This window comes from Equus asinus, chromosome 5 (assembly GCF_041296235.1).
Source record: "Equus asinus isolate D_3611 breed Donkey chromosome 5, EquAss-T2T_v2, whole genome shotgun sequence".
Taxonomy (NCBI): Eukaryota; Metazoa; Chordata; class Mammalia; order Perissodactyla; family Equidae; genus Equus; species Equus asinus.
The window spans coordinates 37,566,608-37,676,506 of NC_091794.1; the positions used below are offsets into that span (position 1 = coordinate 37,566,608).

General features: G+C 51.9%; 7 protein-coding genes and 1 long non-coding RNA gene across 38 annotated transcripts; 2 read left to right on the plus strand and 6 right to left on the minus strand.

Moving 5' to 3' along the window:
- Nucleotides 1–1,465: 1,465 nt before the first annotated feature.
- Nucleotides 1,466–31,510, minus strand: LOC106834519 (endothelin-converting enzyme 2). 13 transcript variants are annotated; one of them, XM_044771197.2, is made up of 20 exons: nucleotides 31,265–31,510; nucleotides 26,251–26,534; nucleotides 14,431–14,517; nucleotides 13,947–14,082; nucleotides 13,523–13,738; nucleotides 12,940–13,064; nucleotides 12,695–12,841; nucleotides 12,475–12,540; nucleotides 9,113–9,301; nucleotides 8,025–8,167; nucleotides 7,527–7,641; nucleotides 6,069–6,179; nucleotides 5,065–5,163; nucleotides 4,886–4,963; nucleotides 4,272–4,375; nucleotides 3,971–4,081; nucleotides 3,778–3,845; nucleotides 3,406–3,596; nucleotides 3,193–3,288; nucleotides 1,466–2,465 (listed from the first exon to the last, which is right to left on the minus strand). In XM_044771197.2, the coding sequence occupies exons 1-20, from the start codon at nucleotides 31,458–31,460 to the stop codon at nucleotides 2,289–2,291; spliced, it is 2,739 nt and encodes a 912-aa protein (XP_044627132.2). In that variant the 5' UTR covers nucleotides 31,461–31,510; the 3' UTR covers nucleotides 1,466–2,288. The 13 variants fall into 13 exon arrangements, with proteins under 13 accessions (XP_044627132.2, XP_070365420.1, XP_070365417.1 ...); XM_070509319.1 differs by lacking the exons at nucleotides 26,251–26,534; nucleotides 31,265–31,510 and adding an exon at nucleotides 15,318–15,374; XM_070509316.1 differs by lacking the exons at nucleotides 26,251–26,534; nucleotides 31,265–31,510 and adding an exon at nucleotides 15,318–15,374 and having other exon boundaries at nucleotides 14,293–14,517.
- Nucleotides 22,580–23,953, plus strand: CAMK2N2 (calcium/calmodulin dependent protein kinase II inhibitor 2). The gene is made up of 2 exons (XM_014846190.3): nucleotides 22,580–22,899; nucleotides 23,740–23,953. Exons 1-2 carry the CDS (start codon nucleotides 22,731–22,733, stop codon nucleotides 23,808–23,810), a joined length of 240 nt encoding a protein of 79 aa, XP_014701676.1. The 5' UTR covers nucleotides 22,580–22,730; the 3' UTR covers nucleotides 23,811–23,953.
- Nucleotides 31,511–32,165: 655 nt separating the features above from the next.
- On the plus strand, nucleotides 32,166–39,788 carry ALG3 (ALG3 alpha-1,3- mannosyltransferase). Of its 2 annotated transcripts, none has more exons than XM_070509322.1 (9): nucleotides 32,166–32,401; nucleotides 34,079–34,178; nucleotides 34,276–34,423; nucleotides 34,533–34,693; nucleotides 35,182–35,302; nucleotides 35,731–35,936; nucleotides 36,092–36,167; nucleotides 36,812–36,957; nucleotides 39,652–39,788. In XM_070509322.1, the coding sequence occupies exons 1-9, from the start codon at nucleotides 32,206–32,208 to the stop codon at nucleotides 39,665–39,667; spliced, it is 1,170 nt and encodes a 389-aa protein (XP_070365423.1). In that variant the 5' UTR covers nucleotides 32,166–32,205; the 3' UTR covers nucleotides 39,668–39,788. The 2 variants fall into 2 exon arrangements, with proteins under 2 accessions (XP_070365423.1, XP_070365422.1); XM_070509321.1 differs by lacking the exon at nucleotides 39,652–39,788 and adding an exon at nucleotides 37,094–37,342 and having other exon boundaries at nucleotides 32,167–32,401.
- On the minus strand, nucleotides 37,410–49,408 carry VWA5B2 (von Willebrand factor A domain containing 5B2). 14 transcript variants are annotated; one of them, XM_044771189.2, is made up of 21 exons: nucleotides 49,229–49,408; nucleotides 48,539–48,654; nucleotides 48,174–48,319; nucleotides 47,919–48,089; nucleotides 45,831–46,050; nucleotides 45,493–45,650; nucleotides 44,835–44,966; nucleotides 44,463–44,587; nucleotides 43,907–44,062; nucleotides 43,417–43,527; nucleotides 43,128–43,336; nucleotides 42,931–43,042; nucleotides 42,269–42,454; nucleotides 41,251–41,422; nucleotides 40,845–41,158; nucleotides 40,148–40,337; nucleotides 39,689–40,045; nucleotides 38,836–38,973; nucleotides 38,660–38,743; nucleotides 38,332–38,576; nucleotides 37,410–38,245 (listed from the first exon to the last, which is right to left on the minus strand). In XM_044771189.2, exons 3-21 carry the CDS (start codon nucleotides 48,310–48,312, stop codon nucleotides 37,697–37,699), a joined length of 3,768 nt encoding a protein of 1,255 aa, XP_044627124.2. In that variant the 5' UTR covers nucleotides 48,313–48,319; nucleotides 48,539–48,654; nucleotides 49,229–49,408; the 3' UTR covers nucleotides 37,410–37,696. The 14 variants fall into 14 exon arrangements, with proteins under 14 accessions (XP_044627124.2, XP_044627123.2, XP_044627122.2 ...); XM_044771188.2 differs by having other exon boundaries at nucleotides 40,845–41,161; nucleotides 49,229–49,367; XM_044771187.2 differs by having other exon boundaries at nucleotides 45,819–46,050; nucleotides 49,229–49,367.
- Nucleotides 49,409–51,395: 1,987 nt separating this feature from the next.
- LOC139045250 (uncharacterized) lies at nucleotides 51,396–65,767 on the minus strand. The gene is made up of 3 exons (XR_011503260.1): nucleotides 65,645–65,767; nucleotides 53,320–53,518; nucleotides 51,396–52,534 (listed from the first exon to the last, which is right to left on the minus strand). It is a non-coding gene; the product is annotated as an uncharacterized lncRNA (long non-coding RNA).
- Nucleotides 65,768–69,584: 3,817 nt separating this feature from the next.
- Nucleotides 69,585–77,382, minus strand: ABCF3 (ATP binding cassette subfamily F member 3). 3 transcript variants are annotated; one of them, XM_044771181.2, is made up of 21 exons: nucleotides 77,208–77,382; nucleotides 76,831–76,978; nucleotides 76,619–76,698; nucleotides 76,089–76,135; nucleotides 75,777–75,874; nucleotides 75,553–75,675; nucleotides 75,125–75,391; nucleotides 74,702–74,782; nucleotides 74,553–74,612; nucleotides 74,398–74,454; nucleotides 74,266–74,288; nucleotides 74,101–74,156; nucleotides 73,779–73,979; nucleotides 73,614–73,690; nucleotides 72,499–72,543; nucleotides 72,288–72,420; nucleotides 71,588–71,676; nucleotides 71,405–71,496; nucleotides 71,079–71,211; nucleotides 70,851–70,938; nucleotides 69,585–70,761 (listed from the first exon to the last, which is right to left on the minus strand). In XM_044771181.2, the coding sequence occupies exons 1-21, from the start codon at nucleotides 77,344–77,346 to the stop codon at nucleotides 70,603–70,605; spliced, it is 2,196 nt and encodes a 731-aa protein (XP_044627116.2). In that variant the 5' UTR covers nucleotides 77,347–77,382; the 3' UTR covers nucleotides 69,585–70,602. The 3 variants fall into 3 exon arrangements, with proteins under 3 accessions (XP_044627116.2, XP_070365424.1, XP_044627117.2); XM_070509323.1 differs by lacking the exon at nucleotides 76,619–76,698 and having other exon boundaries at nucleotides 77,208–77,345; XM_044771182.2 differs by lacking the exons at nucleotides 75,553–75,675; nucleotides 75,777–75,874; nucleotides 76,089–76,135; ... (1 more) ...; nucleotides 76,831–76,978; nucleotides 77,208–77,382 and adding an exon at nucleotides 74,923–74,929 and having other exon boundaries at nucleotides 75,125–75,367.
- A 2,129-nt stretch (nucleotides 77,383–79,511) lies between these two features.
- AP2M1 (adaptor related protein complex 2 subunit mu 1) lies at nucleotides 79,512–88,742 on the minus strand. Of its 2 annotated transcripts, XM_014846197.3 has the most exons (11): nucleotides 88,478–88,742; nucleotides 86,357–86,473; nucleotides 84,233–84,498; nucleotides 83,407–83,489; nucleotides 82,658–82,793; nucleotides 82,430–82,571; nucleotides 81,820–81,939; nucleotides 81,580–81,715; nucleotides 81,379–81,476; nucleotides 80,762–80,873; nucleotides 79,512–80,120 (listed from the first exon to the last, which is right to left on the minus strand). In XM_014846197.3, exons 2-11 carry the CDS (start codon nucleotides 86,428–86,430, stop codon nucleotides 79,986–79,988), a joined length of 1,302 nt encoding a protein of 433 aa, XP_014701683.1. In that variant the 5' UTR covers nucleotides 86,431–86,473; nucleotides 88,478–88,742; the 3' UTR covers nucleotides 79,512–79,985. The 2 variants fall into 2 exon arrangements, with proteins under 2 accessions (XP_014701683.1, XP_070365427.1); XM_070509326.1 differs by lacking the exon at nucleotides 86,357–86,473 and having other exon boundaries at nucleotides 88,478–88,633.
- Nucleotides 88,743–89,779: 1,037 nt separating this feature from the next.
- On the minus strand, nucleotides 89,780–106,517 carry DVL3 (dishevelled segment polarity protein 3). 2 transcript variants are annotated; one of them, XM_014846201.3, is made up of 16 exons: nucleotides 106,113–106,517; nucleotides 100,421–100,490; nucleotides 99,784–99,905; nucleotides 99,554–99,663; nucleotides 99,225–99,360; nucleotides 98,954–99,047; nucleotides 98,670–98,739; nucleotides 97,898–98,037; nucleotides 97,638–97,714; nucleotides 97,456–97,523; nucleotides 97,151–97,300; nucleotides 96,423–96,554; nucleotides 96,072–96,239; nucleotides 92,796–93,011; nucleotides 92,287–92,697; nucleotides 89,780–91,461 (listed from the first exon to the last, which is right to left on the minus strand). In XM_014846201.3, the coding sequence occupies exons 1-16, from the start codon at nucleotides 106,271–106,273 to the stop codon at nucleotides 91,430–91,432; spliced, it is 2,157 nt and encodes a 718-aa protein (XP_014701687.1). In that variant the 5' UTR covers nucleotides 106,274–106,517; the 3' UTR covers nucleotides 89,780–91,429. The 2 variants fall into 2 exon arrangements, with proteins under 2 accessions (XP_014701687.1, XP_070365425.1); XM_070509324.1 differs by lacking the exon at nucleotides 89,780–91,461 and having other exon boundaries at nucleotides 92,127–92,697; nucleotides 106,113–106,411.
- Nucleotides 106,518–109,899: the final 3,382 nt, after the last annotated feature.

A 109,899-nucleotide genomic window follows, 5' to 3' on the forward strand; every position in this document is an offset into this window, starting at 1 on the left:
CTTATTTTACGGACTGCTAAGGATACTGAAACCTACAGAGGGGCTGAGCCAGGCCTAGTATCACACAGCTAGTGGGTGGCAGAGTGGAGCCAGAGCCAGGTTTCCAGATGTGATGGCCCTCCTCTTTCCAATACGCCTTGCCATCCCTCCTGGAGTTGTGCTCTCAGAAGCTCAAGCCATGCTTTCCCTTGGTCACAGAGTTTCCGAGGCCACTTTGTTCCTTTCTGAGTAGCCAGCTGTTTCCTTCCCTTGGTGAGCAGCCAGCACCTCCAAGTAACTTGAAAGGGGCCCACATATAGCTCTTTATAGGAAGAGTCTGGTGCTGGGATAGGATACAGACTGTGGGACACATGCTGATGCCATGGCCCATGGACCAGGGACCCCAGCAGCAATCACTGCCAAAGCTTCACTCTTACCCTCCAAACTTAACAAACCCTCCCTACTTACACCTTGGGGAACACTGAGTTTTCAAGAGAATTGAGACTGGACTCTTTCCACTGTTTTGCTCTGGTTCTCATTTTACAATAAAGAAACTGAGGCTCATGGAGGTTAGGGGGTAGGCTCAAGCTCATACAGCTATCAGAGCTTCCATTTCAATCCAGGTCTCCTTGGCTGCAAGTGGTTAGAGTTAGATCTGTAAAATGGAAACTGGAGCACTTATGAAGTATGTTGCTCTGAGGATTGGATGAGCTCATGAAAGTGAAAGTGCCAACAGGAAAGGGGTCACCTGAGGGAAGGAATCATCTTATTCATCTTTGCATCACCCGTGCCTGGCACATTGTTAGGAATCAATACACTTTAAAAAAAAATCTATGAATGTATACATTAATAAATGAATGAATAAAGAAATGAGGCACCTAGCAGAGGCGCCTGGAACACAAGAGGTATTCAGAAAATGCCCCTTTTCCCTCCCTCGCTCTGGAGGGTGGCAGCCATATCTACAGTCTCTGCGCCTGGCACATTGGAGGCCTTGATGAGCGTGAGGAGGGATGAGTGACTCTCAGGAGCACTGAGCCTTTGAGGCCATGTGGAAATGCATGTCTTTCCAGCCACAAGCAGAGGCCGGTGCTCTGAGCTCCAGGGAGTGGCGTGCTACCTTGGCCAGGGCTTCCCTCCAGTGCAGGGTAAGGGCCACCCATCTTCCAAGCCGACCCTGGCCCGGTAGTTACCCAAACTCAGTGTCAGGCCTGGCTGCATGCACCTGACTGCATGTGGAGGGCAGTAGCAAATCTTTCCAGCTGTGGAACAGCTGGCTATGGGAATACAGCCACCACAGAGAAGAGGATAGACTGTCCAGCCTGACTCAACCCCGTTCCATTCCTCCATCTTGTCCTCTTAGGGCTTCAAATTTCAGTCCCCTGTGTCTAGTGAGTGGGTAAATGAGTGTCTAGAAGAGGGCTTGGCATTCAGTAGGTGCTGAATAAATACTGGTGGAATGAGTAAATGAATAAATGAAAACAGGACTGAAGGAAGAGACAGGCTGACTGATGCGTGTCTATTTATTGGCACAGGGTCCTACAGGGCCAAGACCACTCCCTCCCCACCCTCTTCCCTGTAAAAATAAACTCTGTCCTTCCCTCTCCCTGCTGTACTTTCCTGTTTGGTCCAGGGAGGATCAGTCACCCCCTAAGACTTGCACCCCAGGACACAGGAACTAGCATCCCCTACACGTACACACTTCCCCTCTGAGCCCAGGGAAACTGGGAGGCAGCAGGAAGGCTTGGGAAGGCCCTCAGACTTCCACTAAGAGCTGAGCACAGGTGGTCTGTCATGAGGGTTGGCAGCAGTGTTGGAAGCAGCAGCATGAGGAACATGGGGTGGGGGCAGCCCCTGAGGGTGGGGCTGAAAGGAGCTGAGTCCACTCCTAAGTGAGCACTGAGTGAGCCTCAGGGAGAAGTGTGGGAGGCACACCACCCAGGCCCTGCCTGATCAGAGTATGGCAGGCACAGCAGGCCCTATGGCCACCAAGCTGAGGGAGCTTGGAACCAGAGGAGGCGGACTCATTCCTGTGGGAGCTGGGGCCCCCTACCCAGGCCTCCTCCAGGCAGGGTGACATGCAAAGATGTCACAGTGAATGGTGGGGGCTCTGCTGGAGGCAGGGGTACCTCCAAAGCAGAGGCACGATGTGGTGGTTGAGGAGGGACTGGGACTCATGTCACCTGTGGTGTGGAGGGGCTGGACCCAGCCCGGCTGGCATTTGCCTTCTCCAAACCCTGGAGCAAACAGCCTTGCTGGGCGAGCTGCCCCAGGCCCTGGCAACAGCCAGCCATTTCTCCCTGGACCCAGGTCTACCACACCTCACACAGCTGCCCTGGGTTCATGGGGGAGCCGACAGGGCAGCCGAAGTGCCGCAGGAAGTCACGGGAGTTGGAGAGAGTGCCCAGCACACGGAAGCGGGCAGGGCTGTGGGGATCGGTCACCAGCCCCTCGTGAGAGCTCTCGGGTGTGCGGACCGAGCACCACACCTGCAGGCCAGGACAGACACGGGGACATACGGTGTCTAATGCAGGCAGGGCCACAGTCTTGGCTGCAGTAGAGCCATCCCAGGGACACAAACCACTACTGCCCCAGCCCCTCAGCTCAGGAAGCCTCAGGGACACAGGAGGGGGATCAGCCAGCATCTCAGCCCCATCCCCTTGCTATCAGCACCAAGGAAGGGGAATGCACCCTCCCTCCCAAATTCCTTGAAGGCCTTTCAAAGCTGCTCTGGAAATTGAGTTGCCCAGGATGGACATGTCTGAGGGGAGGAAGCCCAGCCTCCAGAGGTGGCCTGCTGTAGGGCAAAGGACCTAGAGGAGACCCTGCCTGAGTCACACTCTGCCACTTACTTTATTCCTGGGTAGCCCTGGACGAGCCACTTTGTCCCCAAGCTTTAGTTTCCTCCTCCACAGCCACCTCACAGGAACAGCATGAGGATCAATCCTGTCCCCCACCCCCTGCCCCCTCAAGCAGGGCAGCCCTGCCCTCTGAGATCTGCAAAAGCCTCCTGAAGAGTTCTCCCTCAGGCCTCCTCACACGCTTCCATGGCCCCAGCCGAGAGGCTCCGGGCATGAGGCCTTCCCAGACCACAATCCAAATCCCATCTTTGGCCCCATGGCCCAGTCCCTTTCCTGCATGCCCCAAGACTTCTAATGACACGCCCAGGAGGGACTGGGAGAGTGGCAGACGCTGGGCCTCCCAGGAGGGCAATACCTGGGCAAATCCCACAAAGAAGAGCTGGTGGTTGGTGAGCCCCACAGCTGGCAGCTGCTGCTCCTCCCCGTGCTTTCTCAGCCACGCTTTGTAAGCCTGGGGTTGGACACGGGGCGGCAAGTCCATCAGGGCCTGCCCACCATCTCCACCCAGCACCCTTCTCCCCCAGGGTAGGTGGGCCTCAGCCACTGGAGGGCTGGCTGGGCCACTCACATTGTAGGCAGCCTTAAGCCCCCCGTTGTCAGCGATGTTTTCCCCCAGTGTCTGGCGGCCATTGAGCTTCTCCCCGTTGACCTGGTACTGGCTGTACTGCTCCTCCATGCAGGCTGTGTGATTCCGGAAGGCTGCCAGAGACTCATTCTGCCACCATGGCCGCAGGTTCCCTTCCTTGTCATACTCACGCCCTGAGGAAAACTAAACTTTGCACCCCATGGAGACCAGAGCTCAACCCTTGGAGGCAGGAGCACCCCTCCCAGCCCTAGTTCACAGACTCCAGGGTCCCTGGGGCCTGCTCCCAACATCTCAAGGCCCTGCAGGAACCACTGGGAATTCTAAGCTAGGGGGGACAACTCCATGAGCCTCTACCTTGGTCATCAAAGGCATGTGTCAACTCGTGGCCCATCACCACACCGATGCCACCAAAGTTCAGAGCCCTGGTAAGTGAGGAATGCTGAGTGAGGACATGGAGAGGGGGCTTGCAGATCCTACTTCCAGCCCTGCCCCCAGCTCACCCGCAGGCCCAGGCCCCAGCACCCAGCCCCTCCTGCCTCAGACACACTTGGGGTGGTTACGGGCGTAGAAGGGGGCCTGCAGGATGCCGGCAGGGAAGACAATTTCATTCTTGGTTGGAAGGTAGTAGGCATTCACTGTCTGGGGGGTCATGCTCCACCTGGGGGAAGAGGGAGAGGCTGAGCCTCCTGACCCCCCGATGCCCCTCGCAGCCCAGCAGTCCTGACCTACCTCCTGCAAGGACATTGTGCCTCTGGTTTGGGATGAGTCTTGCGATTCCCTTCCCCCAGCCCTGGAAACCTCCCCCACCTCTCCTGCTGCCCCCATGTGTCTGCGGCCCCCATGCTCACTGGTCCCGGCTGGGAGGCTTGCGGAGCTGGTCAGCCATCACTTTAGCAGAGAAGTTGTACAGATTCAACATGTTCTGGAAGAAGGAATCTTCAGAGACTTCATACTATGAGAATGGCAGGAAGTAGGAAGCAAGTGAGAAAACACATTGGAGAAGATAATAGTCCCAGTTTGGCTACCAATTAGCACCTCTCTGAGCCTCAGTTTCCTCAAGTGTAAAATGGGAGTAAAATATCTAGTGAATAATAATTGCCAACATTTAAAGAGCACCTGTGGACCTATGTAAAATAGCACCCCCATTTTACAGATGAAGAAACTGAGCCCCAGCGAGGGTATATAACTTGTCCAAGGTTACACTGTTAGGTAAGGGTAGGAACAGGATCTGACTCAGGTTTGACTACAAATCCCTGCCTGTTAACACTGCATTCTACTGCTGTCTGGTCTGCAGCCTGGCACAGAGCCAGCACTTGAGCAACGTTGGTTGCCTGCACTTGCCCCTGAAAGGATCCAATGAGCACCTCCTTCTCTTCCAGGGCTCGAGCCCTGATTACTGAGCCCAGAGAATAGTGTCCCCACCCGGGGCTGAAGCTCAGGCCTGGTGAGCAGAGGTACTCACCCCATCATAAACATCATCCAGCTCTTTGGGTTCCAGGATGAAGTCTGGGAAACCAATCATGTCATAGATGGCTTCTGCCTGAAAAGACCAGGTTAAGGGTTTCCCTCCCCAGGCTCCCAAAAAACCTGTATCCTCCATCCCCACCTCCAGATGGCGCCCCAACCCTGGCCACGGCTTACTTTCTCCTTGGCCGCCTGGCGGGTCTTCTCATCCATCCAAACCAGCTGTCCCAGGGCATCCTCAAAGGCCGTCCGGATCTCGCTGATCATCCCCTCTGCCTGGGAGGGACCGGGGCACAAGTCGTCCTCCTACTCCCATTAACGCATCCTTTCTCCCCGTCTACCCTAGTGCCCCATCCCTCTCCTTCCAGGGGAACATGTGGGAGTGCCCAGACTCCTGAACTAGCCTGAGCATCTGAGGAGGATGAGAAGGAAACACGATTTGTGAAGGTACTGCGATTGTGGTTGGCTTTTCTTCTAATTAACCAAAATTTTAATTGGCAATAAGTTAACTGAACTTACTAAATTATAATTTAATATACATGTTGATTTTTATATGTTTGTGAAAGGAAGGCATCAATAGCAGAAAATTTGGAAAATTGAGAAGAGTTGAAGTAAATAGACCACTTATAATCCTATCACTCAGAGATAACTCCTTTTAACATTTTGATTTTCTGCTTCTAGTGTCTTTTCTTGCCCAGATAGACATATATAATACGGAATTATGTTGTACAACATAAATTTATTTTACAACCTACTTTTTGAATTTAATGATCATCAGTTTTAAGGCTGCCTCATAATCCATCCTAACCACAATTTATTTTTCCAGTCCTCTATGATTGGACACTTAAAGTGTTTTCATTTTCCCCTATTATAAACAACACTGCCATAAACATCCTTGTAAGTAGTACTTTAAGTACATTCATTATCATCTCCTAATAAACAAATAAATATTATTTTTCTAATCATATAGGTAACACAAACTCATTGTAGAAAATTTGGAAAATACAGAAAACTTTAAAGGACCAAAAGAATCCCTCTTAATCACACCACCCAAAGTAATCACTGTTAATTTGTTGATGAATTTCTTTCCAGTTTTTTTTTTCCTATATATATGCACCCAATATGAACAGTGAATTTTAACTAAAACAAGAGGTGGTGTCGGAAGAACCTCGTGGACTCACAATTTCCTTGCTTTGCCGGTCAAACGTGGCCTTCACAAAGAGGGAGCCCAAAGCGAAGCCAAGGGCGTCATCCGTGTTGGAGACGCAGGTCTGCCACCTTGGCATGCAGGACTGTAAGGGACAAAGAGTCAGGCCTCACAGAGATAGCTTTGTCCTCCAGTCTGAGGGCCTTTCTCTGTCTCTGGGACCAGCCCCTCTCAGCTCTGGACATAGCAGGCCTGGGTTTTGGGTGCCATCTCTCCCTCAGACTCCAGGGAAAACAAAAGCAAATATCACAAAGTTTGCCAACTCCAGCAGTGAAACCTCAGGAGGAACACGTGTGCTGTCCACTCTGTTCTCAGCACTCTCCTCCTCTTAAGTTTCTAAGAGGCCCATTGGGGGCCAGACATTTCTTTGCTCAGCTCCATTTCTTGGTCTTACATCCAGTCAGTCTCCTGTGCCAGAAACCTGGGAATCACCAGGTTCCTCCACCTCCTACTTTTCTTAACCATCTCGCCTGTCCACCCCATTGCCACTTGTCTGCCCTACAACCCTCTCATCTTGCCTGAAGATTGCAGTGGCCTCCTAACTAGACACTCTGACTCCACATTCTCATCCCCTCCTCTGACATTCCCCACCATCTTCCATTTAGCTCCCAGAAAGATGATCTAATACATAAATCTAACAAGGTTACTCCTCTGCTTAAAACCATCCCATGGTTCCCCATTCCTGAAAGAATCAAGGCCAGACTTCTCAGCATTCAGGTCCCTTCATGGACTGCCCCAGGCCCACCTCACCACCCCCAGCCTCTCGGTGTCCTGTTCTCAAGCTCATACCAGACCACATGCAAACCCACCATGCTCCTTCTGGCCTCTGGGAATTTGCACATCCTATTCCTTCTGCCTGGAATGCCCTTCTCCCTTGCTTTCTTGGTGAACTCAATCTTCAAATGTCACCTCTTCAGAGAAGCCTTTCCTAAAGCCCCCCATCCCTCCAGGTAGAATGTGCTGTTCCCACCTCTGTCCTATAGCACAAAGAAGGTCTTTCACTCAATATGAGCACTTATCACCCCAAAATATAATGTTTGTTTACATGTCCACTTCCCTACTTAACGGGGCATCTTGAAACTAAGAACTGCATTTATTCATCTTCTTCTTCACCATTACCACCAAAGCTGAGTACCTATACACAGCATGCACTGGATAGATGCTTTCTTACATTAACTCAGTTAGTCCTCATGACAACTCTGAAAGATATTCCTGTTTTACAGACCAGGAAAGGAGAGTCAGAGAGGCTGGCAGACATGCCCAAGGTCCCATAAACTAAAAAAATGGAGGTGTTGGGATTGGAACCCAAGTCAGCTTGACTCCTAATCCTGGGCTCTATACTAAACTCAGAGGCAAATGGTCCTGACACACAGTAGGTATGAAGCATTAGCTAGACTGGATCGGAAGATGGGGGCGGAATCAGAAAGCCTACCTTCTTGGTGCCATAGAGGGTCTCCAGCAGCTTCTCTTGCGCAGACTCAAAGCGGCGGTCCAGGCTTGAGGTTGTCTTCTGCACCAGGTTCCAGATCAGGTAGTTATTCAGGACGCTGGCATCCAGACCAGAATGTAAGGCAACAGCAGGTGGGGTACCACTTCCACGCCAAACCAGCTCTACCAATGTGCAGGCAGCAGGAGTCCCGAGAGGCATATGTGAGAGCTATCCCAGAACCCCTCTCTCTCCCCCTGGGACCACACACCTGCCTGTGGAAGTCAGGTTGGGGCAAAGTGTGGGACTAGAGATCACAAGTGGGCCCCTTAAGCCCCAGCCTAGGGGAATAGGCCACAGACATTCGGTTTGGTATTTGGAAGGTCCAGGGTCTTGTCAAATGCTGCTCTGTGTCTGGCTGTGCCAGTGCCCCATGCCTGGTCCCTACTTGGGACCCACACAGAGCCCTGAGCCCCACCATCCACATCTTGGGCTCCCCCTGACCTTGGCTCCGTGCGGTTGATGAGCTCTGACACCTGCTGCAAATAATCCATCCCATACACCACCACGGGCTCAGAATCACTCAGCTCCAGCGGTGACAGTAAGAAAGACAGGAACTCCAGCCAGTCCATCGAGGGAGCCAGGGCCTGCAAGCAGAAAAATCTCAAATCTCCCTGCATGCCTGCCTGCCTGCCTTCCAGCAAACTCCTTCCCCAATGATGTGCTGGAGCCTAGGAGCCCTTCCCATTGTCATGGCAACAGCTACCTGCTGCTTGGTAGCCCCTTCCTGCAATAAACCCTTTTCCAGGCCTGACTACTCCACAATCTGGGAGCCCAATCACTTCTTCTTTTTTTTTTTTAAAAGATTTTATTTTTTTTCCTTTTTCTCCCCAAAGTCCCCAGTACATAGTTGTATATTCTTCGTTGTGGGTCCTTCTAGTTGTGGCATGTGTGATGCTGCCTCAGCATGGTTTGATGAGCAGTGCCATGTCCACGCCCAGGATTCGAACCAACGAAACCCTGGGCCACCTGCAGCGGAGCGTGTGAACTTAACCACTCGGCCACCGGGCCAGCCCCCCAATCACTTCTTATACAAGGAAAACCATCATGTGTAATATTCAGCTGGGGCACAGATATTCAAATATTTTCAAAACAGTAGTTAAGATACCACTCCCCTGATACCACCCAGGGCCCCTACATACCTGACATCTCCCCTAGAACTCCCCTTACCCAACTTCTCCATAATCCAACAACTAAAGGGTCAATGCCTGGCACAGTAAGGGCCCTCCAGGAGATGCTTCCATATCTCTTCTGATTGTTTTGTGGACATCTTGTACAAGTTGTTATAGATTTTTAACATAATCCCTCTATGTATCCTCATGCAACATGAAAGGAACCAGGGATTGCCCAGTGAGAGGTGGCCTAAAATGGACACTTTCTTTCCAGGATAGCAATAGCGCAGCTGAAAAGCTCAGAAAAGCATGGAAATGAGGAGAGGATTGGCTGCCTCAGGAAGATAGCATGAAGGGAAGCCAGGCGGTCTGTGCCAGGGCTGGCCCCTCCCAGCTGTCTCTATTCCCCGCCTGCCCCACCTGCAGCTCTGCAATGCTCATCTTGTGATAGATCTTCTCCTCATCCCGCCGCTGGTCCTGGGGCACTGTGATGTTGGCCAGTTGTATCTCCAGCTCCAGCACCTGCTGCATCTGCTCCCGTGTGGAGGCTGGCCTTCCACCCAGCAGCATGCCCAGCTCCTCCATGTAGTCCAGGTAGGCGGTAAGCACCTGTCAAGGCCCCAAATCATTCTCAGAGCACAGCAACAAGTCCTGTCCAAGGCTGAGGGGCTGTTCTGGACACCAACTCTGGTCACCATCTCGTCTGCAGACCTTCCTCATAGAAGCTTTCCTGGATGGCCCTGCTTCATTTCTGTCATCCTGCTTATCACCAGCTGCTAGGATCTTGTTTATTTATTTCTGCACTTGCTTACCATCTGTTTCCCCAAGGAGAAGGTAAGTTTTAGGAGAGCACTGTTCCAAGTTACAGCGGCTTATTCACCACTGTATGGGAGCTTGGGACGTTATATGACTTGACTCCTACCACAAACTAGCAGATGGCAGAGTTTGAATGTGGCCCAAGCCTGATGACTCCAGGGCCAAAGCGTCAGCATTAACTGGACCTAGGGTACTCACATTGCCTCAGCCCCTGCTGGCAGGCAAGCTGCCTGAGGGCAGGTCTCTTTGCTCTGTTCTCCACTGTTGTCTCGGGCTCTAGCACAGCACCTGGCACATAGTAGGTGCTCGGTAAATATTTGGTGAATGAAGAGATGAGAACCTGCAAACAGACCCTCAGTGCTGCTCAGCACTGACTCCCTGTGGCCTCCTCCCGGGAACCACTCCTCACTCTTGCCCTGAAGCCCCACCCTGGGCTCCCTTAATTGCCAAAGGCCATCTCCTCTTCCACTCTACCAAGTTTAGATCCTTTAATATCCATTCTCTGTACTGCAGTTTCTCCTTTTTCCCACCCCTCCTCTTCCCGGCTGCTGGTGTCTGAGGAAGAAGTCTGAGTCCCGGTCCCAGTCATCCCAGCTCCTAAGGCGAATGGTTGGCTCAACCAGTGATCTTGCCCCCTCAACCCCTCACTCACTTACCCCTTTCTCTCCCTACCTCCTTACCTTCAGCTTAAGGCTTACTTTGAGACCTTCCTGAACTCTGCTTTACTCTTAAGTTTTTATCCTATCAGAACCTTTTGCTCTGCAGCTTCCCCTAAATGCTGGCACAGGAGACTTCCTGCCCAAGACAACCAGCCACACAGTGAGGGCCAAATCAAGGCTTTCTCTTGCCCTTTCCAAGTGTAGGACCATGTAGTTCTCTCCTGCATTCTCAAAATTCTCTCCTCCTCTGACTCAGGTGATGTCAAAACCACACATCTGTTCACACTCCTCCCCACTTTTGAGTTTCTATTTCTTTGGGGAACCTTGACCCACAATGTCCATGCATAATATGAGTCTGCACACCTGTCCAGAAGGACTTGGCCCACTCTCCCCTCCTGCTTCCCTCTCTGGTCCATCAATGGGTCATACTCTGTCCCACCTCAGAGCCTTTGCATAAGCTCTTCCCTTTGCCTGAACCCTCTCCCTTCACTGCAGCCTACCCTCACCCTAGGACTCACCATTCCCTGCTATGCTCACTCTCAGAACGCCATGCTTTTCCTCTATGACAGTCCCAGCAACTGTGCACAGGATCACTTTCCATCGAGCCATTTCACATCTTCTCCCCCACTTAGAGGGCAGTGGCAACGTGTTGTTCACCACATGCCTAGAGGCAGGTCTGCCTGAGGAATGCTCAGGAAGTGTTTGAGAGCGAATGAAAGGACAAGTGACTCTCCTGGTTGTCCCTCTCCATAGCAGTCTCCTTTGCTGGCTCTCTTTCTCCCACTGCCCTTAAAATACAAAACATCTCTGTCTTTCCCTTCTCTATTCTTCCCCTCATTCTCATCTCTCCTAAGCCTTCATCTAGGTTTCTAAGGAGATGCCCCTCAAGCACTCAGCTCCCTCCAGGCTCGTCTTCTCTCCAGGACTCTACCCAGCTCTCACAGCTGCCTGCCGACCTCCCCATACAGATGGTGCCCAGGTCCCTCAAACTTACATGTCTAAAATGAGTGGCTCCCACTCTGAGGGTCTGCCACATGCAGGAGCATAAACTTGCATCCCCCTCCACCCCAAGCACCATATGAGGCACATGCTAAACTCCCCATTTTACAGATGAAGAAACAGCCTCAGGAAGCTTAATCAACTTGCACCAAGCTGCAGAGCTGAGACCGAAATCAAGGTCTGAGTCCTAAGTCTGCCCTTTTCCTGTGACTTCACACTGTCTCCTCTTCCCCCATGTATCCCAAGCTGGTTCTTCCTCCAGACATGCCTGATCCTCTAAGGACCCCTCCACTCTACCATCATTCAGGCTTTCAGTCTCCACTCTATTTACCTCTTCCTCCTCCTCCTCCTCTTCCTCTCTTCTAACATCCAGTCACCAATAATTCATGATTCGGACTAGATTATGTCTCTTGCATCCTCCCCTTCCTAACACTCCCTCTGCCCCTTCCCCCATTTGGGTCCTTACAGACCCAGAGCCTGGAGTACTGCAGAGACTCTTGGCTGACCTCCGGGCTCCCTCTCTTGCATCTACTTTTCACACCCAGCCAAACTGGCTCCCCAAAGTACTGCTCACTGGGTCACTCCCTCCCCTCTCTGGGGCAGACAATGGCTCTCTGAGGTGTATACAACAAACTGCTCAGGGTGGCATTCCAGGTCCCCTCCATAACTAGTCTCTACCCGCCTTTGCAGCCTCTCATCTGCTTTGAGCTCTACCTTTTGCCAAACTAGACCCCTTCCCTTGGTCCAAACATGCCTTAGCCTTTCCTTCTTCAACATTTTTGATTAAACTCTTCTCTGCCCTCACCCACTCCTGGAGATTCTACAGGGCCTGGCTCAAATGCAGTCTCATTAGGAAACCTTCTCCGGCTACCTGAGTCTCTCCTGAGACCTAGGGACCATCTTTGAGCCTTCTTCCCAGCTATCTAGGACCATGAACCCATCTACCCTGAAAGCTTCCTGTGACAATGGCTCTGAAACATACATCTCAGAATTCCCCTACCACACCTGGCACACGGCAGGTGCCTATAAAATGTTTCCCTGGAAGAATAAGATGAAGGAAAGAAGGGAAGAAGGGAAGAAGGAAGGGGGGGAAGGAAAGGGAAAGGAAGGAAGAAAAGAAGGGAGGGAGGGAGTGAAAAGAGGGAAGGAAGGAAGGGAAAAAGAAAGAAAGAAGAAATGGTAGTTGGCTCACTAGGCGACAGCATGGGCGCACCTTCCCCACTCTGACCCTGAGCAAAGGCAAAAGTTAATAGGGATCAGCCCAGCTCAACAGGTGGGTGGGGTGGGTGTTCTGACGATGCTCCTTACTTTCTCATTGGCAGTCCTGTTTAGGTAGTAATCTCGAGAGGGTAGAAAGAGCCCAGACTGGTCCACCTGCAATGGCAAAGTAAGGGAGTGAGGCCTCCACCATCCAGAAACCTGGACTCTTGTGCAGGAGGGGGCACCCAGCCTGCCTGTCACAGGGGAAGGGAGTCTGGGCTCATCAAACAGTCCCTAAGTCCCTCCCCACCCTTCCCCAGCCCTGTACCTGGATAACATTGCTGTTGGAACTCTTAGAGTCGGCGCTCACGTAGACAGTGAAAAAGGGGGTAGCCCTGTAGGTCCCTGCTACTGCCTTCAGCACCTCCATGAAGTTGTCCTGGTCCCAGGGCCCCGTAACGTTCCAACCACCGATCTGAGTAGAGACCATAGCAGAACCTATGGCACAGGGGTCCCCAAAGCTTTCTGGGGCCTGTCCTGCTGCCCCTGCCCGAAGCCCACCAGGGGCCCTACCTTGTCAATGAGGTCTCGCAGCGGCTGGGCTCCCAGCTCCTCAATGCGCTCCACCTGCAGGCAGGATAGGTAGAAGCGCTGCGTCTTCCGCTCAGCCTCACTGCTGGAGTTGAAGGTGGTGTTTTCTGCAGGGTAGAACACAGGTCCACATGGCAACTGTGCTAACTGCTGAGAGGGGTCCCGGGCCCTTGCTTGGTCCCTCTCCTTGCCTTCTCAGGGGGCAGTCCTGATTCAGACTCAGGAAGACTGCCTGAAATAGCAAAGCGTGGCTTCCTCTCCCCTGCCCATGGAGACCCTGAAAGATCTCTAAGCACTACAGACCCCCTGGTGCCCAGTGCACCTCAACAGTGCTCCCACCAGAGTGCAGAGAGGAGTCCCTTCATTATACTCAGAGGTCTGCCCCCCTCAAACCAATCTCCGCCTCTCAGGAGCCCCCTGCTCTCTGCATCCCCTACCCCAGGAGTGTTTGCAGTCATCCACTTATTCATTCATTCCTGAACATTATCAAGTACCTACTAAGTGCCAAGCCTGGTGCTGGGCAGGAGGCACATACTCGGCACACCTCCCTAACAGGCCCGCTCACCAAGCAGGTGCTTCAGTATGGCCTGGTTCTGGTCCCACAGGCTGTTGAAGGTGTTCCAGCGAGAACGCCCGTCGGGCAGGGGGTTCCTCCGAATCCAGCCTCCACAGGAAAACTGGTAAAAGTCCTCACAGGGGCTCATCCCACGGTCCAGGGACTCCAGAATTTTTCCAGCCACTTGAATACAGGCCTCTGTGAGGCAGGTGCTGTGGGATGGGTCTGCGGCAGGGGACACGGCCAGGGGGTAGGGGCCTGTCAGTCAGTCTGGGAGAGGCAAATACTTTGGGGGGCCCATGACAGCAAGAAGGTTGGGAGGAGAGAGAAAAGTTGGGGAAGGCTAGCCCCAAGCAGAGAAAATCTTAGTGGCCCTTCAGCCTCCAGAGCCCCCACAGCTAGGAGGGCTGGTGGCAGGTGTGGGCCCACCTACCTCTGTGGTACTGGACCCCCAGGGCCACAAAGCAGCCCAGAAGCAGTGCAGCCAGCAGTAGAGAGACACCTGCCAAGACCAGCTCCAGCTGGGTGCGCGAGCTCAAGAAGTATCTTGTCCTCTTCCGGAATCCCACCTGGGGGACACAGAGTGACAGCGAGCTAGCAAGCTGCAGGTGGGGATCCAAGATCACAGAAGTCCTCCCAGAGGGGGAAGGCACGGGCAGTGTCCAAGCCATGGAGCAAAGATGCTCATGGGCTTAACTTTGGGCACAGGGGCAATAACGCAGGCTGAGTTGAGCCCCCAAGCCTGTTTTGTGCAACGTCATGGCTTAAAATCGCCTCACCATAGTCCTAGCGCAGAGGCCAGAGATGGAGCGGAGGTAGGGGCAGGTGGGCTTCCAGGCCAGCCCAGAGCTCCTGGATGTGCCAGGCGTCATGGCAGGGCTCGGGCCTGGCGGGAAAGGGAGCACCCCCTTGCCCACCTCCACGGCGTCCGGGGAGGCCCCGCCCTCTACGGGGGTCTCGGGAGCGTCTTCATCCCGCAGCGTGGCCCGTTTGTACTCCACCATCTGCCAGACAGTCGGGGACGCCAACCGAGGTCAGGCAGAGCCGGCTGCTGGCCCACGGCCCTGCCCCGATGCCCCTCGCCCGGCCGGCGCCCTCCTGCCTGCAGTGAGAGCCCCTTTCCTCCTGCCGGCCTCCGCGGCCTGGGGTCCCCCCGACCAGCGCCCCCTCAAGTCCGCAGCCCGTCTCCGTGAGCCCGAGCCCCCGGCCTCACCCCCGCTCCACCAGGTCCTCGGCCCCGGAGCCCGGGCCCGCACTCACGTTGCCGCCGCCGCCCAGCTCCTGCAACGCGACGCTCATGGTGGAGTCGGGGCGGCCGGCACCTCAGGGCTCCCGGCGGCTGGCCCTCGCCCAGGCCGCGGCCTCGGCCCCCGGCCCGGCCCCACCGCCGCCCGCCATCACAGCCGCCGCCGCAGCCCCTCGCTTGGCGGCCGCCGCCACCCCAGCCGGCCCGAGCCCCCTCCCCCCGCGGCGCCGCCCAGGGGTGGGGGAGACGCGGGGAGGGGAGGAGCGCGCCCGCCGCTCCCCGACATCCGCCCAGCGCCCTGCGCCCGGACCGCGCTCGGGGCCCGCGGCCCGCCCTGCCCTGCTTAGCGGCTTGCGCCCAAGCGGCCGCCCCAGCCGGAGCGAGCCGCCCTCCAGAACCACCAGGACCCCTCTCCTCTTCATGCTCAGCCCCCTATGCCTCCAACACTCTCTTGCAAGCCACCCATAATCTACATTCCCATGACCCAGGCCCAAACGCTGCTAATAGTTCTTGGCCCAGTTCCCCAAACTGCAGGCCCTCTCTATCCCCTTAAAACACCTTTGAGAAATTCTGCTCTCATGAGAAGCGTCTTCCCCCAGCAGTCCGCTCAGCCCCTCCTCAGCCCGTACGTGGGCCGAGCAGCACACAGGAATTGACCCACATGAGCACATAGACCCACAGTCCACCCAGACAAGCACCCAGCCCAACGCACAGTCCACACCCACAGGAGACACAGAATGTACACACTGCATACTCACACACAATGTGTACACGCACAAGGCACCCAGAGCCAACACACAAACTCCACTGTGGTTCCGTACACGCACACACACACACACACACACAAAGTGCACGGGTAGCAGGCACACACAGCCCACACTCTGACTCTACTCTTACGCGCTGCTCCAAGACTGCACTCTTACTCTCCAAGATAATTGTTGTCATCAGATCATCTCAAAAAGGGAGGGTTACAGATGGTGACAAACTGGCAGGGAAAAAAACAGCCATCCGCAGATATTTAAAGAAAAGACGTGCTAACACTTCTAACTTGAGGAAAGCAAACCATTTTACTTGGGAGGTTTACAAGAAAGAAAGAAAAAAAAACCACCAAGCAGTGTTTAACTGAAAGGCAATAGTGTGGCATCTATGCATCTGCCATCTGCCTTCCATATTGTCATTCCTTAATCAGGCCTGGCGGTGTTGCAGTCTGCTGCACTGAAAAATGCCGAGTGTTTTTTGCCATAGTTTTTAAAGAAGTTCCTTATCCTCCTCTCTCCTCCCTGACAGAGTACATGAAATGGACCTGAGAAGGCTTGGAATGGTGGCAAATCCATAATCCATTTCTTGACTCTCACCTTGCTTCTCAGACATCTTGCTGCAAGTGGTTCTCACATAGAAGGCTCTTGTGGCTGAAAAAGGATGGATGATGAATGGACCGTGCTGAGAAATGTTGGATTGCTTTCTTTGGCATTTTCCACCCCCAAATTGCATGTTCTCAAACAAGAGATAGCACAGTGTCATCGTTAGGATGAAAGATTCTAGATTTAGACTCAATTTCCTCACTTGTAAAATTGAAATAAGAATAGTACCTATTTCAAAGGATGGTTGTGAGAATTAAATGAAATAATACTTATAAAGTGCTTAGGATGGTGTCTGGCACCTACTGGGTGCTCAATGTGTTAACTGCTATTATTATTGTTGTTGTTATTAAAATCCTAGAGTTAGAAATGAGAATTGTAAGGCTGGAGGCAGCCTGTTCTGTTTCCCAAATAGTAGAGTATGCAGATGAGTTCTGGGTTAGTCAGGGGTTCCCCGAGCAAGGAGCGTTCACATCTGGCCATACTGGGGTCTGGAGCAGCAAGGCCTTGACATATCCACTTGGAACAAGTCTCTGGAGTTGTTCCTGTTCACTCTGATGACAATGTGGCATCACAGCACTCACCTCCTGCCCCTCCCCTCCTAAGCCTGGATGAAGGGAAGCATGGCAGCAGGGTCAGTCCTGCCCCATGGGAAATCCCACCATGATACAGCCGTGTGAATGCAATCAAAGCTACTGAAGAAGGCAAGAGGCTCATTAGAGATAGTCCCAGGGCTGCTGCACTGCCATACTGGAAACAGCAGCTCATACAGCACTTTTGATGTGCTAGCCGCTGTTTAGGTGCTTTACATCTACGTACTCATCTACCCTCATGGCACCTATGAAGCCATTTTACAGTTGAGGACCTGAGGCATAGAAAGGCTGAGAGTCACACAGCTAGTAAGTAGCAGAGCTGGGATTCAAACCCAGGCAGTCTGGCTCCTTTCTGGAGAGCAGTTTGGCAATATGAATCAAAAGGAGCGTATACTTCCTCCCAACATTAGTTGCTAGTCTTCTGCCACATCCTCTCTAGAAGAGTAAGAGGCAACAGTTTTCAAGCCAGACAGACCTGGACTCAAATCTGGACTCAATTCTTTATCAGCTGTATGATCTTCATCAAATTACTTGAAAGCTCTGACCCTTAATTCTTCATCTGTAAAATGGGAACAATCCTCCCTTTGTCAGAGTTGCCGTGAGAATTAAATGCAGCCACATATGAAAGAGCCTGGTACTTTTACAGGGTTCTCAGTTTCACTAGGCTTGGCCTAAATGGACATTTCCTTTCCATGCCTCTTTTATGACCCAAATCATTTCTTAGGCTCATAACTATTCCTGACTACATGTTAGGTATCCTATGTATAAGAGACTCGGAGGTCACTCTATTCTATAACTGTATTTTCTTTCCTTTGTGTTTCCTCTGTGTTTCTTTGACTCTGTTTTACTCTCTCATTCTATTATTTTCTCTCTCTTTTCTGCTCTTCTTTTTCTACAGGAGTAATCTTTTTTTTTTTCCTTTTGTCTTTGTTTGTCTCTAAATTGATTGTGAATTAAGAGGGAATGGACAATGGTTTATGTGTTAAATTTATAAGGACAATGTAGTCATGAAGATAACAAGAAACATTAATGTCCAGTGTTGACAAAGATGGCAAATACGGGCGCTCTCATATATTGTTGGTAGCTTATAAACTGATAGAACCTTTTTGGCAATATGAATCAAAAGGTGTAAGGGAACACACTCTTTGACCCAGAAAGTCTAATTCTAGGAAATTGTTCCAGGAAATAATCATTATTCATAGGATGTTTGTATCAATTAGCTTGTGCTGCATAACAAATCTCCCCAAACCTCATGGATTAAAATAGCAAACATTTATTATTTCTCACGTTCAGTGTGTTGATTGCACGGTTCTTCAGGTCTGAGTCAGCTCAGCAGGAGCTGAATGGCCTCATTTACATGTCTGGGCCTCAGCTAGGATGACTGAGCCCTGTCTCTATGTGGTCTCTCCTCCAGTAGGCTAACTCAGGCTTCTTCATATGGTGATCTCAGGATTCCCAGCAACAAAAAACAGGGCAAGCCCCAGTACATAAACACTTTTCAAGCCTGTGCTTGCATCACATTTGCTAATGTCCCTATTGGGCAAAGCAAGTCAGATGGTCAAGCCCAGATTCAGGGATTACTTGTAGGTCGGAGGAGCTACAAAAAATTGGGGCCATTTTTTTCCTGCAAGATTTGTTCATCACAGCACTGTCTATAATAAAAAAAAAAAACAAACAAACCGATGGGGGCAATTCAATGTTCAAGAGTAAGGACTTGAGTAAATCAAACATCTATACAGTGGGATACAATGCAGTATTTATAAATGATGGAAAAGAAGAGTTAATGCTATGGGGAAATAGCCTCCACATAAAGTTAAATGGAGGAGAAAAAGGATTACAAAATCTCATTTCTGTGAAGCAAAAAGCTATAAAAGCACAAGTAAAAAAAGAGATTGGAAGGACATGCAAAAAATGTTAATACGAATATATTTAATGATAAAATTACTTTTAACTTTTTCTTTATGCTTTCCTCTATAATATTAGCTAAGAATTCTATTGTCTGGCACTTACCTAAGCCCTTTAAGTATGTTAACTTATTTAATCCTTGCAATGACCTAATAAGATAGATTCTACCTGTATCATTGTCCCTATTCTGCACATGAGGAACCTAAGACACAACAAAGCTTAATAACATACTCCAAGTCACACATTAGGTAGAAGGTAGATCCTTGAATTGAATGTAAACTCCATGCTCTTAACTACTATGCTCCTTTCTAAGTCAACTGATTTGTCTGGGGCACGAGTGTGATGTTTGGTAAATGGACTGTATCATTGGCTTTAAACCTTTTTAAAAAAATGATTAAAACCTTTTTATTGTAAATGTAACATACTCCAGAAGTATACGGAATAAAAGATGAAATTCATTCTGCAAGGATCCCAGTACCATCCTCAGAGATAAACATTATTACCAGTTTGGTATGTATCCTTCCAGATCTCTCTTTTATATCCATTTACATACCTAAACACACTATGTGTGTGTGTGTGTGCATGTATGTAGGTGTGTACGCATATCTGTGTATGTATACTTTTTTCTCATATATGAAATCATACTCTGCACTTGTTATTTGGTGACATTTTGGCAGCCCTTGGAGATCTTACCAGTCAATCCACACAGATCTGCCTCATTCCTTTTTGTGATTTATCAGCCCTGCAAAATAGAATGAGTCCCAGAAATACCCTCATGATGTGGACTTCCTTTGAGTGGACGGGGTGGGAGCAAAGGGCCCCAAGAGAAAGTTTAAGGAAGGAGAAACGTGGTCATGAGAGATATAAAAAGATGACCCAGAAATATTTGTAACAGGTTGTATTTGTTTCCTAGGACTGCTGTAACAGAGCGCCACAAATTAGATGGCTTAAAACAATAGAAACTTATTCTCTCGCAGTTCTGGAGGTGAGAAGTCCAAAATCAAGGTGTCGGCAGGACCATACTCCCTCCAAAGACTCTAGGGAAGAATCCTTCCTTGCCTCTTCCAACTTCTATGGGTCCCGGCCCTCCTTGGTGTGTCTTGGCTTGTAGCCGCATCACCGCTTCCCCACATGGCCTTCTCCCCTGTGTGTATGTGTCTTTGTACATCTGTCCTCTGCTTATAAAGACACCAGTGATTGGATTGAGGGCCCACCCTACTCCAGTATAACCTCATCTTAATTTAACTAATTACATCCGCAAAGACCCTATTTCCAAATAAAGTCCCATTCTGAGGTTCCAGGTGGACATGAATTTTAGGGGGGACCCTATTCAACCCACTACACAACCCCACGGTTTCCCCTTGAATAAAAGTACCATTAATGCTCAATTGTCAAAAAGCGTACTATCATGTTTAGAACATATGGATCAAGTCCACTAGGTTTTGAGGGACTCTGAATTGAGAAACTCAATGCACGGTCACAAAACTCCAAACAAACTTTATTTCATTTTAGCTGTGAAAATGAATTTTTGCCTCATGGGCAGGGATGCAGAACATCAAAATTTTAAGCAGAGAATCACAATTTAAAGAACTCCCCCCACATTTTTACAACACAGCTGAAGCTTATATATTGCTATACTTTTACGATTTTGCACTTAGGTCTTTTGCTTTAGTTGTGATACAGTATGCACAGCTGGGACAGGAATAAGATTATTTCAGAAGGAGCTAAACAAATGAATTCCAAGTTAAGTTGCTTAATCTCCCTCATTCGAGGGGGAGAAAAGACAGTTGCTTCAACTCCCCATCCAGCGTTCTAATCTCATCCTTGGCAAGAACCCTCATGGCCCCTTTCTCACTTTTGGTGAGGGGCAGTTCATTACCTCCTGGGACAATCCACCTCAGGACAATGATTTCATCTACCAAACTGTCCTTAATGTAGGTTCTATCATCTCTGTGCTTCAGACTAGAACTTGGAGGCTCAGAGAGGTATGCATATTATACAAATGCAGGAGGAAAAGATTGGAAGGATATATTTCAAAAGTTTTGTGTGATTTTTCCATATTTTCCTAAAAATATTACAAGTACAAATGAATTAAATTTTAAAACTATCATTATGGGGCCTTTAGTTCAAGGTCACACAGAAAGTGTCAGAGCCTGGATTGAAACCCACTGCTGGACAACCTCCAGTGGGAGTGGAATTTTCTGGACCTTCTCCTAGTGACCCTGAGCACCAGCCTCTCTTGTCCTTCCAGGTCTCCCGACTCCTATCACTCCAGCTGGGCCTCCACCTCCAACTTGGGCCCTCATCCCAGAGACAGCAGAGGAGGGCTTGACAGGGATGGGACCCCAGGTCTGAAGCCTTGTGGCCGGCACAGAGCCATCCTCTGACGCCACCTCCTCCCCCCAGTCCTGGTCCCTGAGGGCAGCCACCATTGCATTCGCCTCTGTCTCTGTGGGACTAACACCTGGTGAGGAGTTGTTGGAGGAAGGAGACCCAGCACCAAGCAGCCTCACTAGCTGGGTGATTTGGAGGGAAGGAGGTAAAGCGCTTCCGGAACAGTGGAGACCCCTCCGCCTCGGTTTGGACTGAACATACGGGATGATTATTACCCTTATCAGCACTGTCGTCACTGTCGCCGAATGTGAGACACCCTCCTCCCCCAAGGCCAATGATTGCGCCAGAGCCCCTGCGAGCTAGTTAGCAGGTGACGCCGCCGCTGACGGCCAGCCGGCGAGGTGGGGAGGGAGCCGGAAAGAAGAGGACGCGTTTCCACCGGTGCGGCGAGAATAGTCACCTGACCACCCGCAACGGGGGCGGGGGGGGGGGGCCCTCTGCCCCTCCCCCTCTACCTCGCGGCACACGCGGGCGCGCGCTGCGTCCTCAGGCGCTCCGGGCTTCCCTGTGTTACCTGCAGCCAGGGCGCCCCCCGCGACTCCGCCATTCATTCCTCCTACACTGCGCGCGAGGCGCGGGCCTCCCGGGACCGGGAGAATCACAGGGCGCGGCGGGCGCTCTGAGCCCGAGTTTCGGCGCCAGCAGCAGCGCTGGGAGTGGGGGCCTGTCCTGCTGCGCGCGTCGGCCCAGTTACCGAGACCCTTCCGAGGAGAGACCGAGATACCCAGAGACTCAGGAGATGGAGACACAGTGGCACATAGGTACAGGGGCCAAACATGGAGACAGATACAGAACGGTACAGACACTTAAAAGACAGACGTAGACAGAGACCGTGACACAAAGATATGGGGCACAGAGACAGAGATACAGACAGACTCATAGAGACAGACTGACATACGGATAGGCAGAGACAGAGACACAGAAGGGCAGTCAGAGAAAAACATTCCAGATGAACAGTCTAAGACTCGAAGAGAAACCTGATACAAGAGCGCGCCAACGGCGGGGACAACACCCACTGCCCTGAGCTATTCCCGCGTCCCGCGGGTTCGCGCAGTCCCGCACACCTCACCCGATACCCGACCCTTTCTCTGCCGCATTTCCAGTGTTCCCTCCTTCGAATGCCGGCCCTGACCTACCCCCCAATTCCCAGTCCCCGTTGTTCGCCTCTCAGAGCCTCGGTGCCAGTCTCTGCTCCCGCCCCTCGGGTGCCGGGCTCGCTCCCTCCGCGGCCACTTGCCCCGTCCCGCCTCTCCCCACCAGATCCTGCACCCGTTGGCCGGTACCCTTCGCCTAGCCGCCACTCCCGTCTTGGTGCAGGACCCTCCCACTGCCGCTCCCTTCCCTCTCTGGAGAGCTGGGCGCGCTCCTGGCCCCCCGCCCCGCCTCTCTCCCTTGGCCGGTGCCCGCCCCGCTTTCACCGCGCCCCGCCCGCCGCGCTCTGCGGCAGTCGGGCGCTCATCGTCATTCCGCTCTCGCCGCCGCCGCCACCCCCGCCCCCCGCGCACCGCCCCCGCCCGGTCCCCGCCACCGCCGCCGCCGCCGCCGCCTGCCCAGCGGCCCGGGAGGCGGAGGCGCGGGGGAGGAGGCCCCGCTTGGCCCGGCAGCCCCGGATGCTGCATGACTTCATCCTTCCGCCGGCTCCCCTGCTGAGCTAGGGCCGGTCCGGCAGCTAGCCCGCGGTCCGCGCCCCGCCGCAGTCCCGCGCCCACCCCGCGCCCGCCATGTCCGAGATCCTGCCCTACAGTGAGGACAAGATGGGCCGCTTCGGCGCCGACCCCGAGGGCTCCGACCTCTCCTTTAGCTGCCGCCTGCAGGACACCAACTCCTTCTTCGCGGGCAACCAAGCCAAGCGACCCCCCAAGCTGGGCCAGATCGGCCGAGCCAAGAGAGGTACGCGGCCGGGCCCCGGAGTCGCCGCCTGACCCAGAAACCCTCCGCTGGGCGCCCCCCGGCTGCCGTTCCCCGCCAAGCGCCCGCAGCACTTGCCGCAAACCAGCGCAGCCAGCCGCTCGCCGGCCAGGGTTTGAGGGGGGGTCTCCCCTGCAGTATTGTGTCCCCCTCTTCCCCTCTCCCGGGAACGCAGTGCCCCGGATTTGATGCTCGCCACCTCTGGAAGTAGAGCCCTGGCACCCAGGCGAGGGGGAGGGGCCGGCCGGGGCATTTGGGGCTGCCTGGAAGTGGGAACGTGGGGCGACGGGCCGCTTCTTCAGGATCAAAAACTGAGTCGGTGGATGCTACTGAAGAACCTTCTGGTGGGGAGGCATGTCCGATTGGTGAGAGGGCAGAAGGGCCTGGTTGTCCTGGTTGTCTGTATGGGGAGGGGGTTTTCTTGGTGCCAGGATAGGAAGAGGGGTTCAAGCAGCAAGAGGGTTAGGTTGGACTAGCTGGAGATCCCATTTGAGGAGGGGGATCCCATGAGCAAAAGGTTTCTGATCAGCTCGGATGGAGGCGAGCTCAGGCGGCGGGAGGGTTTGGACAGGGAGGTTGAGCGGCTGGAGCCTTTGGAAGAGGGGGCGTTCCTCCACAGGGAGGGGAAGGGGTCTGTGGGAGCTGGGCTCGGCAGTGGGTTGAGTCGGCAGGAGAGTTTGGATGGGGAGGGCACTGTGGCACGGGAGTCCGAGGGGCGCCGCTGGGCCACGGGCAGTAGCTGAGCGGGGCGCGAGGACACGGGGCCCGTTCTCGCCGCCGCCCCCCGAGGCCGCGCGGCTGACGCGCTTTCTCCCTGCGCAGTGGTGATCGAGGATGACCGGATAGACGACGTGCTGAAGGGGATGGGGGAGAAGCCGCCGTCCGGAGTGTAGACGCGCCGGCTCGGGCGGCGGGCTCCGGGCCCAGCCCCGCAGCGGCCAGGAGCGCGGGCCGGCGATGCGGCTGCCGGCGCCCCCCGCCCCGGCCCAGGCGCCCGCGGGCGGGGGCTGCAGGGCCGCGCCGCCTCCAGGTCTGAGTCGCTGCCGCCGCCGCCAGGCACTCCGGAGCTGTCCGCTTCAGCACCACGGCGGCGGCAGTAGCGGCGGCGCGGACCGGCCGGGAGCCCACCGCCGCGCTCATGCACTTTAGAACCTCGGGCCGCAGCTCCACCCCACACACCGGAACGGACAGAGACCCGCGGCCCTCAGCCCCCGGCCCGCCCCCTCCTGCACGGCTCCCCTCCCCGCCCCTCTCCCGCCGGTCTGGTCTGCAGACCCGGCTGCCTGCCGGGTGTCGGACCGCGCGCGCGCGGCCAGGGATGTTTGGCTGCGTATTTGCATGAGCTTCCCACCCACCTGAGCCCAGCCCTCCAGGCCGCTCCTCACCCCCACCCTTGTCTGGCGTGACCCCAGCCTCAGCCTCTTTCTAAGGGACTTCCTCAGCACATTTGTATTTTTATATCCGACTCTTTGTTTACTGGCTCCCCTCATGGTTCCCCCCCCCCCCCCCCACGGTCTCGGCCACACTCTTCTGCGCCTGGCAGATAGGACGGGTGTTGAGGCTGGGATGGGGTAAGCCCCCAACATGGTAACCAACCACATGGCCAGTCTGCCCAGACCTGACCCCAGGCAGCTCTCTGGCAGACACTTCCCCTAGAGGTATCACCTTCCAAGGGCCCAGGTCTGATTTTACCTTGGACCCCTGTGTCCTGCCCCTGGAAACCTAAATGGGGACTGCTCTGTACCTTTGGATGACACCTGTGGCCCTGGAGATGTTCCCAACCCAGGGGTGTCCTTTGTAAATGTTCCCCCATCCTCACTGTACCAGGAGTGTGTGAATAAACACAGACCTCCCTGTGTGTGTGTGGCCGCTGCTTCGGTCTGCTCAGGAGCCAGGCCAAAATGGCTCCAATACCTTTTGCGGCAGGGGGCAGGTACTTGGGAATCTCAGGTGCATGTTGCTGGTAGGGAAAGGTTGGCAAGTAATCACAGGCAGGCCAGCATGGCCTGAGAACATCGTTACAAGTAGACTCCTTGGGTAAATACATAACCCAAGCAGGATAGGTACCAGAGTTGAGGCTGCAGCTGGGGTCAGAAGCATAAAGCAATCTAGATTCAAAGTCTGCAGCCTCCTGTGGAAAAATCCAGGTTGATTGGGGGTCAGTAACAGTCCCCAGGGATGGTCTCTGAGTCTGGCTGGCATGCAGAGGGGTTGTGCTGAGCTTTGCCCCAGTGGATGAACCACCCAGTGGTTCAGTATGGTGGGGGAGGAAGCTTGGGAACCCAGGAGAGATCTGAGGAACCCAAGAAGAAAGCCAGAAACCTGGGACTTGGGATCTAGTTTGACCTAGGCTGTATTGTTTCATGGGGGGTTGTTCCCATCAGTTCTATCTTAGGCATGAGGCCCCTGGGATGTGAGCACCTTGGACCCAACCCTAAGCCCTGAGTTAGGAATTCCAACTACTTAAGGAGGCCAGGGCAGAAAGGCAGAGAAGGCTGGAGTACCATGCTTCTGGCCTCACAGCTGAATGGCACTGAGGAAGTCCTCATGATCTGAGTCCTGGAGGAAGCAGGGTGAGGTGGGAGGTGTGGGGGGTGAGAGGATCTGGGCCCCAAGGGCCAGCTGGGCCACACTGAGCTCTTTGCCCTTGTGCATGAGGTAGAGATGGAAGTGGAAACCGCTGCTATAGGTTGCATGCCTCAGGGACCAGCCGTAACGGGCTTGGGCATAGTGTCTTGTCCGAAAGTGGGGGGCAGCAGAGGTCAGTGAGATGAACCGGCCCCCAGGGACCAGCACCCGGCTCACCTGCAAAGCAGAGAGAGAAGCCATTGGTGAGAAGCCCATCTCCAGGTTCTTAAAGGTCGGTATTGCCCCAGATGACCTCCCAGGTCCTATACTACATCCAGTAGCTCAGGGCTTTCTATGGCAAGAGAGTGAGCCTTCTTCTCTGCCCCTGGTCATTCCATGGGGGTATGGCTATCTTCTAGACAGCTAGGAGCACAGAAGTGATGTCAGATGCAGGGGGCACTGCTCTCCTGCAAACTGCTCACCCTCCCAGTCTATGTTACCTGTCTGGAACCCGGCTGCTACCTCATCCCGATGGCAACCCAGTAGCTAACCATCAGCCTCTGTGAACCAGGCCACTCCAGCCCCCTATAATCTTGACCCAGCATAACCCTCCCCTTCCTTCAGGTAACCACAATCCTCAGGGTGACCCATCACCTACTCCAAACTATGCCTTCTCCTAGCTGCTGAGTTCTTCCAATCTCCTGAAGCCTCAATCCCCTCGTTGCACACCTCTTGGTCTGCCCTCCTCTCTTGTTACTCCCTTACCTCACTCAGCACCTGGTCCACAGTGTGGACACCTTCAGAGGACACGGTCCACGGATCCTGCTCTCCAGCCAACAGGGCATCCAGTGTGCCCTTCTCAAGCACCACGTCAAAGGAGCCACTGGGGAAGCCCAGCGCCCGCACGTCCATGGTCTCCCAGCGCAGCTTGGGCACATGGGCATAGCGAGCCCGCATGGCAGCCACCACTACTGATGAGTAATCCACACTGGTCACATCAGGGAAGCCCCCAAGGTACAGCTCGTAGCTCAGGGCACTGTTCCCGCAGCCTGGGTGGGTGGCAAAAGGGCTAGGTTAGCTTTGGTTCTCGCCTCCCTGATTATCCATCCACTCTTGCCCCAATTCCTCTCAGCCCAAACCCTACCATATTGAGGGAGAAGCAGCATCGTACAGAAAAGACCATGAGCCTTGAAGTTATACAGGCCTGGGCACATAGCCTGGCTCTATCATTCCCAGCTGTGTGGCCTAGGGCAAATTGCTTACATACTAGGAATTTGGATTTCCTGTTCAGAAAAATGAAGATAACGATACCTACCCTACGTGCAGGATGTGATGCACTAAATTTAAAAGGTAAAACAACTGGAGAGTAGCTGAAGGAGCTCTGAACCTAGGAGTTCAAAGATCTGGGTTCTGATTTCCCTAGTCGCACAGCCATGGCAAGTCATTCAACTCTGAACCTCAGTTTCCTCAGACTCTGAATGGGGATAATATTGGCATTATTAGGACCATAATATTATTATTAGGATAATATTTGTATTATCCTAATCCCTAACCTCTCAGGGAATCTCTGATGATATCAGCCCTGGGAAGACTTCTTGTTATGGGTTATTATCCTACTTTGGTGTTCAAGACAGAGTTAACAAGTGAAGGGGAAACTAGTTGGGGACATAGTGGAGCTGACCCTCTGTAATTCCTTAATGTATGTATTGTGCACTACATATTGGGTTCTGCTGATGAAGAAGAGTCCCCCTCAAGGAGCTCATGCTCTCATGGGAGGAACAGATGTGTAATCAGGCAACTGCCACATAATGCTACAAGTGTTTCAATAGGGACAGGCTGCAGGAACACAAAGGATGGTCCCTGTCCCCACCTTAGGTGGGTCAGCCAATGGTTTCAGGCAAGCTGACAAGCAGTCAGTCTTGAAGAATCATAACACTCTGGTAGGAAGTGCTTAGAAAGCAGTTCCAAAGAGGGCAGGGTCAGGTGTGAGAAGAGGTGGAGGTTAGAGGAGTGGATGTGGATCCATAGCCAAGATGGCACAACTTCCTTTGAAGATACATTGGCCTCTTCCAGGCCTTCTTGTGGTCAGTCTCAGCCTGAGAACAGGCCAGGATGACAGCTCTTGGTGGCTCCACATGGGGATTCCCAGCTCTTGGGATTAGATTGCCTTTAATCCCCATTCGCCTCCCTAAGAGGATCATGGGATCAGCTGTTGGGATAGCCCTAATCTAGCAGGGTTTGGCACCCAGACAGGGCACCCAGAGACTGCTGGCTGGTCCTCAGCTGCCCCTTCTTGTGTTCCTCCTCAGGCCCTGGGGCCCAGGGAGAGTACTATCTCACTTGGAAAACCCAATGCATCCTTTCCCACACTGGAACCACAGCAAGCTCCAGTAGATACACTGCATGGGATGGCAGGTAAGGGTGGCTGAACAAGAGGCCCTAACTCAGTTCAGGCTGAAATTCCCCTGGGTTCTCTGCCCTACAATTGCTTCATCACCTCACACCTAACCTCATATGCCCGCAGAGCTCTGCTCAAGTGTGGACAAACCCACATTTCCTTCCTTTATTCCCCTTGGTACAGGAATGGCATCTTCCGAGAGAACTTTATCAAAGATGAAGGGAGAACACAATCTGACCACAGGGACAGTCATGCTTACAAAGCAGTGGTTTCTGATCCTACTGCCTCAGTGACTTGGTGCCTCTTAGTAACTAAGATGGGGCTTGGGAAGGCTATGCCTCCCTAGATGGAGACTTAGGGAAGCAGAGCCCTGTAGAATTGAGCCAGATCCAAGAACCCATTACGTGGAAGCCCAGAGCTATGTGGATGCAATCCCAACACCGAGAGACTAAGGCATAAGCCAGAATACCAATTCACTAATTTATAACAGGAAAAATAGCTATCATGGGGTCTGGACAGTCAATCCTTTGGTCAGTCCCTTCTCTCTCTATATGAAATACAAATTGAATCCAAATTATGATCAGAAGATTCCTATGGAGCATGGAGTCAATCAAGGAAAGAGAATCACAGACTCGTAATGACAGCAAAGCTGAGTCAGCCATATGCATTCAACTGCCATGAGGATATTCTAGCCATGAGGACCAGACACACAAGTCTTCAGGCAGGGTACTCTGTTTTTTGAACAGTCCTGGATAAACTGTCTCTCTGACTCCCATTTTCAATAATAATAATGATAGCTAACAGTCATTGAACACTGGGTCCTATGCTAAGCAACTGACAGGAATTAGATCAGTTTATTTTCACAATAGTTCCATACAGAAGACAACTATTATTACCATTACCATTTTCCAGATGGGGAAACTGAGGCTGCCCAAAGTGGATAAGGAACTTTCCCAAAGTCACACAGTCAGTGGAAAAGCCAGAATTTGGATACAGGCCTGTCTCAATCTAGAACCAGAGCTCTTAAACCATTATGCTAAACTGTCTCCCAGTTTTCAAGAGGCCCACTCACTGTCAGTCATGACATTCCATCTTTAGCTGTATCAATATGACCATTAGGCTGTAATTCACAATGTAGTCATTGTACTAGTTTCAACAGAGTTCTAGATGCCTCTATGCCCATCTGCATGCTACAGCAGGAGAAATAGAAGCTCTGGAGTCAGATAGCATCCTTACTTCACCACTTACGTGCCGCATGACAATAGTGGACACTGTCAGTGCTCTGACCAGATCCCCCTGGAGTGTCCCTAGGTTTTGGCGTGTTTGCTTCTGACAGTTTGTATCTGTGACTCTTCAGGCTGAAACCCCCCTGAGGGAAACTTTACCTCTGATCACAATCCTGCTTGGCCTCTTCCCCTTCCCTGTTCCCTCATTCTCTTACCAATTTCGCCTGGGAGCACTTCCCAATAAATGACTGGGACATGAATCCTCATCTTAGGGTTTGCTTCTGGGGAACCCAACCTGAGACAAGGACCTAGAGCAGGGGTCACCAAATCCAGCTTGCCACTTGTTTTTGTAAATAAATTTTTATTGGAACACAGCTATTTTTATTCAGTTATGTATTGTCTGTGGTTGCCTTTCCACTAGTTGTGACAGAAACTGTATAGCCCACAAAGACTCAAATCTCTACTATTTGGCCATTTTCAGAAAAGGTTTACCAACATCCATCCCAGAGTAAATCTCATAATACTTATCACTCACCTCAAGGGGTTGTTATGAGGATTTAAAAAGTTAGAAAGAGCCCAGCACATTCCCTAGCACCTACTCAATTTATCTTTGTTGAGGTGGAATGTGACAGGGTACTCCCCAAAGTTGTGAGTCCTGTTCTTAGATCTTGGGAATCCTGCCTGGAAAGTTTTCCTTTTTGATTTTTAGACTTTTCTCCCCTCTATCCAGAAAAAGATACCTCCCCATCAAGCAGATTTTAAGGCGGTGTTACTCTGCCAATCAGCAGCATGAGAATCAGCTGTGGGTTTGTTGAAAATACAGATTCCCAGGAAGAAACCTAGACTGTCCCTGGAAGGAGACTCTCAGGGTGCAGTCCAGCTTTCCAGATGATTTTGAATGACACCAAAGCTTGAAAAACAGATCTATGGTAAATCTATAAATAAATTCAATGGTTTAAAAGCACAAAATTCAAGAAAGTCTTTCTCTCTGGGGGAAAGGACTTTGATGGACCACACAGAAAATCTTGACTATACACAGAGCTTTTTATTTCACCAGGCATTATTCTAGGTATCTTTCATACTCACTCATCTTAAAACCCCAATACATAAGTACTCTTATTTTTTTAAGGCTGAAAAATGAAGGCACAGACAGTTAAGTATTTTGTCCAGGATTACACAGTTAAGATTACATGAGCCAAGATTCCAACATAATTAGCCACCTCCAAGGTCCAAGTACTTAAGCACTAGGTTACACTTCCTTCCTAGTCCTAGGAACGTTCTATTTCTCAAACTGAGTAGGGTATACACACATATTAGATTTATTATTTAGACCTTACATATATACATTATAGATGTCTCTTTCACATATATGAAATATTTCACTTAAACACATGCATGCTTTTACAAATACCAAAACAAACGCTATAATTGGAAGTAAACCCGTTGCTCAATCAAACCTCACTAGAGCCCCCAAGACTGGCAGTGGGAGAAAACCCCGAGGAGGCAGCTGGACCTTTGAGAGTCCCACCTTGCCTCCCAGCGCTTGTTTCTTTTGGGGGATCGCACCAATCTCGGCTGCAATCTCCCCTTCGACCTCAAAGGGCGCTGTCCTCATCCTTACTGTACACGGGGCACAGGACCAAGTTTCACATAGGGCTCAGAGAGTGACAAGATAACTCTTTCTAGGCGACAATTGCTCCCGGTGACCATCGGCGCAAACAAAAAAGTGCTAGGCGTTGTGCTCGAGATGCCTGCACGTGCCTTATCCGACTTAAGCTGCAGTCCCATTTCTAGAAGTGAATCTGAAGCTCAGAACGAGTTCACGACTTAAGTCATACAGCCAACTAGTATTGGGACTTGAACTAGGTCCTCTGAGCTCTCCAGCGCTCGAGGCTGCTTCCTGAGGGTCCGGAACGGGTCCTGGGTCACCTACTACGCTCAGGCTCAGACTATATTTCTCCAGCGGGCCCCCAGACTAAGAATCTCTTGGCTCCTCTTTGCCCTGGCTAAACACTGCCGAGATTCTGAAAGTACTGGATCTTGGCTCCCAACTGGGGTGTCCTCTGAGAGGGGCAGACAGACGCAAAGAAAGGGGATGGGGCCAGGGCAGGTCCAGCCAGCTCCATCTGGGCTGGGCAGCGCCTGGACTACACACCTAGCACGAGGATACGGTCTTCCGGCCGCAGCTCCGGCTCTAGGAGGGCACGGAAGGAAGAAAAGTCCCCGAACCACTCGTAGGGAGCAGAGTCGGCAGCGCTCCGGTAGCGCTGGTCCCAGTACTGCACCTCTCGGTACTCGCAGTTCTGCTCCGGTAACTCTGGCTGAGGCGCGGGGGTCCCTAGAGAGGCCATGCTCTCCGCCGCAGGGCCTGCCCAGCAGCCGGCCGACACCTTTGGGCGGGGCTTGGCGCCCCTATGTAGCCAATCGGGATGGCAGAATGTGGGAGGCGTGGCCTTTGTGTTTCCGCCCACCACCTGAAGCGGTTCAACATAAACACGTGGAACTTCCGTCCCCTGCTAAGCGCTCTTCTAAAAATCCTCCGGCTGGGGAAACCATATCGTCCAGACCCCGACTCCTCCGGTTGTACTGCTCGCTCATTTCCGAGCCACACTCATGGTATCAGACTCACTTGGGCTCATCACTGCCTCCTCTCATATTTTTAGTTTGGCCGGCTCCTTCCATTAAGAAGTCTGAAAACTAATGAAAAACTCATTTCTTTCCTGTTTTGAGCACACAGAAGACTCTGAGGGGAGGCGGGGGGGTGGGGGGGGGCGGGGACACAGATCTTTCCCTCCAGCAGGGACTGGCATGAACACAGATATTCCCGGCACAGGCGAAGTGTTGGGCTGGGGTCGCGGGGTAGGGGAGAAGAGACAGCGCGGGCAGAAATGTTACTTTTCTAGGCAAACGGTCGATCTACATTAGCGCCTGTGTGCCCTAAGTATGTAATGAAGAGAAAGACCATTCAAAATAAGGACTCGGGGAACTCTGATCAGCACTCACAACGTTGCGACGCCGGGCACCGGGAGCGGAACCTAAGTGCCTAAGTGTCTGGCTTCCAGGGAGGCGGGCCCACAGGAACGGCGCACCGTGAAGATGGCGGCGGGCGTGCGGAAACGCGGCCGGGCAGGTCCAGCAGCACGGGCAATGGGACTCTGCGGGCAGTGGCTGCGGCGCGCCTGGCAAGAGCGGCGCCTACTGCTGCTGGAGCCGCGCTACACGCTGCTGGTGGCCGCCTGCCTCTGCCTGGCGGAGGTGGGCATCACCTTCTGGGTCATTCACAGGGTGGCATGTGAGTGCGCCGAAGGGGAGGGGAGGGGAGGGAGAGGGACCCGAACCCCTGACCCAAACAGGGACCCAGATTCGGATCTCAAATCCATACCCCGGATCCTACTTAGTCGTCAGTTGCAAACCCATATCGTTTACCCAAGTCCCAAGGCTGCTCCACAGAAAACCAATCCGGCTCTTAATCCCTCCCCCATGACGGAAGGGGAGACCCTAGAGATTGGCCTTCTGCCCCGAACGTACAGCCTGCCAGGCAGAGAAAGTAAACCAGGCTGGGAGTCGGAAGACCTGGGTCCGAGTTAATGTACTGCTGCTGCTGCTGCTTGTCTCCGTGGCTTTGGACACGTCACTTCTCGTGCGAGGTCTCAATTTTCTATCTGTTCAATTGAGATCTTGAAAGTCTCTTTTCAGCGACGGCGTTTTGTGATCACTGGAGTCCGTTTGGCATTATTGGCGGCTCTTTTCCAGGCTGAATCTAGACATGGGGCTTAAAGCTTTCTTGCTAAAGACGATTAATTCAAGACATTTATTGAGTGTTTATTATGTGCCTAACGCTATGCTAGGTGCCAGCGGTTCAGTGGTGAAAAACATAGACAGATTTCCTGCTTCAGTGTCTGGGTCTGGACAAAGATAAGTTAGCAGAAAATTATAGTGCATCATATTCATCATGGTAGTAGTAAGACAAGGTGCTATAAAGGACACAGGAGGGCACCTAGCCAGACTGGAGGAGTCGAGAAAGGCTTCCTAGAGTCTCCCTTGAGAGGTAAGAACTAGCCAGTTGAGCAAAGAGAGAAAAGAGGAGGGGGAAGAGAGGCAGAGCCTAAGCAGAGAGGATCCTGTTTCAGAAACCTCCAGTCAAAAGAGAAAGTCTGGTTCCTTTGAGGAACCAAAAGAACTTTTTTAGAGGCAGAACACAAATCAAGTGTGGGTAGTACTGAGGGATGGGACTGCAGAAGTTGAGACCAGATTATGAAGGGGTCTGGAAGCCTTAAGGTTACACTTAGCGTGGTGGTTAAGAATTTAGGACCCCATGAGTTCCGATCTCAATTCTACCCTTCCTAGCTCACTGATCTTGAGCTAGTCACTTACCCTCATTAATTCATAGGTTCCTCTTCTAAAAATGGGAATAATAGAGTTTGGTCTTTATTTTAAGAGCCTTGGAGAATCATTGAGGGGTTTTTCTATTATATTGGGGTGGGAACTATATTATAGTGGGGTGAAAGTGGAAGCTGGGTGCCTAATTAGGAAGCTTTTGCATCATTGAGGCTAGAGATTATATTAGGCCCAAATTTGAATATGTAATAGCAGAGAAGGATGAGATAGTAGAAATATTTAGGATGAAGGATAGGCATGATTTGGTGACTGGTGGTAGGAAAGGAGAGAGAAGGAAATATCAAAGATGTTACCCAGATTTGTGGCCTGGGCAGCTGGGACATTGATGGTGCCATTCATGGAACCCAGGAAGGAGAGCAGATTTGGAGTTGAAGATCGTGAGTTCAATTACAGACATGTTGAGTTTGAGATGTCTGGGTTCACCCAGTGAATGTCAGATAGGCAGTTAGATAAGGAGTTATGATAGAAGTGCTGGGAATGAGCTAGAACTCTGTGCTTGGATGGGCTGGAGATATAGAGGGCAGACAAATTCAGAACTTGGAAGTAACCACATCATCCTGTCCTTTTCCAGATACAGAGATCGACTGGAAGGCCTACATGGCCGAGGTAGAGGGCGTCATCAATGGCACCTATGATTATACCCAGCTGCAGGGTGACACCGGACCTCTTGTGTGAGTGGGGATAGGAGGATCAGCAATGATGTGAGGGGCTGACTGGATACCAGGCTGTGTGGCCTGACCCAGACTCACGTTCCCTTTCATCTTCTAGGTATCCAGCCGGCTTTGTATACATCTTTATGGGGCTATACTATGCCACTGGCCGGGGCACTGACATCCGTATCGCCCAGCATATCTTTGCTGTGCTCTATTTGGCTACCTTGCTGCTTGTCTTCTTGATCTATCATCAGACCTGCAAGGTGAGTCCATGCTACCGAGACCAGGGGGCCCCAACCTGGGAGGGCTGGGGAGCAGAGATGGCTCAGAGTTGGTAAGCTGACCTTGTTCCCCACTGTGCCCACCTCTCAGGTACCTCCCTTCGTCTTTTTCTTCATGTGCTGTGCCTCTTACCGTGTCCACTCCATTTTTGTGCTGCGGCTCTTCAATGACCCGGTGGCCATGGTGCTGCTCTTCCTCAGTATCAACCTCCTGCTGGCCCAGCGCTGGGGCTGGGGCTGCTGCTGTTTCAGGTCAATACTCCTCCCTTCTGGCCCCCTCTCTCACTTTTTAAATTTACATCACTTTCTCCCTAATTTTCTGCAGCAGAGGGAGTAAGAGTGGCCAGACAATGTGGATTAGTCAGGGCCCTGTTAAGCAGGTCCAGGATCTATAGAAAGGCTCTGCTCTCACCACCCCCACCCTGCCAAAACAACCCCCCCTCCCCCATTTCTTCCTTCCAGACAGTATCTGTTATTGGAGTTGGTCCTTGCCCATTCTAAATACTCAGTGTGTATACTGGCTCAGTCTGGGCAGAGAGACAAGGTGTTTGCCCCCTGCCCTCAGCTTCCTCCCAGGCTGCCTTACCCTCCCTCCGGCAGGTCTGAGTGTGGACCCCATCCAGGAGCTTGCTGGCAGGGGAGGGGAGGAGTTGCTATAGTGATGGTAGGGAGTACATCTCTGGGTGGGCTGCATGGCCCTGGAGCTGATCTCAGCCCTTCCTCTCCCCTGCCCTCCCCAGCCTGGCAGTCTCTGTGAAGATGAACGTGCTACTCTTCGCCCCTGGATTACTGTTCCTTCTCCTCGTGCAGTTTGGTCTCCGTGGAGCCCTCCCCAAACTGGGCATCTGTGCTGTCCTTCAGGTACCCCCGCCTCACCCGTTCCCCTTTTTAATGAAGGGGAGGCCACTCTTTTTGGCCTCCTTCCATCCTTGAGACTTCCTCAAAGCCAAGAGACAGGGGTTTGGAGTTGATTCTGCTCCTGGCAGCCACTACCCCTGGGCTTTGGTTTCTTTAGCTGTAAAATAAGGGTGTTGAACTAGATGGTCTCTGAGGACCTTTCTAGCTCTGCCCATTTATGACTTGGTGAATCCAACTTAAAGCACTGTTATTACTTGCCTCCTCAGCTTCTTTGGCCCCAGGCTGTGGCCTGGGTTGTGGGCTGGCTTTCCTGCTATCCTGGTGGGAATTAGAGAACCAATGAGTCCTACAACCTTTCCCACTCCCCTCAGTGATTAGCATGGTGCTGAGGTGAGCCTGGACAGCTCTGCTGACATCACACCCATCCTCAGGTGTTGCTGGGGCTGCCCTTCCTGCTGGAGAACCCCATCGGCTACCTATCCCGCTCCTTTGACCTTGGCCGCCAGTTTCTCTTCCGCTGGACAGTTAACTGGCGCTTCCTCCCAGAGGCCCTCTTCCTGCATCGTGCCTTCCACCTGGCACTGTTGGCCGCCCACCTCACTCTGCTCTTGCTCTTTGCCCTCTGCAGGTGGCACAGGTGAGAAAGAGGAACAGTGCCATGGGCAGAGATTGGGGAAGGAATGAAGGGTCCAGGCCCTAGGAACTCCTTGGGGGAGATTTTGAGCTCGAGGGTGAGTTGAGAGCTTGGCACACAATGGGGGCTTGATAAATGTCTGAATGGCTTCTCCCTAGGACAGGGGAAAGTATCCTGTCGCTGCTGAAGGATCCCTCCAAAAGGAAGGTTCCACCCCAGCCCCTCACACCCAATCATATCCTTTGAATCAGCAAGGTAAGTCCTGCCCTCTCCAGGTGCAGGTGGGGTCCTGGTCAGCTAGGCCTGGATGGCTGGGACCTGGGGGAGGGAAAAGGAGGTACCAGTAATAGCCATAGGGCCCATGCATAGAGCTCCTGCTCTGCACCAAACACTGTGCTGAGCACTTACATATTTAAGCATATTTTATTCTTAATTCTGAATATGATTGAGTTGCCATTATGTGTTCTGACTCTGCTTTGTGCTTTCTAAGAGATTTATATACATTCTAACATTTAAAGCTAACAAAAGACCCTAAGATAGGGATATATTTTTATTATCCTCATTTTACAGGTGGCAAAATTAGGGCTTTAAGAGGTTAAGTAATTTACCAAGGTCACACAGCCAGTGAGTAATGGACTCAGTAGACCTTATGGCCCTGGGTATTACTGTCTCCATGTTAGATTGAGGAACAGGTGTAGATTGGTTAAGAAACTTGCCCAAAGGTCTGCATTTAGGAATGGGAGAGCCCGGGGCTATCTGACCCAAAAACTTTTGCCCCTCTGCTTTGGAACTTCCCTGTCCGACAACCCCACCCCTCACCCCTGCCCACCCCAACTCCTGCCTCTTCTGCTCCTGCCCTTGGCCTTGACCACTGCATACAGATTGTTTCTACCCTCTTCACCTCCAACTTCATTGGTATCTGCTTCAGCCGCTCCCTCCACTACCAGTTCTACGTCTGGTATTTCCACACACTACCCTACCTCCTGTGGGCCACGCCTGCACGCTGGCTCACACACCTGCTCAGGTACCGGCTGGGACAACCTGGGGGAGTGGGAAGGGCTAGGGAGCCCCTCATCCCAAGGATGTGACCATGGAGGGGCTGGGGTGAGCTAAAGGGTCTAGAAACTGAACAGAACCTGGAGCTTATTTCTCATCTCCAGGTTGCTGGTGCTGGGGCTCATTGAGCTCTCCTGGAACACATACCCATCCACATCCTGCAGCTCTGCTGCCCTGCACATATGCCATGCTGTCATTCTGCTGCAGCTCTGGCTGGGCCCCCAGCCTTTCCCCAAGAGCATCCAGCACAGCAAGAAAGCCCACTGAGATCCGCCTCTTCCCCTCCAGTCCATTTTCAGGACCCTGGATGGGGATGGACTCTGTGCCCTTCCCAATAAACCTTACCAAGTCCACCTTGGTATATGGAGGGGCCTGGACCAGGCTGTGAGGGGCATGCATGCGGCAGATAAAGAACTCATTCAGGCAGTCCTAAAGAGGCACTTTATTGCATAGGTTTTGGGGACTGTGGCTCTCTCCCCTTCCACTGCACTGCACAGAGCTCAGAGGGAAAGGGGTACCGGGTGGGAGGAGTGGGAGAGAGCACAGGCAGGCACTTTCTGTGGGGGCAAGAGGATTCTGGGAAAGGAATGAGAAGCAGTGGGGGGCAGGCTGTCACCAGCCCACCCCTTCCCAGCACCAAGAAGCCGGCCCTGGGTGGCAGTGACTTGCGACTGTTGGGGGGCGCCAGCCTGAGCAACACGCAGCCCTCACATGTTTGCTGGGCTGTAGCACAGCAGGTGTAGCTGCAGGTTCTGGTCCCAGTGGCGCAGCAGCAGGAAGAGACCCCGGGCTGCGGCCTTGAGGGCAGCCAGGTCGAGGCCGTCAGGCAGGTGCTGAGCCCGCAGCCAACAGTCGGCCTTAGCTGCTGCCAGTTCCCATTCGCCAAAGGCGGCTGCACAGCGGTGCTCCAGCCACGCGAGCGCCACAGCCGTGGCCCAGGTCCGGCCCCGCAGGTCGGCACCACAGGGCCCTTCCGCTCCCTCCGAGGCCTCCGTGTCTGAGCCCCGCCCACTGTCCGCCTGGCCTGGACCCTCGGAGCCCGAGCTGGGGGATGGGCTGCAGGAGGCCGTGGCGCTGTCACCCTGGCCGACACCAGGACCTAGAAGTGCCCAGGGAGATGACGCCGAGGTGGGGCTGAGGCTGGCGCGGTGCGCAGCGAAGGGCGAGGCGCGGCACAGGCGCTCCTGCGGGATGCGCACCGCCGCGCAGAAGGGGGCGTCCAGGCGAAAGGAGCCCGGCGCCTCCTGCAGCCGCACCTGAGGAGAGAGGAGGTGGGGGGAGAAGCGAGCTGAGACGGCGCCCTGGCCCTGGCAGCGCCACCCTCCACCTCCCGAGTCCTCACCAAGGGCAGATAGTCATGGTCGCTGCCATCACTCTTGCCGTCACTGGCCTGACCCATGTTGGGGCTGCAGAGTTTACGGCTGTCTGGGCCTCTGACTTTCCGACGGCCCAGACTGAGCCTGGAGGGAGGCTGGGGAGGTGGGCGATGAAGACCTCTGGTGGGGGCTGCAGGGGCCCCTGAAGCAGGCTTGGAGTTGCCATTTCGGTCCTGGTCCCATCCGCCTGCCAGAGAGCCTCCGTGCGGTCCTGCAGTGGGGCCAGGCCATCAGTTCCAGGAGAGGCCCCTAAGCCCGCCTACTCCCCACTATTGCCTCAGATTGGGGTGTTACCTTTAGAGTGGACAACTGCGGGCAGAGGAGCTGCGTCTTGGCGGTCCTGAGAGGCAGGAGGGGTGCCTGGGGGCTCTGCTGGCTCTGCAGGGACACAGAAGGCAGGTGAGGTTTGCCCAGGAGGGTGGCCAGTGAGGTGAGGCGTGGCACCTGAGGTCACCTGGGAGGAACTCTACCTGAGCTCCGCACCTGCAGGGCTGAGGGCAGGACCTCCCTAGTGGTGGCGTCTACAGCTACAGGGCAGGTGAAGCAGGAGGGGGCAGAGCTGACCTTGCTTGTCTGAAGGGCTCGGAGCCAGGACCTCCGGGCATGGCCTGCGAAACCAAGGAATAGCATCGTGAACGGGTGTATGTGTAGGGGCGGGGGTTCACTTACCCCCTACAGAGGGCTTTGTATAAAAACTTCTCAGCGCTCCTCATAGCTTCTCCCTCTGTCCTGGCCCCCTGGCCAGCCAGAAACAACATTCTTTACACCACCTGTAGGAATCATCGACTGGTTTCTTTTTCCATCTACTCATTTCAGGCGTGTCTAATAGAACTTTCTGCGGTGATGAAAATGTTCTGTATTTGTATGATCCTATATGGTAGCCACTATTTACATGTGACTCTTAAGCATCTGAAATGTGGCTAGTGCAACTGAAAAACTGAAATTTTAAATTTATTTAATTTTAATAGTCTTCCCAAATGACAGGTTTCTTTTTATATTACGGGCACCATGAATCATTACAAGATCACGTTTCCCTCTGTGTTGGGTGCTAGGAAGCTTGCCGATTTTGGGTCCTATGCTTGCAGGGGCACATAACCTCATGGTGTGCATCTTTAATATGACCTCATTCTCCACTTCTTTTATTATCCCTTTTTTCCCATTGCCTTGCATAATTTTTTTTCTTGTCACTGTGGATGAGCCACCTCAAATCATTTGTGAGCAAGGTGAGATAGAGAGAATGATCAAACACACAGACCTATGCCTCTGCTACTCTGTGCCCCATACAGGCTCCTTGGGCCCTGACTGGGCCCACCAGCAACTCACCCCGGTCAGCCATGGTCTCGGCCCCTCCTCGGAGAGCCAGCTGCTCATTGTCCCGGACCAAGGAAGCTGCTGTCAGCCGATGAAGTGCTTGGTCCCAAGCACCTTCTCTTTCAGGGGGTGACGGAGGCAGCGAGCCATCATCCCCAGGCCCCCATAGTGTCTCTAGCCCAAGACCCACCTCCCAGCACATAGGCTGCTCCCCACACAGGGCCCGGATCACCACATGGCAGCGTGGAGTGAGGGGAGCCAGTGGCACTGCTGCAGGGGCCGACTCCCCATTGGGGGGCACAGCTGTGAACAAGAAGGGTGGTTCCATCAACATGTCCCAGTCCATGGGGGCTGGGGAGAGCAGGTTTCCTGGGGAGAGACAGTGGCAGAGCAGAGGCAGTGTGGTGCCCTGGACTCCACCTCCCCAAGGCCTCCTTGGTGTCAGAATCCAGCTCCCCATCCAGTCCTTACCTGAGTCATCCAAGCCCTGTCCCAGCTGCTGCCCTGGCTCAGGGCCCGGCCCATCTGGGGCTGCACCCAGAGAGGGATGCTGGGGGCAGCCGGGAACTGGGTTCACCCGGCCTGGGGGTGATGAGAGGCTTCGGCCAGCCAGAGCCACTCTGCATCGACGGCCCAGCACCTCAGCACTTAAGGCTCCAGCCTGCACTTGAGAAGTGGGGTCCACTGGTCAAGGAATGCAGAGCTCCTGGCCATCAAACTTAGACACACAACGGGCCACATGCCCCTTCGTCTGAAACCCTGGATGGCTGCTCACTACCCTTAGCAGTAAGGCCAGGCTCCTTATGGCCCCAGCCCCATTCCCAGTGTCATCTCCCTCCACGCCCTCTTTCTCACTTGAGCTTGTTGCTTGTCTCTGTTTTCGTTCATATCTTCGCTCTCTTTGCTTGCCTAACTTCTACTTATTCTTCCAGACAGGACTCTTGCCTTCCTGACTCCCTCAGACATGGTTAGTCACCTTGACTCTGAGCCCCCATAAAACCGTGTCCCTGTGCTCATCACTGTGTTGCATGGTATCATCATTGTATATTTACCCATCTATTTCTTCAGCTAGACTTAATAGTAACCACTGCGAAATTTATGGCATACAGCAGATGGTCAATAAATAGTTTGCTGGATACATGGAAAATGGATGTGGACTGAATCTCACCTTGACTGGAGTGAGTGGGGGTACAGGCAGGGGGCAGGAGCGAGAGCCTGCAGGTTCTCCACAAGCCAGGCTGCGGCAGCCCTGCTGAGAAGGGGGATGCAGGGCAGTACTGCCCTCAGGGGAGCCAGGGCCCTGGGAACCAGGGGACTCGCTGCTGCCTGTGGAGCCTGGGCCTGGCTCGGGGCTGGCAGAGCAGTGGGTGAGCACATACTGCTCCCGGATGTATGAGGACTGGAAGATGCGGCGCCATATGGCTGTGTCAGAGGAGGGGTTGGGTCCAGGATCGGTGACTGGATCTGTCAGAGCGTCAGTACCTGCTGGGAGACAGGAGAATAGACCCCAGCCCTGGCCTCCCACTGCCCACTCCTTCTCCAACGCAGCCACACACATACACCGGGGCACTCACTGTGCTCTGAGTCCCCCGCAGCCCATGGGCTGGACAGCTCTGCTGACACAGTGCCTGTTCCCAGTGGCTCCGAGGTGCCAGTGGGCTCAGTGCCAGGGCTGGTGGCAGATGGCGCCTCGTCTGGGGACGGGAACACGGAGCCACCTAAGCTCTGCCAGCCAGGCTCTTGGCCCTAGAGAGGGATAGTCATTGGGAAAAAAAGCAGATTGTAGTTATACATAAACTCTTTCCAAACAGGATTTAAGATGGCATACCGCAAGAGCCAGTAAAGTTAATAAACCAGAAATGGAAGCATATATGCTAGCCATGGGGTTAATAGAGCTGCTGTGGCTGAGCTTCAGGTTTGGCCCTGAGCTTCCCAGCAGCCAGGCAAAAAGGCAAACCGTCCATTATACAGCTCTCATGATCAAAAAGGAGGAAGTATGCTTAGTTCTTCTGGAGAGATAGAGCTCTTCATAATAACTATCACTTCTCAAACTCCTATGTGTCAAGTATCCTACCAAGAACAAGTACAATATGACCTCTAATTACAACAACGCTATAAAAAATAAGTATGAGGAAATTGGCTCAGAGAGGTTAAGTGACTTGCCCAAAATGAAATGGCTAGCACATGGCAGAGCTGGGATCTGAGATTTCATCTAGACTATGCTCTGTCTGTCCCTGAGTGTTAACGAGAGATAATCAGATGGTGCTTTCTGTAGGGCACTGTGTGCAGTAATGAGCAAGTTTTGACAAGAATCTCACAGCAAATGCTGGAGCTGTTTTCTGTGGCTTTGTGCTTTAGTGTCCTTTGGTAAAAGCCAAGGGCAACCCTTTGCAGGACAACCCAGTGGAAGACATCCTGAGAGGGGCAGGTTGCAGTCACCCTGGGGGGGGGGGGCCAGTGTGATCTCTGGGGAGGCCTTGGGAGTAGGAGAGTTTGGCAGAGAGAGGCACAGGGAATGGAAGAAGGGTTTTGAAGAGATGCGGGGGCTTCAGCCATCCCAGGCCCACCTCCCACACCCCAGCCTAGGCCTACCCTGGGAGGGCAGGGCCGGAAGCTATCCACCCTGAAGAGTGAGCAGTAACCCAGCAGCTGGTCGCCAGGGTAGAGTGCTGGGATCTCCCGGGGGGTCAGTAGTGCCTCCACTGCGTCGGGCACAAACCAGTCTACAGAGATGTCACTCAAAGCGGGCTCCAGTGCCTTCCGCAGAGCCTGCACCAGCTGTGAGGAGTGGCCAGAGGGAAGTCATGGGAGAGAAAGAGGTGCCACAGAGCCGACAGAATTGCCCTTCCCCTGATGCCATCTGCCCAGCCCCTGGGCTGAGGGGAGCAGAGTCACAGTGGGGGTAGGAAAAAACAAGGGGACTGAGTGCTCAGTCCGCAGGGCTTGGTCTGTCTCCTGGCCTGAGCTTGCCACGTGGATGAGCAAGATTTTCCAGGACATGGCTCAGTACCAGGACAAAACCAAGAATAAGATTTGGGGTGTGGTCGGAGGCCATGTACCCCCACCTTTGGCCTCCTGAAGCACCCACAGAAGCTCCAGCAGCTCCCCCCTGATTGGCATCTCAAGAGAAGGTAGGGATTGGAGTGGTCAGGGTGCCAGAGACCCTGCCACCTGACTGGGTTCTGTTGGAGACTCAGGGTAACTTGGGACACGGGCTTCCAGGAGTCGGGAACGGGACCCAGGCTCAAGCTCACCAAGGGCTGCAGCCTCTCCCCAGGCCTCAGGAAGTAGGCTTGGCCCCTGCTGAGGGCAGACAGACCCTGGAGCAGCTGGTGGCAGGCGGGCCCCAGCCCAAAGGAGAAGCACCTGATGAGGGAAGGGAAGCAGCTGTGACCCTCAGGAGCTTCTTGAAGGAGTTGATCTCAGGCACCTGGCTCTGCCCACCCCATACCTGGCTGCCCCCCTGTGCCACCTCATGAGCTCCAGGGTTTGGTGGGTAACAGTGGCCATGGGCGAGGCAGCAGTGAGCAGGAACAGCTGCCGAGGGTGGGCCCTATGCTGGGGCTGCCCCATGGCCCAGTCCAGCGCAGCCAGCACATCTGGGGGACCACTCACAGCCTGCAGGGTCTCAAGGCTCTCACAGATTAGCTGCACAGTGTCCTGGAGAGAGAAGGCAGAGGCTGGGCCATGCTGGGCTGAAACATCTCCCCCAGGACCCCAAATCCCTGGGCCACACTCACATCACTGCAAGGCTGGCTCTCTAGGAAGAGGGGCTGCACTGACGTGCCAAATATGGCCAGGTTGATGAGCGTCTGGGACGGGAGCGACTTCACAGCCAAAACAATGGCATCCTGGGGAAGGCCAGAGAGGACAGCGTGAGGCAGGCCGCACGGGCACTGGTAGAGAGTGAGGGACAGCAGATTGCCTGCCTTCTCCAGGCTCTCTGAGTGAGAGTCCGGAGTGTGAGGGAGACTCTGAGTGCGTGTGCAAGGCACTTGTGTATATGACTCTGGAGGTGTATATGACACTTGGGTTTGGGCTTAGGTGTGACTGACTATGCCTTTATGTATGAGAGAGGCTCTTGGAATCTGGGAGAGATGCCTGCATGTGTATGAGAAACAGAGAGACACGTGTGTGTGTGTGTATGTCTTCAAGAGGCTGCCGCCAGCCCACCTCAGACCCACTGCCTCACCCAGCCCCCGGGCCTGCCCACCCCGTGTCCCCACAGGCCTTGTGTGCTATGCTGCTGCCATCCAATAGGAAGAGGAGCTCCCGCGTAGCTGAGCCCAGCTGTCCAGGCTTGGAGCTCAGGTCTGGGCAGAAGCTCAGCACCAGCACGGGGTTCAGCAGGATATCCTTGTGGAAGCGTCTCTGCAGGAACCACACCTGAGACAGGAGCCCTGCGTCATCCTGGGCCAGGCTTAGTGTCACTCCAACCTGGGCTACCAGCAGGACCCAGCCCTGGGGCCTTTTCTGTTTAATCCACCCAGAGGGGGCACCTTTCTGTAGTCATTGGAATAAAGGCCATGGCAGAGGCAGGTGGCTGTCCTCTGCCTATGTCAGACTTAGCCCCCATCCTCTGAGACACATCTCAGGGAGACTTGCATGGGCCCTCCTATGACAATACTCATCAGCCCTCTGGAATGGTGGTGGCAGCTACTGAGAAGCCCTGGTGAGAGCAGAGGCCCCCCACCCATCCCAACATGAGTCGGCTTGCCTGCTCCTCATGCACAAATACAGCCAGCAGTGCGGCCAGGGGTCAGACCAGGACCCCAGGCAGCCATACCTGCCGGTCCCCATCACTGTCCCTTCTCTGCAGCCTCTGGAAATCCCGGCGGGCCCTCACCCGGGCCTCATATTCTGCTGAGCTCAGGCTGCCGGCCTCCAGCATCAGGTGCGGCTGGTGGGGCTCTGAGGAGGAAGAGACACAGCTCTGTCAGGGAAGTCCTTGTCTCTGGACTCCAACTGCCCAGTCCCACTGCCCTGGGAGGACCTTGCAGTTCCAGCCTCCCTGCACCACTGGGCGCCCCCTCACAGATGACGTGGTCCATCTGGTTTGCGGCCTGGAAATTTAGACTTGAAGAATGCTACCCAGGTGGTCCTGAAGCAGGTCAGAGTTGCCCAGTGCAACTCCCCACTGCATGCCCCAGCCTCTTACCACTAGGGTGCAGCAGGATCTCCAAGACCCGGTCACAGCGGTGGCCCTCTGCCAATGTGACACAGATGGTGGCTGCGGAGCTGGCATGAGGGGGCGCATCTGCCCGCAGAGCATGAGAGGGGCTCTCCAGGCCTGAGGGACATAGAGGCAGGGAGAGGCGATGATTGCCCCACCCCAGGCCAGCACTGAGCTCAAACATCAGCTCCCCAGACAACAGTGGTGAGGGCAAGCTCCTGACTGATTGAGCTCAGCTCTGAGCCTAATCTATGGGGTCAGTGGACGAGGGGGGATTTGCCTGCTTATGAAAGGCTGGGCAGTAGATTCCCAGCTCTGTTCCTGGCTCGCCAAAGACTTATACATCAAGCAATTGCTGATTTAGCATCCTTTCCAGCCTCTTGCACAAGGGAATGCCACTTCTTCACTTGGATTGGTCTCATTGTAAGCATCTCTCTTCCCATTGGTGAGCGGAGTGGGATATAAATAAATTACAATGACACACCTAGGGGTGTGTGTGTTATGTAGAAGCAGCCAGGGAATGCTCTCACTGTGAGACTGGAGGTTCCCAAGGCTTAGGTACCTGTCTTCTTCTGTCCTGTGTTCCTCCCATCCCCAAGCCTTGAATTATTTCCCAGTCAGCTACACTGGGAGGGGCACCCACCTGCCAGCAGGCACGGCCCAGTCACCAGCATCTCGAAGGAGAAGGTGTATGGGGCCGGGCAGCGGGCAGGGCCTGAGAACACGTCCGGAGGGGCAGCTGGCTCCTCCCAGGCCAGCCCTTCCTCCTGAGGGCTGCCCACCCCGAAGCAGCTGGTAGGGCTGGAAGGGAGCATGAGGAGGGTCACTGAGCCACTACCAAGGCCCGTAGCCCCTCTGGCTGACTGGCCCCAACCCTTCCTCACCCTGCCCATCCCCCAGGACCCCCTGCCAAAGCCCCCTCACCCGCACTAGACCCAGAGAAGCCGAGGGAGGGACGAAGAGAATCACCATAGGCCCAACCTGTCGTCACAGAGCCCCGGAGGCCTGGGGGGCCCCAGCGGGCCTTGCAGGGCCAGCGGGGTGAGCACAGAGGGCAGAGCCACGCGCAGCACCCCATCAGGCCTTGAGGGCAGCTCCCGGCTGCTGCGCAGGGTCACTGTCATGGTGCCGGCCGCGGCGATGAGGCCAGTGGGCAGCACCAGCGTGGACCGGGCCTGGGCCAGATCCAAGACAAGATGACCTATGATGAGTGAGAAAAGGGGTCAGAAGGGGCTGGAAGCAGAGGAGATGGAGGGAAATAGGGGTGGGAGCAGGCACTGAGTCAGGGGAGCCTGGGCAAGGGGGACTTTTGAGGTTGAAGGGACACTGGGCTAATGCATTGGTGATGCAGGATGGAGGCATGAGATGAATGATGGTAGGAGAGGCAGGTTAATGGTAGAAGGCTCTGGCTGTCATCAGGAAAGGGAGAAGTGACATCACTGCTAATGGAGGGTTGAAGAGGAGAAGGGACCATGTCCACACCACACCCAAGATCCTGGGGGACCCATACCTTCTGCCCCTACCCATTCAAACCTTGGACATCATCTTCCCAAAGGACCCTCCCTTGTGGACTGACATCCCCGGTAGCCTGGAACCCACCCTGCTCACAAAATCCTTGCTCGTGAATGGTCAGGGGCTCCCCAATGCCCACTAGGAGTAGCTCCAGAATTTTCTACCCAAGAGGAGTTTGGGAGCAGTAATCTGCTTGGAAGCTGGCTGGAGGACATAAGGCTGCATCTGCATACCAAGCACACCATTTTACTTAGATCGTGGGTTGATTTGGGGACTGGTGGAGTTGTGGAGGCCACCACTGCTGCTAAAGGAGAAATGGCCAGGTGTACAGTGGCAGTCAAGGCCTTCCACCGTCTGACCCCAGCCTCCCTGTACAGCCCTACCTCACCTCACTGCACCACAATAATCATTTATCCATTCTTTCGAGAAATGCTTGCTGAATAAATGAAGGGAAGAAAAAGATGGAAGGGAAAGAAAGAAGGAAGGTAATAAGGAAGAAAAGGGCTCCCATCCCAGCCAGCTGAGGCTTGGGGACAGCCTGACATGGTGGAGGGAGCACAGCATCAGGTTTTGAGTCTCAGTCCCATGACTTCTAATTCTGCCCTTCGGTAATTCTCTTGTTTGAGGCGCCTCTGTTTCCTCATCCATGAAATAGGGGTCATAATAACTAATAATAACTATATCTCAAAGATTGTGGTGAGGAATAAATGAGATAATATATGGAAAGCATCCAACACGTAAGAGCCCGTTGCCGTTATTTTCGTCACCCATAAGAAGGGGAAGGAGAACAACACTCGCATTACATACCTCTCTGGATTCAAATGAGGTGATACCAGTGACTGGGCTTTGTTAACTGTAAATCACTATAAACAGGAGGTGTTTTATTACCATCACCCAATATAACTTACTTCCAAACCTGTGCTTACACCATTGCCCCTGCCTGGAGTGCCATTCCCCTCCTCTCCGCGTCACCACATCCTAACCGTCCTTTCAGTCAAAAGCTGCCTCCACTTCCTTCTGGAACATTCCTGTGGCCTCAGCCCAGAGCTCACTCTGGCCTCTAACTACCTGCTGGGCTCATGCCAACTCTCAACACCACTGGGTTCTGTCCCTCTTCTTACCTGGAGGCCAATCCCATGTGCAGGAATCCAATGAACGTATAAATAAATGAAAGAATGAAGTGCAAAACACAAAACCTAGCACGGGGTGGGCTTCCATTCCCTCACCCAGCACTCCCTGAGCCCCTTTGTGCCACATTCTCTGCGAGATGCCGGGCCTTGGAGACGACCAAAACCCTGCCCCAGGCTCAGGAGCTAATGCCCCCGAGGGGGAGCCAGCCATGCGGACCCCCTGCTGTGCCTGTCTGCCTGGCTGCCAACCTCAGGGCAGGCCTGGGTCGCACTGCCCCAGCACCTGGCGTAAGTCGTGCCCAGTCCCAAAAGGGATGAATCAATGAATGAAAAAATCAGCAGCTGGAGCGGGGACGGGGAGGGGCGGGACGCAGAGCGGGTGCAGGAACCGGCGGGCTTTTGGAGGCGGGGCGGGGCCAGGACTCACCCTGCGCGCAGCGGCGGGGTGTGGAGGCCCCCCGCCCGGGGCCCAGCGCGCGGCAGCACGCGGCTTGCAAGCGGCGCCGGCTCTGCAGCTGGAAGGAGACGCGCCGGCCCGCCGCCTCCGCCTCGAAGCCCGACACCACTTCGGCCTCCGCCAGCGGGTACACGAACACGCCTGGAGCGGGGTGGGGGGCACAGGCGGTGTCGGACCTTGCCCGGCACCCGCTCCCCACCACGCCGCGCCCCGCCCGCGCCTCACCGTCCACCGGCTGCGGCTGCGGGTTGTGATAGGTGAGCCGGGCCCGCAGGCTGAGGCAGGGGCCGTTGGCGCAGGCCCGGACCCAGGAGTCGGTGAGGGGCAGCGGCGTCCAGCTGGAGGGGCAGTACAGGCCTGGCATGGTGCCCCTGCGGGAGGAGGTGCTCGATGAAGGGGCACGCGGGGTAGGTCCAGGGCGCCCCTCCCCGCCCTGCTGAAAGCGGGTGGGAGAATCTCACTCAGGCACTAGGACGCAGACCTGCAGGGGGCGCAAGGCTGAGCCGGGGCCTCCCGCCCGCCCGACAGGTGGCGAGGGCAGGGAAGAAGGGAGAGAGGGGGATGGCGAGATGGGCATCCTCGCCCGTTACCTGGGAAGCCGGGGTGGAGGGCAGCTCCGGGCAGCGCGGGGACCCGGGGAACGGAGGGTTAATGATTAACTGGCGCTCCGGACGCCCAGCAGTCCCGCCGCCGGCTCCTCTAAGGGCTGGGGGGTGGTGGGGGGGGGGGGGCGGGGAGGTTGTGTCACAGCTGTTCCATCACCCGCTCCCGGGCCTCACCACCGCCCCCGTACCTGCCGGCCCCCCGGGGCTCCCCGCGGCTGCCAGCTGTTGGAAGTGGCGCGGGTGGAGAGATGGGAGATGCTCTGGGTGGGGAGCAAGGGTTTAAAGGGCCAGCATCGTCCTGGGTGTCCCCAGCCCAGCAAGGGACAGCAGGGGCGGGATGGGATGGGGAGCCCAAGGGCCGCAGTCTTTCTCTCTCCGGCTCTTCATCTGCCCGAGGCGCTGAGAGGGGCTGCAGGCTGGAGTGGAGGGGGTTGGGTTGGGAAGAAGATGGGAAGCGAAAGGGGGGGGGGGTCTTTCGGACGCAAGAGCAGGAGAGGTGTTGGGGCAGGGGGATTCCGTGGGATCCGTCAAGAGTACCTCTCCCCACCCTCGCAGAGCTGATCTGGGAGTAGGGGGCGACGGCAGTCGCCGCCGCCCCCACAATCGAGCTGTCAGGGGATGCTGCAGGCTGGGTCCAGGGATCGTCCCCTTCCCTGCGGGCAGCCCCAGCCTCACCGTCGCGTCCTCTGCAGAGTTCTGGGCGCCAAGCCGGGACCAGGGTGGGTGGTGCTGCCTCTGCGCCCGGGCTGCACTCAGTCCCGGCACCTGCTGGGCACCGGCTCTCGACTCCTGCTGCGGCCGCTGTGAGTCCGCGCAGGGGCGTCGGCCCTGCGGGTGCTGGTCCCGCCCCCGCTCGGGAAGGCAGCCCCTCCAGCCGGTCTCGGCCCCGCCTGCCGCTGCAGCGGGGCTGATGCTCCCCCCCACTCCCCGCCCCCTTCGGGCGCCGTACCGCCTCCGCGCCAGCCCTGGCCGCTGGAGCCAGACACAGCGCCGCAGTGCAGGGACCACGTCCCCACCGCCGCACGGCCCCCCATCAATTCAGGACCGAGACCTCTGAGGCCCCACCCTTTACGTCCTTCAGGAAGTGAGGCGTCCTGCAAGTGCAGCAGAGCCTCTCAGTCTGCAGCCCTCCGGCGCTGCAGCGACCCCAGCTGTCCCAGTATCAGCCCAGTCCCCTCCCTGGCTAGGTTTTCCATCACTGTAGTGATCCCCCTCATCACTGCAGCCACCAACCCCCCCCCACCCCCCCAACCCCCCCCCCCCCCCCCCCCCCGCCCCACACACACACCAAGAAGCTAGCCCCTTTCTTTTGCAAAGTGATCCTTCATCATTGCAGGAACCGTCCCCCATCCCTGCAGATATTTTCAGCTCCTGTGATCACTTCAATGACCACTCACCCCAAGCAGAGATTCCCCCATCACTGCAGCGACTTCCCCCCAGCCCCACGCAGCCAGCCTTCCCATCACTGCAGTGCCATCTTCTCACTTTATCTGGGGGTAGGGAGAGGGGGCAAGATGCCCCCCTCCAGCTGTAACTCCCTGGTTCTTTCAGTTGCCCACCACCTTGGAAGTGAGGCCTTCCAGCCTGCAGAGCCTTGTGGCTGCAGCCCCCATCATAGCACTGACCCCCACTCCATCACTGCAGCACCTGCAGGAGAAAACATGCCTGCTTGTAAACAGGTCCCTTGTCATTGGGAGAATTTTCATGCAGCTTGATACTGTTATGCTGCAAAAGATTAGGGAAGTCTGTAAAACCTCTCCCAGGATCCCTGAGGGAAAAGTCTGGAAGTCTTGGGGAAGGGACCGTGTTTGGGTATCACCCATGGATGCTTTCTTGCAGAGGCCACAGTGAGATTTTGTAAAGAGAGCTTGAGAAGAGCTAGGAACAGGCTTTCAAGCCAGAGAACCCCACATACTCAGGGTTCTCAGCCCTCCTCATTTACTCTATCCTTCTGATTCCAGTCACTATCACCATACTGGCCCCAGTTGGGATCCCCTGCCTCCTTGAGCACCTGAGCCCTCAACCCACCCCTTTCCCTTGCTCAAACCACTTAGCATGGTGGAGATCGCTTGGCCTTTTCCCAGGGAACTTCATGGGTGGAAATTCACAGGGACGATGCAGGAAGCATAGACACCATCACAATGATCCAGCCCAGAGGGGGCTCCAGCTGGGTGCCAGCCCTGTTGTTTCCACACTGTCTGAGCCATGATTCCATTGACCCCCCTCCTCCCTTCTCTGCTGAACCACCCCAGCCTCATTCTGAGTAAGGGTCTCTCTTAAAGGCTTAGAGGAGAAACAGTGGATGGTGAGTAGACTGAAGGGCCCTTCAGGGGATCCAGGTCTCCAGGCAGGACCAGCCCTAGCCCGGAGGGCTCCCCAGAAGTCCAGGCAGTGACCACCTCCCCATGGGTGTTTTGTGCTCTGCCCCTTCTGCAAATGGGTATTATAAAAGCATTTAACAGGGAGCTTTTAGGAGGAGCACCTAACCTGGTGGTGGTGGGAGGGGGTGCCATTTAAGCTGAGTCCTAAATGGGAGTTAAGCAGTGAAGGGGAAGATGCTTCATGCAGAAGGATCAGCTCATCAAAAGGTAAGAGAACCAGAGGTCTAAGGAAAGTATAAGTTGGTGTGTACTTGTTTTTTCTCTTAATATTTGTCAAGCACTTACTATAGGCTAGGCCCTGCGCTAAGCACGGATTACCTCCGTAAGGATCAAAACGGCCCTAAGAGGTAGGTTCTATTATCATCTTACAGGTGAGAAAACCAAAGCCCGGACAAGGGAAGTAACTTGCTCATGATAAGCTAGTAAAGTGGTGGAGCCAGGATGCTGAACTCAGATGGTCTGGCCTCAGAACCTTTATTCTGAAACTATCGCCATAGACAATATGGTTTTCTTGATGTTTATTTTCTGGTTTATTCTCTTTGATTTTCCCTAAATCTCTTTTACTTCAATGTGTTTTTTTTATTGAGAGAGAATTAACATATAACATTGTATTGGTTTTAGGTATATAACATAATGATTTGATATAGGTATATATTGCGAATTGATGACCACAATAAGTTTAGTCAACATCCACTTAGATTCCCTAAATCTCTTAATACACTTCCTTTTGAAAATTCCCATCAGTCTTGACTGACCTCAAAAACAAAGGCACAGGTAGAGCAAGGGTTTGGCCTGCTGCCATGGCAGGGAGGCGGGCTGGCGGGGCCCTGGCAAGGATGAGACAGGAGCGGGTGGCTGAAGCTAGAGCCCACGGTCTCCTCTTGAGCCTGTGAGAAGCCCTGGAAGGAAGTGACCCTTTTCCTACCACAGCGACTGGCACACAGTAGGTACCTAAGTGTTGGCTGACTCAGTTGCAGTGATGATGTCATGAAACGTGCTGGCTCTGTTAGTGACAATGACCCTGTTTTCTAATGTCTGTGTGGAGCAGGTAGCTAGGCCACCAAGCTCCCTGTCCAGGACATCTGCTCACCTCAGCTACCACCAAGCTGGCCTGTAGGGTGCTACCTTTCCTCTGATCTGGCCCAAGAGGGAGGTTTCGAACTCACCCCTCAACTCAGTCAGACACTGCCCAGGTTGGGGCTGGAACATGTCAACAACCTTTAGCAAGGGTGGTGGTGATGGGGGCCAGAGATAGGGTAAACCTGAAGGGGAACCACCTTGGAAAATGACAGTCAGCCGGGTCACTTATTGCAAAGCACAGCTCATCTGTCCTCTGCTTGCAGGCTGCCTCCCTGCCTTTGGGGACAGTGGTCTTGTTTCCCCAAGCCTCAGAGCATCTATGCTGTCAGATTTGAGCTCCAGGAAGAGTTAGGCCTTGAGAAAGAGGAGGTTTGCCTCCTGCTTGTCTGAAGCTTCATCTCCAAAATCCCAGGCCATGTCTGAAGCCCAAATGGGAAGATGGCTTTGCTCACTCATTCATGCATTCATTCAGCCAATCAGTGCTTCTTGCTGTAGTCCTCCATTTGCACAGGCTGAAGTTCTGGCAGGAAACAAGACAGCAGTAGGTCCTTCCCCTTATGGAAGGCATCCAACATACATCGGCATACAATTAATTTTTAAAATTCTGATTTGGAAATAATTTCCAAACTTATTAAAAAGTTGCAAGAATAGCATTTTTTTTCCTGAGCCATTTGAAGATAGGTTTTTCACATCATGCCTCCTCACTCCTAAAAACCCCAGTGTGAGCTTCTCAAGAACAAGGACATGCTCTTACATAACCACAGAAGAGTTGTCAGATTGTGGAAACTTAACCTTGAAACAATGCTATTATCCAAACTACAATCGATATTCCAATTTCACTAATTGTTGCAAAAATGTTCTTCATAGATATCCCCTCCCCCAATCCAATCCAGAATCACACATCGTGTTTAGCTGATAGTTCTTTTTATAGTCTTCTTTGATCAGAAGTATTTCTCATTCTTTTTGTCTTTCACAATACTGGCATTTTTGAAGACTACTGGCCAGTTGTTTCGTAGAATGTCCCTCAGTTTGGGTTTGTCTGTTGTTTCCTCATGATTAGATTCAGGATATTCACTTTTGGCAGGAATACCACATAAGTGATGTTATATCCTCACTATATCACATCAGAATGTATATGTCACTTACTAATACTGATGATGTTAACGTTGATCATTGGATTAAGGTGATGTTTTAGAGTTCTCCAGAGAAACAAAATCAATAGGAGATATATCTACATCTATATCTATGTGTGTATACGTGTTTCTGTTTATATTTATATTTATTTATTATAAGGAGTTGGCTCACCCAATTATGGAGGCTGGGAAGCTCAACTTTGCAGTGCAGGCCAGCAGGCTAGAGAACCAGGAGAGCCGATGGTGCAGATGAAATATGAAGGCAGTCTGCCGGAGAATTCCCTCTTGCTGGGAGGCCCGTCATTTTGGTCTATTCAGGCCTTCGACTGATTGGATGAGGCCCACCCATATTATGGCAGCAGTCAGCTTACCTACAGTTCACCAATGTAAATGTTAATCTCATTCAAAACCACCCTCCAACACATGAGATGAACTGTCACAGGTGGTGTCTGCCAGGTTTTTTTCAGTGTAATGCTACTATTTTTCCTTTTGTAGTTAACTAAGTATTTTTGTAGGGAGACAGTTTGATTCTCTGAACTGTCCCGATCTTCATCACGATCTTACCTCCAAGTTTTAGCATCCATTAATGTCCCAATTAACATTTTATGTCAGTTTTATTGAGCTGTAATTTACATACAATAAAATTCACTGCTTTTTATTGTGGTAAGATACACATAAATAAAATTTGCCAAGCCAGCCCTGATGGCCTAGTGGTTAAAGTTCGGCACTCACCACTTGCGCAGCCCCATCTGTCAGTAGCCACACTGTGGCGGCAGCTCACATAGAAGAACTAGAACAACTTACAACTAGAATATACAACCATGTACTGGGCGTTTAGGGAGGGGGAAAAAAAACCCAGGAAGACTGGCAACAGATGTTAGCTCAGGGCCAATCTTCCTCACACACACACACAAAAAGAACAACAGAACGATAAGCTATATATATCACAAACATATATGAATCTAGCTATAGAATCTCAAAATATATCAAGCAACAGCTAGTTGACCAGCAAGAAGAAATAAATATAACAACAATTATAGTTAAAGATTTTAACACATTCTCCTTGCAAACTGATAGGTTAAAGAAATAAACATAAGTAACGTAAAACACCTAAAATATAAAATAAGTTTAGATACATTTAGATATTTAACTAACACTCATATCATGCTTACTATGTGTCAGGCACAGTTCTAAGCGCTTTGCAAATATTAGCTCATTTAATCCTCATAACAACTCTAAAAGGTAGATGCTATTGTTAATTGTTATTATTCCCATTTGTCAAAGAATCTGAGGTGTGAAAAATAAATAGAGCTTGCCTGAGCTCATACTGATATTAACCCGTGGGGCAGGGTTTGAAACTAGGCAGTCTGACTCCAAAGCTGATGCTCTGAACCACTATGCTATGCTTCATTCCACAAACAAGGGACACTCTTTTCATGTACATGTACACTCAAAAGATTTACAAATATAGGCCACAAAGAAAGACCAAAATTCATTCCAATGGATCAATTTCATAGAGACGATGTTCCCTAACCACATGCATTACAACTAAAATTAATAATAAAAGGAAAACTTTAAAAATATCATAAATACCACAACACAACCTTTAGAATGGCTAAAATCCAAAAACTGACAATTCCAAGTGCTGACAAGGATATGAAGCAACAGGAACTCTCATTCGCTGTTGGTGGGCACGTAAAATGGTACAGCAGCTTTGGAAGACAAGCTGGCAGTTTCTTACAAAGCTAAATACGGTTTTACCCCACAATCCAGCAATCATACCCCTAGGTGTTTACTCAACTGATCTGAAAACTAATGGTCAACACAGAAATGTTTATAGCACTTTTATTCATAATCATCAAAAACTGGAAGCAACCAAGATGTCCTTCAATAGGTGAACAAGCTGTGATACATCCATACAATGAAATACTACTCAGCAATCAAAAGGATTTAGATAAAATCAAGCCACACAAAGAGAAGAATTTTAAATGCATATGGTTAAGTGAAAGAAGACAGTCTGAAAAGGCTACAGAGTGTATGGCTGCCTTTATAGGACATTCTGGAATAGGCAACACTATAGAGATGGTAAACAAATTAGTAGTTATCAGGGTTTGTTAGGGGAGAAGAGTGCAATGAGGGTTGAATAGGTGAAACAGGAGATTTTGGGGGGCAATGAAGCTTTTTGTATGATACTGTAATAGTAGATACATGACACTATGCATTTGTCAAAACCTATAGAATTGTAGCACAAAGAGGGAACCTTAATGTATGCAAACTTTAAACAATCATTTAGGAGATTGGGGGACCCCAGGATAGAATGAAGAATGTGACAAAAGAATCTAACAGTCTTAGAAATGTATGAAACAACTTCAGTGAAAGAGGGGAGTTGGGGAATGATGCTGACCCAAGTTACTCTGGAAATGAGTAGAGGGTGTAAGACCAAAGGTAAATGAACTGTAGGTAAGCACTGTACTCTGGTTGATAAAATTGTTTCCCCTGGGGAAATGTGTTAACAATTTTGAAACTACTACACATGTACACTGGTTTTGAACAGTTAAGTAAATGAATGGTGGATGGTGGGAGTCAGGTTTCTTACTGTTGGAGTGTGAGGTTACAGACAAGGGGAGAAAGCTAGAATGATCCATGTGGTTGTGGCTTAGAGTTGGAGACATTAGTAAAAACTCATTTAGCTTAATATAGATACAGATGGCTACATATAGAAGTATTTATAGATATGTGTTTATATACATAAAACTAATTATTTGTAGGTGATATAATTATCTACCACAAAATACCAATGGAATAGTTGCAATACAAGCTGTTGCAACAGTGAGAGAATTCAGCAAGGTAGCCAGGTATAAAATCAATCTACAAAAATCAATAGCATATATCTGCATCAGCTATAACCAACTAGAAAATGCAAGTAAAAAGATGCCTTTCACAATAATGACAAAACCCATAAAATATCTAGGAATTTACTTAACCAAGACTATATGAGACCTCTATGAAGAAAACTTTAAAACTCAAATGAAGAACACAAAAGATGATCCAAATAACCACTGTCTTGGATGAAATGGCTTAATAACTAACAATGCTAGTTTTCCCCCAGTTAATCTATAATTCATTGCAATCCCAATTAAAATCCATGAGGATTTTCTGAAGTGTAATAAACTTACTCTAGTATTTATACAGAGTAATAGTTTCAAAATTAGCAAAGTCAATATAGAAAAAGATAAGTGGGGCTTACTCTACCAGATACCAAGACATACTACAAGACTACAGTAATCAAAACAGTGTGGTACTGTTTCAAGAACAAATAGGCCAATAGAGAACCTGACCCATGGACATAATGTGATATAAATGAGAACATAATACGCACTGAATGGGGCATCACCATCACTGAAGAAAGGATAAGTTGTCTACAGATAACACTGGAAAAACTGGGTCACTGTATGGAGAAAAGTGAAAACCATATTCCTATACAACAACACATACAAGGGTGAATTCTGGATGGATTAAACCTAAATAAGAAAAGTAAATCTATGCAATTAATAGAAAAATGATGTTTCAGAAAACCTCCGTCACCTAAGGGTGGTGGCAAAGAACTCAAACACTTCCAAAGAACAAACCATTGTTGCAAAACATTGATGATTTTGATTACATGAAAATAAAATATTCCTTCTCCACAAGATACTTATTAATTACAAAAGGGAAAAATGCAATTTACAGTGTAGAAACCCGACAGACACCAGCTTAACCAAGTAATCAAAGTGAACATCACCAGTAATGGGACAAATGGACGTCACATGCCTCCTGATAAGATGTACTGAGAAGGCACAGCCTCGTTTCTGTGATATTCCTGCCCAAAATGCATAGCCTGAATCTAATCATCAGGAAACACCAGACTAACCTTAATTGAGGGACACTCTACAAAATAAATGTCCTGTACTCTTCCAAAATGTCAAGGTCATGAAAGATAAAGACTGGAGAATTGTCCCTCAGATTAAAGGAGGCTAAAGAGACAGGACAACTAAATGCAACATGTGATCTTGGATCAAAACAGTTTTTGTTCTTTTTCTATAAAGGAAATTGGTGGTACAATTGGCAAAACTTGGATAAACTCTATAGATTAGATAATAGTACTGCGTCAATGTTTACTTCCTAATTTTCACAATTGCACTGCGGTTACGTAAGGGAAGTCTTGTTTTTAGAAAACAACATATTGGGGTCTTTATAAATAAAGGCACATTATGTCTACAATTTCAAACAGTTTAGGAAAAAATTATACACACACACACACACGGAGAAAGATGAAGCAAATGTGGCAAAAGGTTAACATCTGGGGAATCTGACTGAAGGGTAAAAGCAGAATTCTTTGTAATATTTTGCAACATTTCTCCAAGTCTGAAATTATTTCAAAATAAAATGATACAAAAATTAAGGACTTCTGTTTTGTGAAGGACACTAAGGAGAAAGTTAATAGCTGCCACAATGAGAGAAGGCGTTTCAATACATAAAAATTTACAGGTTTGCATGTTCATATCATATTAGATAAAATTTTGAAAGATTTCTGTGAAACTGGTAACTGTGGTTTCTTTAGGAAAGAGAGAACTAGAATTGGGAGGGAGTGGTATTAACTTCATTTGACTATACCACTGCATTCTTCAACTTGTTACAACACTCACGTGTTACTTTCCTATTTTAAAAATATTTTTAGGGGCCAGCCCGGTGGTGCAGCGGTTAAGTGTGCATGTTCCGCTTTGGTGGCCCGGGTTTCGCCGGTTCAGATCCTGGGTGTGGACATGGCACCACTTGGCAAGCCATGTTGTGGTAGGCGTCCCACATATAAAGTAGAGGAAGATGGGCATGGACGTTAGCTCAGGGCCAATCTTCCTCAGCAAAAAGAGGAGGATTGGCAGCAGATGTTAGCTTAGGGCTAATCTTCCTCAAAAAAATAAAAAATAAAAAATAAAAATAAATAAAAATACTTTTTTTTTTTGTTAAATGCATTTTTTTTTTTTTAAGATTTTATTTTTTCCTTTTTCTCCCCAAAGCCCCCCGGTACATAGTTGTGTATTCTTCGTTGTGGGTTCCTCTAGTTGTGGCATGTGGGACGCTGCCTCAGTGTGGTCTGACGAGCAGTGCCATGTCCGCGCCCAGGATTCGAACCGTGGAAACACTGGGCCGCCTGCAGCGGAGCGCGCGAACTTAACCACTCGGCCACGGGGCCAGCCCCTAAATAAAAATACTTTTAAAGTTTCAAACAATCTGAAGTGTACAGAAAATTTGAAGTACAAAACAAAGAACTCCCCCCCACGAACCATTTACAAGTAAGTAGCCAATTTATGTCCTATTATCCTTGATTTAATGTGTATTTTCTACAAACAACGACATACTCCTATATAACCACAGCACAACCGTCAAAATCAGGAAATTAGCATTGATATATTTCTAGCATCTAATCCACAAACCCCACCCTGCTTTTGCGTAATGTCTCAACAGTTTTCTTTATAATAATAAAAATGTCCAGGGGCCAGTCCAGGGGCATGGTGGTTGGGTTCCCACAATTGGCTTCAGTGGCCCAGGGTTCATGGGTTCAGATCCCGGGCACAGACCTACACACCACTCATCAAGCCATGCCGTGGCAGTGTCCCACATACAAAATGGAGGAAGATGGGCAAGGATGTTAACTTGGCAACAATCTTCCTCAAACAAAAGAGGAAGATTGGCAATAGATGTTGGCTCAGGGCCAATCTTTGTCACCTCCCCTCCCCCGCACAAAAAAGAAAAAAAACACCAAAAATCCAGTTCAGATAACATGTGGCATTTTTGTCAAATGTCTGTGGTCTCTTCTTCACTCTGGAACTCTTCCTCAGTCTCTGAGACAGACCATACTGCTTCCCTTCTTCCTTTATCAGGAATTGCCCTAATTTCTGTTTACTTTTCTGAGATTGTCTACACCTTGATTTTTGTAGCATGTTTTACAAACTCAACTGTCCTATGAGTTGGGAATAATTTTGCCTTTTTTACGCAGCTCAATGCATTTTGCTGCACAAAGTTTGTCTCTATTTCCATTGACTCAGAAATAAAATCTCCAACGCTCAACAGGCTTTGGGAAGACAATGCCGAGAGAGACGGAGAGAGACAGAGACAGAGTTGATGTCAAAATTCCTGGCATGATAATTTCCCTAAAACAAGATTTCCAAGACACTGTAGAAAAATAAAGCTACTGCCTATAATGAGAAAAAAAAAGTTCAGGAAAGTAAAAAAAAAAATGTGAATGAGAATATTGAGTGCAGAGAACTGTAGAGGCTTTTTAATGAATACCTGCAGGCTTGATACATCCCTTAAGATTCTGTAAGATTTCCTTGCTTCCCCCCCTTTTTTAATTAATTAATTAATTTATTTATTTTTGAGGAAGATTAGCTGTGAGCTAACATCTGCTGCCAATCCTCCTCTTTTTTGCTGAGGAAGCCTGGCCCTGAGCTAACATGCATGCCCATCTTCCTATACTTTATATGTGGGACGCCTACCACAGCATGGCATGCTGTGCTGTGCCATGTCCGCACCCAGGATTTGAAACTGCCAACCCCGGGCAGCCAAGAAGCAGGACGTGTGAACTTAACCACTGTGCCACTGGGCCGGCCCTTTTCTCCTTTCTTAAAAGTCTCTGGCATGAACACAAAAGAAAGTCCCATCAAAATCAGTATGAATTAGGTTCTGATAATAATAATATAGTGACCACTATTTATTTTGCGTCTATTGTATGCAAACCTCTATAGCAGGTGCTTTATTCACATTATCTCATTTAAGCATTGTAGCTTTTTGGTGTAAATATTTTAATTCCTGTATTACTAATTGAAAACCCAGAGAGATAACGTGCACACAGATGTTCACTGTAGCATTTATTCATAGAAAATTTAGAAGCAACCCAAATGTCCAACAACAGGGAAAAGTTTAAATAAGCTTTGGTACATCTGCTCAGTAGACTAATTTGTAGCCATAAAAATTTTAATTATGAAAACTGTAATAGCAATTACAAAAAGGAAAAAGTTTTTGATATAAAGAAAATAAGTTTAAAATCAAATACAAAACAGCAAGAGTACTATGACCTAAAAAATGCAATTACATATAATGTGTCCATGAATAAAAATTGGGAAAGACACAAATGAAGGCATTATAAGTAATTTCCCCCTCTACTTTCAAACACCCTGCATTGTTGCTATATTGTCTTTATAATAGAAAAGGTACAGATTGGACCTTGGGAAGCATGGGCTGATGTCAAAAAGGGGAGCACTTAGGAGGGAGCCACCAGGAGTCTGTCAGGGGTGAGCTGGCATGTTTCCCACACTGCAAGGGGAGAAGAAGAGCAGAGACTTAGAGGTTGGTGTCCTGGTTAGTCTCTTGTATCAACTCAGCCCGGCTAGAGTACGCAGTTATTCAATCAAACACTCATTTAGGTAGGTGTTGCTGTGAAGGTATTTTGTAGCTGTGGTTAATAATCAGTTGACTTTATGGAGATTATCATGAGAATGTGGGGCCTCATCCAATCAGTCAAAAGGCCACAAGGGCAAAAGTCTGTGGTTTCCTGGAGAAGAAGAAATTCTGCCTCAATACTGTAGCATCAGCTCCTGCCTGAGAGTTTCCAGTCCGTGGCCTGCCTACAGATTTCAGACTCACCAGTGCCTACAATCATGAGTCAATTTCTGGAAATACATCTCCTAATATATGTATATCCTACTGGTTCTGTTTTTCTGGAGAACACTGACTGATACAGTGGGGATGTCACCTGGGAAACGCAGCTGGTCCCTCAAATGGGTCCCCACTAAGTGGCATCCCCCTCTTGAATTTGTCCCTGAAGAGTCTGTTTCTAGACCTTATGGGCTAGTACCTGGTCCTCACGAGTGAGAGTTGATACGATAATAGAGTTTTCACAGGCCTAAACTTTAAAACCACAATGCCAATTGTAGTGGTTTTAAAATAAGTTCACAAACTCTTCGATATTCCTCCCTTTAAAAAGTGGAGCCTAATTCCCTTGCCCGCGAGTGTGGGCTAGTCTTAGTGAGTTGCTTCTAACAAACAGAATGTGGTGGAAGTGATGGTGGGGGACTTATGAGAGTAGGTCATAAAAGGCATTGTGGCTTCCTCTTTGCCTTCTCCCTTGAATGACTTGCTCTGGGGAAGCCGGGCGCCATGTTGTGAGGACACTCAAACAGCTCTGGGGAGAGGTCGGCCTGGTGAGGAACTGAGGCCTCCTGCCAACAAGCAGCAGATGAGTGAGTGGAGGCAGATCCTATAGTCTCAGTCAAGCCCTAGAAATGAATAGAGCTCACGTTGCTTAAATGTGTGTCTCTAGCCTAGCAAAAACCATGATAATGAGAAGCACAGGATAAACTTATTTTTCGTGTAAGATGCTCATTATGTTTTTCCTCAACCTTGAGACACTTTCTCAGGTAAAGTGCCTCTAAACATAAAGCAACAGGTCCAAATAGATTTTTTTAGTCTGAAAAAAAAATGCAACAATCATACTACAGAGAGTCCAAAAAAGCCTGAAAATATAGAGAAAGTAGTGTATTTATGGTCTAAAGCCCTTTCTAGGTTTTCTGCAAGTTCCCAGCAGTTGGACACTTGTATTTTCATTCTTATGATCACCTCTGGCTCAGAACTCCTGCTTCCTTATTTTATCTGCTCCACCCTGCATTGATCCAGCACCTTCCTTGATTTTAAAAAGGAAAAATAAAAGCAAGAACAAAAATCACTTATATAAGTGACTTTAGTAAAGATCTGAGATAACTGGAAGAGGATTTTTCATCTCAGAAATGCAAATAACTTCCAAAAAAAGAATAGACCCTCACTGTTCTTAAATGTCCTTGGGCCACCCCACTTTTGGGAAGCTGGCACCAGCCCCCTTACCTCCTTCCCTGAGGTGTCCCAAGCTCAGGACACATGCATCTCTTCTCTTGTCTTCCCTCCCCATTGACATCCCAACTTCAGTCTTCCCACCACATTTGGCAAAGCCATATATCTCTTTACTCCAGCTCTGAAGCCCCCCAACATGTAGGACATTAGGGCTTTTCTACTTGAGAACTTACCCTCCCTAGCAGGCATTCCCCCCTTGCTGTGTGAGGTAATTCTCTTAATCTTTTCAATAACCATATGCACATTATCCTCCCATCTTATCCAGAGGAGAATTGTACCCTGAGAGGTTACAGAACTTGGCCCAGGGCACTGAGCTCAGAAGTGGTAGCACCAGGTGGGACAGCCAGCCCTGTCCCAGATGGGCTGATCCGTTCCAAAAGAAAGAGTCTCCCATTAGGAGCTCTGGGATTTGAAGCAGACTCCAGGACACCCTGTCTTCTGGCCAGTGCTGGGGTGGGCATTGGGGATTGACACATCCTTCTTTCAGGCAGTTTGGATCAGCTAGACAGCATCCTCTCTCTGGTCCATTAGGGGCTGATTGTTCAGTTTGAATCTCAGAAGGCAGCTTACACCCATCATTTCCAAGTTCTTGGGGGTTACCTCCATCAGCTGTCTTCGATGGGACTGTCCGGCACTGAGCGGGTTGCTACCAGACAGCCCCTCCCTAGAGAACTGGTGCTGCACCCACCCAACAAGGGATACAGAAGTTGTTCTGTGAAGAACCCTCCATGTTGTCAATTGAGGGGTCTCTCTTGGCAGCGTTCATATCAGAACACTGAGTGAACCAGCCAGAGGGCAGGGGATTAGCAGACTGGTTTTATAGAGGGGAAGGCTGAGCAGGAGTAGCCATTCAGTAAATGTCAAGTCAGATGGAATGCTCTTTCCCCAGACACCCTGATGTCCCAGACCAAACCTTCCTAGCCCTCCGGTTCGGGAGCACACAGTGAGGTGTGGAGTCCTACTGGGCTCCAACGGTTCCAGGTGAAGCAGCCAGTGTTGGAGAGGCAGCCCGTGTGAACTAGAAGGCAGCCAGATAAAACTTCCCGGGGCACCAACACCTCAGCCTGGGGTCAGAAAAGGCAGTAAGACGGGCCTAGAGTTATTGTCACTGAAGAGTGTCCAAGCGCAATGAAACAGCGTTTCTTTTCTTGGGGCTGAAATGAAATGACTCGGGTTGGCAACTGTGATTGTTTAAGGCAGATCAGAAACTGTGATTAGTACATTATGTCTGATTAAATTTTAATGGGAAAATAATAATGATTTAACAAATTAGGTTTGTTTCACAGATAAAATCTGCCTCAGGTGGGCTGGCAGGCTGCTCAGATGTGGCCCCCTAGGGCCCCAGTGCCTGCTGAGGTCACCACAGCACAGAGCTGCTCCTCACAGCCTCAGGTCCCGAACGTCAATGAGGTCGGGTGTGTCGCTGTGCTAGGGTGGGCAAGCTGGCTCTTGGGCCCACCGTGACCTCAGTGCAAGCCACAGCTCAGAGTCTCGTGAGCTGGCTGGACCTAAGCAAGTTTTTTAAAATTTTGGGGGGGGCTTCCATTTTCTCATTTATAAAATGGGGATAATCCATACCTCATTGGTTTGTTGTGAGGATTAAATGAGTTAATTCATGTAAAATGCTTAGAACAATGCTTGGGACATACTGCTCAGTAAATTGTTATTATTATTGGATCAAGCTAAGGGGTTTTATCTTACACTGTTGAAACTCAGAAAGGACTGATGTATAAACAAGATGTCAGTTTATTAATTTATCACTAGGAACGTGGCTGACAGGTGGCCTAAAAATCCATCTTTTCTGGTCAACACATCCTTTCTGGGTGAGAAAGGCCACACGAGCCAAGTGACAAGCCAAAGAAGCCCGATGAGGGTGGAATTGAGTGGAGGAGTTAGTGGATGAAGCGCAGGGGCCTGTGGTACCAAGTTCTGATGGACTAAGGCATCCAGTGCGTCTGAAGGCAAGACCTGCTAAAGGGGCAAGTCACTAGAGAGAGTCTGCCTCCTCCCAGGCAGGTCTGGGGACCTCCTGACCAATGGTTGGTTTCTCATACCCTCTCCGTCTCCATTCCAGGATCCAGGCATTCTTGATTCTAATCCCATTTCATGTGTTCTTCCAATCACTTGTGTCCTTCCTTGGCTAATAGTGCCCTCGTCAACCTGATGGTTCTTAAATGTCCCCCTAACCCTGACACACACACACACACACACACCACCAAACCACGACTTACAATCTCTTGAATGGCGTCTACATCTCAACCATTGTTTGTTGGTTCTTACTAGTTTTACTCTCAGATAGCTCTACTCCCAAGTTCTGGGTGTGCCATACCTGCATTCTGGCTGTAGAGTTCATGGTCGGGGAAGAGTAAGAAATCTTTGGTGGTGAGAAGGTTCAGAATGACCATGCTCAAAGGTCCCTAGCAGTAAGGAAAAACCTAGACTCTTACACTGATGGAGTGTCAGCAACCTGGGATCAAAATATTGAGTGATGGAACAGATTGAGTACAGAACATCCAGAAAGAACTGGAGGAGCCTGAGAGTGTGTGTGTGTGTGTATAGGAGAAGCCAAAGAAAATGACTTTGCAGTGGGAGAGGAATCCAAGAAGGGGTCCCTTCTAGGTCCGAGGACACAAAGTAGGAGGCTTGGGTACCTGTCATTTTGGCTGACTAAACACAATGGTTTTCAGCTGCAGGGCATTATAAACAATATCTCACTAAAAATCAATAAAGCAGTGAGGGTTGCAACAAATATTAATAATCATCATAATGGCTAACAATTATGGAACTACTAAGAACCATGATGAGAGTTTTGCTTGTATTATCTGATTTAATATTCACCATAACCCTACAATATAAGGACCATTATTATTCCCATTTTACAGGATCAGGAAACTGAGGCACTGAAAGGCTTAATCTGCCAGGGTCACACAGCTATTAGATAATAGACTCCAGACTCAAATTTAGTTCTTTCTGACTCCAGAATTTACAAGTTTAAAGCAAATTAAATCAGATTCACAGTCACCTCCCCTCATTCCAGCTTCAAAATACTTCCCTAAAAGGACGGAAGGGCACGTGACCCTGGGTGAGCTCAGGGGCACGTGTGATGTGAGAATGTCACCTATTGCACGAATAGCTGTGGAACTAAGTTGAGAACAGCCGATCTGGAGAGATGTGAGAAGGCTGGGGACTGAGACACCTTGGTTCTTGCCCATCTCTGCACTGGCAGAGGTATCTGAAACTAAGCAAGACACTTAACATCTTTCTGTCTCAAGATCCTCTTCTGTAAAAGGGGAATAACTCAGCAGGAGCCACTTAACACAAGGTTATTGAGAAGACAAGACCAAAAGAGAACATTTGTGAAAGCACTCCTCACTGTTAAAAACATGAAAGCATGGGTTGACAAATATTTATTCTAATTTAGGGTTTCAAAGATCTCTCTATATACAGCAAAGCAGAAATTACTTTCAAACCACACATTTACTTAACATAAAGAAAACAGAAACCTAGAATTACCGACAGGGCATGACCTATCCACATTATTAGAATGGGCTTAAAGTGCATGGTGATTTCTGCCTTACCCCATGTAGCTCAGTGAGTGCCAGGCAGAGTCTCACGCTGTGTTCCTGCAGGCATGCTTTCTGATGCCTAGCTCGGGGGACAAGGGCTGTGGAGTGGCTCTCTTAGGACAATCATGTTGATAATGGCCTAGAGCGTCTTTGTGCGCATGCGCGAGTCTGTGTGTCTCCAGAGGTGGCCCCAGGCTGCTGCCCCATCCCTCCTCCCGTGAAATGACACCCTTTGGATCCACACCACTTTACAGTCTACAAGAAATCTTCTTCAGTTTACACAGGCTCTTGTCTCATTTAATCCTTCCAACTATCCAAAGCAGCAGGCAAGACAAACTGTTATGCCCATTTTATGGATAAGGATAATTTACTCAGCAGAGGTGGACTTGCCCAAGATGCCGTCAGTGGTAGAGCTGGGCGAATCCGTGTGTGATTTTTCCACTATCACACGCATTTTTAATCATCTATTTAACGAACTATTCACTGAGTACCCAGTGTGTGGCAGCCACTGTGTCAGGTACTCCTACCCATCAGCTTGCTCTCTTGTGAGAACTTGTTCCAATCCCTCACCTCCCACCCCCTGCCCCAGGAAATGAAGGATGAGTTTTAAGTGATGGAACTGACACACTGACTATTGAGCACGTCACATCAGGAGCTGAGTGATCAACCGTGTGGCAGTAAAGAGCTGCCCTCTAGAGCCAAAGTGGCCAGAATCCCAGCCCTGCCACCCACTATGTCAGCTCCCTGTTTCCTCATCTGTAAACTTGCCAGTTCACAGGGTTGTGAGGCCTGACTTACTGCACATAAAGCACTTACAACATGCCTATTACACAGTAAGAGCTCAATAAATATTAACTGTCATTATGTCTCGAAAGGAAACAAGGAGCGGTTTAAAAACAACAAAAGCCCCCTTTAACCTCTTACTGTCCGAAAGCTTTCATTTCATTTCAAGACTCTGGCTCAGAACAAGGAGTCCCCCCTTGTTTGGGCAGAGCTCACAACCCCTTGCTGAGTCTGCACACCATCCTCCTAGCCTCCCCTCCACCTCTGCCGTGCTGACCCCACATCCTTAGCGCTGGGTTTGGGTCATGGATTCCTTGCTGGTCTCTTGGCCTCTGCTCTCTCCTCTTCCAATGTCATTCTCTACTTTCTCGCAAATAGTTTCCCCAAAATATTCATTTAGCAAGCATTTTTATTGAGCACCTACTATGTGCTGGCACTGTAGTGTATGCTGTGATGGGCTACCCAGATCCCCCTTCAGGAATGAAGGATTTGTTGTCCCAGCTGCTGAGAGTGCTGATGGCAGAAAGTCCTCAGCTGTCAGCCCTTCAGGGAGAGCGCCTCAGCTGAAGAAAACTTCCTCTCCAGAGGTCCACCTCCTGCTAGTAGCAAGCAGCCAGCCAGCATCCACAGATTGATCAACTCAGCGGAAAAAAGGCCTGACCCACAGCCTCAACTCAGGTCAACGCTGCAGCTCTGGAATGTGGGGTTGACTGAGGCTCACTGGGGATGCACTGCTGCTCAACATCTCCCTCTGCTCGATCCTGGTGTCGGTCCCAGGACCACCCCCTAATAAGTACCCTGCATGCCGATTTCCTCTTTAAGCTGCTTCCCAGGGAACCCAACCTGCAACACGCACAGAAAATGCAAAGACGGGTAAGCTGTGGTCTGGCCTTTAAGGATATCAAGGCAAGGTGGGAACTACAATTTTTTTTTTTTCTGGGAAAGATTTGCCCTAACATCTGTTGCCCATCTTCCTGTTTTTTGCCTTTTTTCCCTCCCCAAAGCCCCAGTACATAGTTGTATATTCTAGTTTAAGTCCTTCTAGTTCTTCTTTGTGAGCCACTGCCACAGCACAGCTACTGACAGATGAGTGGAGTGGTTCCATGCCTGGGAACTGAACCTGGGCCACCGAAGCAGAGTGCACCGAACTTTAAACATTAGGCCATCAGGGCTGGCTCGGAACTACAGTCTTTAATAGCATGCAGCTTATAATGCAGGAAGCAAAGTACGATGAAGCTCACTTGTAGTGGGGAGGGGTTGAGGGAAGCCCATCACTCCAGGTTTGGGAACCCCTAGAGGCCCTTCAACTAGGTTGTGAAAGCCCTCCACAGCCTCGAGCCACGCTACTGGGTGGCCAGGATTTCCCATAGGCTCCAACATCTGGTCTGCATGCTCAGGGTGGTATACAGCCCTGGTGCTCTGATGTTGGTGAGGGTCTTGTTTGGTTTGCATCTGTGTGTAGACCAGACCCAGACCTGGGGAGCGGCTCTTAGTAGGATGTTAGGTTCCAAAATGACAAACTAGCCTGCGGCATGGCCAGTAAACGCAAACGGCACCTCTTATACTCTGCTAAAATCTGCCTGGAAACCAGTGAGAACTTAGCAAAATGCCTATGTCCCACAAATCTCAAGACAGTAACACCACATTGAAATAACTGACTGGCATCTTTGAGTGCCTTACAGACTGGTGTGGAGGGAATCATGACCCCTCTGCACCCTTGCACCTTGCCTCCCACCACAGACCAGCCAGTTGCCTGAGAAGGCACTGGTGAGTGTGGTCTAAGGGCAGCAGGAGGCCAGGGGTTGGACGAAGACCCTGCAGACTGACGCCTTTCAATGTGGCAGCTCCTGACTGGTTTAAAGGGCTGACTCCAGGGCAGCTCCAGCATCAGCAGGTTGGAAGGACCAGCTTCCCAATGGTTGTGGTTGGGATTAGACTCTCTACAGCACAAAGTGGGTGGCTGCTGTGATGGGCAGGGTGGAGTGATCAAAGGTGGCTTCCCACCCTTCTGTGTCAGATTTCTCTCCTCTCTGCCCTGTGCTTTCTGGAACGGAGCTGGCTGACATCGCCTACATTTTTCATCCCTTAAGACAACCATCTTCTGCCAACTCCCCTCCTCTAAACCCCAACAGTTCGTCTTACACACTTATAGTAGGGTCTTTCTCAGCTGGTGTAATTCATTCATCCCAATGATCTCAAGGCCCGCAGTGGTATGTATTGTCATATATACAGGCTCTTCCTATCACTATCATGGAATCAGAGAATTGGAAGCCATCTAGGCAGCCATTCTCTAGAGCCTGGCAGGGCCGAACGGTTCCAGAGACTGGGAACTCACTCTCAGAAGGCAGCCTAAGCTATTTAGTTTTCTTCCCTTTGAGTCCAACCTGCCTACCTCTGGAGTTATTCAGAGAAAATTTACTTTTTGATAGTCCTTCAAATCAAACCAGTCACACAAGAATCACTTTCTGAGTGCTTACTATGTGCTTATCAGCTAATCCTCAACAATCCCATAAAGAAACCAAGTAGGAGGTGTTAGAAAGGTTAAGTGATTTGTTGTGGTTACCCAGTTAATATTGGTGGCCCCTTCTATTGCCAGTAATAGAGCTGGGACCTGATCTTAGACCCAACTCCAACTCCAGTGCACTTTGTACACAAAACCACCTCCAAAGAAGCAGGTTCTGTGTCATGGAACCCTTCAGCTGCATTCCCACGGACTCTGAGTTGGGAGAACTCAAAGATTCACAAGCTAGTGAGGGATGAAGGGGCTGAGAGCCTGACAAACAGGCCTCCGACTGGCCCATCTGCAGGTCCGAGGTTGGAAGAGTGCTGGGAGCTGAGAGAAGGCTCTCAGGAGTGTGAGAATGCACGTGGCCACAGACATGGCTGGAAGAGCACCTCCTCTGGCCCTCTGCGGAGGGAGGCTGAGAAGGCAGGCTGGTTGGTGGTCACTCTGCCAGCTTTATCAGTCCACTGGCGCCTGCTCTGTGGTAAAACACAGAGCCTTCCTGTCTTTATTCTCCTTTACTCCAAACAGGGATCTCTCCCCCAGCTACCTGTAGCACAAAACCCTCAGCAGCTGAGTTAAAATTCCTTGGTTGAACTTTGTGACTACAATTCTCCATGAAGCCAGCAAGTCCCTTCTGTTGATTCTGGTTTTTCTGTTGTCATTGAGAGCAAAGCAATGTCTCTATTTTTGTGTTTTCTGCTAATTATTACATATAGCAGCTAAGTCCTCAAGAAATAATATTTATAAATCAACAGGTAGAATCTACCCTCCCCTCTTAAAGATTGCTTAATTTGAAAACAAAGTGCTCTATTTCTTCCCATTAGATCTCATTCTCAATTCCCTACCTCCCCAGCCCGTCCAATGTGGTTAGAGGAAAAATAAAGGACATCATAAAACCACTCAAGCAAAATGAGGACAAAGACATTTTCTCGGTTTCTCTTCAGCCCCATCTGAGGGTCCAGATCAGAGAAGAAGGTGAACCTTGGCCAGAGCCCACTGGAGAAAGCAGGTGGCAAACCACTGGTCTCGGTTTGAGGCCAGGTTACAGAATCACTTCACTCTCCCAAGCAGTGGGGCTGCGAGAGCAGAACACGAGACCCCTCCAGTTGATCCCAGACCACAGGGAACACCACCAGTCATGTAATACACTGCCCTTCATTTCACCAAGGCAGCCCAGCGCAAGGTCAGGCAGGTGACCTCTGAGCCCCAGCAGCTTTAATGATGTCTCCTTCCAGGGACAAGGCTGGTGCTGCCATAGCTGCCTCCATGTGACTGATACAAGTGTCACAGGAAAACACCAAGTGAGGAGCCCACACTCCTGAACAGTGGGCAAACACTGTAGCCCTGCCAGGGAGTAGCAGAGATGAGACATGGGAGATGCAGCGGGAGGTTTAATTTACATAGCAGCCACTCAGGGCCCAGTCAGAGCTGAGCCAGTAGGGGAAATCTATAACCCCAGAGGGCACCCCCCACCCCTTCCCCTTGGAAGACCAGTCCTCACAGACTCTTACAGGGGCTCCCTGGGTTGTGCAGAAGATGCTCCAGTCAAAAGGAGAGATTTGGAAATAAGGCTGTCCCCAAAGTCAGGGGAAGTCCATGGCCTGGAGATGGTTGCCTACGTAGTGGCCCAGGGGTCTGAGAGACCAGTCCATGTCCTGGGCAGAGTCCTCAGCTGGTGTCCCTAGAGGAAGCCCTCACGGCGGAACTGTTCCTGGAGAAGCGCACGGTACTGGTCAAATCCACCCTCGACCCGGGTGACGCCGCCTTTTTCGCATACCCACAACTCCCGGCACACCAGACGGATGAAGCGCTCATCATGGGAAACCAGAATCACACCACCCTGAAAGACAGGAGACCAGGAGGCACTCAGGGGGGCCCCAAGGGGTGCTGAGGTCTGGGGAGGAGTGGGTGGTGAGAAGGCAGACTCACCCTGAAATTGTTGAGAGCACGGCCCAGAGCCTCAATTGTCTCCATATCCAGGTGGTTTGTGGGTTCATCCAGAATGTAGAAGTTGGGACTGGAAGCAGAACCCACAAACATGGGCCATTATGGTGGGTGGAAGAAAATGTACTCCTCTAACATGAAGACAAGAGGATCACTTTCTACTAGGCAAGAGAGGAAGAGGGAGGGCAAGAGCTCTAGAAAATGAGGCCTCACCAGGGCATGGTCATCTGAGCAAAGGCTACCCGGCTCTTCTGGCCCCCAGACAAGCTGGCAACAGGGCGCACAGCCAGTTCTCCAGAGATGCCGTACCGGCCCAGCTGGTGACGATACTCCTCCTCAGGCAGTCCTGGAATAGGCCCCACCCCATCCTGTGGGTTCTTGGCCCAACTCCCTCCCTTCTCCCTCCCCTAGCTCTGTCTCCACATGCCCATGTTCTTACACCTACACTCGGGTGGGCTGCTCAGCACCCTCCCCCAAGGTAGGCCCAGCTGTAGGCATCAGCCCTGGCCCTCTTTCCTCAACTCAAATCCCTGTCGCACCAGGAAACTTGCGTGCCAGCAATTCCACAGCACTGACATTCAGGTCCAGCTGCTCCACATGGTGCTGGCTGAAATAGCCAATCTTCAGATTCCTGCAGGCAGAAACGAAGGATGGAAGGCAATGACCATAAAGGAATATAGCCACCATGCATGGGTGGTTGGGGAGTGAGGTGTGGGCCCTACCTGTGAGCATGTCTGATACCTCGAACAGGTGCCAGGTCCCCCATAAGCAGCTTCAGCATGGTAGACTTCCCAGCCCCATTCTCCCCAACCTGTAAGAAGAAACATGAGAAGGTTAAAGAGTATACATGTGTGGCACACAGCAGGGAAGGAGAGGAGCATTCATCCCAGTCATCCCGATGACTCCTTCAACAACTAAAAAAATATTTTGAAGGAAGTGTAGAGAAAAATGAAGGAAGTAGTAAAGATGTAGAGGGAACCAATACCTAAGTACCTACTAAGTGCTGGGGATTTAATTCTCCCATTAACCAAGTAAGGTAGATGTTATCTCCATTTTAAGGACGAGGAAACTGCTTAGTAACCAGGCTAGGAAATGGCAGAGGCAGGATCTGAAGCCTGACCCTGAAGCCCAGGCTCTGTCCTCTCTGTTGCATGGTTTGAGAAAACTCAGAACCGAGACCACTAAGATAAAGTCCTGCTCTCAGTGTTCGTAAAATACCACAGGCCAGGATTTTCATCTCTGCAAACAGCCCTGTGAGGCTGGAGGATGGGGCAGCACAAGAACAGCCAAGCCCTTGGCCCAGGCCCTGACTCCTGTTCCTGTGGACCTCTTCCTTTTGTAGCCTGAGGATCTGGGCCAATTGACACCACATATTGGGGTGGGAGAATCCCAGCTCATGGAACAGAGAAATAGCAACCATACCACACAGATGCGGGACTCAAGATCAGCGGAGACTGAGAGACGGCTGAAGATGACGTGCTTAGGGTCATAGTAGAAATACACCTCATCTAGTTGGAGAATTGGTGGTGAGAACTTCTCAAAGCCATCAGGGAACCTGTAGGAGGTGGGGGTGAGGAGCACGAGGGCAGCCAGAAACAAGAACTTCCCCACCTGCCCCTCTGGCAGCACTCACTTCATCACGACCTCCAACTCTTTGTCCACGGGTTTCAGCTCAGGCCTGAGGAGAGAAGAGACAGACGAGATTTATGACTCTAAAAAATAACTTTCTTGTTCTTATCACACAAGTAATATATGTTCAGAGAAAACTTAGAAAAAGCCTGTACTCTCACCACCCAGATAACCTTCTTATTTTAGAGTACCTTCTTCTAGTTCACTATATGCTGGGAAAATAGGATTATCTTTTTTGTTGCTTTTTGTTCTCCCAGTTAATATATTGTGATATATGTTTCAATGTCACAAAATCCCAAGCCTTATGATTTTAACCTCCCCCACTACCAGTACCTCTAGAAAGGCTGCTTCAAGATTAAACCCTAATGCTCAGTATCATTAGTCATTAAGGAAATGCAAATCAAAACCACAATGAGCTATCACTTCACACCCACTAGGATAGCTAAAATTAAAAAGACAGCTAAGTATGGGCAAGGATGTGGAGAAACCGGAACCCTCATACACCGCTGGTAGGAATACAACACAGTGCAGCTGCTTTAGAAAACAGTTTGGCAGTTGTTGAAAAGTAAAATATAGAATTATCATGTAACCTAGCAATTTCACTCCTAGGTATATACTCAAGAGAATAGAAAACGTATGTCCACACAAAAACCTGCACACAAATGTTCATAGCAGCATTATTCCTATGAGCCCAAAAGGCGAAATAATCCAAACGTCCACCAACTGATGAATCAATAAACAAAATGTGGTATATCCATAAAATGGAATATTATCTGGCCATAAAAAGGAATGAAGTACTGGTACATGCTACAACATGGATGAACCTTGAAAACATTATGCCTAGTGAAAACAGACACAAAAGGTCATATGTTGTATGATTCCATTTATATGAAATGTCCAGAATAAGCAAATATATAGACACAGAAAGTAGATTAGTAGTTGCCTAGGCCTGGGGGCAAAATTAACTCTCCAAGAGCAATACAGAATAGTTTGCTTTCCTGCAGAGGAAGAAGTTAAAGCTGGTTCCTAGAAAAGAGCAGACCTAGAAGGGGAGGGCAAAGGGTGGCCTGCAAAACGAGAGAACAGAAGTCAGGGTCTGGTCAAGGACCTGGTACTCACAGCTTCTCCAGCATCTTGAGTTTACTCTGCACTTGAGAGGCTCTGTTGGCATTGTAGCGAAACCGGTCAATGAAAACCTGTGGGTGATGAGTGCAGGCCCTGGTCAGGCTCCCTCACTCCCTGCAATTCCAAAACCTGTGGGGTGGGACCTGCCCGTTCCCACACCTGGATATGCTGGCGATACTGCTGCTGGGCCTCATATTCACGCTGCTGGTTGAGCAGCCGCTCCTGCTTGCTCTTGATGAAGGTCTCAAAGTCTCCCCGGTAACCATCTAGCCGCTGGCTATGCAGGTGGATGATGTCTGTGGCTATGGCATTCAGGAAGTTGCGGTCGTGGGAGACGACCAGGATTGTGGAGGGCCACGTCTGGGGGGGGGGGGGTCACAGGATGGCAGGCCCAGTTTGGGAAGGCAGTCAGCTCTCAGCTCCCCAAGGCGTCTTGGAGGCAGACCTTCCCAGACCTACTCCAGCACCTGTAGGCACTCACCTGCAGGTAGTTCTCCAGCCACAGGATGGCCCTTACATCCAGCATGTTTGTGGGTTCTGGGAAAGTAGGGGAGGACACATTTGGGATTGAAGCGCTGGAGAACTAGGAACTTGGATGTTGCCACCCTTTCCCACCCAAAAGTCACGGTGCCCCATTCAAACTCACCGTCTAACAGCAGAAGATCTGGCCTACGGAAAGAATGCAAGAGTTGAGGGTTTAGGTCAGCAACCCATTGCCATCTCCCAAGAACCGAGGCCCATCCTCCATAGTATCCATACACAGGCCCAAGAGACTCACCTGGCAAACAGGGCCCGGGCCAGGGCCAGTCTCATCCTCCAGCCACCTGAGAACTCCCTAAAGAAAGAGAGAGCCACATCAGGGGTGGGTATTCACCAGGGCAGGCAGGGGCAGTGCCAACAGTGTTCAGAGCCAAGAATGTAAGGGCCACTCACCGGGTGGGCTGCTGCTGCATTTTAGGAGTAAAGCCAAGCCCAGCAAGAATGACTGATGCCCTACGGATGAAAATATTGAAGAACCCGGTTGGAATAGATAGCAAAATGGAAAAGTGAAATCTGACAGAGGGAAAGGGAATTTTAAATACCTGGCAGGTGCCTTGTCAGCCTCAATCTCCTCCAACTTGGCATAGATTTCTGCCAGCTGTGCAGCTTCTGAGCCCTCAGCCCTGGGGTGGGAATGGGAGGAAGAGCAATGAACCTGGGCGGGGGGGGGGGGGGGGGGGGGGGAGCGGGCGGCAGTCTAGGAGCTGTCCAGCACCGTATGCAGCTGGATGCACTGGGACACCACTGGGACTCCACGGGCTGCCTTATTGCTGGGACAGGAATAGAGTATAGAAAGGACTCGCTCACAGCACTGTGGAAGGAACAAGGGCTTTATAGCCCCACAGTGCCAAATTCTAAGATCTACTGCTTACTGGGATGGGCATGCGAATTTCGGATTGTGACAGTATGGCAGGCACTGTGTTAAGGACAGCTGCTGCTAGTTATTTCCTAGTCTGAGTCCTCACCTGCCAGCAGCAATCTGGGCGCTGAGCTCCCGTTCCCGCCGCAGGAGGTCCTCTCGCACAGTGTCACTCTCCAGCACACTCTGCAGGGCAGGGGTGTCATCTCCAGCAACCTCCTGCTCTACATGCAGCAGGGAAATGTGGGCTGGGACCCGCAGGCTCCGGGTAGCCAGCATCTTTAGCAGTGTCGTCTTCCCCAGCCCATTCCGACCGACCAGCCCATAGCGGCGGCCCCATGCCAGGTTCACATCTGCACCAGTCAGCAGTACCCTGCAGGGGCAGTAAGAGGAAGACAAGGGTACTCTAGAGATAAGGGCACAGGAAGTTTAACAACAGAAATCTAACATTATTTTTAGCCCCACTTCATCTTCCCAAATTCTCCATCAATTGGAAAAAGAAAAATGCACCCCACCCCCCCGTCACTCCCTCACCTATCGCCAAAAGACACATCAAAGTTCTCAATTCGCACATCATAGGATTTGTTCTTGCCAGATGATTCCAACCGACTCTCCTTTCTGCTGCCTGCCTGGCTGGCTGATGCCTCTTCCAAGACTCTTTTAAAAGGAGAAACAGATAGCTTTTAGCACTCCCAACCACCTTTCCATCCCAGTAGAGACTGCTCTACTCTTTTCTCAGTCCTTCTTGCCAAACTCACAGAGGGTTGCTGGTCTTGAGTGTGTCCTTCTCTGAGCGCTTCTCCTGCTTTGCCTTCAGTCGAGCCTCAGCCTTCTCTAGCTTCTTTGCGTTCACTGTCTGAGGGTCCAAACACAATCATTTCACCCTAGTTTGTAGGCTCAGAAAGGAACCCCTAGGGAAAACTGTAAGTTAACCCTCTCAATTTACCCATGATGAACTGAATCAAAGACTCAGGGAAAGACATAGTCAGAAATCCCCCAGAAAGATACAGTCAACTCCCACTCCTACCACAGACAGAGCCCCTTCCCTTTCTTCCTCCTCTCCTCCTCACCGAGAACTGTTCCCTCTTTAGTAGTCCTGGGAGCTTGGCGCCAGAGTCTGTAAGTGATAAGAAAAGCAGTCACCTTCCCCCGAGAGAAGGGAAACTAACATTTTGAGCTGCTAACATGAACCAGACACAAAGACATTTAAAGAAAAGCCTTACAATCTTGGAGATAGCTATCATCCTCCCTGAACTTTATATAAAAACAAAAACACATACTGCACAGGTTAAGGGTAGAGACTGGAGCAGATAAGCAACTCTTACAAGATCATGCAGTTGGTTAATAGGTCGCAAAATTGGGGGGTGAACCCAATTCCAAGGCCCATAAACTCCCTACCATAATCAAGAACTTGGAGAAGTCTCCAACCCCTACTCCCTTCATCACTGAGCTCTTTTGCCCCTCAGCAAACATATCAACTAGCTTCTACAACCTTGTCCAATGGAAAAGAGGTACCAGGAGTTCTGAGCTCCAAGGGGCAGGTGGCTGGAGGCTGAGAAAAAGACAGAGGGCAGCTAATTCAATTTTCCCTCACTCTCACCGTAGTTTTCTGTTATCTTTGACAACTGGATGGGGGCGTCTAGTAGCACCTGGCTGTTTCCCTGGCTCTGTGGCTCAGCCCTTGAGAGTAGGGATAGAAAGCGCCGAGTTAGGAGTCGAGGCTACGACCATCAGACCTTTCTCCCTCACGTCTTGTCTCTCGACGACCCGCCCTCCCATCGCCCGGAGGAATCCCCCTGCCCAGGCACATACAGGCGCAGAGTGTTGTACATGCGCTGGCACACGGCCCTGATGCCCGCGTCATCCTTGCTGTCCCCGGACACTTCTTGCAGCAGTTCCCCCACAGCTTCCACTAGGTCATCCACAGACTCGAAGTCTGCGCTGCCGCTGTGCAAGACGCCTGGGCGCGGCGAGGCAGGATAAGGAAGATACCGGGTAGGATGGACATACAAGCAGTTTTAACCCCCGAACCGTGGGCCCAATCCGGGCTCCAGACCCCACCAGCCCTCGGGACGAGAGGTCATGCAGAGGGAGGCCTAGCAGCGGTCCCCAGAACTGCCCTCCCTTAGTCTTTCCCCTTCACGACTTCCACTTCAGCCTCCCTAGCGCGCTGATTCGGTTTGGCTCACCCGTCACGTAGTCGAAAACCTGTCCGTCAATTTCGGGGAACTCGCTCCGCAGGATTTCAGCGCAAGTCGCCATGTTCCAGCCGGGCTCCCGTCCGCGCAGTCGCCGTGAGACCTCGGCCAAAGCCCGCCCCCTGCCCATTCCCCGAAAGCTCGTCCCTCCTTCCAAGGCGCATGCGTAGCGGTGACGTAACAAAGGCGCCGAGTAGGCCGAAACCGGTGGGCGGGGTGAACGGGGCGGAAGGAACCGTGCGCAAGCGCTGCTCAGCGTCTACGCCGGAGCTGTCCTCACTGCGCTTGCGCAACGCCTTTTCCGCTGAAAAATTAGCCGCATGTGCGGTTCTCGCTGCCTTCTGGGAAGCGGAGCTCCCAGAGGCTGTGGGGGCGGCGGCGTTCGCGGTTTATCAGGGCGCGAGACACCGACGGTCTGGCAGGTGGGAACCTCCCAAGAGGCAAGCAGTTGAGAAGGCACATTGGCCTTGGTGGGTTCTCTGCGTTCCTTTCCGGCGCGTCTGCGGCTCAGCTGGGTCCATCTTGGAACCCGCCGAGAGCTTTGCTGACTCACGCCGGTCCCTGAGCTCTCAGAAGCCCCCTGTACAGGTCTGTGCGGCCGCGGGTTTTGTTCCGGTCCCCAGGCCCCAAGGGCTTGTCTCAGCCTGGTGGCCAGCCCGCCGCCGACTTGCACAGTCCTGTCACGCTTGACAGCTCAGCGGACCTCCTGCGAATCATGCCCACTCAGTCCTTCCACCATCCTGGGCACAACCTCTCCTGCCGCCGAAGGGCGTGAAAACTAGGTCCACAACACGGCCTGTGTAAATTAATTGGCATTTTTTCCCTACCTACACCCAAAGCAGACTTCACTGCACTCTGAATCTCAGTAAATGACTGTAAAAAGCTATTTCCTTTTAGTGATTCCCTCAGGTGGAAGTTAGGAATTTTCCCCAATTGATGCTACTGCTTTACATTTAACGTGAATATTCTTCCAGCCCGGCTCTAAAATTGGCACCTAGAAGTACATCATCCATTCCTCCTTTTGCCATTGTTAGGAATCAATCTCGATATTTAAAGTAAAGCTATTAAGTCTCTAGATCTAATAACCACTTTATAGAAAATACAGGGAAAGAGATATCCCTACTGGGAAACTATAGAACTATCTGGTTTCTTCAACATTGCAAGAGCTGAGGGAGAACCTGTGGTTCATAAGTTTTAAGAGCTTTCACCAGCCGCAATGGACTTGTTTGGATCCAGATGAAAGCTGTACAAAATTTTATAGGGCACTTGGATTAAGTATGAACACAGATTGGATGTGATATTAAGGAATTGGCCGTGAGTTGATAATTACTGAAGTTGAATGATGGGACATGAGGGTTCATTATATTTTGCTACTTCTGTTTATGTTTGAAATTTTCTCTGTTAAATGTTTTAGGTTTAAAAAGGCTGAAACCAGGGCCGGCACAGTGGTTAAGTTCGCACATTCTGGTTCGGTGGCCCAGAGTTCGATGGTTCAGATCTCCGGTGCGGACATCGCACCACTTGGCAAGCCATGCTGTGGTAGGCATCCAACATATAAAGTAGAGGAAGATGCGCACGGATGTTAGCTCAGGGCCAGTCTTCCTCAGCAAAAAGAGGAGGATTGGCAGCAGATGTTAGCTTGGGGCCAATCTTGCTCCAAAAAAAAAAAAAAGAGGCTAAAACCAAGCAAGCGAAAACTGGCAAGGGCAAACCTGCTCATTTTATCTTCTCAAACACACCAGCAGGATATGGAACACTCCCCTCAGGGACTAGCCCACCACAGGATTCTTTGGAGAGGGGGAGGGACAGAAGGGAGGAATTTTGAAAAAGGCCTGGGGAGCGTTACATCTTTGGTTTTACCACCCACCCACCAAAGTTAGGGAAGCCTGGGTAATTAGGAAGAGGATTGAATTAAAAGGGCAGTCAGTTTCTCAAGATGGCTTGAAAGACCAAAAGTAAACCTTGCTTAATCTCTGCTAATTAGAAAATACCAACCTAAAGCTGGGGGCGAATTAGGGAAAGAATCTCTACCCTGAGGGAACCGGGGCCAGATGGGGCTGCATGCCCTTAACGCTGTTTTCTTCTCAGAAGAGACAGGAGACCTGGGCTAACACATCAGGATAAGAGCTTGCATGGTCATGAAGGAGCCTAACAATTGAGACAAGACAAGGGAAGAGCCTTGGGAGAGTTCAGAATAGAAATCTCTATTCAAAGCAAGCAGTGTAAGACATCAGAAGAGCAGTCCCACCAGTTTCCTTCCCCATGTAGCTCCCATATCAACACTTAGCCAGCAACTCCGCTCTATAGAGTTTATTGGGTTTATAACTGGACGAAATCACACGTGTACAAAATGAAGCTCACACTATCCCAAAGCAGAGTAGGGATTGAGGGCTGGGGATCTATTACTGGCCTATGGGGGAGCTCTGAGGTGAGGGGCAGCCAACCCTCCCACTCCAGAGATGTGGCCACAGGGGAGGGGAGGAGAGGGAGCCCACCTGGCTTTGGTCACAGAACTCAGAGCCTGGTATTGGGCCAGGGCAGACAGACAGATGGAGGAGCAGGAGCCCCAGAAACCACCCTGCCCAGGGAGCCCAGGGACTGCTCCACCAGTCCTGCTCTCTATGTGGTTGGTCCAGACCTAGACTCAGGGGCTGGTGCAAAGGGAAGGCAGCAAAGCAGGAGGGAGGAGACACTGATGTCTGGTGGCCGGGGGCACCCGGACCTGTGGAAGAGGTTGGGTGGGGAGGTGGGCTAGCTGCCACTAGGCAGCTAGCAGCGGGTCTCATAAATGCCGCTGCGGCCAATGTAGCGCACCCATTTGATGACATCATGGTCACTGTAGTTCAGCTTCGGTTCAAACACCTTCAAGTAGCGCACCTTGAGGCCAGAGGGCGCGAATGGCACCTGGGCAAGGGACAGCTCCAGTTAGGAATGTGGTCTTCTTCTCACAGTTCCTCTCTGGGAAATCTGTAGTCCTGCCCTACCTCATCTCTCTCTACTACAGGCATTTGAATGATTGTCCTGAAAGAAACTGGGGGAAGCTGGGGTAGTGAGGGGTCCTCTAAGAGATTACTACAGAAGAAAGCATATCCAAGACTAACTAGCAATCATTTGGGTTTGAAGTCAAGCCCTGCCTGTGATAACTTGAATCAATTCCTTTGATCAGCAGGAGGCAGCAACCAAAGACCTGCCTTAGAACATACTTATCCTGCTCAATATTATGGACTTAAAAAATAAGGTGGAGAAAATTATACGTCTAACATGCACACAGCAAAGTCAGCCCATTTTCCTCTCTGTAAATAAACTTTGTGTTTTATCCAACATTGAAACAATCTCAATTTATCCAAAGAATTGCCCAACGTCAAACCAAAAGAAGTCAAAGATTTCTGTCCATGTGAATACCAATTTCTAGTAAGAGGCCTGAAGGGGGAAGAAATGGATCTATAAATTAAAGTCAGTTCTCTCTAGGCCTCAGTTTCCTCATCTGCAGCTGGTAGGTGCAGAGGTTGATCTGAATGATCTCTAAGGCCCCTCCTCTGCCATACCTCAAAGTTCATGGAAATAGGGGGTCGAGCCCATTTCTTCTTGTCATTGGTGGGCAGAAGCTCAATCTCCGCGCTGATCTGCGATTCCTTCATGCCTGCCATGCGCTTGATCCTGGGAACACAGGGGCAATGGGTAGCAAGTGCCCGTGATAGCTTGGAGGAGTTTCAAGGGTTGGGGGCGCAGTTTGCCCTTTTGTAGGGGAGGGGGAAGAGAACCCAGGAGCTTGTGGGAGGTGCTAGGACAAGGAAATGTGGTGAGGACTCTGATAACCACTTGCTATGGAACCTTGAGTCTGCTATTCCTTTAGCACTGGGCTGCAGTTTCTGCTTAGATACATGGACATGCTCTCCCTGCTCTTTGTCTACTTCACAGAGATGTCACAAGGGCCAATGGGGAAGCGTTCAAGCATCTTGATAAATGCGTGCATGCACCCAAGCGCAGGCCTGTGCATACTCACACAGAGGTATAAGGGGTGACAGCAGAAGCAGAGGCTCCTAGAGAAGCAGACAGGCACCCTCCCGCAAAACACACACTCTCAGAGGATAAAAGGTAAAACTTAAGAGGGTACACCAAGTCATTTCGAGCCCTGCTGTGGCCTCATGAAGGAAAGACTCACTTCCACACGATGGCGTTCTCGCTGGCCTTGTACTTGGCCTTCCCCTTCATGCAGATCACCTGTACCCCACTTGTGTTCAGTGGGGTTGGGATCCTCACCTAGAAGTGACGCACCTGTCAGAGAGCTCTATTGAGCCCTGACATCAGTTGCCTTTATTCCTGGAGACAAGTGCTTCCTCCTCCCCAAGTCCCTTGTCCTCACCTCAATCTTCTGAGCCAGCAGTGAGGGCTTGAAGTTGGACTTGATGACCACCTTGACCTCCAGCTTGGTGCGTCCCACTTCCCGCACCAGTGGGATCACCCGGAAAGGAAGGATGATGTCCTTGGTGGTGCGATACCTTTGGAGGAGGGGGAAGCAAGGTTGGCACAGTAGAGCCTGTCCTCCTCCCTTTCCCCAATCTCAGCCAGCAGCACCCCCTGCCTCCTCACACCCCTGTAGCACCTCATGAGCTCAAACTCTCCATCTGGTGGGATGAAGCTGATGCTGCGTTCAGAGTCAAACTTGCTGAGTCGCACACACTGGTGGAAGGTGCAGTCATCAATGGCAATTGATTGCTTCCCACTGCAAGCAGAAGCAGAAGGGCAGAGTGGCAGGAGAGTTGGGCTGGGAGGCTATCCCACCCCCAAAGGCTGCCAGAGCTTGGGCGAGGCTTTCACTATAGTCTATGGAAAGCTGCCGGAATGCAGCTTTCTGACTCAGGGGTCCCTGCCCCAGAGTTAGGGATGAGGGGGAACTTTGCAAGCTCATCATCTGGAGAGCTCTGCTGCTTGGGACCCAGAAGTTTCAGGCACACTGGGCAGAGGCCATCAGTATGTACAGAAGAGCCTTGGTCCTGGGGACCGAACAAAGCAGCTTACTCTCTGAGTAGGATCAGGACAATACCCTCATCTCTCTTAACACAGATGTCAAGAGCAACCAGCCAAGCAAACCCTTTGGAAGAGAGAGTTTGCATTACTGCAGAAATGACACCCAGAAGGAACTTGTGATTCACCAGGCCCTGCTCAGCCCTCCAAGGTCCACCCCCTCCCACCAGCTCCCCTGCCTCAGGCACCTCTTGCTTGTTTCATCAGCGGTGCCTTTGCCCTGCTTCTCAATGACAATCTTGTCATTCATCCCAAACTTGCACTCAGGCATGCCACTCAGGTAGCTCTTCATCACCACCCGGCCTGACACATGGGCGCTCAGCACCTGCCCTGGTGATAGATAAACCGGAACACCTGAGTCAGGACCAGGCTCCTGTCCTGGTCCCCCTCCAGCTTCATCACAAGAGGGCCCTCACCCTGTGGAGACATGAGGAGGTTCACACTCTCCAGCACATCCAGGAAGAGCTCATTCCGGCGATACTTGATGCCCTCCCGCCGCCAGCCAATCTGCCCGGTCACTTGGCTGGTGATCTGGGACTGCTCTTCTTTCGTCTGCGTGGGGGATAGAGACAAACACCAATGGCCTCCCTCCTCTCCACCTTCAATCACCCTGTCTCTCTCCCAACTCTACTCTCATCCCGCCTCCCTTCTAGTCCCCACCTGTAACTCGTCTTCCCCCACAAGCCCTACGGTGCAGGGCCTGGAGAAAACGGAGCAAAGCTGCAAGGGTGGAAGCTGAGGGAACAGCTTACCTGATGCTGGAGGCCACAGGGCCATTGTGGTGCCCACAGGAAGCAGTAGGGGAGCACAGACGGGAAGAGGCAGGCAGAAAAGAAGGAGGAGAAGCTATGAGTCCTGGATCCTAGAGGAGGGCCCAAGCGCTCTCCTGCTGAGGAACACCAGGCCACCAGAGCAGCCACCCCCCTTCCCCGAGCGCAGAAGAAAACTGCTTGAGCTGCATTCCCGGTAACAGAGGTGCTGAGTCTGCTCCTGGGGTGGGAGAGGGCCACACAGAGCAAAATAGGCCTGCAGTCACAGCAGAAGGCTCAGGCCAGCACTTCTTGTAAGAGGCAGGCTAATGAGTCAGCTACAACAAGCCTTAGGGGCCAGCTGGGGTGAAGGGAGGTTGGGCTCTACCCTGACTGTGGGTGTACAATTCGAGTACCTGGCTCTTGATGCCCTGCTGGGTGATGAAGGTTTTCAGTGCGCCTGTCTCTGAGTTCTGTGGGTAGCCAAAGTCCAGGATCTCTGCAGAAGGAAGGAAACCATCAGTGCATGGAAAAAGCTGAAGGCTCATTCATTCCAATCCCGCCCCTGGCCTGGATGGTCGGGCCAGCACAGCTTCAGAAGAGTGTGGGATCATCTGCAGCAAAGTCTTCCAGCTTTCTAGCATTTACTCTGGGATTTGTGCTTCATGAGAAAACAATTAAAATGTCAGATTTTTTCTAATAGAGAAAGTCAGCAGATGAGTCACATGGCCAGTGGGTGAGAGGTCAAGAAGCCCTGAGCCTTTAGAAAACAGAGATGTTGGAAAAGTGGAAGGACTCTGTTCACTTAAATCATACCTCACAGGTGAACAGAGATAACAGCACACACCCAGGGACTAGACCTCACCGTCCCCCAGGCTCTGAGGCAGCTGTTGAGATGGAAAGCTGGGAGGACAGTCAGTGAAATAAGGCCCAAACCACAAAGGTAAGAGAATGAAATGTTCTTAACTGCAAGAGGCCCAGCCACCAAACCCCTGAGTCAGGCTCCTAGCCCCCTGAAAGACCTTTTGGTCTTCCCCCATCTCTACTCGCTAGCCTATTTCTGTGTTCCATTTCAGAGCAGCCTTAAGGTCTGGATTTGGACTGGCCTTCTCAGGGCTCAAAAGACTAGAAAAGTCATGAAAGAAAGTTCAGAGGGCACTGGAGCCTCAGACGCGCTCCCACCTCCACGTCAGGCCCCATCAGGTTCATCCCCACCTAGGCCCACCATCCCATCAGCCTCACCATCCAGCAGCTCATATATGAGCACAAAATTGTTCTTGATGTTCTCCTCGCTGATCTTGCCAAAGTAGGCGGCCATTACGTCACACATCTTATAGAGGAATTCGAAGACCATGGCAGCATTGACATTCTGCTTGGTGACTGCTGCCAGCCAGATGTTGGACCGCTTAACATGGAAGAAACTGGTGCGAGCGATGTTGGTGACGGGGCTGCGCACCTGCTGCCGTGCATGGATAACATTGACCCGAAAGGCGTCCACTGCGTTCCTCCTGAAGGAAAAGGGTGCACAGGGGCTGCTCAGCACCCAGGCAAACTGCACTCCGTGGGGATCAACCACAGCTGCTGACAGCCCCACCCTTCACTGCTGAAGTCTGACACGTAATCTAAAGCCAATGCCTAAACCACTGAGTGGTTCCCTTGTGACTCCCAATGGGGACATGGGAGAAGGGCCAGAGCTGGGCTGGCATCTGAAGACCATGAGAGACAGGGAAGTCAAGTGGCAGTGACAGGAAGACAGATACAACCTTAATAAAGTGAGGTCCATCAGGTGTAGGCAGGTATGTTCCTGACTCCCAGGCCTGGCCCCAATTTCCCAGCTGCCACCTCTCTAGCGTCTCAGTAAGCTCCAGGCCTAGATGAGAAGACCTTGCTTCTTCTCCCGTCTTCCCACTAGTGATTGCACCAGTAGGGAAGGTTGGCTCCTCCAGAAGCTGAACAAACCCAGCAGGACTTCAGAGAAGGCTCTTATCTACTGAGGGAGAAGCACCAAGGGGCCATGGAGCTGGGCCACCCATTCTTGTCCAAGATCCAATTCCAGGGCAAGTTCAGGGAATGAAAAAGTATGAAGAAAACAACGATGGGGGGCAGGGCTCCCCACCCACCTGTGCCTGGGCGGCAGCTTGACAGGCCGCTTACCTATTGCTACGGCAGCCAATGAGATGGGATGAGAGAAATGACGCCAGCAAGAAGAGGAGAGTGACAGCAACGAGAGAGAGGGTTAGACACACAACACACTGGGAGGTTGGGGGGTAGCACACACCATGAGGAGGAAGCAGAGGAGGGACAGGCGAGGGGCGGAGAGCACAGGAAGGCATGCAAGACGGTATGTGCCCTGGCCTCGGCTTAACCAGGTCTACCCAGGGAAGGAGGGGGTGCAGAGGGGTGTAGCCAGCCAGGTTCAGGCAAGCCAGGCAAGCCACAGCTCTAGCTCAGGCCCCCCCCACCAGCCAATGGACAAACAGCCACAAAGGCCAGGCCAGCCCATTAGCCAGGGAGCCGGGAGCCAAAGAGCTAGGGCCCTGCAGCAGGCCCATTCTATAACTATCCCAGGCTCTTTGAGGAAGAAAAACAGGGCGGCATGAACCAGAGGAGGATAATCTCATTAAAGCTGCTGAGGCCAGGCCATGTCCCCTCAGCAGGAAAGAACCGCGGCATGCAGGGCAGAATGCAAAGTAAGGCTGTGCCTCCTTGTTAAGGTCTGAGGGACCCAGAACAAGGAGCAACTCTGGGTCAACTTGATAGGCCAGAAAGGGCAGCATGGCCTCCCTGCCCTTCCCTCAGTGAACTGCAGAGTGCCTCAGGCTTGCTCACAACCTCTCCTCCAGGAGGGCCCAGAGGAACTGAAAACAACTGAGTCAGCAGCCTGCCTCCTTCTGAGAAAGGGAGTGGGAGAGGATTCGGCAGCCTGGAGAGGGTTTCAAGAGAATCCAGGGAAGGCTCCCACCATGCGAAGACTTAGATTGATTAGCACCTCCAGTCTGGCCACTAACTCCACCCACTGGAGACTGATCTCCCTCTACCTCAAAGGAGGAATCAACCTGCCTGGGGAAAAGCATTCATCTCCAGCAACCAGGTCTGTCACTAAGGGAAACAGGAGACAGGAAGGACAGGAGTCCCTAAGACTATGGGGCCACGCCATTCCACAGGTCCCGTCCAGCAGCTAGCAACTGGCTGCCAAGCCAATACTACCAGACCTAATGGGAACCAGGCTGTACTAGCTGAGCTTCCAGGATGCAGCAAGGGGTGGGGGTGGTCCAAGTCAAGCCTCGGGAGGAAAGACCTGGTCATGCATGCTGGGGAGGAGGGATGGGGGGCTTGGGGCACAGCTGGCTCTGCCAGGGGACTCACCCGATGTCATCTCGGTAGACCCGGGAGATGAGCACCTCCCCCTTGTGATTATAGATGAATAAGCCTCCAATCATGGCGGCAGCTCAGTCTCCGCAGCCCATCGCTCTGAGAACAGACCTAGGACAGGCGGGGGCAGGGTAAGGGAAGGCCTCAGAACCCCCGCCAACGTCCCCTGTGGGGCTGGGCAGGTCAGTGGCTGGCCTTTTTTCCTGACTCAACCCTTTAGCAAGTGACCCTGCAGCCCTCCCAAGCATGCTCCTCCCCTTAGCCAGACTCCAGTTCCTGTTTATCCCATACTGGAAAGGAGAAAGAAACGAAGAGGGCCTGGAGCCCAGGATTCTAAGGCCATTTTGACCCTCCCTTTTCTGGGGCTGAGCCCAGAGAGTAGCGCTCCTCCCACCCCCCGCGGAGCAGAGCTGAACTCAGCAAGGATCCTTTTCCCCTTTTCCTGTGCAGATTCTCACCCAGGCTCTAGCCAGTGAGTCACTGCGAACGCCTGCCTGCGGCTGCAGGAATGGCGGTAGAAATCACTCCAACTGGTTCAGGCCTGGGGCCCCCAGGCACAGCTTTGGGAACACCCAGTCTCTCAGGCTCCATTACCCTTCTGTAAGGTGGCAGGGCCTGAACCTCCGGCCTAATTCACAGAAGTCTAAACATTCCAGGAAAGGGTGTGCAGGGTGGGGAGAAGAGGAGAGAAGGGAGGCCTTAGGCCCTGACATGGACCCAGGAGTGTGGCTCCTGCCTCTCCCAGGCAGTCAGATAAGCAGGCAAAGAGCAGAGCAGGCAGGCCTCAGCCCTGGCTGACTACACTTCAATGACCCAAGCTACTTATGAGTTATTTTTGAGCCTCCCTTTCAAAAAGGGAGGCTCCCTTTCAGCTCCCAAGTACAATAAAAGTAAGGGGGGTCGGGTGGGAGGCAAGTCCTTAAATTAAAAGATCCTTCCAGCTGAAATTCTGTGATTCCAGACCCACGACATAACTCGCTTCTGGCCTGAGTGCCTGTAAGCAAGGGGTAGAATGCCTCAATTATCCAAATTATTTGGGTCAACTCATTTAGATTGTTTACAAGGAGAAAAAGGGTTCATTTAGTTCTAGATTTCTTGGATTAGCCCTTGTATTAATTTCACAGCGGGGAGTTCAGCAGACTTTTCTAAACTGGAAAATAAAGCCTATTCCTGTGGCCGTCAAGGTCTTCCAGATGCAGGGAGAGGTCTCTCAAGGTGGCAGACTCATCCCATCCCTCAGTCCCAAAGAGGCTGGGAAAGGAAATGCAAAATGGAGGTCGAGCCCGGGGCAAAGAACCAAGTTCACAGGTACCAAGTGGTAGGGAGCTCAGGGCACCAGCGAAGCACAGGGGGGCCCAGGACTGGAACGGAATATTCAGTTAAGGGAAAGACTGCAGCAACAGCCAGACCGTATGCCCAGGCGAGCCCTCAGCAGCCACAGGGCTGGCGGGGGCACCCGGAGAAAGTTTCCAGTATGGCAAAGGTCAGGGCCTTGAAGAGGAAACACGGCAGGGAGGGACTGACAGTGGTGAACAGGGGAAAGCCGGGCAGACGGAACCCGCTTTGGGGTTCAGAGGCATTGGGGGGGGGGGTGGCGCTTTTCGCCCTGGGGAGGAGAGGAAGACATCGCAGAAAAAGATGGTTCCACAGGGTGCGGGGGCTGTCATGGGTCTGAGAAAGAAGAGCCGCGGGGTGTCACTCAACTGGGAGGAGGGGGTGCCGCAGGGTGGAGGCCTGTCACAGTTCAAGGAGGCGGCACAAGGGGGGGTGTCACTGTCCTAGGAGTGGGGGAATTGTCCTTGCGCTGAGAGGAGGCGGCGCCGAAGGGTAGGGGGCTGTCACGATCCCAGGGAGGGGGGCGCCGCGCGGCGGGCCTGCTCTGGGAGGATTCCAGTAGGTCTCCCTCCCACGGGAGGCGCCGGGCGGGTCAGGTGGAGGGCTCTGCTCCCCGCCCGTCCTGCAACCGCGCCCCGGGCGCTCCCGCCCCGCCGTCAGCTCCCTCCGGATCTGAAGGCTGAGGCCACTCCTGGGTGTGGGCAGCTTTCCGCGCAGCAGAGAAGGGCAAAGCGGGGCAGGCGCCCTCCCTCACCGCGTAAGGCCAGATCCCAAGCTCACCTGGTGTCCGCGGCCCCCTGCTCGGCCCGCCCGGCCACTCTCTGGATCCCAAGATGTCCGCCCGCCCCCTGCTCGCCTGCCCGCTGCCTCGGCTTTCACCGCAGTGCCGCGGCCCCGCCCCGGCCGCGGCTGCGCGTGCGCGTCCGCCTCCCGCGCAGACTACAAATCCCGTCAGGCCCCTCGGCCTTCTCGCTTACAATTTTAAGCGCTCCAAGGTTAGCAAAACTACAACTACCGACTGCCTTCGAGAACCTTCGAAGTGGGTAGGCGTGTCCTGGGAAGGGGTAGGAGTGGCTGTATTCAGCCCTACCCAAAATACACATCACAGCGTACGCTGCTCCACTCAGTTCATTTTCCTCTCTGAGCATTCTGGGAATTGTAGTATCTGGCGTCCCTCCTCCTCCTTTTTCTCTATTTCGGAGAGCCTCAGAGGATTAGTGCCATTTGTTGAAGCCCAGCTGTTAAACTTTTGATTGCTGTAGGCCTTTTCTGTCTTCAGAGTCCAAGGACTAGCTGTCCTCACAAACATACGACTTGACAGAGTGTTTGTGATGAATTTACTGCTTCCTAATACCACCTCTGATTCTCTCAAGCTTTTTTCATCACTTATTTGCTCGAGACATGAGTCTTTTCCCAGGGATCAAGACCCAAGGAAGCGGGCAGGGAGTGAGGAGGCACATACTTGGAAAAAACTATCTAAAGCTTTTCAAGAATATGCCCAGTGTTCCCCCTCAGCTCTACCTGTGTGACTGTGGGCTCAAGGCCCGGACCTGTGTGCCTTCCAGTGACAGGCATCTACGTTGCTTAGAAAACTGTTGACAAGTTGAATTTAATTGGACATGGGATTTGAAATCCCGTCTCTGATGAACTGAGTTAATCTTCACAACCAAGCTGAGGAGATAGAGCCAACCCTGGAACATGAGAGGCTTGTGTGGCTCTTGCAGGACCTGAAGAAAATTTGTTGGCTCTTCTTTTCTGTAGGGAGACATACCCTGCTGCTTTCCCTAGGCAGGGCTGAGCGGTCATGAGAGGAAGCGCAAGAAATGGCAAACCGGGTTTCAAGCCATACTGTCCTTAGCATCCTTCCACCAGCAGCCAGGATGTGGCAGGATGAAGATCTCGCCTCCTTCAAACCGTGGTCACAGCTGGAAGCCATTAAGTGACCAAATACAGGCACTTCTAATCCTTGAACCAGCATTCAAGGCTTCGCTCCTACCTTTCCAAATACCTTCCACTCCTACCTTTATCTTTGGAACATACCCTAAGCCCTTATTAATTTGGAGTAAATAATAATGATAATAATAATAATAATAGCTACCATTTATTGAGCACCTATTCTACTGTGTGCCAGGCACTGTGCTAGGCACTTTCCGTACAATATCTAATTTAAATCCTCACAACAACCCTGTGAGGTAGGTATTATTATCGTCATTTTACATATGAGGGAATTGAGGCTCAGAGAGATTAAATAACTCTCCTATGACGCAATCAAAAAGTAGTTAGAGCTGAGATTCAAACCCAGAACAACCTGACTCCAAATCCCATGCTCCTGTGAACTACAGTAGAGGCAGAGGGGAGAAGATCCAAATTCAAGAAAGATTGTTAGAGTGGAATGGATATGATATGCTGACTAGTAAGACATGGGAAGGAATTTAAACCCATAAATGTTTCTAGCTGGTGAGCCTATGTAGATTGTGATGAAGGTAACCAGGATTGGAATTTAGGAGGAACACACTTGGTGGGGAAATGAGTTGAATCCATGTGGACATGTCCATGGATTGTCCAGTGGGTGATAAAAATACAGATCTAAAGATTGGAGGGAAGTTGGCGCTAGAGATACATATTTGGGAATCACCAGCATATCAGTGGCAGTTGAGGACATCAGGATGGATGACATCATTTGGGGAGTAAATAGAGAGGAAAGAGAAGTGGACTGGAGAGAGAACACTGGGAGCACCAACACTGAAGGCATGAGCAATAGTGGAGGGATTCTCAGGAGATCTGGACAATGCAGAGTCAGAGAAGGAAGAGTACAGGAGGCAGCCCTGTAGTAGTGGCTAGAGAAGCCATGATCTGGGCTGAGAGCAAACCCGGAGCTTCCAGAAGGCAGGCAAAACTGAGTCACACTTCCAACACACCCCTCACTCACCAGAAATCCCAGGAAGTTTATTCGATAAATGAATGAATGCCAAAATGCCCTACCCTGGTTTGCCCCAAAGCCTGGAGGTTAGGACTTCATCTCACTCTTGACACCCAGTCCTGAAAATATGAGAGCCTAGGTGAGCCAGGTGAATTTATAGAAGAGGCTTAGACAGAGTCATGAGTTGTTTAAACTGGAGAATAAGGTGAAAAGGAAAACCTGGCAGTCTGTCTGGGAGTCCCAGAAGTCCCCGTGCCCACCCTTGCTCTGGGGTATTATGGTGATTGTGAAAATAGTGAAGGGTGTGGGCGCAGGGTGTGGGGTGAGAATAGCCAGTCAGTTGCCTGGGGAGTCCTCTACTGAGCCTGGCCTGAGACCTGGCTTATGGGCTTTATCCAGGTAGGAGGATGATGGGGACATGTGGGAGGCTTGAGGGCTACAAGGAAGGGGAGAGGGAAGTCAGGGGACCAGCCCCACAACTTGGGAGAGGACTGGGAGAGAGTCCAGCCCTCTGGGCAAGGGACCAGCCCTGAAGGTTAAGTGAACTTGCATAGACATGTGTGTATGTGTGTGTGTGTGTGTGTACATGTGCAGTCATATGTGTATGAAAGACAGAAAGAGAGATCACATTCTGGAGATGGGAACAGAGTCTCCCATAAATGGGCGAGAGAGGCTGGGGACCTCCACAGAAGCCTAGTGACTCAGCATGTTGAAGTGCGGGTGTGGGGGCTGAATATCCTCCAGAAGCCCTGAGGGGTTCCTGAAGCAGGGGTCCTGGTCTCCTCCGAGGCTGGGCCTCCCCTCGCTGGGGGTCACAGAAAGTCAAACAGCCCGAAATTCTTGGCTGCTCCAGGCCCAGGAAAAATTGGGGGAGGAAAAAAGAAAGAAAAGAAATGTTTCAGGCCCAGAGGCGAGATGAGCCTGCTGGTTAGTAGGGTTAGGGGTCTGAAGGAACCAGCACACAGGGCAGGCATGGGGGGGAGGGGGAGAGTAGAGATGCTCCCTGGAAGCCTCTAGCAGCTCAGGCAACTCAGGGGCTTCTGATAAGGGCTGAGTGCAGGGATAGCATGGATGGAGGTGACTACAGCCCCAGGGTGCAGGACCGAGGCAGCAGGTGGGGACAGTTAGGAGAGGCAGATGAAGCCAGTATTTCCTTGGTGTCAGTACTGTGGGGAAAAGTCAAGAGGTTGGCATACATGCTTGAGGGGATGGGGTTAACAGAGAGATGGTATCGCTGAATGAGTGGTGAAAGGGAACTGAGGGGGAGAAGGAGGGACGAGGGGGTGAGCAGGCCCTCAAGGGCACCGCTGGGTCGACTCCTGAAGTGTGTAGGGGGAGAGGGAAATAGGAGCAGCACCAGCAAGTCGGCTCCCAGGGACACGAAGGATCCTGGGCAGTCCTGCGCAGCGGTTAGTGGGCAGAGGGACAAGCGGGTCGGCGGCAGGTTAGGGGGCTGCAGTGGCGATCGGGGGGGTGCACCCCGCCTTCGCTGCGCCCAGCGAGCAGTTAGCGCGCCTGGATTTAGTTCCGTTTATTTCCCTTCCAGGTACCAGACAAAGTAAAAAAGTCGGACGGACGGAGAGAGGGACTCAGCCGGCCGGGGTGGGGGTGGGGGTGGGCTGGACGTGGGGGAGGGGCCCTGCTCACATCACATCCACAAAGAACTCACTGGGGTTTCCCATGGCCATGCGGAAGGACTGTCTGCTGGCGGTCAGTTCGGGGGGCACAGAGGCCAGGTCGCGGCCCGGAGGGGCTCCGGGGGGCCCCATGGCTGCGGGCGGTGGGGGCATCATCAGCATGGGGGGCCCGTAGAGAGGGGGCACGCCAGGCGGGCCGTAGCTCGGGTGCGTGTGGTGGCTTCGCAGGCTGCTGGCCAGCGAGTGGTGGCTGCGGTGGCTGTGCTCGCTGGCGGCGGGGCCCGAGCGCTCGCTGGGCGCCCGCTCCCGCGGCCCCCGCAGGCTGCTGCGTGTCGTGTGGTCCGACTCGCTGCCGCTGCCGCCCGACTTCGAGTCCCCGGTCTTCGGATCCTTCTCCTTCCGCCGGTCGCTGCCGCTGCGGTTGGAGCCACTGCTCCGGCTGCCTGTAGGCGACACGCAGGAACGGGGTGGGGGCCGCTCAGAGCTTGCGGAGGAAGCTGGGAGCTCCCCTGGGGCCCCCTCCACGGCCCCCTTCCCTTACCTTCACTGTGCTGGCTGCTGGCGCTGCCCCCGCCATAGCTGTAGCCCAGCTCCGGGAAGCCTGGGTGTGGGTTGTAGGGGTGCGGGGGCGGCGGGTACTGGTAGGGGAAAGCCATGGGCCAGGGGGCGGCCCCCGGGTGAGGCAAAGGGGCCAGCGTGTCCTGGTCAGAGGCGCCGCTGGAGCCGTCGTGATCGTGGAGGGACAGGTTGGCCATGTCTGCGGAGGGGACAGGAGGGGAGGACCGGATGAGCTGGGTCTACCTCGGGCCCCCGCACCCCTAGGTCAGGAGAGAGGTCCCCAGCCTAGGTGCGGAGGCTGCCTTTGGGATGACCCCAACAGCGGCGGCAGTTTCTCGCCAGAACGGGAGGAGGCACAGGCCAGAGATCTCTTACTCCTTCTTCAGACCCCTCTGCCACCCACCAGAGATGGTGGGGAGGGAGACCCTGCAGAGACAGCCCCAGGGAAAACCCTCCTCAGGAAGGCCCTGAGTCACACCTCAGATCCGCAGTGCCAAATCCTGCCACCCAACACCCAGTCCAGGGAAGACCCCCTACCAAGCCTTTGGCAGTTTCTCTTCCTTCCTCAGTGAGCTGGAAGAACGGGCAAACTCTTACTTGGCAATTTTCTCCTCTGTTCACTTAGAGGGTAAGCAGTAGGGGAATGTGGAAGGCTGCAATGCCAGCCAGCCACCAGGTGGTGCATCCCTGCAATTCCTTAGGCACACAAAGCACTTCATCTCATGCAAATGTCCCCACAGCCCTATGAAGAAGGCATTGGTCCCAGGTTTTCCAGATGAGGAACATGCAGTCCAGAGAGGTTAAATGACCAGCCTGGGGTCAACCCAACCTGAAGCCAGAACAGAAGCTAAGAGTCGCTTACTTTCTCCTTACCTTTCCAGGACAGGTCACTAGTAAGGAGTAGGGAGCAGTTTGGGGAAATTTAGGTGAAATTTTGCCCTCCCCCTTCACCTAGGACTAAAAAATTACTCATTAAAAGCCAGAAAGAACACAAGGCCTTTCAGAGCCTTCCCATATAGAAGGCCGTTGGCCTGAATCAATTTTCTGCTGCTGCTGGGGAGGGTGGGAGTGGGGTGGGAAGGGCCCAGAAAGAGAACCACTTAGGTGCTTCCTCTGTGCTCTCCACCCCATTCCCAGCCAGGCCTATTCTTCACAGCACTGGGGTCGCTGTATTGACATTACTTCTTTCATGACTCTGGCTCCCCAGTAAATTGTGAAATCCTAAGGGCAAGGCTGCCCCCACCAATGCTGGAGCTACCTGGAAGAGAGTATAAGGGACCACTAGAACTGACCATCTGCCTGGGACACCCCTTGCTCACAGCCCGTATGCACCAGGTCCCAGAGCTCCAAGAGAGCTGTAATTGTCCTAGGGGCCAGCTGCCGGATACAGACTGAGCCCTTTCTTCCAAGCCCTTAAGTGACCCAGCCCAAGCTTCCAGGGGAGAAGAGGTCAGGAGAGGGAGCTCTGAGGGGGCTGGGGCAGCCTATGGAGTCTGCCTGCCAAGCCATCGACCTGTCAAGGCCAGCAGCTAGCAAGGAGGGTTGGGGGTGGGAAGCAGGGGCCTGCCTTGGCTTATGCCCAAAGAGCTGGTGACTACTTCAACCTCTAGGCTGTCACGGAGGGGAGTGACTGTGTGCTCCTGGGGCTACCCAGGTACCCAGCTCTTCCCTTTGAGCCTCCCACACTCCCAGCTGAGGAGACAGTCAGTGAGAAGGAAAAGGCCTGTTCTGTCAGCATCTTCCTGAGCTGGGCCTCTGACGCCTTTGGTCCATGGGGAGCAGACTCAAGAGGCCTTAGGGAAGGAACAATGCCTCTTGAGCAAAAGCCACAGCTGTCCTGAGAAGCTGCATGTGTCCCTGGAGGTTTGGGGCCAGGGCTGACTTCTATAATGATAATAACCACATTTGATTGAGTCTGAGAAGCCACTGATTGTAAGATGCACCCCAGTTTCAGAGCTATTGAAATGTGAAAAAAAGGTTCATCTTAGAATCAATTAAATATATGAATCATAGACAACTTTTATAGAGCACTTACTGTGAGCAAAATATGATGCTAAAAGCATTATATACACTATCTTATATCGTCATCAAAACAGCTCAGTGAGATAAGTTCTACTGTTACCTCCATCTTACAGATCAAGAAACTGAGGCATGGAGAGGCTGTGTCACTTACTCATGTTCACACAGTAAGGGTGGAGCTAGGATTTGAACTCAGACTGCCTAACTCCAAAACCCTATGCATCTGTCACTACGTCATGGGGCCATGCTGGAGCTGCTAAGGGCCAGGGACCCACTCTCCACCAGGGACTTGTGCTCTGCAGAAACAGCCTCTCTAGTCCCTAGAACCTAATCTGAAGCATGTGAAGAGTTAGCTTTTAGACTCCAGCCAGCACCACTGGGCTGAGAGAAGGCTCCCTCCGGCAGAGGTGCCTGCTGGGGGTGGGCTTCAGCTCCCAGCCCTGAGCAATGCTGTTGTGTCATGAGGACTCCCATTCCCAAGAGTTGTCCACAGGCCCAGAAGGTTCCCTGCAGACCTCCTCTGCTTAACAACCCTCTTTGGCTTTGTACTCTCTCAGGATCAAGTCCAAACTGCTCAGTATAGCTTGCAGAGTCCTCTACAACCTGGCCCTGACAGCTTCTCCAACTTTATCCCGTGGCACAGCCCACTGTCAGGGGTCCGAGAAGGCTGTGGACTTGGGGCCTCAGGCCAGCTTGATGCTGGGAGGCTGAGCAGGTGCCAAGAGCAGGAACCCTCTCTGGCCTTGCTGAGACAATGTTTCTGCAACACCACACACCTAGAGCAGCCCCAGATGGTGGGGAGAACAGGGCTCTGGAGCCAGAAACACCTGGACCCAAGGCCTAGCTCCTCTGCTTTTAGCTGTGAGACCTGGGGTGGACCATTTAACTTCTACAAGTCTCAGTTTCCTCATCTGAAAACAGGGATGTTAATCGGTCTCCCCGAGAGTGGGGAAGAAGTTGGAAGGACGGAGCGAGAGAGTGAGATGATGCTTTAGAAACAACCAGCATGGTGCCAGGTGCAGAGCAGGCACTTAGAAAATGCTGGTTCCCCAAGAGAGGAATGTGAGGCAGCTGAAGAGGGTGGACTGGGCTCTGCTTCCACGACAGAACTCTCAGGCCTTGAGCTGGGCCCCCAGCTCTGCTGCCCCCTCATCTGGTTCCCTGGAGTCTGCTGCCACATCCCCGGGCACCTCCCCACTCCCAGCCAGGAGACAGGGCGGGAGGCGGGGGAGGCACGTACTGCCGCAGAGGTCGCCGAAGATGTAGTAGCACTGCTCGGAGAAGGTGATCTTGTTGACGGTGTGGCGGATGAAGCCAGCTTTCAGCAGGTTGCTGGCGTACTTGCGGGCCTCCCGCCGGTCAGTGAAGCCTTCCACGTTGTGGTACAGCCAGTCCACCACATCCGAGCCTGGGGGCAAGGCCACTGCTTGATTGGGAGGCCCTGACTTGGACTCATCTGGCCTCACAGAAGTCACGAGGCTGGGGCTGGTTTCAGCTCAAAGGAGTGGCCCATGGGAGTTCTTGGGTCCCTGGCCTGCCCTGCCCAGCACTCCCCACCCCTAGCCTTCATCCCACCATGGGGCCCTCTCACCGATGAAAGCGTTGGGGATGGTGATCTTGAGCCACATGCGGTCACGGACCTCCAGCCCGGATTCCGGGGAGGCCATGGCTTTTACGATGGCAGCCATGTCGCTGTGGATGGACAGGTGGAAGTCATCTAGGCCTGGGAGTGAGAGGCAGAATGGTGAGGCAGCAAGAGGCTATGGAGTGAGGCAGACAGGAGTTGCATTCCAGCTCTACCATCTAATAACTATGGATCAATGTTGGGCAAATTACTGACTTTTTGGACCCTCAGTTTCCCCTTCTGTAAAAACAGGGACTTTAATTTACAACGATGTTTGAAGAGAGAATGAACTAATGTAAATGAAGATGCTTATGGCACAGGGTATAACGTGTGTGTTACGATAATAAAAATGGCAGTCATTTATTGAGTGCTTACTTTATGCCACACACTGTGATGGATGCTTCACTTATATCCTCTCATTAAACCCCCAGGAACCTGGTAAAGTGCATATCATTAGTCCCATTTTACAAGAGGAAACTGAGGCTTGCCGGGTACTCAATACAGGCTCAGAAGCAAACACTATTTAGTGAGAGTCGGTGTCCACTGAGGGAAGCTGCAGTGTGAGGTAGCTGGAATGAGCTGAGTCCCCACTCCAGCCCCTCTGATGCTTAAGCAAGAGTCTCCAGGTGGGCCTTCATCAGTCCCTCCCACCTGGCCCTGTCAGCTAGGCCCAGGGGACAGGTTTGGACACTCACGCTCTGTGTCAGGGATGGAGCTGGTGATGGAGGAGCTGGTGGAGGTGATGGTGCTCAGGGAGGGGCTCATGCCGTAGGCAGGGAAGGTGCCAGTCATGGCTGCAGTGTGGGAGACCCAGGCCGCAGGGTCAATGGGCCGGATGGGCTCGCCTGCAGGGAGGATGAGGAGTCAGGGGCTGCCCACCCTGCCCACCTCTGGACCCAGCAGGGTAGGTGTGGAGGTTCAGGGCAACACAGAAGGAAGGAGAGACAGGGCTCACGTATGCCAAGCAGCAGCTGTAAGGCCGAGTTACCCATCCACTTACTCCTGGGCAGTGTGAAGCAACCACGTGGACTTGGGTCCCAGCACTTGGCTACAGTCAGGGTGATGGGCCTGAAAGCAAGGGTGTCCCTAGTGAGGGCAGGATGTGTGGGGGCCAGACCAAGCCCTCTGCCTGACAGCCAGAAATGCTTGCCCCCTCCTCCCCAACACCCATCCCATCCATACCCTGGTTTGTGCACAATCTCCCGCAGTACCCGGACCGCGTCGTCATTACTCATGTTCTCAAAGTTGATCTCGTTTACCTAGGAAAGAGGACCAGGAGTGGGAGAAGCAGTTGTGTTGGGGAGGGGGGTTAGGGAATCTGAGCTTGGTGGGTCAGGGGGTCTTTCCCTCACCAAGAAGGGACTCTGAATGAGCAGAACACAGAGGGTAGGGATATCTCCCCACTCCCTATCCACACTGCCACCCAGAGTGGGCAGTGGTACCTGTAACAGCATATCTCCTGGCTCAATGCGTCCATCAGCAGCCACGGCCCCGCCCTTCATGATAGAGCCGATGTAGATGCCTCCGTCCCCGCGCTCGTTGCTTTGGCCCACAATGGAGATGCCCAAGAAGTTATACTTTTCTACAGGAAGTAATAAGACATTGAGAGGGGAGCAAGGTTCCTACCCAAATTCTGAGCCCCTTATTAGAAAAAGATGGAAAGGAATGAGAACTAACATTTATTGAACCTGAATCAGGCAGTGTTCAGATGCTCAAACATGCTTTCATTTATCCTTGTTGGCTGTAAGGCAGGGACTCTTAGTCCCATTTTACAGAGCAGCCAACTGAGGTTTAGAGAATGTAAGTAACTTTTCTAAGCCATTAAGTGGCAAAGCCAGAATTCAAACTCAGATTTAAATTCCAAAGTTGGGGCTCTTTTCACTATATCCAGCTATCTCCTAACGACAGTAGCTAGGGCAGAAACCAGAGAGCAAGAATGCAATGGCCAAAAAATGGGAATGGGGAGGGAATCAGAAACCACTTCCTCCAGGAAGCCTTCCCTGATGCCATTCTTGCTTCTAATAGCTCTCTGTGCTTCTCTGTCATAGCCCTGATCATGAGATAGTGAAATGATCCATTTATGTACCAGTTTATGTTTATGAAAGTGAGCTCCTTCAGGGCAGGGAACATATCTTGTGCCTCTCTGAACTCCTCAAGTCTGCCCAGTATCTGGCACATAGTAGGAGCTCAAGAGTGTTGTTTCACCAGACTCACCCATGTTGAGAGTGACCGTGATGATGTTGAGTGACATGGTGGAGTCCGTGATGCTGCTGAAGGACGAGGACTGGAATAGACAGAGGCCCTAAGCAGCAGGTAGGGGTGGCAGGAACTCACTGCTCCCACCTAGCTCCTCCTCAAGGTGAGCCCTCAGCTCTGCTCCCCCTTCCCCAGCTCCTAAACACTGACCCAAGGAGGGGATCTATGGAAGCACAAACCCTGGTCCTGTCTAGGCAGGGCTCGGTCTGCCCCGACCCATCCTAGCATCCCAGGCCCCATACCCGCTCAATCCGTGAAACCTTCTGCTTCCGCCGCCGCCGCTTGTGTCTTCTCATGAGGCGTGAGGCGCTGCTCTGCTCCGTGGAGCTGCTGAACCTGTGGGGCCCACAGTCGTTCCCCACCAGGCTGGCCCAGCCCTGCCCCATAAGAGGCACTGCAGGGCCCCAGTGCCCAATACAAAGCCCATATCCCTCCCAGGGACCCAGCATCCTCAGGGTTCAAGGATCCTCAGGGGTCATCTGCCCCACAGTCCCCGTGAAACTAAAGCCCCACCTGCTGGTGGAGTCATCTTCATCCGAGTCAAAGAAGCTGGTGGTCTCCAACTCGCTGCTCATAAGGGTGGATGAGCTGTCATAACCCCCTGGCTCTCGCCGCCGCTCCCCCTTTGCAGTTCCATTCAGCCGGGTTGCTGCAGTGGGTAGAGGCAGCGGGGTTCACAGTGCCCGGTGCAGGAGGGAAGGGAGGTGGGAGGGGTGGGCCAGGGGCTGCACTGGGACCAGCACACCCAGAGGTCAAGAAGTAGGGCAAAGAGGCTGGTAGCTGAGTGGAAGCTATGGGGAGGGCGTGGGCATGGGGAAGGCGTCTGTTCAGGGAAGACGCACTGTGTTCTGGGCCATCCCTCCGGCGTGGCCGCTCCCGCTGGGCAGACACCAAGGAGTCGGTCTCCGTGTCATTGTCCAGGTTCTCCTGGCTGCCCCCACCAGCATGAGGGCTGCAGGGAAGAGAGGCCTTGGTGGGGGAGGGGGCAGGCTGGGGGCTCCCTCCCCCAGCCCTGGGCTAAACTGATGTGGCCCTCCCCCATTGGCCCTCCCCACCCTCAGGTCACACTCACTGGAAGGATGGGGGCCGGGAGTCCCCAATGCCTCCCGTGCGCTCCATGGGTGGTGGCAGCTCCGATGGGTTGTCAGCACAGAAGGGAGCTGGCTCTGGGTGCGAGCCCTCAGCTGACACCAGCTGATGGGGAGAAAATGGGTGGGTAGTATGGATTGGGGGCACCAGGGAGGAGGAGAGCTGGCTTCTGGCAGGGCATGAAGGCCTGGGGAGAACGAAGCAGGGGACACGGAGGGAGATAGGACTGTGCAAGGGCAGCAGAGAAGAGGAACGGACCCACTGTTAGGCTGACGGGGAGGCTGGGAGGCATGAGCTGGTGAAGTGGGATGGGGGCAGAGAATAAGAGTCAGTGGTCCAAGGCAGAGGTCGGCAGGTGACAGAAGGGAACTAAAAGGGCATAGGAGGCAATTTTGTCTCTAGTGTGTGGTTCTGTGCCTGCCTTTTCCCCCTTCCAGCCACTCCCCCACTTCTTCCCAAGGCTATGAGAGTCTGGGGTAAGAAACAGGCCAGTTAGAGAACTCAAGGAAGATTCAGATATTGAAGCATGAAACCACCAGCTACAATCTTAGCAGTGCCTTTCCTCCATCCAGCCCACCGCAGGAATCCAGGTGGAGGGAGGGTTGAGGAGGGCTCCTTACCCAGGACACCACCCGGCCATTGAAGCAGGGCAGCTTGGCATTGTCGTCTGAGATCTCCTCCTTCACCACTCTGCAGGAAAAGGTGGGGTGTCAAAGTAAGACTTCTGGGGTGGAAATGGAGGTGTCCTCACAATCCCGATTCTCAGGGGCTCCTCCACCCTAAACTGGCAAACCACTAGCACAAGCCTGTTCAATTTGGAGCAGGTCAGGGTGACCAGGGACAGCTCTTTTTTTTTCTTTTTTTGGTGAGGAAGATTGACCCTTAGCTAACATCTGTTGCCAGTCTTCCTCTTTTTTGCTTGAAGACTGTCCCTGAGCTAACATCTGTGCCAGTCTTACTCTATTTTGTATGTGGGACGCCACCACAGCATGGCTTGATCAGCAGTGTCTAGGTCCACACCTGGGATCCAAACCCATGAACCCCGGGCCACCAAAGCCAAGTGTGTGAACCAAACCACCACACCACCGGGCTGGCTCCAGGGACAGCTCTTTAGCACCACCAGGAAGACACCAGCCCTGCCTACATCAGCTGCCTTTCTGGGCATCCTCTCAGTCATCAGGTGACTGCAAATTACACCTGACAGGGGGGTGTCCCCCACAAGAGCAGCCACTCCCTAGAATCTCCAGCGTGTGTTATCCATCCCCAGCATGGCTCTCCCGGGCTAGGGTTTTTCTTTCCCTCTGACCCCAAACTAGGAAAAAGCACACCCTTATTACTGTCCTTGCCTTCTTAATTGGGAATCCTGACATTCCTCTGGGAGGCGTGGACAAAGAATTTAAGGAAATGAGGAAAGAGAAGGGAAGAAGGCATACACCAAACATCCTCCACTGCCACTATGGGAGTAGTAACAACTGCTCTCAGTCACTGAGCATGAATTCTGGACCAAGCACCAAGCTAAGCACTTTACTTGTATCATTTCATTTAATACCCACAGCAATGCTGTAAGATAGATACAGATGGAGAAACTAGGCTCATTCAGTCCAGAAATTCACCTGTAGTCACACCACTAATAAGTGAAGAGCCGGAATTTGAATCCTGGTCAACCTGACCCCAAAGCCTTTCTTCTTACCTATCATACCATCTTATCTTCCTGTAGTTACAGTATATAATCTTCACATCAGCCTCTTTGTGTAGACAATATGATCCTCACTTTATGAATAAGGAAACAGTCATTTGCCCAAGGTCACAGAGCTAAAAGATGTCAGCTGGAATTCAACCCCAGGCTCGTCTGATTCCCAAACCCATCCTCTTTCCACACCTTTCACAGATGACAGGCGATGTGGCTCTGTGTGGAGGGTGGGGGTGGGGAGACAGCGCTGTGGGGCAAGGAGGGTGGGATGTGGTCACAGGTATGCACTTTGGCCTTGGTTATGCAGTGAGGCAAGAAGTCAGACCACGACTACAGTTTGGGGCCAGGGAAGGGAATGGAAAAGTTTGAGGACCCCCAGACTCCATCAAACACCCCAGGAGTACAGAGCTGGAAAGAAATGCTCAGGGGCAGAGGAAGACATGTGCGTGGAGTCGTGAGCAGAGCAGGAAGACAGCAGGGAAGGTGGCTGGGAAGCCCAGTCTTCCCTTGTTCTTGGAGCAGCTTCTGCCCAGAGCCGGGAACGTGCTTGGCTCCTTGCGATGTTCACATTCTTGGACTCACAGCCAAGTTCGAAGGCTGAGCCTGCCTTCCTCCCTCCCATCCAGCTCTGACTCCTCCACCATTTCTAACCCCACAGCGACCCCACGAAAGCAGCTCAAGTCATCCTGCTCAGGCCACCATGGCAGAAAGCCTGGAGACAGACAGGCTGGAAAGGAGGGGCAGAGAGATAGCTCAGACCCACCAGCCAGTCTGGTCACAGGGTATAGCCAGCTTGCAGCCCCCTCTGGGAACAGGGGTTTGTGGGCCACATGGCAGGAGCTGTGACCTGCTTTGGAGAGGGTCTCCCTGTGGTGGGAAACTGCTGCTGAGTCCCCATTCCCCTCCCCCAGCAGGTCCCACCACACAGCTCCATGCTACAGATGTTTCCTTTCTTTCTGGGGGTCACCGACGGGTCACCAAGGCTCTGCTGACTCACAAGGATCAGCTGATCTTCAGCAGCCTTGGGGGACCTCAGACAGGCCTCCCCCTCCCACCGTGGAGCTGAACGGCTCAAGGTTCCACAGCACTCACTCACACCCCAAGTGGAGTCGGACAAATCTGGGTTCAAATTCCAATTCTGCCACTTATTAGCCCTGCTATCTTAGGGAAGTTTCTTAACTTTTCCAAGTCTTTGTCTTGCCCTGGTAAATGGGAATTGTAAATGGCTGGCATGGTCCAGGCATACAATGAAAATAGTTACTAACTTTGTCAATTTTTAGTGGGATCCACGCTCTCTTTCTAACTAGGTATAAGTTTCTAAGGGCAGGGACCAAACAGATCTGCTCATCATTCATCATTCACTCAGTTAAAAGGCCTTTGCTGAGAGCCCAGTGGCTTTTAAGTCCTGGGCTTGCCAGTGTGTGGGCCTCAAGGAAGCATCAGACCTGGAGCCTGCCTCGTCCTCGGAGGTTACGCTCCAGTGGACAGTTCACAGAAGCATACTGCAAGTGGGAAGTGGTCAGAGCCGGAAGAGCAGCAGATGTGTTCCCTGGACAGACATCTGCTGAGTGTTACTCAGGTGTCAGGTCCTGGCTAGGAGCTGGTAGGTGTAAGGATAAATAAGATGAAGTGCCATAACTGTAAAGCCTCAACCCAGAGGACAGGAGAATTTGGACCAGAGGAGACATGAGACGAAGAGTGCTCCAGGGAGAAGGGCTGAGGCAGGACAGTGTGTGACATGGAGCACGCAGCAACGCAGTTAGGGACCCGACTTCCCATCTTGCTCCTTCCCACAGCTCAAAGATACGCTAGCAGCGGGCACCTTGTTCTTCCATCCAGCATCTCGTCAGTGCTGAAAATGGTTATTCTTCCTCCATTTCCCAAATGATTTACGAGGGCTGGGCCTACCCTGAGCTTGACAAATACTTCTGGAGACCAGATGGGAGTCGGGGAGTCCTCAGGCCTTACAAACCAGAACCTCAGAGGGTAAGCCTGGAGACACTGAGAGACGGCAGCCTTCCTCCTCTGACCCACTTTTCCATCTGTCAGCAGGGGTCCCTGACTGCTGCCCCGACCCTCCTCTCGTGGAGCTAGGATAATTGGCAGCCCTGTCACCTCTGCAGTTTGCCAAGGCTCAGCATCTCCCTCAGAGAGGCTGCATCTGTTAAATGGTGATTATAATAATGCCTACAACTGTGTGATGAAGGCCTTAGACTGTGCAGCCAGATTCCTGATGTCAAATTGAGTTCTGCCACTTACTAGCTGTGTGACCTTGGATAAGTTACTTAAGTTTTCTGTGTTCTAGTCTCCTCATCTATAAACTGGAGATAGCATACCTATTTCACAGGGCTGTTAAGAAGACTGAATGAGTAAAAGATCTGAAAAGCATTTAGATCAGTGCCTGCACACTGTAAGCACCATAAAAAGAGTTTGTTAAATAAATGAGATATACGTATACACACGCTCCTCAGCTATTAGTCCTTTGTGACAAGACAGCCCTACCAGGTCTCCTGCTCATTAATCTTTCTGGGGATAAAAACAAAATCAATCTCCTCCACTTCATTTTTAGCCTTCTTCTCAACCCTGTTAAATGGCCTACTCTAATATTTTTCAAAGGATGGTTCAATACCACTGACGTACGCAAGATGGCTTCAGGTGTACTTGAATGAACACTTAATTCAACAGTTAAATATTTATTTTTAACATGTTTTCAAAAGAAATATAAATAAAAAATAAGACCTGTGATTTCACATTATTGATTGGGTCAAGCTAAGAAAGAGTGAGTGGGCTGATGGATTTAAAGGACTGACAGCGCGTTTAAAGGACAATATTAAGTCAGCAACGACTGGATCTAATGGGGGCCCTCCAGCACTGCAGTTAGGCCTGGAATGACAGCAGCCTGGGGAGAGCGGGAGGCAGCCTAGAAAGGTCAAGGCTCAGGAGGTGCCTGGGCAGTCCAGGCCAGGCCCAAAGGGCTCAAGGATGAGAGGCAGAGACACAGACCTATACTAGTCCCTCAAGGCATCTGGCCCCAGGGCGGCCCTCCTGCACTCACTCATGCTGATTTCCCCCTATCCCATACCCCGAGGCAGAATCTTGGTCTCTTCTAATTCTGTTCTTCTCTTACCTGGCCAAGGCATCAGCCCCCTCAGGCCCACCCCTTGCAGATTGATCCCTCTTCAGAATCTTCCAATCAGGGGTGTCTGTCTCTGGCCTGAAGCCAGACAATTGTTACTACACCAGGAGTACCCCACCCTCAGGTAGGAACAACAGAAACAACTAGAATTAGATGTGGTATAGCACTTCCCACTGTACGAAGCACTTTCACACCTATGATCTCAGGGGCTCATGGAACCCTGAGTTCCAGAGGGAAAGGTGACAGCAAAACATGACGGGCAGAAGAGAGAGAAGGTGCTTGCTTTGCTTCCCAGGGCAGGAGGGCCGGGGTCCTGGGAGAGAAGCCACACTGATGAACACTGGGGAGAAGACTATCTCCTCTCACTCAGCTCTGGGGCCTCAGCTCCACAGAGCAGTGCAGGCCTCAAGCTAGGGCTGGAGAGGCTGTCTTTAGGCCTGGAAGGCCGGGGGAAGGCCTTCCCCATAGGCCTCCAGGCCCAGTGCCCAGTTAGTGTGGGGCAGGCTAGTGTGGGGGCCTCCCCCTCCCCCATCCCTTGGGAGTTGGGGGGGTGGTGAGGGGATCGGCCAGGCTCCCCCTCCTAGGCCAGCTGCTACAGAACCTTCCGGCTCCAACATTCCATCCCCTCTTAAAGGGGAAGTCGCTGCTTCCAAACTCCGCCTGTCCAAAGCCCTGCAGCTGGGTGGAGAAGACCCCGCCAGGGAGGGGAAGATGAAGAACACTAAGAGACTCTTCCTGGCCCTCCCATCCAGGCTCTGAGGCCCTTTCCAAGGTCTCCCCCTTGGCCACCATCTGGAGGGAAAAGGCTCCAATTCAGAGGGGAAATCAGCACCCGGGCTAGTGGGGACTCCTCCCAGGGGCCGAGTGCTCTGCTCTCTTGACAACATCCGGAACACCCCACAAGGGAAAGGGGAGACAGCTAAATAAACATCAGGTCTGCAGGCCTTAGCTTAACAGCCTGGGCCTGAGCACCCCCCGACTCCCCCTCCTCCAGTTCAAACTCCTGCAGCATAGCCCTTAAATGCATGATACTCCAAATATGGCTCTGAGCTGTGGAGAAGAAAAGATGGAGAAGGCAAAGGCCGACGGCCAAACACCCCAAGTCTACGCTAAAAAGGCAGGAGGAGGGTTGGGGACTCCGGCTCTGGAACTGGGTGGAGGAGGGGTGTGTCTGTCTATGTGGGCCGCTGGTCTTTGAGGAGGCAAGGGGACTTGACTAGGCTGGAACTCTCATTGCTCTTGGGGAGTTGGACGTCCCCCTACACTAGGGGGACCAACGTGCCCCGAAAGAGCTGAAGCGAGAGTCCCTAGGGGGGCTGAACTCCAGCCTCTGAAAAAGCCAAGGCGGCCCAAATGGCCGAGTCGCCCCCTAGAATCCAGAGCAGGGCTAGAAGCCAGCGTAGCAAAGGGGACTCCAAACTGCCCGAGTGGCCCATAGAAGCCGGAGGGCCGGGGTCCCCGGAGGCGAGGCGGGGGCCATCCTCACCCGAAATCGTCGTCCATAGACTTGAAGAAGAACTTATAGCTGGGTCGCTGCAGAACGCCCTTAAAGTCCGCCAAGGTGACGCGCTCGGCGGGCAGGGGCAGCTTCACCAGGTACGGCGTCTCCTGCCCGTCCAGGTGGTAGATGATCTTGGTCTCGCCCATGGCTCCGGCCTCGGGCCCGGCGGCCCGCGCGCGGCCTGCTCGGGCGGCCGGGCCGGCCTCTCGGGGGCGGCGGCGCTCGGCGCGGCCCAGCGGCTCAGCCCAGCTCGGCGGCCGGCCGCGGCGCCAGCTCCCTTGTTCTCCGGCCGCTCCCGGGTCCCAGCGCCGCCTGCCGCCGCCGCGGCCGCCGCTTCCGCTCCCCACTCTCCCGGCTCGGCTGGCGACGGCGACTCTTCCGGTGGCCGCGGCCCTCCCGGCTCTGCGCTGCGGCCCGGCCCGCTCCCCGCCCCTGGCCCCGGCGCGGCCCCGCCCCGGCGCGGCCCCGCCCCCGCCCCCGCCACCGCCCAGCCTCGCTGGCCTCGCGGCAGATGTCCTGGCCCTCGGCCTGGCCCCGCGGACACCCCGCTCTCCGGCCCGGCGGCGCGCTCCTGCTCCTGCGCTCCCGTCCCAGGCCCGCGGGGAGCGTCCCGACGGTCACCTAGACCCCCAGAAATGGAAGGGCAGACCTCACTAGGATGGCCGCGATCCTGGCTCTCTCTTCAAGTACTGGCTCTGAACCCAAGGGGGATCGACTGCTCCTCGCAGCTGGGGAAGGGTGTAATGCAGGGTTCTCTTTGGTCCCTGGAGATGGCAGGGGAGCACGGTTCTGACCACGTATAGCTGGAATAGTGGCCTCGACATGGCCCCTTAGGGTCTGTTGAGAAGCATAGATGCTGTCATTAAGTCTACGAAACTGAGCTCCTTGAGGACAGAACAGAATCGAGTTCTGATTCCTTCTTATAACCTCAGAACCTAGGTGCAAAGTGGTGGTTTAATAAATGGAGTGAATGCAGAATGAGTGCAAGAATGAAGATGGGTACATGACTGGGACAGTAAGTCTCAAACCGGGAACTAGGTAAAATCGGTTCCTAATAGATCACCTCACCTCCTAGCTTTTAATTCATTTAATAAATATTGAGTGCCTACTATGTGCAAGGCAAACTGCATGAGATACAGCAGAAACAAGACAGATAGGCTACCCTCAGGACCTTCACTCATCTGCAAGGAGGCACAAGCATGTATTTAAACAACTTTAGAGTGACAAACGCTATGAAAAAGATAAAATGGAGTGATGTGATACTAAGGGGGAAAGAGGATTATGGGCGGTCAGAGAAGGCCTCTTCCTTTGGAGCTAAGACCTAGAATTAATGAGGAAGCAGTTATAAGAAGGTCTGGTCTGGGGCAAGAGCATTCCAGGCAGAGAGCACAGCCAAATATAAAGGCTTAGGGCAGGAATAAACTTGCCAAATTTGAGGAACCAGAAGCAGGCCATTGTGACTATAGGGATAGTGGTAGAAGAGACTGGAAAGGTAGATTGGAGCCAGATGACATTTGTCCTCTTTAGGCCCCTATGACAAGTGTGGGCTCTTCCCACTTCATTTTGTACACTGTTGCCAAATTAGCATTTCAAGAGTAAGTACAGTCATGTGCAGCATAACGACTTTTCAGTCAACAATGGACTGAATATACGATGGTGGTCCCATAAGGTTAGTTCTATATAGCCTAGGTGTGTAGTAGGCTAATACCATGTAGATGTGTGTAAGTACACTCTGTGATGTTCACGATGAAATCGCCTAACAACGCATTTCTCACAGCGTGTCCCCGTCATTAAGTGATGCACGACTGTACCTCTTTCAGACACCTCTTCTGATCAGAACTCTCCACATTCCCCACTCATCTGCAAGGTGTGCCTTCCAAATATCCTTAGCGTGATATGCAAAGCCTTCCATAATCTACCCTCTTCCTACCTTTACAGCCTGTTTCACTATATCCTGGCTAAGTTTTTTACTTCAGCAAATCAACCTATTTGCTAGCCCCTGCACACACCTTGTATATTTTCATTTCATACCCTTCTCTTTACTTTAAATTTTATCAAAGTAATACGTGTGCAGTCAGATAGTAGTAAGAAAGTGTTTAACAGCAGTCCTCTGTCCCATCTCCCTCTCCACCCCAGCATACTTTTTCTTTTTTAGCTCACACTCTATTTCTTTTTTTAAATTTTATTTTATTCCTTTTTCTCCCCAAAGCCCCCCGGGTACATAGTTGTATATTCTTCGTTGTGGGTCCTTCTAGTTGTGGCATGTGGGACGCTGCCTCAGCGTGGTTTGATGAGCAGTGCCATGTCCGTGCCCAGGATTCGAACCAACGAAACACTGGGCCACCTGCAGCGGAGCGCGCGAACTTAACCACTCGGCCACGGGGCCAGCCCCTCACACTCTATTTCTTGATTTAGGAATTCTAGACATTGTTTACTGATTTCCAATTTTGATTGATGGATTTATTTTCTTTATCTCCCCCTAACCTCTTTAAATAGTAAAATCACACTTTTTGGTTAAGTCTATATAGTACTTAGTATTGACATTTTGACTACAAATAAATGCTTCCTTTACGACTTTTTGTTTCTCCTGGCATTTAGTCATTGCCTTGCTTTTTCATTTGGTTTGTTTTTACATAGTGTACTTATTATTAAGTCTTTCCACATAAGTTTATTAATACATATTCTGTTCACTCAATCACATGTATTAGATAACCCATCCATTTTCTCCCCTGGAGCCTTCCATTCTGCTGCTCTGGTCTGCACCGCTGGCTGTCTCAGCCTGTGCACGGCTCTTTCTGGGACTTCTCTGCATCATCCGAATTATTCCCTTTACTTCTCCATGTTGGATCCTTGTTTCCTGGAGACTTTACTCCTTACTTGGTAAAGCACATTCTTTGGTAGCGTCCCTTGAAAGCATACGAAATAAATTTTTCGAGAACTTGCAAATCTGAAAATGATTGAGTTGAAAGAAATTTTCCTTCAGAATTTTTAAGACATCACTCCATTGTCTTTTATCTTCCAGTGTTGCTATCAAACGGTCAGTTTGATCTCTTTTTCCTAAACCTTTGCACATAACTTGTTTTTATTCTCTCTTGAAGTCTTTAGGACATTCTTTTTATCTCTGGAGTTCTGAAATTTCACGGTGATAAGCCTTGGTGCTCATTCACTGTGCTAGGCACTTGGTGAGCCCTTTCGATCTGAAAATTCAACATTATTTTCTTGAATTTTTAATAACATCACTACCATTTTTCCTGTTCTTTCTGTAACTCCTGTTAGATATTGGAACTTCTAGATTGATCCTTAATTTTATTTTTTTCTCCTTAATCATCCATTTCTTTTTATTTTTAAATAATTTAATCTCTTTGCAAGATTTTCTTAACATCATTTCCAAACTTTCTCCTATCCAATTCGATAGGTAAAATATTCACAATTCAAAATTCAAGTACATAAGGATGGACACACAGCCTCTCTCCTATTTGGTTCTCTAGTCCTCCAGTTCTCAGAAGGAAATAATTCATTTACTTATTTTTAATTTCCAACAACTCTTTTGTTCTCTAATTGTTCCTTTTCATAGTACTTTCTTCACAGACACAATATGTTCCCTCTTTGAGTTTTGAGAATAATAATTATGGCTTTTCCCCTCCTGAAATTTTTAAAAAGCTTCCTTGGTTTCAATTTTCTGTTTTGGTTTCTGCCTTTCATGTTGGAAGTTTCCTCAAATGTTTGATGGCCCTTAACAATCTATTCACAGTTAAGAGTGACATACTGGAAA

What these genes read in the sequence shown, in the direction of transcription:
- CAMK2N2 (XM_014846190.3), top strand. Translation starts at nt 22,731, where the DNA reads ATGTCCGAGATCCTGCCCTACAGTGAGGACAAGATGGGCCGCTTCGGC. An exon ending in GATCGGCCGAGCCAAGAGAG is followed by an intron (nt 22,900 to 23,739) that starts GTACGCGGCCGG and finishes CTCCCTGCGCAG; the next exon opens with TGGTGATCGAGGATGACCGG.
- LOC106834519 (XM_044771197.2), bottom strand. Translation starts at nt 31,460, where the DNA reads ATGGCCTCTCTAGGGACCCCCGCGCCTCAGCCAGAGTTACCGGAGCAG. An exon ending in TGAGCATTGCAGAGCTGCAG is followed by an intron (nt 8,168 to 9,112) that starts GTGGGGCAGGCG and finishes TTCTGCTTGCAG; the next exon opens with GCCCTGGCTCCCTCGATGGA. An exon ending in TCTTTGTGGGATTTGCCCAG is followed by an intron (nt 2,466 to 3,192) that starts GTATTGCCCTCC and finishes CCTGGCCTGCAG; the next exon opens with GTGTGGTGCTCGGTCCGCAC.
- ALG3 (XM_070509321.1), top strand. Translation starts at nt 32,206, where the DNA reads ATGGCGGCGGGCGTGCGGAAACGCGGCCGGGCAGGTCCAGCAGCACGG. An exon ending in TCTATCATCAGACCTGCAAG is followed by an intron (nt 34,424 to 34,532) that starts GTGAGTCCATGC and finishes CCCACCTCTCAG; the next exon opens with GTACCTCCCTTCGTCTTTTT. An exon ending in GCCCTCTGCAGGTGGCACAG is followed by an intron (nt 35,937 to 36,091) that starts GTGAGAAAGAGG and finishes GCTTCTCCCTAG; the next exon opens with GACAGGGGAAAGTATCCTGT.
- VWA5B2 (XM_044771183.2), bottom strand. Translation starts at nt 48,312, where the DNA reads ATGCCAGGCCTGTACTGCCCCTCCAGCTGGACGCCGCTGCCCCTCACC. An exon ending in TGGGCCGTGCCTGCTGGCAG is followed by an intron (nt 44,967 to 45,492) that starts GTGGGTGCCCCT and finishes TATGTCCCTCAG; the next exon opens with GCCTGGAGAGCCCCTCTCAT. An exon ending in AGAGCCAGCCTTGCAGTGAT is followed by an intron (nt 43,337 to 43,416) that starts GTGAGTGTGGCC and finishes TTCTCTCTCCAG; the next exon opens with GACACTGTGCAGCTAATCTG.
- ABCF3 (XM_044771181.2), bottom strand. Translation starts at nt 77,346, where the DNA reads ATGGGCAGGGGGCGGGCTTTGGCCGAGGTCTCACGGCGACTGCGCGGA. An exon ending in TTGAGTCCCGCATCTGTGTG is followed by an intron (nt 71,677 to 72,287) that starts GTATGGTTGCTA and finishes TTCTTCTTACAG; the next exon opens with GTTGGGGAGAATGGGGCTGG. An exon ending in GGTATCAGACATGCTCACAG is followed by an intron (nt 71,497 to 71,587) that starts GTAGGGCCCACA and finishes TTCTGCCTGCAG; the next exon opens with GAATCTGAAGATTGGCTATT.
- AP2M1 (XM_014846197.3), bottom strand. Translation starts at nt 86,430, where the DNA reads ATGATTGGAGGCTTATTCATCTATAATCACAAGGGGGAGGTGCTCATC. An exon ending in GTCTACCGAGATGACATCGG is followed by an intron (nt 84,499 to 86,356) that starts GTGAGTCCCCTG and finishes CTTTTCCTTCAG; the next exon opens with GAGGAACGCAGTGGACGCCT. An exon ending in CTATTTCCATGAACTTTGAG is followed by an intron (nt 80,121 to 80,761) that starts GTATGGCAGAGG and finishes TCCCTTGCCCAG; the next exon opens with GTGCCATTCGCGCCCTCTGG.
- DVL3 (XM_014846201.3), bottom strand. Translation starts at nt 106,273, where the DNA reads ATGGGCGAGACCAAGATCATCTACCACCTGGACGGGCAGGAGACGCCG. An exon ending in TCTATGGACGACGATTTCGG is followed by an intron (nt 100,491 to 106,112) that starts GTGAGGATGGCC and finishes CTTTTCCTGCAG; the next exon opens with AGTGGTGAAGGAGGAGATCT. An exon ending in CAGCAGCCAGCACAGTGAAG is followed by an intron (nt 92,698 to 92,795) that starts GTAAGGGAAGGG and finishes TGTCGCCTACAG; the next exon opens with GCAGCCGGAGCAGTGGCTCC.